The 109,294-nt window shown below is 57.9% G+C and overlaps 1 protein-coding gene across 3 annotated transcripts; it reads left to right on the forward strand.

The window, feature by feature from the left end:
* Positions 1-46,560: 46,560 nt before the first annotated feature.
* On the forward strand, positions 46,561-107,596 carry GREB1 (growth regulating estrogen receptor binding 1). 3 transcript variants are annotated; one of them, XM_028517029.2, is made up of 32 exons: positions 46,561-46,744; positions 51,875-51,994; positions 53,943-54,119; positions 61,992-62,174; positions 63,506-63,649; positions 65,186-65,314; positions 67,611-67,724; positions 68,150-68,293; positions 69,185-69,370; positions 72,055-72,408; positions 74,030-74,158; positions 74,835-74,963; positions 75,555-75,752; positions 76,387-76,567; positions 78,473-78,668; positions 79,858-79,994; positions 82,579-82,918; positions 83,817-83,932; positions 85,705-85,907; positions 87,179-87,268; positions 88,148-88,752; positions 90,352-90,454; positions 92,105-92,263; positions 93,149-93,291; positions 95,649-95,810; positions 98,104-98,308; positions 98,922-99,096; positions 101,316-101,534; positions 102,776-102,911; positions 104,792-104,992; positions 105,421-105,559; positions 106,949-107,596. In XM_028517029.2, exons 1-32 carry the CDS (start codon positions 46,588-46,590, stop codon positions 107,110-107,112), a joined length of 5,838 nt encoding a protein of 1,945 aa, XP_028372830.1. In that variant the 5' UTR covers positions 46,561-46,587; the 3' UTR covers positions 107,113-107,596. The 3 variants fall into 3 exon arrangements, with proteins under 3 accessions (XP_028372830.1, XP_035883560.1, XP_035883561.1); XM_036027667.1 differs by having other exon boundaries at positions 78,476-78,668; XM_036027668.1 differs by lacking the exons at positions 98,922-99,096; positions 101,316-101,534; positions 102,776-102,911; ... (1 more) ...; positions 105,421-105,559; positions 106,949-107,596 and having other exon boundaries at positions 95,698-95,810; positions 98,104-98,253.
* The last annotated feature ends 1,698 nt before the right edge of the window (positions 107,597-109,294 follow it).

The raw sequence follows: 109,294 nt of genomic DNA on the forward strand, positions 1-109,294 counted from the left end.
TTCTATAAGGATTTGTATACTAGAATAGCATTGAGTTTGCCTCTTGGCTGGCAAAGCCTAAAATATTTCCTCCTGGGCCTTAAAGTTTGCTGACCCATGTTCTGTAGAATTCTATAATTTTATAAAACGTAAGCTGTCAAAATGTAAGGGGCAAACAGTAAGGATTTCGTGCAGCGGTTACCGGTGTAGCAATGGTGACCGCCTAGACCACTGAGCGAAGGGGTTAATGTCATGTTGGTGGAACCTGGCTGCTGTCTGCACTTCCACCCGCGTGGCCGGGAGATGGGCTGCACCCCAGGAACACCGTGCAGTTCCGAGAGTGTTCCCCGCAGTCGTGTCCACAGTCGCCGAGAGCCGGGTCGACTCAAATGCCCATCGGGAGCACGTGTATACAAGTCATGCCAGATCCACACAACCGGAACACTACTGAACAGTTAAAACGAGCGAAGTGGAGGTGTGTGTGTGTGTGACTAGATGGGTCACACGAGCATCATGTGGAGCAAAACAGCATGAACTGTGCATAGGTAGACCCTTCATAGGTAGAACAGAGAGCATGATAACACATGGCGTGTTGCAAAGCTGATGAAGTGCTGTGTACAGTGTGTGAACGTGTGTGTCTGCAGCGATACTAGGAAAACAAGGACGGGATGTTTCCGAGGAGTGCCAGGACAGGCGGGGTGGGGAGGAAGGAACCGGGGGCAGGGAGAGCTGACCAGGGGCTGTGACCCGTGGTGATTTATTTTGATTTATTTCTTACACGAATATATATCTGAAGCCGCGTGGCGACAGCTCGGGACTGGCTGGTTCCTGGGCACTCGGGGCTCCTGGTGCGGCTCTCCCTGGTGAGGTGAGTTGGAGACACATCACAGGAAGAACAGGAAAAGGACGTGCTGCCCATCAGGGAGGGCAGGGCAGGGGAGGTCTGGGGAGACTCATTCCCCGTGTTCCCTCCCGGAGGACCTGAGAAGGGGGGGCGGGGCGCTCCCTGGGGGGCTACACCCTCATTCAACTTTGTCTCCCCTGTCTGCAAGGGCCCTGACTGTTAGGCCCAATGCCACGCTGGGGGTCGTGCAGGGAGTGGCAGCGAGCCTTCAGGGTGGGTGGCCTGCCTCCAGCTCCGCACTTCCTGCAGGCTCCTGGAATCATCGGCCTGCCTTGGGCTTAAAGAAACAAAGAAAGAAATCTCGAGTTTTGCGCCTCCAGCCCTGGGCTCCGGCTGGGGGCCACCTCTGCTCCAGTCGCCAGAGAGGTCTGGCAAAGACTTATGTGAGGTCAGTCCCTTCGCTTCTCCCGTTTCTTTTTCCTTCCTTCGTTCTTCTGATCAACACCAGATTCAGTGGTGTTTGGCCAGGTTCCCTCCGCACATCATTCCAGAATCTTCCTCTTCCTCTGCTGGCCTCAGGCAGACCCCCGTCTCCCGGACTCGGGTTCCCCCAGCCCGCGCGCCCTTGGGGCAGGTCCTCTGCCCGGCTGGTGTGGTCGCGCGCCGCGCGGGTCCAGCGGGGCGCCCCGCACAGCAGCTCTTGGCGGGGCTCCGCGGGGTCCCGGGGCCCTTGTGGGGTCGGTGGTGGGCCTGGGCTCCGCTCCGGCTGCCACACGGACCGGCCGTGTCCCTTCTTCTGGGAGCCCGGTGCCAAGTGGCAACATGACCTCTGTTCTCCGAAGGTTCTTTCAACTTCTGTCCAGACTTCCTCCCCGACTAAGTCCCCCGTGGCCGGAGGGGCTCCCCGTGGCGGCCCCGCGGGAATGGGTGGGGTGCGTGCCCCGGGGCAGAACGTGGCCGCTGGTGGGGGGAGGGATCCTTCGCTCAGAGACTCAAGGAAACGACCTACCCGGAGCGCCGCGGAGCACCTCGCCCGGTGCCTGGCACCTCGGGTGAGGAGTTGGGCATTTCACCGAGGCGGGCACCCGGACAGCGCCGGGACAGCGCCCGAGGGCTGGCTGCGGACCGAAGACCGGTCTTGTCTGGGGCGCGGGGAGCCGGGGACAGGGTGGGCTTACCGCGTCCCCCCAGGGGACGAGAGAGCGCCAGGGTCAAGCTGGGGCGCCACCGCTGGGGGAGGGCTCGGGGGCTCGGGCCCTCCGCGTCCCCCCCTTCCCCCTCGCCCGCCGCCGCCCGGTTCCAGCCCCGCGCCGCAGCCAACACCCTGACCAGGTCCCGGGGCGGCCGGGCCCACCGCGCGCCCCTCCCCCGCGGCCGACCCGAAGACCCGGAGAGGTGGATTCGGGGGCGGCCCGTGTCAGGGGTCGGGTCCTCCGCGCGGACCTCTGCGCTCCGCTTCTCCGGGTTTGCCGAGCGCCCCTCGCGCGACCGAGCCCGGGAGCCGGGGCTGTGCGGGCGGCCGGAGGCTGGGCTGGCCCTCCGACGGCGCGGGGCGCACGGGAGCGGGCAGCGCCGGCGCGAGGACAAAGGGCAGCGGGGCGCGAGGTAGGAGCGGCCTGCAGACCCGCCGGCAGGGCGGGGGGCGCGGGGTTGCAACGGGCGGGCAGGCGGGCGGGCGGGCAGCCGGCTCCGGAGCGGGGCCGGTGGGACCTCGCCCCTGCCCAGTCCGCGGGAAAGAGGAGCCCGAGCGCGGGGCGCGGGGCGCGCGGGACGTGGGCACTTCCCGGGCCGGACCAGCACGGGAGGCGCGGAAGTTTCGGGGTTCAGCCCTGAGGACACCTGGGGACCGGGGTGCTGCTGCCTCTGGTGGGGGGGGGGGAGACGGGGAGAGGAAGGGAGGGACGGAGGCAGAGACGCACAGACACACTTGGCACGGGGCGGGGGGGTGCAGCGCTCCAAAGGTGAAAGCTAGGAAAAACGACCGTGACGGCGACGATCACTACTCTGAGGGCGCGCGTGTGTCTACGTCAGCGTGTCCGGGAAAGTTGGAGCCCGAGGTGGCAGCTACGTCTGGCACTCGGGCCCCGGGGGAAAACGGGGCTTCTCCCGAGAACGACCAGGGACCGTCTCTGAGGGGCTCCTTCGTTTGGACAGGCTGCCACGGGGGCGGTGGGGGCTCAGTCACTGGATCCCAGTTTGGGGTCTTGGGAACAAAGGCTGCTTTCCTGGAGTCCGAGAAGGAGGGGTGGGGGAGGGAGGGGGAGAAAGAGAGGGAGGGAGAGAGAGAGTGTGCGTGTGTGTGGCCGCCGGCGCCAGGGCGACCCGCCACCCCCGGCGAGGGTTGCTGGGCCACTTTGCTGTCACCCCTCCTTTGATCCCTGGTCGCTGAGGACCAGCAGAAAAGAGGAACTACTTAATTTGTGTGCGGACACCTTTCTTTAAGAAACTTTTATTATAAAGGCCAGTTACTTCGGAGCTTGAAAGGTGTTTTTTTTTTTTTTTTAAGCATCTGTCTGCAAAACAAGAAATGCGAAAACTTGAACAAAACCTTCTACCCCCCCGTGGGCGCGTTCTGATGGCCGCGTTTCACACGGGGTGCCAGTCATGGGGGGTGGAGGTCTGGGAGGGCCCCCAGCGTCCTCCTGTGGGCGTGCTGCGGCAACATTTGGTTTGCAGCGTCTTCAAGGCTTTGGAAGTTTCCAAGGCCACTGAGGATCCCGTCTCTATCTTTTTAAACTGTGTTGAAGAACATTTTCACTCTGGAACATAAAGCTGTTTTGAAGTACAGTTGGCTCTTAAGTATCTTCGTAGAATCGCTTCAATCTCAGGGCAGGTTCGAAGAGTTTGTCATCACCCATCCAGAGCCCTGGTTTTTGGGGGCTTTCCCAGAAAGGTTTGTTTTTAGGAAACAAAAACGCAATTTAAAATGGAAACAACTCAACGAAACGCCGGTGAGGAAAGGCATCTACAAGTCTGTCCGGGCTGCGTGCGGCCTGGCTCGTCTGGAGTTTGCGAGGGGAGACGCGGTGTGTTTTCCCTCCTGCGGGCGCCAGGGCAGACGCGGTCTTCCGCCGCTGCTCCTGGAACCCGTGCTCTTGTGGATTAAGGAGCGAGCTCAGGTTGGCGCCGAGATCCCACGCCGGTCTTGCTTGTTGCTGCAGGTGGCGTAGATGATTTACTCGGGGCTGAAAATGGGTTCAGTCAGTGAGAATAGCCAGTCGGACCAGTCCCTGTGGTTTTTTACCAGCTACACTTTAAATACCTGAATTTTTGTCTTTTTTTTTTTGTGGGAGAGTTTGTAATCTCCTAGGGCCTGTCTAGGGAATTCTGTGCCTCATATGAAGTTGACCACGCTTTCCTTGAGGAAGTGGCTGGCGGAACTGTGGCACGGGAGGGCTTCCCTCCAGTACGGCCATCTTCCAGGGCGTCGGAAACCCCCTTTTAAAGAAAACGGTGTCCACGTGGTGGACTCAGCATTTGAAATGCTTAGCGACTGCTGGGTGTTTAGAGGCAGCCTCAAAGTGAGCTCATAAGAGGTTAAAAACTCAGAATGAGCCCTGGCTGGCGTAGCTCAGTGGATTGAGTGCAGGCTGTGAACCAAAGCGTTGCAGGTTCGATTCCCAGCCAGGGCACATGCCTGGGCTGCAGGCCACGGCCCCCAGCAACTGCACATTGAAGTTTCTCTCTCTATCTCCCTCCCTTCCCTCTCTAAAAAACAAACAAACAAACAAATCTCAGAATGAAAAGAAGATAGACTGCATCTGTCTAGAAGAGAGAGAGCAGACCCCAGTCCCCTGCCCCATGCCCAGGTGTGGTCACCAGGACAGGGCGGGGGAGGGGGGGAGGAACAGGACATTTAAACAGAAGCTGTGGTGGGGGCCCTTGATGCACGGAGTGGGTAAAGGAGCTCGCTTTTTAAATAACCACACCTGTTTCTCTGTCTCACCTGCTTCAGCGGTTCTGCTCCAGGCCTGGGGGGAAAGCTCCTGTGGCATTTTCGGGGGCAGCTGACCACCAGGGCTGGCCGAGAGCAGCTCGTGGGGCCCCGGCCTGGCCCTTGCAGGGTCCCTGGGGCCCTGATCCCTTCAAAGGATTGCAGGCAGTTAATCCTCTCAGCTTACACACTGCTTAGTGGGCGCTTCTGACTTTTCAGTTCAGCTTCTGGGTATGCAGACACGTTGTAGTACTCTAAAGCTAGTTGCCATATAAAACAAAAAAGAGATGGGAAAGGCTATTGTAGAAGCAATGCCACGTATGTATATGTAGCATAAAGCTTAAGAACATGCAGAAGAGTTAAAAAAGGGAAAAAGAATACCAGAAATCTATACTCCAGATATAGTTACTGTGAACACTTTGGTGTCCTTTTTCCTGGTATTAAAACTAAAGTCTACGTGCTTCTAAACATTGGTCAAAATTACATGTTATGTGAGGTATCTTGTGTCATCTTGTATCCTCTTCGTATAAAAGTTAGATTATGAATGTTATCTATCACGGTTGGATATTGTCTTTTTAAATAACAACTTTATGTTCTAGTGTGTGGGTCAATTGTAACTTAACTATTTTTCTAGCAGATTCTTAGGCTTTTGCTATTATTCATACTTTCGATGTTCTATCCATTTGGGTGAAACATCACTGGTCAATGGTAATACCCATTTCTAAAACTTGACTGCCCTTAGAAAGTGGCAAAACATTTAACCTCAGGGATGGAGCGTGGAAAAGGCTTCGGCCTTGTCCTGGTCTCTGAGCTCACCCTTCGTTGTCTCTCATGCCGTCTACTAGTCTCTGAAACACAATCATTTGCACCTTATTTACCCCACCGGATTATGGGCTTCTCGGGGACAGAAACGGGTGCCTTAATTTTGTCTGAGATCCTTTAGTGCCCAGCCAAGGCGTGGTCTGTCGCCGACGTTCCATATACTGTGTGTGTGTGTGTGTGTGTGTGTGTGTGTTGGGGGGGCGGGTGAGTGTATTTCCAGGACTTTGGGGGAAAGCCACACCTCCCGCCTCTCGGAAATGTGTGGCAGTGGCACACCCAGACCCAGCAGGGTCCCCTCATGTGTGTCACGGACATCTTCAAACATCTACCAAGCAGAACAGTTTGTAACGAACTCTCTGTGATCATCATCGTGCGGGTCCCACCCTGGTCAGCCTTCTGTCTGTCCCGTTGCTCCTCCTCTCTCTCTCCACCCCGCAGCCTGCCTGGGTTTCTCTGGAGTGAAGCCGAGGCATTGTGGCGTCTCATGCTCCTGTGTTTCAGACCGTGGCTTCACCTAGAATCCCAGGAGAAGGCCACGGCTTGGGGGGCTCAGCAGCAGGTGGGTTTGCCCGGGCACTGTGTGATGGAGTGCCTAACTGGCTCTGTTTGGGCCTTGAGAGGCTGGGTTCTCCTCCTGGGCTCGGGTCGGCACTGTCACCTGACAGGTTGGCCTAGGTAGGCTGTGGGTTCCCTTCTAACTTTACCTTGGTTCCAGCATTTACCTGCCACCCGGCCTGTAAGTCTTTTTTTTTTAAGATTATTTATTTATGTATTTATTTTTAGAGAGGGAAGGGAGGGGGAGAGAGAGAGAGAGAGAGAGAGAAACATCAATGTGCGGTTGCTGGGGGTCATGGCCTGCAACCCAGGCATGTGCCCTGACTGGGAATTGAACCTATGATGCTTTGGTTCGCAGCTGGTGCTCAATCCACTGAGCTACGCCAGCCAGGGCCGGGCTGTAAGTCTTCATCAGTGTCAAACGTCCTCCCCTCGTACAGAGGGACATTGACTGTGGGGGCCTGTGGGGTTTTCTGATCAGGAACTCGGACAAACAGACCGTGGCCTTGACCCAGACAGACCTCACCCTTTGTCCCAGCATGGACGGGCCCAGAGAGCATGGGGCTAAATGAAATAAGCCAGATGGAGAAAGACAAACGCCGTAGGATTCCACTGACGTGTGGAATCTGAAGAACAAAACAAACAAACAAATAAAACAAATAGAGCCATAGACACAGAGAATAGACTTATGGTTGCCAGAGGGGAGAGGGGCTCAGGGGCTAAAAACAAGATTTGGGAGAGAAATGACGAGATAAAATATTTCTGAATTGGGATCCATGTAGGGAATTTTCATTTAAAAAATCAGGTGTCAGCCCTGGCTGGCGTAGCTCAGTGGATTGAGTGCAGGCTGCGAACCAAAGCATCACAGGTTCGATTCCCAGTCAGGGCACATGCCTGGGTTGCAGGCCACGGCTCCCAGCAACTGCACATTGAAGTTTCTCTCTATCTCTCTTTCTCCCTCCCTTCCTTCTCTAAAAATAAATAAATAAAATCTTTGAAAAAAAATCAGGTCTCGAACCATTTCACCTGACACACACATTTGTAAAAACATGTTTGCTTGTTTGATGTCTTATCTGCACCCCCCACCTCCCGTGCATGACCATACTTAGCCTTAGTCACCCCCTTTTAGACTCTGTCTCCAAATACAACCACCTTGGGTGTTCGGGCTTCAACATAGGAATTGGGGGGGACACAGGTCCTCAGTCCATAACACCCTGCAGAGATCACCCCCTGAGGTGGGCACGCTCTGTTTTGAAGCTTGCAGGTGGCGGGCTGGTTGGCAAGCGTGCACAGGGGCTCCCAGCACTCGTGGGGAACGTCGGGGAGGGGGCGGGGCTCTTCTCCCATAGAGGGTAAGGCTGCCGTGCACAGGTGGCACGTGTGTTGTCGGTGATCTTTCTGTGCCTGGCACGGAGACCGGGGTGCACTCCCCCCACCCCCGTCCTGGCCCAGGACATGGCGAGGTACTTTGTACGGTGTTTGCTCGTTGGTAGTGGACAGTTCTGGACCAGTGACCACACATTGAAACCACCCTATGACGCGTCGGTACTATCATTCTCATTTTATATGTGGGAAAACTGAAGCCCAGGCAAGGTCAAGGTCGTCTTACTCCAGGGAAGGTCAAGGTCTTCTTGCTCGCCCTTCTTGCTGGCTGGTGTGGCTCCGTGGATTGAGTGCCAGTCTGCGAACTACAAGGTCTTCTCGCTCAAGGTCATCAACCTTTGAATGCACTTCTGTCTGATTACAAGGCTGTGCAACTGTGAAGCCAAATCTTAGTGTCAAAAACGTGTATGCCCATGGTTTTAACTTTCCCAAACTTTCATTTGTTTCAAGGTAATTTCTCATCTGGTGTGGACTTCTCATCTGTCCGCCATTCAGCCTCCCCTTCTTTTCACATGAACACCAGTATCTCAGGATAAGAGTTCTGCCTCTTCCTTTTCTGTCATCTTTCCCTGTTTCTTTCTGAGAGCCTGCATTTTCTCTGTGGGTCTAGTGAGGGCTTATTCTAAAAATCTTTGGGCCCTGCTTTTTACTAAGACGCACTTGTTGGGTTTGCCTGGAGAGCGAGGTGCTTGGAGTTCTGTAGTCCCGAGCCAGGTGTCTTTGCCGGCCCTTACTGAGGACGCCAGCTTGATTTTTACTTCCTCCTTCTTCTTTTTTTTAAATTAAATTAAATTAAATTTATTTATTTTTAGAGACTGGAAGGGAGGGAGAAAGAGAGAGAGAGAAACATCAGTGTGTGGTTGCCTCTCATGTGGCCCCCACTGGGGACCTGGCCCGCAATCCAGGCACATGCCCTGACTGGGAATCGAACCTGCGATGCTTTGGTTCGAAGCCCACGCTCAATCCACTGAGCTACGCCAGCCAGGGCTACCTCCTTCTTCTCATCTCAGTCTTCTCCCTGGTTACTCTGGGTGGCCTACGGCGTTCGTTAGAAGCGAGCAGAGGACAGAGGGCCTTGGCTGAGCAGAAAGCCAGAACTACCGTAAATTGTAAATTCACATCTTTGAAATGAAAATCATTCTTCTCAACAGGTTTGTCTGAGAGCACATGCGGTCAGCTTGTTTGACCAGAGTCTCCGTATGGAATGCTCGCTGCGCGCCAGGTGTCGCAGTGTGCGTGGTGAGAGACACGCGAGGGGTGCACCGCGGCGGGCCCTGCGCTCGAGGGCCCGTCTGGAGGCGCCCAGGACTGCTGCTACCCTTCCTCACGGCTCAGACACGACAGGCATTGAGAACCAGCAGAATTGGGCCAGTGTGTCTGGGGACTTAGGGGACATAGACCTGATTGAGAAAAGGTGAGGGAAGAAATCAGCGGTTACTGACTCTGTCTCAGGCTCGGGGACTTACATGTGCCACCTCACCTAGTCCTTACTTGGAGGCAGAGTGTCAAGTCCACTGTACAGATGAGGCAGTGGAGGTGCGCAAGCGCCGATCGACTTGCCCAGGGTTCGTGGACAGCAGATGGTGGGGAAGCCTTGTTTGTCTGATTCCAAAGTGGGAGCGGGGGCCGGACAGGGCCAGGCTCAGAGGATGGGCCCACAGGATTAGTCTGGTCGGAGGTGCCCCCAACATTCAAGCTGCGTTTCCTGACTTCTCATCACACAGATTCATGAGACTTGGGCCTTGTAAGACGCCTTCGGGGTCGGTCCTCTGGTGTGTGTGGTCCCGGACCAGCGGCCTCGGCCTCATCCGGGACGTTGTCAACATTGGAACCCGGGTGTCGGGGCCCTGCAAGCTGTGTTTTCAAAGCCTCTGAGTGAGTCCTGTGCGTGCTGAAGGCTTCGAGGCCCTGCTCTGGAGCCGTGCCAGCAAGGGGTCCACCCAAGGGTCTTTGATCTAGAAACTGGGTGTTCGTTCCTGGCCAGCGGCTGACGTGGGGTGCTCTGCTTCGGCCTGGCCTTTAGATGCTGACAGTCCTGCATCTGTGAAGGGGGTGGTCCGAGTGGCCGAGCTAATGGGGGTGTGGTTAGGAGCCGATCGCCTGGGGTCCTGCAGACACCGGGTCAGATCTGAGCTCGACTGCACTTGGGCAAGCGACCCAACCTCCAGCTGTGCTTCTTCATCTGCAAAGTGGGGTCAGTAGTAACAGGCAGGTCACGGCGTGGGGGCGAGAACTCGGGGCGCGACGGGTCAGGTGCTCAGACCGCCGCCTCGTGCGTAGAAAGAACCTACACCCGTCGTCCTGCTACTATCAGTGCGTTTTACCCCCACCCGCCGCTGGTGCTGGCCTTGGAGGGCTTCCGCCTCTAGGGGCGCTAGTTTTCACTCTTACCCGCCTCTTGCCGGGTTTCCATGGTGATTGTGCGGGGTCAGTCTATGACCCCTTGGGAAGAGGCCCCCCCCCCCCCCCCCCCCCCGCCCGTGCGACATCCAGTGGTCTGCCTGGGGAACCGGGCCTGTCACATGATCTGCTTCCCTCCACCCCTCGTTTTCCTTCGAGATGGCGCTCCTACGCCGTGTCCTTTGAGCATCGCGACTGGGAAGGAGACGGGGGTCTGGACAGCTGGCCGCTGCATCCCTGAGCTCCTGCTCTGTGCCAGCACCTCGCAGGGGCCCGAGGCCTCCCCACGGGCTCGGAATGGGGGAGCGGTGTGAGCCCGTGATCCACTTGGGGAGACTTTCGTATACGGTGTGAAGGGTTAGGTCGAGGTGCATTTCTTTGCCTCTGGGCATTCAGTTGTCCCAGCACTGGTTGTTGAAAAGGTCACTTGTCCTCCACCCAGTTGCCTTTGCGTCAATTTCTTACAAGATTTTAAGAATTGGTGCTTTTTATTATCAAGTCACACATGTTGGGCCACAAAAGTGCCCGACGTGTGCGCAGGAAATGTGAGTTGCGCATAACTCAGGAGACCCCTGGAGACCGTGTGAGGGACACTGCAGGCCAGCACTCGGTGGCCCTTCAGTGGAGGTGGGGGGCAGGGCATGGGGGGGGCGGGGCGAGGGGGGGAGCTGCGTTCCTGTGGAGTTTGCTGCTCTAAGCTGGGCAGCCTTCCATTCCCAGGCACGGGTGGCGACACCGGTGTCCAGGTCGATCTGGGGCTCACTGACCTCGGGTGCAGTTGACCTTGTGGCAGGCAGAGGCGTGACCTGGTTAGGCTCGCACTTTGTCTCGGGGTCAGCCCAGCCCCGCCTGACCTCTGACTGATTTCTGCGGTCAGCTCCTGGGAGGCCTCCCACCCCCACCCTCACCCTCACCCTCACCCCCACCCCGCCTCGTGGCTTCCATTAGCTGGCTGTTTGAACTCTGGGCTTAGAATACACAGAAATCAAGTGCAATTTGGGAAGTGTGGGCTTACATTTAAAACATTTTCATTATCCTAAAATGTTCCTTGGCACACCAACATGTTTCTCGGGGACAAAAGTAGATAGCAGAGCTAAACAAATTGACCGGTATCTGGAGTCCCCGTACCCGGAGATAATCCCCGTGAACGCTTTGTTCTCACTTCAGCTGGGCCACGGAGACCCAGCGCTGGTTTGGGAAAAGAAAGCCGCAGTGTCGTGTCATTGGCTGGAGGGGGAGGGAAGTTCTGGCGCCGCTGAGCGGGCTGCAGAGGCTGCCTGCGCGCGGGTGCCGGGGTCGCCGGGGTGCTGGGGTCGCCTCGGCGTCGCAGCAGGGCCAAAAGGTGGGCACTGAAGGCCGGGTGCAGCCAGAATGAGCTTTTGTTTCCACTGCGCCTGCCCTTGCCTGCTGGGGTGATGGCTGAGCACATCAAAGAAGAGTCTGCACACTGTTGTTATCTGGCCCCGGGTGCATGGCCCCGGCTGCTGCGGAAGGATCTCCCCCCAGGGAACTCCGAGGAGCAGAGCCCCCTCACGCTATTAATTCTGGGCGGGAGCGATTGATACCGTGCACATTAGCCGTTCGCATCAGTCCCCCTGTTTTGTTCTGGAGAACATTTATTTATTTACCTATCTGCTTAAAAGATTAAAATGCATTTTCGTTCCATTCAAAAACATTATACGTGCTAATTGCAGAAAACATAAAACACAGAAAAGTGGAAAACGAAAGACTGTAATTCCTCCACCTGGAAGTAACCATGGTGGCATTTGGAGAAGCTCTTCTTGTCTTTTGAGTGCACATGTGGACAGGGATACAGATTTCACAGAAACTGCCGTCACAGTGTCCCCGTGGGTGTGCCAGGAATCTTCTTCCACGCCTGCACGCGGAATATTCCACCACACAAACTTGGGTATCTGTAGAGTTGTCTACCTTATGTCCTTTTTACAGAATTTTTAAAATGAAATTTTTTAAAGATTTTATTTATTTTTAGAGAGGGAAGGGGGGGGAGAGAGAGAGAGAGAGAGAGAAACATCAATGTGCGGTTGCTGGGGGTCATGGCCTGCAACCCAGGAATGTACCCTGGCTGGGAATTGAACTTGCGACACTTTGGTTCGCAGCCCTCGCTCAATCCACTGAGCTATGCCAGCCAGGGCTTAAAAATGATCTTTAAAAAGATTTTTATTTATTTATTTTTAGACAGGGAAGGGAGGGAGAGAGAGAGAGAGAGAGAAACAGCAATGTGCGGTTGCTGGGGGCTGTGGCCTGTAACCCAGGCATGTGCCCTGACTGGGAATCGAACCTGCGATGCTTTGGTTTGCAGCCTGTGCTCAATCCACTGAGCTATGCTGGCCAGGGCCAGAATTTTTTTTACAATATAAAATTGTTGCTGTTTTCAAAAAGATTTCATTTTATTTTAGAGATAGGGGAAAGGAGGAAGAGAGGGAGAGAAATATTGATGTGCAAGAGAAACATCGATCAGTTGCCCCTCACACGTGCCCTAACCCAGGACCTGGCCTGAAACCCAGGCGTGGGCCCTGACCACGGATCGAACCAGTGACCTTTTGGTTTGCGGGATGAAACCCAACCCCACTGAGCCACACCAAGCAGAGATAGAATGATTGTTTTTTAAAATTAAAATGATATGGCTGCCTTTTCTGGTTAGTAAAGAATTCTTCTTGTAACAACTAAAAACATTGTAAATCAAATTATCTGCCACTGTGCCAACAGAACTTTTCAAAAGGATCAGTTAAGTAACAGACTGCTGCTTGGTGTTAAAACGGTTCCACTGAGGCCCAGTTTTAATTTTGCTACAGTCCCGTTTTTGCAGACTAATCACAAACATGGCTGAATCTCTGCACCCCGTAGCATGAGGTTGGGGAAGGGTACACACACACCACGATCCTGATCCATAACAGACAAAGCGCCCGAAGATGGGTTTTGTCCTTGAGGAAACCCAGTAACGACAAATCAATACGTGATCACGAACAAAGGCAGTGTTGGAACTCCTTGTAAACAGACGTCGGGAAGGAGAGTGACAGGGAGGCATGCTGTCATTGCTGTTACGTCAGGGACGATGGCGATGTGTCGTGTCGGCAAACCTTCGGCGGGGGAGGGGGTGCAGGGGTGCGGAGAGACCGAGCGATTTACTTCCAGCCCCACGGTGACAAGCCACCGCCCGCCTCAAAGCCGTGGCATTTGCTGATCGCTGTCTGTTTATCCGGGGAGCACCTGTGGTGTGGTGGGTCAGGCACCGCTCCCCGGGGAGAGAGCAGTAAGTGTTAACAGCGTGGACGCAGGCAGGCCCTCGAGGGCAGAGTGGGGGGGGATGCACCCCACTCCCCAGCCCTGCACACTGGTGACCCAGGGCACCCGGCAAGCTCCTGCCACAGTCCATGCCCAGTGGAGGGACATTAACGCCGCTTCTTCCGCCACTGTCCTGAATGCCAGCTTCTTTGAGGAGCTAGGGAGCCAGGTCAGAGGGCCAGACAGTCACAGACGCAGAAGCTCAGCTCAGGTGTCCTGATTCTCCATGCGGTTCGCCACCGGCGCCCGGCTGGCGAAGAGAGAGCACCCCTTTCCTCCCTGTCTCCTTCCTGCCCCTGTAGGCTGTGTGTGCGGGGATGGGGGGAGGTGGGGGGGGCATCGACTTGGTGCCTGAGAGAGTGCAGAGGTGAGTGGGGCGGGGTCCCCACATCCTTCAGGTCCCGAGTCCTGTTCGCAGGTGAGGGACAGGGGCTTGCTCTTTGGGCCCAGACGTCTTCTCAGGGCTGTCAGGTGGACGCATAATTGTAACATATGTGACGGTGTCCTCACCTTGGGGGTCCCCTGGGAGATCAAACTCATTTAATCCTGAAAAGTCAAGTAGGAGGAGAGGCCCGTGGGCTCACAGGCAGGGGCCCTGCTTTCCCTGCAAGCCTGGAGTGTGTTTGAAAATAAATAAAAGTTTCCCGTGTGGACATGAACGTGGGCAGTGTAGTTCCTTTCCACGTAAGGAACTGTTTTCAGGAAATACCACGTGAACGTGTGTGCCAGGGTTTTCTTAGAGATCCGGTTCCTTCAGGTGGCAGGATGGAGTCGGGGCTCCAAGGCCGGGGTTGCTCGCCCACTTCCTCCGGCTGCCCCAGAACCTCCTTGCATGGGATTGCCTCACCTCCATCCAGCATAGGGGGATGAGACTGGCCCCCCACTCAGAGATTCATTCTCGGGAGCCCAGCCGTCACGGTTGCAGCCGCCATGGATCGTCTGGAACATTCTTCCCTCAGCCCTTGCTTGGGTGGAGAGAGCGGCTTCGCTGCCCTTGCGGAGCACAGTTTGGGGAGGGAGCCTCGGGTGATTTTAAAGCAAGTCCCTGACACAATGTGTCGTGCACATACCTCTGCCTGCGGCTCCCCGGGCATTCCCTTGTCCAGAAACATAACAGCAATTTCAACGTCTCGTCTACGTAACCATCCCATTATACCCCAGGCATGAGTTAGGGGTCCGTTTCCGCCGACGGCCATTCACGTGTGGCTGTGGTTGGCTCGTCCGTGGGAGTCCGTGGGAGTCGGGATCCACACAAGGTGCTTGTGTTGCGTTTTCCTGCTAAGTCTCTCATGGCTCTTTGGATCTACAACAGTTTTTTTTTCTTGTTGTTTGTTCGAAACACCAGGTCATCGGTCTCTTGCAATTAATTCCCTGCCATCCAGAGTCCGCTGGTGGCACCCCGGGGCTGCTGTTTACCGCGTCCCTCTGTCCCTGTGTGTCGCCAGTAAGCTGGAAGTTTGGCGCAGCGGCCCAATCAGATTCGGCTTCAGCATCTGGCCAGAGCGGGCATCAGGAGGGGACACTGTGTCTAGCTGGCCCCCTTGGGGTCGGCCCCGGGTGGGGTCAGGGCTTGTCAGCGTCGTCCATTTATTTAAAAATCCCCCATGAGGCTTTCAGCACTGGGTGTCACCACAGGTCACCGTCACTGCCAAGATCCCTGATTCCTTAGGTGTCGGAAAATGATGATGTGCTAACATTGAATGTCCTTATCTCTTTGCTGGACTTCTTTTTTTTTTAGATTTTATTTACTTATTTTTTAGAGAGGGAAGGAAGGGAGAAAGAGAGAGAGAAAGAAACATCAACGTGCAGTTGCTGGGGGCTGTGGCCTGCAACCCAGGCATGTGCCCTGACTGGGAATCGAACCTGCGATGCTTTGGTTCACAGCCCGCGCTCAATCCACTGAGCTACGCCAGCCAGGGTGGACTTCTTTACAAAGCACTTCTCTCATCAACAACTGCTGGGTGACCCCGAGGGGCAGCTGGTGCAGGGAGAGCAGGCGGTGGGCGGGTCCTGTCCCTGAACCCGCCCATTTTCCCGAATCTCGAGTTGCTGCTCCTCTAGCATCCTCCAGAGCTGACCGATGAGTGTGGTTTTGCTTTTTTAGCACACTTACCCATTTTTAACATACTCAGCGTGCTCAGCTCAGTGAAGTAGTTTTCCTTCCGGTGCTCCACGGACCCACCTTTGGGCCTTCCAAGGGGCTCCCGCAGGCCAGGCGTGGCCAGGCCCTGGCGTAGGGGGGGCGGCTCCCCCCCTACCGCCAGCCTCTTTGGAAACAAAGCTTTTCCCCCCGTGAACGGCCTTGGGAGCCAGACTGGGACGGAAGGGCAGCCGGGGGTCATTCTCTCCTCTTTCCATCACACGTTTCCCCGGGGGTCACGGCTCCTCTGGTGTTCCGTCATCACCCCCGTGTGAGCGGAGGGTTGGAGAAGTTACGTTCCCCCCGAGACCACACGGCCCGTTGAGGCAGAACCGGGGAACCCGAGCCAGGCGCGGGGGCTCCACATCCCGAGAACCGAGGAGCGGAAACGGCTGGAGGGAGAAGCTTCCGCGGAGGGAGAAGCTTCCGCGGAGGGAGGCCCGGGGATGAGATGGGCGTGTGAACGCAAGGCCAGGCTGGCTGGCACCAGGGCAAACTGGGGGTGGAGTGGAGAAGGCAGGCGGCCCTAGGTCTCGGATGGCTTCCTGCCGAGGACGCACGTGAAACCCGGAGGCCACCAGATCGGGGTGAGGGACCCCCCCGCCCCCCCGGCGGTGTCTCCCAGGCGAGCAGCGCTGCCTTTGCTCCTCACGCCCTCCACTGCGGGGCTCCTCCTCCCCGCCCTTGACCTGTCTGTCCCCTTCCACCCGGAGACCAAGGTTCTGGGGAGCAGGGACCAGTCCTCATTCAACAGCGGGCCTGCGTCTGGCTCAAACCAGACACCACGCACAGACGCACCAGGTTTCTTAGGTGAGTCTTCTCGGCCGTAAGCCGCGGTAACAGGTCCCGTGCCGTAGGGGTGTCGTTTGTAATGCACCTGAGTGAGATTCCTGGCCCGGCCCAGGGCCCACAGTGCGGACCGCCGCCCCCGTGGCCAGTATCCCTGTCACGAGACCGTTTCCCTGCCCTTGGCGTTCCCAGGGGGAAAAAACCCTGGCTCAGCCTGCCTTGCTTTCTGTGACCAGCTGATTTTTCGCCAGCAGCTGGTGGGATTTCCACAGCACCAGGCAACGGGGTCACATTCGGACAACAGTGCTGGGAACGGGGCTTGTTGTTTGTTTGTTTTTCAATCGAGGTGAAACTTACATCATAAAAAAGAAACCATTTTAAAGGTGAAAAATGTAGTGGCCTTCAGTACGTTCACAGCGCTGTGCCGAAGCTGTCCTTGAATGCTTTGATTTTCATGTCGAAAGGTTTGGGAGGGGCAAAAGTCCTCACCTGCCACGGATGAGAATGAAAAAGTAGCAACTATCTATGTTGTATCCTTTCCCCTCCCTTCGTTGTTCTACCAAAGGTGGCTGACCACATGCTACTTTGCCACCTCTGTGCCGACGACCCTTCTGGCCAGGTTACAAGTATTTGGGCCCCTCCCCTCCCCGCCCCCCCCAGACCTGCTACCTCACCATGGGCTCCTGCGAAAGACCCACTTCTTGGAACCCACGTTTTGTTTTGTAAACCTTGAAAGAATGATCATTTGTGTGGGGCTGACGCAGACAATTTTTAAACTTTAAAAAGCAACTCTTTTCCTGTAGATAAAAATCAACCACTCACCATATGTACTGAGTGCTTACTGTGTGCTGTGCCCTGTGCACCTAGCAATGCCCTAAACAGGCGTGATTTCTGCCCAGTTTCTTTTGGCAACATTGAGGCAAAGGGAAGTTCGCATGTTTCCTACCGCTTTGGGGAAAATATTAATCTTGCGCTCCTCGGGCCGCCGAGAAGCACCCAGTTTGGTGGAAGGCTCCGTGGGCGAGGAGGCAGTCAGTACCTGGGCTGCCGTGTCTGTCCCGTCGGCTGTCCCAGGAGCCAGGCCCGAGCCTCTTCCTCCACGTGACGGCCGCGGCGAGGCCTCTGACCTCGCGAGGCTGTCGGAAGGCCCCCGAGAAGCCACGCCGTGCCCGGTGCGTGGCCGGTGCTCGACGCCGGCTCTGGAGGGTCCTGTCGCGGGGAAGGGTGAGCGGAACGCCTCTTCGGGATGACTCAGGGGGCGGTTTGCGCCGCTGGGCTCGTTCTAGGTTTCACTTCAGTGAGTATGACTTAATGACTTGTAGACGAAGCCAATCCGGTCACAGTGACCCTCCGCCTGGGGCTGGGGCGGGTTGGGGGAGGGGACCCAGGAAGGGCGGCGGGGAGAAGGTTCCGGAGTCTCTTACCACCTTCCGCCCCGGGTGGAGAATCTCACGAAGAAGTCGGAGCTTCTATCTTCTCGAGCTCAAATGAGACGCTTAAAAACAGTCGACTCCACGGGACCTGATTGCGTTCCTGTTTGTTGTTCATAAGTAGGGACTGCGTCAGTGGGCAAAGCTCTGCAGATTAATCAAATTCGTTCTCTTTATCTTCCCAAGGAGGGGCAGGTTTTCTCCTGTCTTGGGCTCTGGTAGGGACCTGTGGCTCATCTACCATGGGGGGTGGGGGGGAGAACAGCCATCTTTAACGTGGCCCCAGGGTGGGGAGGGTAAATCCTCTGTCTTATGGGGGGGGCTCAGTTTAAGCATGAAGGTCGGGCTCTCAGGGAAGGCGGTTTTAAGCAGCCTGGTCATTGTAATGGGTTTGTTCAAGATCCTTGCAATTAATTTGCTCAGGATCCTTCCCATGAACTGGACACTCTCTGAGTCTCTAGCCCAGGCCTGGGTTCCTCCGGAACCTCTTTGTCATCCTTCAAGGCCCACTTCCTTCAGGAAGCCTTCCGTGATCTCCTCACCTGGCGGAATCTGCTCCGTGTTCTGCACGTCTGTGACCCAGGGTTGGAGTTTTATTCTGACCCACCAGAAACTGAAACTGACAGGATCCTGCCATTCATGTCCTGATCGTTCCGGTTCCTCCAGGGTTCTCGGTCCTGCTTTGGAAACACAAGAACAGCGGCTTCCTTAGGAGCATTCACACCCGCTCAGTGCCTAGTGTTGATGAAGTGCTTTCTCTGGGCCTGGCCTTTCTTGATACTGACGGTGACATGTTGATCCAAAGCCCTGGCTTCGCGTGTCCAGCCGCACTCACGAGGGCTCCAGTGGGACGGGCGGCGGCCGCATCCTTTCTGGTTTCATTCAGCCGAGATTTCCTGAATGATAATTGGTGCCAGACGCTGAACCGGGCCCAGGGGCCCTGCGGCTGCCAGCTCGCGGCCGCTGCCGGAGCTTGGGCCAGAGCCGGGCGGAGGGATCCCCTGCTCACGCCCGCAGGACAGCAGCTGGATCCGAGTGGGAGGGCGGGGATGGGTGGAGGAAGGAATGTTTTTGACTGGGAGCCCGGTCCCGATGCTGGATGCTGGAGAGGCGACTTCTCACAACCGAAGGTGCTGGGAAACAAACAGTGTCCCCGAACCCCAGGGGGCGGGAGGTCAGGGGTCAGCGGTGGCCGGCGCGGGCCAGGTGTCCGCGCGCTGCAGACGGTGTGTGACTTGGTCCCCGGACATCCCCACGCAACCCTTTCACAGTCCTCTGGTGCGAATATGCCGCGTTACCGTTGTACAGACGGGGAAACCCAGGGATTAGGGAGAATCGGTGGTTTTCCCAAGGTAGCTGCTGTGTTGTTGAACTTGAACTTCGCCACACCCCTTTGCTGGCAGGCACCGCCACACCGCCCCGTATTTCTGTGATCGAAGGTCACAGAGTTGCGTCTTCAGACGCGCGCGCGCGGTTTCTCTGCTGTGTGGGGGAGGGGGTTGGCCCACCGCTCTGCCCGCCAAGGGAAAGGGGGAGGGGTGCCGACTGCAGAGGCCCCAGGGGAAGGAGCTGGAACGAACTCTGGAGGGTCCACTGGGCTAGCGGGGTGCCACCGAAGGTGGGAGATCTCGTGCGGGGCCCGGCGGCCCGGGGACACTTGAGAATCTTCGTGACTTCCTGGGTCCAACCTCTGGTGGTGCTGAGACCAGGGCGGCCGCCCCTTCGTCGTGGTGGTGCTTACCGTGTGCTGCGTTAGTCCCGCGGCATCTCACCCCGGGAGACTCGGGGGTCCTCCGAAGTTGAGAGCAGCTGCGCTCCAGGGTCCCCAGGGGTCCCCCAGGATCCCTGTGTCCCCAGGGCCTAGCGCTGTGCTCGGCTCGGAGTAGGTACTTAAGGGTCATTTGTCCAATTCATCCATCTACCCGCCCAACCATCTGCCCATCCATCCATCCATCCATCCACCCACCATCCACCCTTCCTTCCACTGATCTGTCCAACAGTCCCTTTGTCCACCACCCCTCAGTCCGTCCATCCGCCCACCCACACATCCATCCACCCATATATGCACCCACCCACCCGCCTACCCACGCACACATCCTCCCATTCACCCCCTCGCCACCGCCATCCTTCTCCCCACCCACTCACTCCGCCCTCCACTAGGTGTTCTGCAAACAGTACGGTGCACCTGGTATTGAGGCCAGTGCCGAGGTCACAGAGATTGCGTCAGGTATGGACCAAGCTCTCAAAGAGCTCAGTGTCTAGGAGCAGTGAGAGGAAAATGTGGTAAAAAAAAAGAAAAAAAAGAAAACGAGGATTATTGTCCCCAAGCCTATGACTCCCCAGGAAGATGTCAGTTGTTTCCTGCACCGTGAATGAAGTAGACTCGGTCCAGGCAGCCCCCGCTGGCGCCGCCTCCCTGGAGTCGCGGCCCCTCCCCTCCGGGGTGTCCCCGCCCCGCACCATCTGGCCCCTTCCTCTGCGGGAAGCCCTTTGAGCCAGGACGCTCTCTGTCGGAGCTGCGTGCGGAGGGCAGGGCAGGGGGCACTGACCTGGCGGCTTCGAGGTGGCCACATCGCCGTCCCCTCCGGGGTCTCCCCGGGAGGAGCGCTGCCTCAAAGGACAGAGCAGATGCTCTCTGGGCGGAGCGGTCGTTCACCAGCCCCTCCCCGGGGAGCAGGAGGTGACAGCACATTCATCTGAGAGCAGAGGCTAATTCCTCGGGCATTATTCTCGGCTCAGCCCGCCGGCGCTTTGGGACACGCTTCGGCGGACCCCTGCCTGAGGGGCGCGTTCATTCATTCACCTTCTCCAGTCTTTGCGGCCGGCGGCGGAGAGGCCCACGCGGACGGAGGTGTTGAGCGGGTGACTTAGCCGCGAGAGACAGCCGGGCGGGCAAGTCCGAATCCTGGGCCTTGAAAGCGGAAATGTGCAGGGGGCCCACCTTGCAGGACGTGGAGGATTTCATGTGGGTGGATATGAAAGTAACCTTGGGACAGCGAGGGGCCCTCTCGATGTAAGGAGCTGCATACAGCATGTCTTCTAGCCCGTGTTTCAAAGTCTGTTCTCTCTGCAAGGATGTATCCTATTAGTAAAAACTTACGCACCCATACTTTTTTCTGGCGTAACCGATGACTGCCTTTGTTCAGCGGGCGAGTGACTTTTCCAACACACCTTTATTATGTTTGCAAATGTTTTTTTTTTCCATTTGCCTCTTGTTTTGGAAATCCCAGAAGGTCACTGGTTACTGTTCTCCAAAACTCTTTTAGAATGTCTGTTGCAGCATTTCACTGGGAACGTGCAGGCATTTGGAAAACGTGCCTTTTAAATGAACGAATTCCCCTTTGGGACCTGTTTCCCCGCGGCAATCGTGCAGCAGGTGTGTGCCACCCCTGGGAGGCCGTCGCACCTTTGGTTCTCTGATCGCTTTCTGTGTGACCAGCCTGTGTCTCTACCTGCAAAAAAGGTGACCCCGATAGCCACCTTCCCCCCTCAGTTACCGAGGACGGAAATGCTTGGGTTGCCTATTTATTTTTTATTATTTTCCCTCAGTATAAGTTGTCTCCTTGCCCCTCCAGTCACTGTTCAAGGGGACCTTCCCACGGGCTCCTCTTGTTTTGCGTGTCAGTCTGGTTCTGGCACAGGTGCGTCTTTGGCTGTGGTGGGCTGATACCATTCAGGTTCTGTAATGTCTCGGAGAGCTTTCCTAAGTGTGCCTGGCTCCCCACCCCCTTGCCTGTGGGCATTATACTAGAGAGCGTGATTTAGTGTCATTTTTCCGGAGCAGGGGAGCCGGCGCTCTACCACAGTGGGACACGGGGGCCTCATCGCTCGGGAGCTCCCCTCTGTGCCCTGTTGGGGGGTGGGGTGCAGCTCGATGAGGAACCGGGGGCTGCTCTGCACATGAGTGTCCCAGGTCAAGGCCACAGTCAGGTGGGCAGTTATGACCTAGAAAGCACTGGACGTTGGAGAGGAACACAGTTAACACCTTTGGTGCAGGAGGAGGGCCATGCTCGTTTAAGGGTCCCCTTGGATGGTCCAGACGGTGCGACGAAGTTTTCCTTCCTTTTCGGTAGAAAAAGCCGCTGTGTTTTCTGGGGCTTCTCGCCCTGAGGTGAGTGTCTCAGGGCCTTGGGGTCAGGGCAGCATCAGGGGACCGGACAGGGGCTTCTCTCGGGGCTTCTGGGGTGCTCCGTGGCGTCAGGGAGAGAGGGGCGGGTGTCAGCTGATGGGATCATCGTATCCCGTGTCTGCCAAGGCTGCAACCTGCCAAGACAGCTTTTTTGGACTCTGGTGGCATTTTGGTGGCAATCTGAATAGGACTTGGGCAACTCAGCCATGTCTGTGAAGCTAATAGAATGAAATGAGGGGAAAAGTCTATGAAATGAAATATAAATGTGAGGTTTTTTTATCCTCACCCGAGAACATTTTTTTATTGCTTTTTGAGGGCCAGGAAGGGGGTGGCAGGAGAGAGGTGATGTAATAGAAACATCAATTGGCTGTCCTCTCATAGGCTCCTGGACGGGGGACCGAACCTGCATCCTAGGTATGTGTCCTGACCAGGAATCGAACCCACAACCTTTCGGTGTATGGGACAATGTTCCGACTAACTGAGCCACACCAACCAGGGCTAGAGGTGATTTTTTAAATGGAAAATTCCCTAACAAGTTACCTTTCTCATGGAAAGATCTCTTCCACGTCTCAAGTGAAGAGCATCTACTGTTTGTTTTCTGTTTTAACCAGACCAGTAGTTTCACAGGATCTGGAATAGGGCAGAGAGATGCCATTACCCCTGCTGTTGGTAACAATGGCCACTCAGAGGCTCCTGTTTGTTGGCTTATTACAGGAAGACGTTTTGAATGTGGGAAGGGACTATTTTTGAAGGTCGTCACCAGGCCTGGTTGAAGTTAGAAATCCCCGCCCCCTAACTCCCAGGGTCCCACCTCCCTGCCTTAGCCCTTCCACATTTTATTGTAATCACTTGTTCAATCGCTGAGCCCTGTCCCCCACAGGACTGAAATTTTGTGAGGACATGAGCTGTATGTATCTTGTTCACCATTTAAAAAAATTAAATGGTAACTTAATTACTTCTTTTAAATAAAAAGATTTGTTTATTTTTAGACAGAAGGGAAGAAAAGGAGAAAGAGAGGGAGAGAAACATCAACGTGTGGTTGCCTCTCTCTCGCCCCCAACTGGGGACCTGGTCCACAACCCAGGCATGTGCCCTGACTGGGAACCGAACCCAAGACCCTTTGGTGTGAAGGCCAGCACTCAACCCACAGAGCCACACAAGCCAGGGCTAACTTAATTACTTCTTCTATGCAAAGCCCTGTTTCAAGCTCTTTTTTAACCTTATTTCACCCTCTCAACGACCCTTTGAGACAGCATGGATTTCCCGTTGCTGTTGTAACAAGTCACCACGAACGTCGTCCTCAGACGCACGAGGCCTGCTCTCTCACGGCTCTGGGGGTCAGAGGTTCTGGGCTGGCCTCCGCGGGCTGACCTCCAGGCGTCAGCAGAGCAGTCCTCTTTGCTGGCAGCTCCGGGAGGAGTCCGTTTCCTTGCCCGGTGGGGCTGCCGGCCTAACTCCATGCAGGCTGCCCGCCGAGGGCCAGTCCCATTTCTAGAAGCTGCTCCATTGCCTGGCTCCACGTCCAAGGCAGCAGCTGTTGGTCAACTCCTTCTTACACCTCGAATTTCTGCTCCTCCTCCCCCTACCCCCTCCTCCACCCTCTGCCTCTCCTGTCTTATCTCGCTCTCTGACTAGAGGGACAGGTTCCCTTTAAGGACACAGGTGACCACACTGGACCCACAGGATAATCCAGGATTATCTCCCGATCTCAAAGTCTGTAACCTTAATCTCATCTGCAAACTCCCATGGTCCCTGGCAGGTAAGATTCCCAGGGTCCAGGGGTGAGGGTGGGGACATCCTTGTTGGGGGAGGGGGGGTTGTAATCCTGCCTGCCACAGGCAGGCACTGTTATGATCTTTATTTGATAGATGAGGAGACTGAAATGCAGAGAGATGAAGCAACTTTTCAAGGCCACACAGTTGTGGGTGGGGAGGGCCCGTCACCCCTCCTTCCTCTGTTTGGCAGCCACGCTGAGAGCCGGGTCCACGGGGGGGACCTGGCACCGACCCAGTGAGGGACGACGTCACGCTGGACCCTTCTGAGGAGGGGACTGACCAGCACCGAAGGTGAAGAAGGGTTTGGGATGTGGGGAGTCCCTGCAGCTGTGAAAGAGAAAGTCCTCTGTGTCCTGGGCAGAGCCCTGCCTTCCCGAGTTCACCTGGATATGAAACGCCCCCCCCCCCCCCCCCCCCCCCCCCCCCGCTGTACACTCAACCGTTCCACTTCCTCCGTTCACCCCCGGTCCCCTCGCACAGCCAGGCTTCTCCTTAAAACACGGAGGGCGGACAGCCTCCACTTGCGTCGTCTTCCCGGAGCTGTTCTTCCTCAAACCTGTAAACAAGTCTAACCGGCAGATTTGTTTGAAACTGTTGTTAAGACACAAACAACACAGACCACGTCTCGTCTGCCACTGGGTGCCGCCCCGTCTAAGTGTTCCGTGTCGAGGGGCTTTGAAGACCAGTTGCTGTGTTTGGCCCTGAGTGGCTGCAGCAGGCTCCCTGCATGTGGGAGTGCGTCGGTGGGAGCCTTCCCACCCGTGGGGGCTTCTGGAGTGCGTGCCTTTCCCTGCACACGGGAAGTGGGCATCTTGTCCGTGACTCGGAGATCTGCAGAGCTCTAGCCATCCTTGGGCCCCTGGGGACATTCCTTTGGATGGATGCTTGGCGGGGTTGTCCCGGGTGGGATTCCCCGGGTCCTGATTCCAACTCAAGCCAGAAGGACAAGAGGGCCCGGGAGCAGCCCCGGCGGTTTCAGTCTCCGGTCAGTGTCCTTCCCGCTTGTTATTCCAGGTGACGCTCGGGGAGTGGCGCCGCTCTGACCGGCCGGCCACAGGAGGCCCTGCCTGCGGGGTCTGCCCCTGGCGGGCTGTGCTGGGCGGCCTCTGCCCCTCACGGTTTGAGTCTCGGTCGCCCTTGTCTGGCCCAACTAGTTCAGTCCAAAGCGCCTGGTGCAGCAGATAGGAGGCTCGCTGAGTGCATACCTGGGCAGTCTCGTCTTGGGGTTCGCATAGATTCAGCCCAAGAACGCTCTGCTCAGAAAAGGATAACAATTTGGTGTGTTTGAAGAACCGCCCCCCCCCCCCCCCCCCCCCCCCGCGCCCACAGATAGCATTGCATTTAAATTTGCCGGTGGTAATCTGTATTCCTAACAAATAAATGCCCAGGTATAGAGCCCACCCCTTTCTCCTTCCTCTCGGGAGAAGGTGTTCATGGCAGACCTTTGGGGCTTTATCCGTAAGGCTTGGCGAGGACTCACAAAAGGGAAGAGCGTGTTGTGGGGTCGGTGTGGGTGGGCTGCCTGAGGCCAGCCTGGCCCAGCCAGGACCAGGGGCAGGTCTCACAGCTCGACGGCTCGAGCAGCGCCGACCAGAGGTCACAGCCAGGAGGCCGGTGGCGGGACAGGCAGAGGGGAAGGTCTGACTCCGGGGGACAAAGCCACAGCAGGAGCGAGGGACCCGTGGACCTCTCCGTGGGAGGTGGCTGTGACAGGGAGCTCTGGCCCGGCCCAGTAGCCAGTGGTCTGGGGTAAGGGGAGGCCATCCTGCCCATTTCCTCAGGCCAGTGTCTGGTGTCCAAGGAGACACTGTCCAGTAGACCGGACAAGAAGAAAGGTGGGGCGGTGCTAGGCTTGGGATCGTGCGAGCTTCGTGTTCAAGTCTCACGTCTGCTCCTCCCTAGTCACGTGTCCCTGGGCCCTGCATTTCCTCTCCTGTTGAGCCCGTGGAACTGCATGAGGACGGAGTGAAGAGACACGCAGGATGCCCGGCAGAGGCAGCCTCTGGGGGCGTCCGTGTGCCATCCACCCTTCCCCGGGGGACGAACAGTCCCCCGCAGGATTATAAAATAGCACTTGGAGACTTTTGCATCTGCCACGCAATGTACCACGTCCTGTCTGAACATCCTCTTCTCCCCAGAAGGTCAGCGTGACCTCGTTGTCTGGGACAGATCTGGCCTGGGTTTGTTTTGGTCTTATCATCGCTTTTCATGCTGTGCTTTCCAAAACACATCACTCATCCTGGCGCTGGCTGAGCCGGCGCCGGCCTCTGTGCAGCCTAGGGCTAGCGGCTCCGGCCGCCCCCTCCCCTCCCCCTGACCGGCGGAGCCCTGCTTTTGTTCGGCAGAGCCGGGTGCCAGTCTGAACTCTCAGCTTCCCGGGCCCCCTGGGAGTGTGGGTGGCCCTCAGACCGGGCTCTGGCCAGTGTCCCATAAGCACCGAAATCATTCGGGTGGGACTTCTGGGAGGACAACTGCCCGACGACACACGGCCCCCGGTGAAGGGCCATGCTCCTTTGCCCTCGGCCTTTCTCCTCTCACCTTCCGGTCTGGAATATGGACTACCCTCGCCCCCTTTTCCAAGGCAGAAGGAGCTGTGGTCTTAGATGTCAAGGTCAAGATGCCTCCCTGGCTCTGGACCCCTCCCTGCAGGCCTGTTGCATCAGGAGCTTGAGTCCCGATGGGGCGGAGCCACTGGCTGGGCTCCTGTGACGGGCGACCCGATACGACCATGGGTGTGTGTGAAGTGCTTTCCTGAGCTCACACCCACACGGCTCCGTCCGCTTAAATGTGTTAGCGTGGCCCTTTCAAGGGCGCCTTGGCCACATCCTCTTTCTTGTGCTGCTTTTCTTCCAGAAGGACATGCTCTATGGACTCCCTCGGGCTTCTTTCTTAAGGCATTTGGCCACGGCCCGGGAGAGTGTGTTCTTACAGAAATTGGACCTTAAGTGGTGAGGGGGAAGCGCTTTTGGGGGACACAGCCTCCCAGGGACAGACCGGCCCGGACAGATCCCTCCCGAGATGCAGGCGGGCACCCAGGCTCAGTGCGTAGACTCGGTTCTGACGTCCTCCCCGGATTTCCCCTGCCCCTGACTCCGTCTGGCTGTGTGCCTTCCCTCCCACCTCGATGCTCAGCATCCCCCCTCCTACCATTGCTGGGGTCCTCCTGAGCCCCTCAGGGCTGTGACCCTTTCTCACTGTGTGGGGCTCGGGCCCCTCCGTGTTTAGCTGGCACAGGGACCCAGTGACCGCCCCGGGGGGTGGGCAACGCTTCCCAAGGCTCTCCCCAGCTTTGCACAGAAGGATCAGATGCTGGGCAGGGTTTTATCAAAGGTTTACTTTTATAAATGGCACCTTAGTTTGTCCTGGCCAAAAAATAAAGTCCATTGAGAGCTTAAGTTCACACGGATTCATTTCCTCCCTAACCCTGGCGTCATGAATGGTCTCCAGTGTTGTCCTTTACTCTCCATTTTTGCCTCTTCTTTTTCGTTCTTCGTATCTTGCGGCATTTGATGGGATCGCATGGCTCCTGACTTTCTTTCTTTAGGTCACTCGTTCTCTTAATGTGGCAGAATAAGAGAGGGGGCATACTATAGAGGAAAGACCATGAACTTGGGGTTTCAGTAAACCCGCGTCAAAATCTTAGCTTTGCTTACTAGCATGGGGTCTTGGTACTTCATGTCTATGAGCCTTAGTTTTCTCATTAGTAAGCGATGAATTCCATGAAGATTAAATAAGATATTGTGTGTTGAACACTAATTACAGTCTTAGTTTCCGTAGCTACCACCCACCCCTTCCTCGCTTTTCTTGTTCTTGGGAGGGAACAATTTCCAATCTTTTCAACTGGTACTTTCGGTAATGATCTTGACATTTCTAAAGAACGCAGTTTGCTGTGCCTGGTCTTTGAATTTGAGGTAATATTTAGTAACTCCCTAGTGTGGAAGGTAAGATTCCTCTTTCTTCCCCATCTGCCCCATTCTCCCCACACGGATGCACACCTCCTGCCCGCCATCCTTTTGGCTATTTATAGTTTTTTTTTAAAGATTTTATTTATTTATTCTTAGAGAGGGAAGGGAGGGAGAAAGAGAGAGAGAGAGAAACATCAATGTGTGGTTGCTGGGGGCCGTGGCCTGCAGCCCAGGCATGTACCCTGACTGGGAATCGAACCTGAGACGCTTTGGTTCGCAGCCCGCGCTCAATCCACTGAGCTACGCCAGCCAGGGCCTATTTATAGTTTTTGATAGCTCCATTCAATGCACACACGGTTATGGCCATGTGAACACTCCACAGCTGAGCCAGGTATGTACTACTCTTGGTTTTCCTTTTTCCTGCATAGCTTTCCCCCCTGAGATTAGTAATAACTTCGTTTTTGTATGCATTTATCACTACTAATCTGGTGGTCAGAACAAAGCAAGGAAGTAGTAAGTGCTAAAGGTATCTTATCGGACAGGGAGAAGCATGACCGTTCTTCGGGAGAAGGAATTCCCCCCCCCCCCCGCCCCGCCGCCCCTCGTCACCTGCCCTGCACTAATTTCTGTCGTGTAAATGATATCATGGCACAGTGGATCCATGTTTTAGCAAATGCCGAAGCCAGTTCCACGTGGATGTTTCCCACGATGGTGTGGGGAAAAGCCCGGTTGTATTTAATATTCCAGCGTGACTCTGGGAAGGTGACTCCTCGAGGGACCAAGCTGGTGGGGCCGGAGACGTCTCGTGGTGAAACTGGATCCGAGAGTGCGCGTGGGCCCCTGATGGAGTTGATGGGCGGCCTGTCTCCTGCACGGCCTGTCCTGTGGCTCAGCCTCTCTGACGAGCAGGGCTCACCGTGCAGTCAGGAAGCGCTGACAGAGACAGACGGGCAGGGACCGGGCTCTGGAGAACCCGTAGCCAACAAAACAGATGTGCTCTTGGCTCGTGGCGCTCCTGGTCCCGTGGGAAGACAGATAGATGTTGCTGTGTGGCTTGTTGGTGCGGTCAGTGTTGTGAAGGCTCGGGAGGGCGGGCCTCCGGTCCTAGTTGTGCAGCGGTTTGACGAAGCCTGCCACTCCGACTGTCTTGCTGATACGAGTTCCCAAAATGTTTTAAGGTCGATGCATATCCCCAAGGCCCATCAACTGCCTTTCCTTGAGATTGTTTGGACCCTTCTGCATCCATTCTGCATTGATATGCAAACAGCTGTTGCATGAACACACGTGTTCTCAGAATCTGTGTTTTTCAGGCTGTGAAGTCAGATTCCGTCAACTGTGAGCTTGCTCAGGGAAACCGTCCCCGGCTGTCCCCCAGGGAAGGGGCTTGTGTCTGAGGAACAGGTCACAAAAACCCGGGGCCACTCTTCCGGTAGACCAGAAGGATGAAGACTTTCGTAGGGTGGAGGGTTTTCTGTCGTTTTACATCTACCCCAAGTTCACATTTATATCAAAGTCACTTAGCGGAAGGGATCTCTTTCAACTCTACCCGAAAAATGCAGGAATTTATCCAGTGCAAGCACCCCAGTTGAAAGTAGCAGGGTTATGTATGTACTTGGAGTGATGGTTCTATTTCTTGCCTTTAAATGACATAACAGCATCTTATTACAAGGCACAGGTTGGACCTGGGGTGGTTTGGAGTCCCCTTCTGGCTGTGAAACCCACGGTGACAGAATATTTTACAAAGCCTTTCCCCAGCTCTGCTCCGTCTGTGTGCATCGAGCAGTCCCAAGTGTGTGTCTCCTGGGAGACATTCTCAGTACCGATACTTTTACAGAATGCAGATGTTCGTCGAGTTTCATTTTTGTTTTCTTTGCTAGCGTACACATCCTTGCCCCAGAAGAATGACCAGGTAGCTTTTCTAGATCGGAAGTCATCCAGGACTTAGTTTGGATGAAGAATTAGCTCCTGGCCATCTTTTTGCACCTGGCTTGGGCAGTTGTCCACGTTATGACACGGACTTCGGTCACTTGTATTGTATTGTATTGCAGCAGAGTTCTTACCTTCACAAAATAGCCAGAAGACTGTGTTTCTTTTCACCTGGTTTACGTGTTTGTCTCCCGCCGTGACCTTGAGAATCCCCATTTGTCAGGGCTCAGAGGGTCTTCCTCCTTTGAAAACAATGGTAGGAAATTGTAAAAAGATTGAAAATAATGAAACGGCCAAATCGGTGTTAGGCGTGTGACGGTGGAGGAGTTCCCCTCACCCCCGTCTGAGAAAAAGACACCCTATGAAACAGTCAAAAGAGAACCTAGAATATGCTTTTGAGCAGGGACTAAAACTTTGAAGTAAAGGTGTGGTATTAACGTCCACAGAAATTTCTTTTTGGTTTGGGAAGGTGAACTGAAGGGATAGGTTAGGAATTTATAAAGGGGTGAGAGAGACAGAACTAACGAACATCTGAAAATATGCTCGCTCACTAGTAAAGAGGGAAATGCAAATTAAAAACACAAGATACCATTTCACACGCACTAGATCAGCAAAAATTTGAGTCTGGTGAGACCCTCAATTGGTATGACCTTTTTGCTGTAGGGGGCACTGTTCATGCAGCCTCCAAGGTGCATGGTGCCCCCCCAAGTTGTGTGGCATCCTTGAGACCCGTGTGTGCACCTGGAGACGTACGTGATAACGTCTACACCAGTTATTTTTAATAACACACAAGCTAACAAACACTAGAAGTAACTCAAGTAGCCATCAGCTATACAGTAGAAACGAAATGGTGGTATATTTACACAGTCACGTGCTGCAGAGAGTGGAAGTGACCCACAGACACGGGCCGGGTCATGGGGGGATCTCGGGAACATTGCACTGAGCCAAACAGTAAGTCACAGAAAGATCGTGCAAAAATGTAAAACTGGGCAATCCGTTGCTTAGGCTGAAACGAATTAAAATTGTTAGGCCTTGACTGGTCGCTGTGGCTCAGTTGGTTGGGCATCATCCCGTAATCCAGAGAGTTGCCGGTTCGATTCCTGGTCAGGGCACAGGCCTGGGTTGCGGGTTCGGTCCCCCATTGGGGTGTGGATGGAGGGCAGCTGGTCAGTATTCCTCTCTCACATCCACGTTTCTCTCCCTCTCTTTCTCCCTTCCTTCCCCTCTCTCTAAAACCAAAGAGAAAAAGAAAAAAATTAAGTTAGGGCAGCCTGTCAGAAATGCCAGATTTCCGGCGCTAAGCTGGACAGACAGAAAGAGCGTCTGCATTGCAACAAGACCCCTTCCCCTCGTGATTTGTATCCTCACCTCACTAAAGGTGATCTTCGCCAAGTAGGAAAAGAAACGTTTAAGTAAATCTTTGTTAAATCGTAGGTTAAAATTAAGTTGCATTTAAATTAAGAATGTTGTTCCAGCTGCAGAGAAGAGCAAGGAAATGATAAACATAACATTCAGGATACCAGCGACCTGGGTGTGGGGGTGGGGGCCCAGGAGGCTCCCTGGGGGGGGGGGGTCAGGGAGAGCAGGGTGCTCTTGTTCTTAAACCGGAAGTGGATACACGGCTTTCCGTCGGATCCCGAGTCTTTATAACATACAGATTTCACTCACGTGCTTTCATATCTGCTCAACTTTAATAAGCACAGTTGAAGAAGGAAAGTGGGTCCAAGTGAGCGTTGGACCAACAATTGCAGGCAAGTGGCCTGGAGGCCGGGGGCTCGGCGTTGGTGGAGGAGGGGTCGTCCCAGTCCAGGTCTCTCTTGGGTCCCAGAGGCTGTGTTCCAGGCTGGGCCCTAACTCCGCCGGGCCCTGCAGTCGGCCCGGGAGCAGGGGTGCTTAGGCGGTGGGCTGGCCTCCACGGGCAGGTGCCCTGGCCGCCTCTCAGCTTCCACACTGCGATGCAGGCCCTCAAGGGGAGCCTAGCTCTGGGGACACTCGCTCCCTGTGCTGTCCCCTGAAGGAGCTGTTGAGAGGGAGCTGTCGGCTGCCGAGGACACGATCCACCCTGAGCCACGTTCCGTGGCCCGCCTGCCAGGAGCGGCAGAGTCGGGGCTCTGGGGCGCTCGCTCAGCTGCTCTCGTCGGCGCCGCCGTGATCACAATCCCCCCTGACAGTTAACCACGCAAATGGCACGAGACCACTGGCAAAAAAAAATACAGAAAATTAGAAAGAAAACATAATTGTCTATAACTCCATTTCCCCACACATCCCCCTGTTAACATTGTGGTGTGTTTCCTTCCAGCCTTTTCCCAATGCACGTAAAAAAGCACAGTTACATTCAGTGCTAAGGACGTGAGTGACAGAACTTTCCGTCCGCAGCTGTACTTTCTCTGCCGACCGTGGTCACCACCGTGCTTTTTGCTCCTGGAATGTGTCATGTTAAATAGGTGGAAACTGGCCTTGCTAATGAGTCCACATGAGCAGGAGTGGAGTGGGACATGGACATTTACTCCCGGAGAGTTTAGCAAAGATCCATTCCTTGGGGCCATGAATTCTCATTTTTTTTTTCTTGTTTCTTGAAACTGAACCTGCTTCTGGGAGCGTCACTGCATCAATAAACAGTCTCACTGGGTCCCGGGGAAACAGAAGGGCAAGATGGTTTTCTAGGAGCTCGGCCTCAGGGGTGGGCAAAACATCACACTCGTGTCTCCTAAAGTAGCAGACGGAGCGATCGTGGCTTCCGCGATCCGTCCTTGCCTCTGAAGGGCAGACCCGATAAGGTCCCTGCTCGGAGCAGAAGCCGTGGCACCGAGTCCTTATCTTTTCCTACGCCCTTTGTTTTTGTTTTAAGGCTCACCACAAACTTGAGCAGTGAAAAAAAAAAAAAAAAGAAGTGCAGTAACTGGGTCATCGTGACCCAGAACCAACCAAAATACATCTAATTACTGCAGCCGGCAGCGATGAATCATGCTTCGGCGAGCTGGCCGTCTTCCCCACAGATGCGTCCGTGCCCCGGCTCACGGGGCCGGGGGAACGTTCGCCCCGGCACGCGTGGGGTCGCGGGAGGACAGGGGTCGGCGCGGGGCCTGCTGGGCTGGGCCCTCCTCAGGGGAGGGGACCTTCTTCTCCTTGGCAGGGCTGTGGCTTGGTCATTGTCACGCGGAGCCCCTGCCATGTGGCGGGCGGTGTGCAAGGGGCTTCAGGTCCTGGTGTCCCCAAAGGCTCCCAGGGGCCTTGTGCTCTCAGTTTATCGCCTGCCCTTGGCTGAGGACACTGAGGCTCTGGCAGCTGAGTCCCTCGAGTGCCCAGGGGGCCGTGGGTGCCAGCGAAGTTTGAGGGAGCAAACGAAGGGTGGCATCAGGCTAATGGAGGGGGAGGTGGCAGGAGAGAGCCTGGCTGGTAGGAGCCCGAAGGGTTGGTCCCAAAAGTGAGGAGGTTTTGTAGCTCCCAGTTACTCATTTTTTGCAATTGTCAAGCAGCAAATTCACGTAGCAATGGGGGAGGGGAGGGGATAGCAACGTAAGCTAATAACACAAGACAGACGAGGGAATAGATAGATACCTGGCCAGTGAGGAGATCGGCTTGACTAGTCCTCAAAAAAAAAAAAAAAAAAAAAGAGAAAGGAAAAATACTTACCAGGTGTTAGCTACTGTGTTAAATCCTTTACTACAATATTTTATTTAATTGTCACCAAACCCCTTTACATGAAGCCTGTGATCTCTGTTTATGGTGCAGGAGGCTGGAGCTCGAGGGGCCAGGGCCCCGCCCCCAGGTCCCACTGCCCCCAGGCTGACGCGGGCTGGCATGGTGACCCGGGCACCAGCGACGCAGCTTCCCTGAGACTTGTCTGCTTTCCAGTTAAAAAAAAAAAAAAAAAAAAGAAAAGCCAGGAATGAAGATTTCTTTATATACTTCAATTTTATTCTATATTTAATGGAGGAAAAAAAAGGATGATAGATTTCTTTCATGCTAACAAAATCCAACAGCTGACCCCTCCCCGTCCCAGAAAGAGAGTCCGGCTCGGCCAAGCGCAGCGAGAAGGCCAAGCAGGAGCTGAGAATGTGGGTGGGCGGTTGGGGTCACCAGAAATGACGCGCTCGGAGTGACCGGTGTGCGCCCTGGGCCCGCTGGCTTCTTCTGGGTGCTTCACTGGGGTTTGGCACAAGTGCTGTCTCTGGTCCAGTTTCCGGAAGTTAAACCCAAACAAAGACAGGTGTGTTTGGGGAGGTCAGGCACACTGTTCCACGGAGGCTGGAGCCAGGTTTGTTTTTTTTTTAATTTTAAAAGATTTTATTTATTTATTTTTAGAGAGGGAAGGGAGGGAGAAAGAGAGAGAGAAACATCAATGTGTGGTTGCCGGGGGCCATGGCCTGCAACCCGGGCATGTGCCCTGGCTGGGAATCAAACCTGCGACGACACTTTGGTTCACAGCCCGCGCTCAATCCACTGAGCTACGCCAGCCAGGGAGTGGAGTCAGGTTTTGAAGGACGAGCCGGAGCCCAGGCAGAGACACCCCCCCACGCACACAGAGAGACAGAGGTGAGATGGGGCACAGAGAGGGCAGAGGCCGTGAGCACGCGGCGGCCGGTGGCCAGCAGCCGGCACGGCACTGGTCCCTCGGGTTGGCGAGTAGAGCAGATCGAAAGTGACCTGGAGAACTCTTGGGGAACGTTTTGTAAGATCCAGCGCCTGTTTGTTTGGAAACGGTGGTCATCGCGGTCTACCTGTTGGACAGGTAGAGACGTGCCTGCTTTTTAAAGGTCGTCACTTCCGGCTCTTGGGGTCCCCAAAAGCCACCACCTCATCGTCTCAAACGCCCGACTTGCCTGTTGCAGTGGTGGCTGTGTCTGTGTGTGACGTGGCCGGGGCTGGGCCAGGGAGAGCAGCCCGGAGGCAGGGAGCAGACGAGAAGGGTTTGTTTGGATGAGAAGGTGCACTGGCCTGAGCGTAGGGCTGCAGGGCTGAGTTCAGACGGGAGCCCCGCAGCGCGGACGCCCTCGAGCTGACGTGGGGGGAGCTCTCCCCTGTTCCCTTCCCACCACCAGCCTCTTCGGACAGTGACGGGAGAACACAGTGCGACCAGAGCTGCGTACCAGAGACCTAACGCGGACGGACCCTTCTTTCCTGACGTTCCGCTCCTGGTGATGATTGTGTCAGTGCAAAAAGTTAGCACGTCACAGGAAGAGTTAAAGAAGCATGAATGAGCCCCGGCTGACGTAGCTCAGTGGATTGAGTGTGGGCTGCGAACCAAAGTGTCGCAGGTTCGATTCCCAGTCAGGGCACATGCTTGGGTTCCAGGCCACGGCCCCCAGCAACCGCACATTGATGTTTCTCTCTCTCTCTTTCTCCTTCCCTTCCCTCTCTAAAAATAAATAAATAAAATCTTTTTAAAAAATCTTAAACATGAATGAAATCTTGAATTCTTCACTTGGAGGCAACCAGTGTGGACATTTTTTTCAATCTCTTTTAGGCACTTTATGTATTTGCCTACAGGTTGAGAGCTTAGTAGTGACAATGTTACTGATATCGTGGCCCATGTAGTGAAGACTGTATCTGTGCCGCTCACTGGGCTAAGCCTCATCGTACGGATAGGGACTCACACAGTGCACCCAGCAGCCCTGACACACAGGCCCCGTTATGCCCTGGTTTTCAGACTGGGGAAACCGAGGCACAAGGTGAAGTAAGCTGCTCAAGGTCTGCCGTTTGAGTCGGGGCTCAAACCCAAGCCCGGGTCCAGAGTCCGTTCTCTTAAAGACCCTGCTGTTTCCTCTCCCTCCCTCTCTGCTTACACATCTGTATACAGTAAAACATGTGTCACGTTACCCATGCACATGCGAGTATCTGCGTGTTTTTAGCAGAGACGTTTCCGTAACAAGGTACAGTCTTTTTCTTGCCGAGTGCCATATCCCGAGGTCATCCTCGCCATGTAAAAGCTCTTTGCACGCGGACTCTGGCGGCTGCATCGGGCATTCCTGCCATCAGGCAGTGCGAGGAGAGGCGGGAGGCTGCAGGCATGCCCAGCAGGCTCACTTCCTCCCCGGCCCCTGGGTCCTCTCCCACCTGGTGTGTCTCCACAGGTGAACGGAGCCAGGGCAGGGTGCCCAGGGTGTGTCTGGACTCCCCTAGCCTTTCTCTGGCAGAACCACCAGGGGGCGCTCCCCTGCCCTTGCTGTGACTGTGCGGTGGCAGGGGGCGTCCCTGGTGGCTCTTCCTGGGGGGACAAGACTCAGCCCAGGAAGGAGTAAACAGGTCTGCGATGGGGGATACTTCCTTTGACTCTTCAGCGCCTGGTGCTTGGGGGCCTAGAAGCAGCTGAGATGGGGGCACCAACAAGAATAATCCAGGTCTTTAACTTTTGTCACAAAGGGTAGGTGACATGGACCCCCTGGGTCCCGTCCAAGTCGTCTGTGCAGGCAGATAAAAGACCCCGGGGGGACGATAAGAATCAAAGTTGAAGGCCTCCGGAACCAGTGGAGTGGGCTTGTATGATTTTCTTTCCTCTTCCAGCTGGGGTTGGAGCGGGATCCCTGGACTCGTAAGGGTTGACGGCAGCAGGAACAGGTAGGAGGCTCTGGACCGGAGCTGGCGTGGGCTTGATTTGCAGGGTGGCAGAAATGATTTCCAGCGACGGCAGGGTAGGAGTGCCGTGCACCTGTGACTCTCGGGAGTCTCCCCCCGGTGTTCCCGCGTGCTTCTCTTAAGGGGCACGCGCCCGCCCCCCTGGGCCGTCGCCGCACCTGCGGGGTCTGCAGGGCATGCTGCCTGTTCCCCGAGGCAGAGCCCTGCTCTCCCTCCCCTGCGCCTTTGTTCTCTGCACAGAAGTCCGTGGTTCCATTCCAAGAACAGAACTTTCATGTTGTTTAAAAAGACTCGCTTTAATTGCTGGTGGTTAGACGGACAGATCAGTGTGTACCTGCGGAGAGAGCACGGTGACCCAGCAAAACACGGCCGTGCTAAGAAGGCGGAAAACTGTGGCATTTGCCATCTGACCCAGCAGGAGCCCGAGGCGGATGGAGCTCAACTGGGAAGGTCTGCTGCTGGCTTGTTTGTTTGTTTGTTTGTTTGCTTGTTTCCTGGTTGTTGTGGCCTCGGGAGCAGATGCTGGCTCAGAAACCTTTTCCTTGGCTGGCGTGGCGGCCTCTGCCTGCCTGGGCAGGGGCCAGGGAGCCTGGGTGTCAGGCCAGCCCAGCGCTTGGCCTCTGCTCCGGGGCAGAAGGGCTCCCATGTGATGAGAGGTGGCCTCCACAAACATGCCCGCCTGGCCGCCCTCGGCCGGCCGGTCTGTGGGCCTCCCGAAAGGACCAGGTGCATCATGCACTTGACTCCGGGGCAGGACACACCGGCTGTGGGGGGTGGAGAGGTTTGTGGTGACTTTTTGCTTCATTGTAAGGATGGCATGGGCCTGTGTTGAGCAGAATGGTGGCAAAGCATCCACTTTTGGTACGGTGCAGGCGGGGGTGGGGGTAGGGGCAGTAAGCCAAGTGAATCGGCCTCGTGAATCAGGCGGATTCTTATTTCTCTTGTTTGCAGTGGTATGTAAAGGCAGTGGTACTGTAATTATAAAATGATTGGCTAAGGAGACAGACAAAACGCTCTGGATCCTGCCTGGTTGGTTCTGGAGAGACGTTTTTCAGTAGTTTTTTTTTTTCTTCCCTGCAAATCTTCCCTGGTTTTCTTCTGAAGGTGGGGGTGGTGGAAGTGGTGGGGGTGGTGGGGGAGGTGAGGGAGGTGGGGGCGACGATGACAGGGCTCTGTAGTTCTGCTCCGGGAGCTTGAGGACCCCCGGAGGAAGCGCTGTCTCACGCTCTGTGAACAGATGTCTGGGCGGCGGCGGCGGCCGGCCGCAGGCAGGGCCGGCTCGGTTGGAGGGACGGCAGACTAGACAGGAGTCCAGCCCTGGGCCTGGCGTCCCTGCCTGCAGAGACACCTGCGGGGTTTATGAGCCCCTGCAGGGAGACCCGGAGGCATCTACATGAGAAAGCCGCTTCCTGCCCGGAGGAGGTTGTCAAAGAGTTTACGGGAGACCGGCTGCAGCCTGAATGTCTTTATGGCCACATCATATATTCCTGGCGGGTGCTCCCGGGGTGGGGGGGCAGAGGCCCCCCCCCCCGTGCTGTCGACGTGACAGAGTGAGGCCGAAAACACAGCCCCGAGAGGGCTTTGCCTGTGCTTTCCCTGGAAGTCACCGGGCTTCCGTGCTGGCTGAAGGGACCCTCCGCTTTGCTGTAGGGATGATGCCGAGGGTGGGGGGTGGGGTGGGGGAAGAACACGGTTCAGTGGCAGCTCCGATCTGGGCTGGAAGTCGGGGTGTCCTGGTAAGGGCTGGGTCAGGTGCCTTCCCGTGAGGCCCTGAAAGGTGAGCAGGATCCCAGGGGACGCCTGTCTCCTAGAACGAGAGGGAGCCTCCGGTGGAGGGCCTGGGATGACAGGTGTGCCTCGGGTAGGATTTGCGGGGGAGGCGGGCGGTGGAGCAGAGCCGCACAGCCCATGGGCCGCCGCGGGGAGGGTCTCTCCCTGTCCTGCACTTGAACTCCAGCCTCTGCCCTCTCCTCCGCCGTGGTCACTTCTCCAGGCGAGGGTGAGAGAGACGGAGGGGAGAGACGAGTGGGTGCAGACCCAGCGAGGCGTCGCCCCGAGGGGGGCTCAGCCAGGACGGGGCGGCTGGAGGCTCCCGACCCCTCGGCGCATTGAGCTCCTCAGCCGCCCCCGTGGTGCCCTCATCCTGCACCGCCACGGCGACACCACTGACGTCCTCCTTTCTCCGGAGCCCCGTCTCCCTCTCCTGTGGGGGGTGGGGTGGGGAGGTCCCCCTCGGTCACACGTACGGCGGTGTTCTCCAACAAGCCTTCCTCTGGGAGCTAAGCGATGGGTCACGTACCACCTCCACCAGCTTCTGGTCCTCTCCTGGCTCCAGGGGGATGAGTCCGGGATGGCCCCTCGTCCCTGTGCCGCCCCGGCTCCCTCAGGCCCCCTGTGCTCCTGCGTCCGCAAGGACCTGTCTTCCCAATCACACACTGTGGTGTGCCACCCCAGGGGCACACCTGGGTGCACCGGCCCCTTCTGCCCGGAAGGCCCTTCCTTCCCTTCTGCTGGCGAACTCCTCCTGCTGGACTCGGCTCTTCCCAGGGCCCTCGGAGGTCAACTGGAGACGGGACTTCCTGCTCCTGTCTCTGTTTGAAGCCACCTTCGTGTCTGCGTGGCATCCGTTGACCTGCTTACCTGCTTACCTGCCTCCTTCCATGCCGGCGTCTATTTTACGTCCGCCGTCCGCTCCCAGCAGGCCTGGAGTGTTCCTGCTGCGTATCCGGATGAGATGATTTAACCTGTTTAAGGTAAAGCCATGAATCGGGATGAGGCAAACTCTTTCTGCTTTCCCCAGAGGAGGCCCAGAACAGGCCAGAGTTGTGGACTGGGTGCTGAGGACAGACCCAGCTGCCGACCTTGGCCCCGAGAGACCCTGAAGGCCCCCAGCTGCGACTTTGCTTCCTGCCAGGGGTGGCCCAGGTGGCAGGATCTGGGGCAGGGGGGCGGTAGTTAGCAGAGTGTCCCGCCATCCCTTGCCACGTCCCCTTTCTACAACGTATACACCGTCCTGGGCTCTGTGGGGAAGGAGACATGAGTGGGCTTGGTGGCTGCGTCCAGCAGTTCAAGCCCCCGAGGAGGCGGGAGACACAGACACCGTGACTGTGGCCTCTGGGGGAGTAACGCAGAGCCCAGTGGGGTGCCAGTGAGGTACCGCGTGAGGCGGGGTAGGGGGAAGGAGCAGGAGCAATGAGTTTTCCTGGGGACAAGCGGAAGGAGCCGCCGGCACCAGCAGGCTCATGGAGCAGCAGGGTGTCCCTGAGGCATGACACCGAAAGGAGGTGTCTTGTCCCGAGAGGCTCACAGGCCGGGCCCCTCTGGCCTGGCGTGGGGTGGAGGCAGTGGATGAGTCCAGGAGATGCCCGGGGCCGGGCCGGCGATAGCCAAGTGCTTTCTGGTCCACTCCTCACGGAAGCCAGGCGTTTGATCATCTCCACCGGAGTGCGACGACTCACATCAAGTCAGGTCCTCTGGCCAGCGTCTCAAACTGAGAATCACGAGCAAACGAATTGCAATTTTAGAGAGGAAACTAGAATTGAAGGAGGTCTACTATACGTCAGCCGCCCTCTGTATGTCCGTTCCTGCAGCCCTCACTACAGCCCTGGAAGGTGGTCCTTCTTAGCCTTGGTTTACAAGTGAGGCCGTGGAAGCACAGGGAGGTTAGGTAACTCGCTCAAGGCCACACAGCTTGAGAGAAACATAGCCGTGGATTAGGCCCCTACTGGTCTTATTCAAAGTACATGCTTTGTACCACCTGGCCCTCAGATTATGGAGGAAACAGGGTGTTGGGGACTGTCCACGGGTGAGCGGAGACCTCTGTGGGCGCTGGGGCAGGGGGTGCTGGGTCGGACGGTGAGCACAGGATGTGGCGGCTGCTTTATCTCAAGGAGCAGAGTGATGGGCATGTGGCACCGAGGGGTGCACGGAGCGAGCGGCGTTGTCTCAGGAAGTGTGTGCCGGCCCATTTCGGGAACTCGGTGGCCGCTGTCGACAGGTCGGGCTTGGGGTTTAGACAGACGGGCCTCTCGGCGTGACCGATGAGAGAGAAGTGACCGCAGGCTCAGGTTTTAGCCGGACCCATCGCTGGGCAGGCTTCCTGCCTCTGTGGGCCTTTTCAGATAAGTGGATTTTCTGCCTCTTGAAGGGCAAACCTTTTGATATTCTAGTCTTACCGAAAGAAAGGAAAGAAGCCGGGGGAGTCCCTTCAAGGAGAGGCGGGAGCTGGCGTATTTTTCTTTGAATGGGCTGGAGTCTGGCGTCTTCTGCTTTAATCTCTGGGGAAGGGCCCGCTGGGGCTGGGGCTGACGGCGAGGCAACCCCGACCAGCCCCGGCGGGGCCGCCCCTGCCTGTTTATTTTCCTGCTCGCGCTCCCCCCTGGCTGGCAGATTGGTCTTCGGGCAACATTCTTAGGATGCTCTGGGTTTCTTTGTCCGCCTGGAAATGTCTTTTTAAATGGGCTTTTCATGTACTGAGGCTTTGTTTTCTGGTCAGGGCAGCCCCCCCTCCCCTCCCACCCTGCTCACTTTCAGGGAAAGCGCCCTTAAGAAAAGACCCAGTTTCTAACCGAAAGTTTCAGCGTGGGCTGCACGGGAGAACGGCATTCAAACAACAACTGGGAAAAAGGCTCCCTTGGCAGACGTCAGCAGCGTCGCCGAAAGCAAAGGGTCTCGGTTGCAGCGACTGGATGCGGCATTCCAAAACTGCACCCCGGGGGGTGACCCCAGGCCGGTCCCTCCTCGCCTCCGTTTCCTCCCGTGTAAAAGGAGAGCCACGCCAGTGTGCCCCTGAGCTGTGACGAGGGCGAAATGCCATTGCAGATGTCATCCAAGAGCGGCACCCGCCCAAGTGGCCCTCATGACCGGTGGCTGTTCTTTTGATAAATTATCGTATAAAATGTTCTCAGGCTTTACGACGCTCAAGGAAGCAAGAAAGATGGGAACACAGCAGAGGTTTTTAAACTCAAGTCTGTTGACCTGCTAGAGGAAGGCAATCCTTTCGTCACCCGAGCGGTTGGTGCATAGGAGATAACTAAGCAGATGTTTTTCTTATTTTTGAATTCAGACTTAAGTCTTCTCTCTCTCTACATATGCTTCTTGATTAATAAATTGTATGCGGGGACCACTGTGTATGACACGTGTCTTTACGTCATAAAGCACCCCCAGAAGAATAACTGAAGTGACTGGATATCGTGGGCAGGACAGACGTGCCACATCTCGCTGTCTCGCCCACTTTGGACAGAGGCTGCCGTGTGTGTGTGTGTGTGTGTGTGTGTGTGTGTAAGTGCTGCAGTAGGTCCGCCGTGTGATGGGGCTCTGTGCACACAGGCAGGAACTCCCAGGATGACCGCAGGGTTGTACGGGCTCCCGGGGCCCCAGGAGAACCCTCGCCCCGGGAGGAGGTCGGCTGGCACCTCCGAGCGCCTGCTTAGTCAGTCTCAGACTCCAGCTGCCTGGCGCTGTCCCTTAGAGGTTTAGAGCCGTGGCTTCTGGCGAAATGGGCCCTGTCCTGTCCACGGGAAGGGGATGGCAGTGCAGACTGACGACCTACCCACGGAGGGCGTCTGCCAGTGTACGCTGCTCAACGCCACTTTGTGCGGAAGAGATTCTCTGGGGATGGGCTTTCACCTGCAGGCCAGGCGCCAGCTGTGCGTCATCAGACAGGCCTCCCTGGGCCTCAGTTTGTTCATCTGTGGAATGGGGATGAAAATAGGGACAGAAATAATACCAGACGGGACTGTCGCTAGGATTAAATTAGATTGTGCTCAGCAGGGTGGCCTTCCTTTGCTCTCGGTGTGTGGTTCACTGTGACCGTCAGCTGCCCTGCTCCTCAGATTCTGTTTGTCCCCCCGTTTGTTTTTATGCCTGCATTTCATTTATTTACGTATTATTTTTAAAAGATTTTATCTATTTATTTTTAGAGAAGGAAGGGAGGGAGAAAGAGAGAGAGAGAAACATCAATGTGCGGTTGCTGGGGGCCATGGCCTGCAACCCAGGCATGTGCCCTGACTGGGAATCGAACCTGCGACGCTTTGGTTCCCAGCCTGCGCTCAATCCACTGAGCTACGCCAGCCAGGGCCATTTCATTTACTTTTAAATGTAACCTTCAGCTTTTAATACATGTAAATATGCATGAGCTAAGGAGCCTATCCTATCCTATCCTGTCCTAAGCTTTAAGATGAAAAACACCAGTCTCCTAGCCTATTTCCACTCCACTTCTGCTTCCTACAGGCAACTGGCTTTTAACTCTGGTTGTTTTCTTTTCCAGAATTTACCTCATTATTTACAACTAATAACCAGGGCTGCAATTCCTTACTTATTTCTGGCTCATCTTTAAATTCTTCCCGTGGAATAGGCGAATGTAGCTTCTTTACTCCCCTTCCCACCCCAAAGCGCAGCCTCGCCCGCACACAGCGCCTTCCATTCCCCGCCCGTCCGGAATGGTCCCCACGAACCCCGGCTGCGCTGGCACTCCACGCGGACCCGCCCTGTGCTCTCATGAAACCTTCGATTCCCGTACAACCCTGTTATTTTCCCTGCAGCATGAGTTGTTGCTTTTGTTGTTTACTTGAGTTTTCATCCATCTACTGATAACTCACTCCCATGCTCTGCTCTGGCAGAACCGGTGCAGCGCCTTTCAACCGCGTGGACCACCTCCGGTGGCCACGCCTGTCCCTGGTCTTCCTCCTGAGGGGTCGGGCGTGGAAGACGCCTGCAGCTCCCAGGCCAAGTGCACGTGCAGGTGCAGGTGCAGCGGGGGTCTGGCACAGAGACGGCGTCCAGGGAGAGAGTGCCAGAGCCACCCAGGACGGAGGCCTTTTGCCCTGTGAGGCGTTGGGAGGGTTTAGGCTTCCGTGTTTGACCTTGAGCTAGACCTGTGGCTCTCCATCGGACGGGTGTGGGGTTCTGTGCCTCCATTGCAGCCTGCTCTGCCCTCTGGCCCCCAACCCCCCTCCTCACCTGGCCGGTGCCTTGTCTGTACTGTCCAGACTGCTGGCCCAGGGGCCGACCGAAAGGGCCATGCCGCTCCCCAGGATCCTGCTCACAGTGGTTACTCCACGTGATCTCAGGTCAGCAATCCACAGGGAGCGGGGTGCATTTTCTCTGTTGTTTGCTTATAGATACGGAAGCTTCGATGCTTGCTCAGGGTCATAAAATAAAACGTTCCCCTTTGTTTGAGAACGCTCCCCGTGCTGCTGTTCTCTCGTGTTTGTCCCCTCTCGCCCCCCATCCCCTTCCACCCCCACCCCCGGCTCCGGCTCTTATCTTTCCATAAGAGTTCCTTCAGGTTACTGATCACCTCCAGGCCTTGAACTTGTCGTCATCTTCATCATGGGCTTCATAATATCCTTGCCCGGCTGTTGTGCATGTGGAGTGAGGAGCCTGCTCACTGCTTTGGACACAGAAGCTGGCCAATGAATGTCGTTTGTATTTTTTTTTCCCCTCTGTGTGGCCCCATCCACCTTAGGCATTGATCTGCTTTAATGGGCGGAGGCCCCTGGGCTCCGGGTGCCAGTCAGCTGTCGGGTGAGCTGAGCAGGACCTTGGGAACGTAGGGTCTGGATGTCCCGATCACTCCTTGAGTGCAATTCTGCAGGGGCTCCGTGTCACATAGGCTGGACGTCCAGTTTCCTGTGTGTGTTCAACTCCTTAGACAGAAAACGGGACATTCTGAGTTTATCAATTGGTGGTGCCTTGAAATAGTCCAGCCTGAATCAGAAACAGTGCACGTGCCCCCCCCCCCCCGATGGGGCCGGTACGCCCTTGTTCGTGCACCGGAGTAGGCAGCAGGTCAGGAAGCCAGGCAGACGAGGGGGCCCCGGGGTGGGTGCTGCCAGGGGGGTGGGGTGTGCAGTTAGGCAGCTCCTGCAGCTGCCCCCTCTCTCTTTCAGGAGCGCTGCCTTTTTGTCGGGGCAAATCCCTGAAGCAGAGCGCCCCACGGCTCAGTCCCCCGGGCTGCAGCCGAGGCTGACGGAGGGGCCGTGCTCAGGAGTTACCACTGCCGCTGGCAGGAAGTGTCTGGTGGTTTCCGTTTACTTTAAGTTGGCAGAGGAACGGCTTCCTTACAACAGGAGGCAGAAAGTCAGTGAGGGGACACCAGCCCTCTGGACCTTCCAGAGGGAGCCGGAGCTCCCAGAGGGCACCGGAGGTCCCGTCTTGAAGTGGTTCTGCTGCCGACAGCGAGGGCCGGGGCACTGCTCACGGGCACCCTGCGTCCCAGCGCGAGGCCGGGTCTGGCTGGGGAAGCTGGGCTCCCCGCCGGTGTGGCCAGCGCACCACTGCGAGGGAGCCAGGACGCTGCTGTCCTGTGAGCGCGTCGGAGCTGGCTTCTTGCGCTGTGTTTTAAGTCAAATGCTACTCTGAGAATCAGCAGTGTAGCCCTGGCCTGCTGGCTCAGTTGGTTAGAGCGTCGTTCCCTACATCAGAAGGTTTGGGGTTTGATCCCCGGTCGGGGTGTAAAGGGGAGGCGGCTGATCGATGTTTCTCTCTCACATTGATGTTTCTTTCTCTCTCATATCAATAATAAAAAAACCTTCGGGTGAGGATTAAAAAAGGTAAAAGAAACTCAAGAGTATAGTAGGCAAGAAATACACAAATATTGTCTATTTCACATAGGAGATTTGAATAATTTAGCTCCTTTCCTCCCTTGGAGAGGGTTTGTACATCTGTTTTCTCATATTGATAGAATATTTTAAAAATCCATTAGGTGTCCCCCCTACCAATGAAACCCTTGACAAATTGAAAAAGTTTCTAACACTACAGTCGTGGTTATAATCCAATACAAATTAGAAAGAAATAATATAAGGCTGACCTCTTCCTCCCCACGCCTTGGCTATTTAGAAATTAAATGTATTCTCTGGGTAATTCTCAGATTGAAGAGGAAATCAGAATGGAGGTCATAAAGTATCTGAAAAGAAATGAAAAGGAGAATACTTGACAGTCAACCCACGTGCTATCGCACAAGAGGGGCCCAGAAGAACAGGATAGTCATGTCTTCATTATTAAAGAAGTGGAAGAAGCTCAGTGGATTGAGCTCGGGCTGCAAACCAAAGCATTGCAGGTTCGATTCCCAGTCAGGGCACATGCCTGGGTTGCAGGCCACGCCTCCCGGCAACCGCACATTGATGTTTCTCTCTCTCTCTCTTTCTCCCTCCCTTCCCTCTCTAAAAATAAATAAATAAAATCTTAAAAAAAGTGAGAAGGAGAATAAAAGTGATGTTAAAGTAATGATTTTTAATAAGTTTGCAAAAAGTACAAGCCATTACACCAAAAGAAAATGGAAAGAGGGTAACATAAAAACTAAGTTTACTGAGACAGAGAATACGCGGGAAGCGCTGGGAAGGACTGTAGACTTCAGTGGCAGATCTTGGGAAGAAGGAAACTTGAGAGGTTTAACCGTGTGTGTCGTCCGGGAGGCAAGTCTGAGTGAATATCGGCTCCTTCACGCCATGGAATATGACGCAGCCTTTAAAACGCTTTGTTTTCAAAGCGGCTGTGAGAGCACGGGGTGAAATGCTTACATCAAGTTCACAACGTAGGCTAACCAGTTGCGTTACAGAACGGTGATACCCTTGTGGCCACAGTTGCTCATCTCCCTCCCACCCCCGAGTTCTGGAGGGAATTAAGTCTGGGAGAACGTGCTACAGTGTCACAGCTGGAGTGGAATCCTGGCCTGTGCTACCAGGCGGGGGGACCCCATGGACATCATGCTGAGAGCGGCCCCTCCCAGAGGACCACGCTCTGTATGACCCCATGAACATGAACTTTCCAGAGCAGGCAGATCCACAGAGACAGAAAGTAAATGGGCAGATGCCTCGGGCTGGAGGCTTGGGGGCAGGGGAGCTGGGAGTAGCAGGCACGGGCTGTGAGGTTTCCTGTCAGGGCTGTGAGAGGTTCTAAAATCGATCCGTGAGGTTCGCACAGCACTGAGAATATATCTCTTTGAAATGGGCACTGGCAGTGGGGGAATGGTACGGTGTGTGAATTGTATCTGAACCAAGTCACTAACCTCCCCCCGCCAAAAAAATAGTCACAGTGCTTATCTTGGGGAATGGACACATCTGTGATTTTCCTCCCTTTCCACCCTCTTCTGTAATTTCCCGATAGGATTCTGTGTCACTTGACTAACAAGAGCGTAATAAACCAAAAACCATTTTAAAGGGAGAATGTTAATAATCGGCCCTTTAGCAGCAAAGACAACGACGGGAAACCTGCAGCCCGCTTCCTGGGAAGCACGGGGAGACCGAGGGGTCCTAAAACCTGGGGGGGCCGGTTGTCATGGATCACCGGGCTGTCAGCTGCTGTCACGTACACAAAGTGGCCAGGGGCTGTTCTTCCCCCGAGGGCCGGGAGGAGAAAGCCTCATTGGTCTGGGGGCTCTCGGGGCAGGGTCACAACTTGGGGGGAAAAGCTGGGGAGGACCCGGAGAGAGGACTGATTCCTAGGGACAGGCTCTAAGAGGTGTCAGAGGCTGCCCTCCGCGGGCGAAGTTAGAGAAAGCTGTGACTCATATAACTTCCTGCCATCGCCGGGCGCTGGCGGGTGGTGGCTGAGACCCACCCGCGCCTGCTCTCTGTGGACGGACGGAGCAGGGGTTCGCTCTCTGCCTCGGGGGCTTCCCACGCGCGGGTCCGTCTTTTTAACCGGAGCCGAAATGCCGTTTTGAACAGAAGACCCCGCCGGTGTGCCTTGGGAAGATGGGGAACTCCTACGCCGGGCAGCTGAAGGCCACGCGGTTCGAGGAGGTGCTGCACAACTCCATCGAGGCCTCGCTGCGCTCCAACAGCCTGGTGCCGCGGCCCGTCTTCTCCCAGCTCTACCTGGAGGCCGAGCAGCAGCTCGCCGCCCTCGAAGGTACGCCCGTGTCCGTGTCCCTCCCGTGGGGCGCCCTCCGTGTCGGTGGGGGGGACTTGAAACTCTTTCCTCTTCTGCTCTGGGGAGAAAATGCCGAGTCGGGCGGGACAGCACTGTGAGGGAAAGAAAGTGGCACCTAAATTCGTACTTGGCTAAAGTTAAAGTGGGTTTCAGCTATCAGGTGGCAAAGAATCAAAATCACTCGTGGGACTGACAGGAGGAAGGATGGGGGCCGTGTCAGGCTGTTCTGAATTGGTTGTGGCTCCTTAAAAAGCTTTGATGTTTCCCCTCGGACAAGTGAGAAAGTGTAACGGGCTCTTAACCCTCAGCTGCTCTCTTTCCCTGGTGCCATCACTCGTGGCCCCGTCTCAGCAGAGCGGTCTGGGTGGCTTCTCTTGCCACGGCAGGGACTAGGAGCCCCTGGAAAGTTTTAAAAATCAAGAGCAGACCTTTATGAATTTCACGAGTGCCAGGATTAAATAAATTACCTTCAGCCCTGGGGACACCTTGAGGGTTGACCTAATTGTCCAGAGGAATGAAATGGTTGTGTTTTTTCAGTCTTCCCTGGTTTGCAGTTTTATAGCCGGGCGTTGTCATGGTGAAAGTGACCCCACGGCAGCCCACGGCAGCCCACGGCAGCCCACGGCACAGGGCGTGCTCCTGCGGTGATGAGATTTCTCTGTGTCGGGTTCTGTCTTGCCCTCGAAGTTCCCTGCAGGCGTCACTTAGCAGTTGCCTGCAGGCGTTGCTTAGCTGTTGAAGTGATGCAGGGCCGTGGTTTAAAACGAACGTACATTCACAAACTCAACAGCGTGCAGTCTGCCAGGCCCTGTGTGGTCACGACGTGTGCGTGTATGTCAGTGTGTGTGTGCACCTGTGTGTGTGTGTGTCAGTGTGCGTGTGAACCTGTGTGCGTGTGTCGGGGTGGGGGGGCTGCCTATCAGGGAAAACGAGGCAGGGACCTGCTTGTGGGACCTCACCCAGCAGGGATGCCTTCCCATGTCACGCCCTGACACGTCCTCACTGAATTCACCTGGCAGCCAGCAGCGGCTGGGGACTAAGAAGCATGGATTAGGAAAACCAAGAGTTCCCTCGTCTTCTCGTGGAAAGCACTAACGGTTCCTGGCACAGGAAACAGTACTGGGACTTCGTGGGGAGACGAGACACAAGGGGAAAATATTTTATAGCAGAAGACTTGGGAAGTACATATTAAGTTGTCACCCTTAACTTCTTCCAGCACTGGGAGTCTTGGTTGCTCATGATAAATTCATGATAACGGTAATGGTAAATAATCCAGTGCATTTGCACGGCAACCTAAAAGCTACAAAGTGCTTCACCTGCACCAGCCAAAGTGACTGAGCCCGTGGTTTGGGAAGAGGGAAGGCTGATTTGCGTGCAGGTTGAAGGGTGCTCATCTGCGGAGATTGGGGAGCAGCTGTGAGAGGGTCGCTTTGCTTGTCTGAGATCTCCACAGACACCCCTCGTGGCCTCTGCCTGAGAGGCTGCATCTCAGGGTGCCCCCATCTGCTGGTGGGCGAGGGACACTCTCCAGGGACAGTTTTGAGGCATTCGCCCCGTGTGCGCCCTGGCAGGGGGGGCTGTTGGCCCCCTGGTCTGCCCCTCCTGTCGGCATGAACACCAGCGTGGCCCCCTGTGTGCTTTTCCCGTTTGCCCAGCAGACGGCATGGGGGCTGCCCCTTGAGGTTTTGTTTTTCTGGCAAGAGAACTTGGTGGGCAGGGGCAGCCTCATTGTGGTTTGCTAAATGCCGCCGTAAACCCAGCACTCTGCTCCAGCCCCTGGCCGGCGCCTGCGGCCCACACCCTGCTGCCGACGGCGTGCACAGGTCGGAGGTCTTGTTGTGTCTGCCTGTCTCCGCGCCAGGGTCTCCTGTCTCCACACCAGGGTCTCCTGTCTCATCACTGTCCTTGCTCAGACAGTAACCTTCCGGATGGCCGGTCTGACCAGGGCACCGCTGCACTCAACAGCCCTCCCTCCGTAACAGACTCTGTATTTGGAGGGTGGGGTGGGGGGGGAACTCAGCAAGGCCCTGGATGCTTTGTTCTTGAATCGGGGGTCTCACCACCTCCTTCTAGGGGAAAGCCTTTATGTGTTATTTGTTGTTTAAAAAGGAAGGCCAACCAGACTAAAAACATACCAGCCGGCATTTTGAGGTAAGTGTCTGTTAAAGTAGATGCAGGTAAACATCTATAATCCCCCGCCCCGAATGTCAGTGAGTTTCCTTAGCGTGCACCTCAGGATAGGCAGCCCCAAACCCCGGAGCAAAGTGCTGCCGCAGAGCCTCTGGGCCCCCGCTGTCGCTGGTGGCCCTCGGTCCCCGTCCCACTGGCTGTGCCCAGGGCCACTCCAGGTCGAGGGCCCCCCTGCTCCCCGGAGACCTCAGTCGTCGGTCCGGTTTCCTCCCTCCCTCCGGGCAGGGGAGCCTCCTCAGGCTGCCCCTGGCTGACTCGCTCATCCCTTCCCAGGCCCTGGAATGTCTCCCCTAGACCTTTGACCTTTAACTCCGCTTTCTTAGAGACTGGATTTTGAGCTTCCTTTGACTTTCTGAGGCTTAAGACCCTCCTCTTTCATGCCTTCTGAGCGTCTGCATTCCTGTCCTTCTCGGCTCAGCAGAGTAACGGGCGGGCATTCCTGCGCGGGCCCTCGGTGCACCCGGGACTTTCCCTCCCCCGTCCCCTCTGCTGCGTGTGTCTCTGCTGTCCCCTCTGGGCCCAGAGCGCCGGCTGCACGTCTGGGTTTTGCAGAGGAGCCGTCTATGCCGCCCCTGCCACAGTGCCCGTGGTGAGCCGTGCCCTGTGGCTGGCACCCGGGGCCTGGGTGTGACTGTACCTTCTCCCTACAGGGAGGGGCAGGAGGGGAGCACCTCCAGGAGGCTCCACAGTTCCCTCCCACCCCCTGGGTGTCCCCTGGGTAATCCTTTACACCCTTCCCGCCCCCTCCGTGTCCCCTAAGCCCAGGACCGAGACACCAGGATTCTTGCATCCCTCCTGCTGTGGCCTTCCCAAGGTCATGGGTCCGAGCTGGCTCAAAATGTCCAGTTTCTTCTGCCTCTTGTCTCTCACGCACCTTTAAGGTGGTGGCCACTGTGAGGTTCCGATGCTGGCACCTGTGCAGATGAAATCGCGCCTGGGGTTTTCTCTGGGCCCGAGTTCCCCATGTAGGTGTCCCAGTGCCAGCGGCCTTCTTTTACAGACACAGGCTCCACTCACAGAGAGGCTCAGAAGTGTCCCCACGGCCACACAGATGGTGGTGGAACCCCAGTCCTATAAATGGAGTCCCCTGACCCCCAGTCCCATCTCTGTCCACTGCACACAATTTCATCATCCACCTAGAACCATGTAGCCCCTGGGTGGGCAGAGGGTGCCAGGGCCAAGGCAGAGGGGAACGGAGAGGTGGCCGCCAGGAGGCCAGCCCTCCAAGAGGGCACGGAGCAACCAAGAAGAGACCCCTGTCTCCTGGCCTTGAGTATTCAAGGTGTTCAGGGTGACCCTGTTTCATGAAGAAATCTGTGTGTTCTTTATGAAGTGATATTTGAGACAGGTTGAAAGAGGGTTTGTTTTTAAACCAGTATGTCTGTTAAGAGAAGTTAGAAAGACTCTATACTTCAACAGACCTGAAAATTCATTGACTTGAGCGCCCCCTGTCTCTAGCGACGCTGGGTAAATGAGGTATCACCGTGCTGCTGGGGTCCTCCGGGCAGGTGTGGGCTGAGCGCTGCTTCCGGAGCGGATTTAGTCGGGCGTCTGGACAACGGAGAAGGAGTGGGGGCGGGTCCCCTCCCCGGAGCCGCGAGTCTGCCCGGAGAGGCGGGGTTCCCCTGGCTAATTCCTGGCTCTCCTGGCCCAGCTCCACGTTGGACACTACTCCTAAAACACTGTGTCACTTAGAGAGAGTTTCCTGAGCTCACAACACGCCTCGTCCTGTGCTAAAAGGCTTTGTGTGTGTGTGTGCGTGTGTGTGGGTGTGACAGAGTGGGCGGGCTTGTATTTCTAGGGCCGATGCCAGCCTTCTTCCCTGGGGGTGAGTCACAACGCACAGCCGCACCACTGTCTTCTGAGTGTGGAGACTGGGCGTGCAGCTGGTGGTCGGAACCGCAGCTCGGGCATCCGACACACCTGGGAGCACGCCCCCCTGTGCCCCTTAGCTCCTCATTGGGCAGCCGCGGGCCAATCAGGGGCCTCCGAACCTCCGCGTCCTCGTCTGTAAACTGGGCCGTTTTACCACCGGCACCTGCCACTCAGACGTTCCTGGAGGGCCTGGCGTGTGCGGTTTCACGCGCCATCCTTTCCAACCAGTTACTGGGTTGCCCAAAGAGTCCTTTTAGTTTTTTTTCTGTACAATGAAAGACACGTTATTCATTGTCACTAATAACTTTATTGATTTGGATATTTTGAGTACGTCAGCTGTCTCTCGCTATTGGCTTCTGTTGGGGAGAGGCCAGGGGTGCTGCTAAACATCTAACAATGCGTACGACAGCCCCACGGCAAAGAATTATTTGGCCAAAATGTCACAGCACCAAGAAACTCTGCAAACCACTTCTGACACATTCGATCAGTCACAGCACCTTTTCCACACGCTGCACAAATATTTTTTGCATTGCAGTTGTGTTTTTATCTGTCTTGAAATAATAAAGCATAATACACTGAAAATGTGTGCTTTCTTCCATCTTCAGTATTAAAACGGCTGCACAAAAATTCACCGATTTTGAGAACTTTTAAAAAAATGCACACACACCGATATGACGGCTGTCACAGCACAATCTAACAGAATCGTTTCAAATGAAGCTAAAGATGACTAAGCACTACTAGAGCCATCGTACAGAAAAAACAAATGGACTTTTTGGCCAACCCAACACACCGAGACTGGCCCCAGTGTGTGTGCAGACCTGTGCAACTCTGGTGGATGGGAAGGATCGAGACCCTGAATTTGGAGCCTGCGTCTGTGACCTTGGAGGAGCCATGCACCTGGGCGAGCCTGGGCTTCCCCTCTGGTGCAGAAGGTGGGGGTGCCCGGCCTTCGGTGTGGGGTGAGGACTGGCTGCTTACTCAGTAGTGGCTGGGGTTCGCCGAGTCCTTACTTCTGCCTTCCTCCCCCTCCTTTCCCCTGTCTAGGCAGTAGCCGTGTCGACAATGAGGAAGAGGAAGACGAGGCGGAAGGGGGGCTGGAGCCCAGCTGTCCCCCAAACCCCTACCAGATGCACCCTCCGCCGGAAGGATGCTGCACCATGGACGGTGAGCCCGCTGCCCCGCCAGGCGGTGCCCGCTGCCCCGCATCTGGGGCTGTGAGCTGTGGGCGTCCCCTCTGCCCTTGGCCCCCACCAGCTGTGTCCGGGGCGACCTCCCGGACCTGCAGCTTTGGCTGCACAGACACCGTGCCCCCTCCTCAGGCTCACAGCCCCTCAGCCGCTCGCTAGACAGGCTCAGCTTTATGAGTGGATGTGGATCCCAAGTTCCTCTTTCTACCCTAGTTATCTGAAAACTACAGTATATTTTCGCACCTCAGGTGTGGTTGCCCCGTGTGAGTGTTTAAGTCAGAACCGATTGGTAGGAATAACCTTTCACATCTGTTGGTGTTTCACTGTCAGAAAAGCAGATACATGTTGTCCCAGGAACCCTGTAAAAGCAGCAACGTGAACCCCACATTGCTGTCGAGGAGCTGAGGCTCGGAGATGCCGGGCGGGGTGACCGCTTGGTCCAGCCATGCGGCCTCGTGCTTGGCACTCAGGGACACTGGACAGACTCCTGGCCCTGCCGCTCACTGGCCAGGCCACCTCTGAGCTCATTTGCCCTGTCACCAGACCAGCCAAGAGGAGTCCCTCATTAGTGACTTAGGGCAGTCAGTTAACTAATGAAATAACTGAGCCCCAGCTCTGGAAACGCGGAGATAACAGGCACAAGAGCTCCCACGTTGACGGAGCTCCGTGGGCCAGCAGACGCTTCACTCAGGCTGTGGAAAGTGCTGGTAGGGTGGGCGGGGCAAGCAGGGGCGTGCATGGTAAAGGTTCCTAACCCAACTAGGGGAGGGCTTCCTGGAGGAGGTGGTCCTTTAGCTGGATTTTGAAGCATTAGCAGGAGTTAGCCAGGGGACTGTAGGAGGGTTGGGGGGAGGTGGGGTCTTTTCAAATAATTTTGGACACTTATTTTTTATTTTTAAAAAGTGATTGTTCATATGGTTTTTCAACTTTATTTTTTTAAAGATTTATTTTATTTTTTAAAAAGATTTTATTTTATTTATGTTTAGAGAGGGAACGGAGGGAGGGAGAGAGAGAGAGAGACATCAATGTGAGGTTGCTGGGGGTCATGGCCTGCAACCCAGGCATGTACCCTGGCTGGGAATCGAACCTGCGACATTTTGGTTCGCAGCCCGTGCTCAATCCACTGAGCTATGCCAGCCAGGGCTTAAATATTTATTTATTTATTTTTAGAGAGGGAAGGGAGGGAGAAAGAGAGAGAGAGAGAGAGAGAGAGAGAGAGACATCAATGTGTGGTTGCTGGGGGCCGTGGCCTGCAACCCTGGAATGTATCCTGCCTGGGAATCGAACCTACGATGCTTTGGTTCGTAGCCCACGCTCAAATCCACTGAGCTATGCCAGCCAGGGCTGGACACTTATGTTTTAAATAGGAAGTGTAAGTAGGTTTACAGTTGGGAGCATGCGAAACAGTTTCTTCTCATATTATTTATTTGTATGACGACCCTAAACCTACTTTGCCCACCCCTGTGTTTAACATCTCTTAAGTACAGAAGGTTCAAAGGGACGAGAGTGATGGTCTCTCTGTGCTGTGAGTCTCCTCTGTGTCCCGGGCGTCCAGGCCCCTCCCCAGAGGCAGCCAGGGTCACCAGGTCCTCCCCCCTCATTCCTGCCGCTCACCTGTCCTCACACATGTACTAAAAATACATGATCACTCACAGTTTCTTGCAGATTTATCTTGTATAGATTTTCATTGGCACCGTGTGCCCCGATTCTCCTGTTCAGCTTCCTTTGTACTGTCCTTACTTGGGGACACCGATAGCCACGCCCACAGGGGGCGGGACAACGTTAGCGCCCACGCAGCTGATGTTATCTCTCAGAATGAGCTTTACACTCGGCCCCGGGCAGCGGTGGGGTCGGGCTGACGGGGTCCCGACTGCCCTCACCCCTTCGTCTCGGCAGCGCGCGTGAGCCCCGTCCCTTCCTCCCAGGCTTCTGCCAGGCGGGGAAGGACCTGCGCCTCGTCTCCATCTCCACCGAGCCCATCGACGTCCCCGCGGGCTTCCTGCTGGTGGGGGCCAAGGCCCCCGGCCTGCCGGACCACCTGCTGGTGTGCGCCGTGGACCAGCGCTTCTTGCCGGACGACAGCGGGCACAACGCCCTTCTCGGTAAGCACCCCTTCCCCTGGGTCTCGGCTCCCTCCGCGTGGTGGGCGGGGCCCAGGGAGGCCGCTTTGGGGGGCCTCTTCCTGTTTGTGTCTTTGGGGGGACTGTTTCCTTGACGAATGGCGTAGAAATGAGGTTTATTTTACAACGTGACTACCTGCCTGTAGGAAGCCCATCAGTGAGTGTTCAGTTTTTGGTTCCTGTACGCACCAGGCCCTCCCTCAGGGCTTACCTGGGTCAGAAATGGGATCCCAGCCCCGGCCTAGACCCTGCCGGGAGCAATCCGTCCTGGGGCAGAGGGGGTGAGGCTGAGCGTGCCTTCCTGCCTCTAGGACGGCCATGTCCCCAGCACCCCTCGTGCGCGCTCTCCGTGGCTTCCCCCCCCCCTCCAGGGGCACCATTCTCATCCTGGTTTTACAGGCAGGCTTGGACCTGTTAATGAGCTTGCCCAAGGGGACGTGAGGACAGGAACAGGGTCAGGATTCAAACTCAGCCCTTCCTGGCTCCACATTCCGTGCCTTCATTAACGACTGTACCTCGTGGTCCCGTGTCCTGGTCAAGGTCAGCGTGGGGGAAACCTCGGCTGTGACCTTTCAAACGACCGCTGGCTCGAGGAGACCCCCGTGTCTGTGCAGAGCTGACCCCAAGCTACCAAGCCCGGCTCCCTCTGTCCCGACATTTGCTGAGCCCTTCCTGTGTGCCAGGCCCCCCACTCGGCACACTCCCCCGAAATGGAGCAAAAACCGGGGAGCTGTGCGGTTTGGACCAGGAGCCCCAGGGCTGGCTTGCAGTCCTGCATGTGACCACAGGTCACCTGTGGCAGCCAGGCCTCTGCGTCCTCCTCTGTGAGGCGGGAGAGCACCCCCACAGCGCCCCTGACCCTCCCGCAGTCGGGCCCCGAGTTCCCTGGGAGCAGCAGGGTCGGTGACGATCTGCCTACTTCAGCAGTGCCCTTGGGGCGACCTTCGCTGTAGAAGCCAGTTTGGTTGTGAGGGTTCATGGGAAAAACGTCTGGGCTGACTCCCCGCCCCGTTTCTTCTGGACTCTCCCCGGGTGCACCACCGAGACTCCTAGCTTTACGCTGGGCAGGTACACGCGCGTGTCAGTGGGGATTCCCTGAGCACCTTTGCGTCCCAGGCACTGTGCGCAGGACCCAAGGGTGGGGAGGGGAGAGAGGGAGGTTTGACCCAGAGGGAAAAAGAACTATTCCCTCTATAGGGGGGCGGGGCACAGCTGCAGGCAAACTCTGAGACAAGGCAGATGCACGCCGCCTGGGGGGGCAGACACGGCTCAGGCACAACGACCAGGGAGAGAAGAAGTTGACGCCAGCTCTCTTTTGGGGGCAGATTCATAGGCTTATTGTAACTAGTTCTTAAAAACAAGAAGAATCCCAGAGTCTTGGAGGGCATCTCAGATGTGATTTGCTGATAAGGCCGAGCTGTGTTGGGAGGAGGGCCTGGTGGCCGGGCGGGCGTTTGATGTGGCGGATGGAGGAGGCTGGGGTGTGCCTGCATCCCCCGGCTTGGTGGCTGTAAAGGGATCGCGAGGGCAGTAAATTGAGGCCGTTCTGTGTCTTGGAATGTGGCGACAGGACTCTCTCAGTCCATTCACCAGCGGTGCCGGAACCGCTCTGGCTCCCCAGGCGGAGCGCAGAGGAAGTGGTGTCTTTGTTAATTGCTCGCCAAAAAGCCCTCGGAGGTGGGGAATGAGGGCTGGTTGGCAATAACCCACGCTTTCTTCTCTTAAAATAACTTTATGCCCTCAGCTTGCACACTTAACGCTGTTCAGGCTTCCTGCAATTACCTCTGATGTCCGCACAGGACGGGGCGGCCCCGCAGCCCTTGGGGGGGACTGGGCTCGGTGCTTTTTGGTGGCCCGTATACACTGAAAGCTGCAGATAATCTCGGGGGAAGCCATGGCTAGCTCCCCCACCCCCGCCCGTAACTGATAGCAAAGAGTCTTGTTGTAGCGCCTTGGCATCAACTGAGGGATTTTGTCTGAGAACACGGAGAGATTCAAGTCCAGGTGCGTGTTTCAGTCTGTTTGTTTCTTTAGGGTAATGTATCTCAACTGGCTGATGACTGAGATGGAGGAGGAGAAAACACAGGAACAGAACGTTGTAGGCGGGAGTAAGCAAGTTTTCTGTGCCTTCAGGAGGCACATACGTAAGCATTTTTGGAGTGTGTAGCCCCACACTGGAGGTCGGCCCCAAGGTCGTCCGGGGCCCCAGAGCCAGGGCAGACCTGGCCCTTCCCGGGGAGCTCGGCGTCCGGCGGGAGAGCACAGGCACAGGGAGCCTCGGATCAGCACCGGGCGACCCCAGAAACACAGCTCGAGCAGATCCCCTGCAGCGTGCCGTAGCCCAGCGACTGCAGCACCTCGGGGATCGTGGAGGGTGCACAGCGCCCAGTGATGAGAAAGCCATCTCAGCCCAGGTGGGCTTCCTGCTGGGTCCTGACAAAGGAGGGGAACGTCGCCCGTTGGGGAAGAACACAATCGGCAGCTACTTGATGGGGACTTACCACGTGCCCCAAACCATGCCCCGATGAAAGAGCCCGCTGAGGTGCTCTTTTATCCAGCGATAATTATCCAGTGATAATTATTAATTATCCAGCCTTTGTAGATGGGGAAACAAAGGCCCAGAGAGGTTAACCGTCTTGCTCAGGGACACCCAGCTAGTCAACGGCAGGCCCTGGGTTTGAACCCAGAGGACGTGGCCCTGGTGCTCGTGTCCCAGAGGACAAAGGGCAGGCCAGACAGAGGGACCTGGTGCTTGTAGGAGCCCAGCCCGAGGGGGGTGGGGCGTCGTGGTGAGAACTTCTGTGGCCGCTGCAGAGGCTGCAGAATGGGGCCAGTGGGGTCCCACCCAGAAAAGGCCACAGCCTCCTGGGGGCTGTTTGCACACTGCAGGGCCGGACGGAAGAGCTAGCAGCCTGATGTGTCTGTCCACCATCTTTAACAGCCCCCAGCGCGGGGCCGCCCTGTTTCCCTGTAACTCCTCCTCTCCACCTTCCAGACTGCTTTGAGGCAAGTCCCGGACGTCAGGTCATTTCATCTGTAAATGGTTCAGTACGTATCTCAGAGATACGGGCTTCTCGTTGGAATCCCAATGACATCCCCATACCTAAAGAATGCAGCATTAAGTCCTTCATAGTCTCAAATCTCCAGCGTGTTCAAGTGTTATGTTACAAATTTCTTTTTTTTTTTTAAGATTTTATTTATTTATTTTCAGAGAGGGAAGGGAGGGAGAAAGAGAGAGAGAGAAACATCAATGTGTGGTTACTGGGGGTCATGGCCTGCAACCCAGGCATGTACCCTGACTGGGAATTGAACCTGAGATGCTTTGGTTTGCAGCCCATGCTCAATCCACTGAGCTACGCCAGCAGGGCACAAATTTCTTTTTTACAGTTGGTTCTTTAAGATCAAAATGAGATTCTCCCAAAGCATTCGGTCGCTAGGCCTCTGAAGTGTCTCTTATTAATAAGTCTCTCTTCATTTACACGTCCTTCCTTCCTACTTTTCTCTTTACCATTCATGTTTTAAAGAGACATGGGAAGTGTCCAAGTAAAGCCATCACCATGTTTGAGTCTGCATTTCAGAGAGCTCTCTTGGAGGTCACATGAATAATTGCTTTTTTATTAAAGGAGAAACTGAGGCCCGGCCACCAGTGATGAGCGTGTTGCAGGGTTCCAGGTAATGCCTGACAGTCGGAACCTCCAAGTGCCGTGCCCCGAGCCCCCTGTGTCGTTCCCGGGTGGGCCTCCTGCGGCCCGCCCTTAGCTGCGTGCTCAGAGGCCACTGCCCGCCCACCGCGTCTAAAGGAAGCCGCTGTGGACGCTTCAGAGAGGAGTCAGCTACCTTTGGTTCCGGAAGGAAACTCAGGGTTCATTGAGACCTCACCTTCCCTGTGATGGTTGGGAAACCTGAACCTGGGGAGACGGAATGGAGCCACTCCCCACGCCCCCCACCCCCCACCCCTGGTCTCAGCACCACGAGGACCAGACTTCAGTCTCCTGGCCGCCCCGCCCCAGCTCCGCTCTGTGATACAGCTGTGCCCTTCCGAGGGACAGGAGGAGGCAATGACATTGGATGAGACCTGCTGTGTGCTGAGCACATGGTGGGCACTTTGCCTTCCTCCTGCTCCTTCAAGATGGATTTTTGTGAGGACGTGCTGCAGCAGAATGGTTCAGTCCCAACCCCATCCCCCCGTGGGTGAGCTGCTTTCTCTCTGTGCCCGATGCCCTCATCTGTAAACTGGGGAGCCTGCGAATTGTTTTATAGGGCTCCTGGAGGTTTAAATGAGAACATTTATCATGTAAAGTGCTGGGCTCAGGGCCTGGCAGCTGGTCAGTGTGCAATAAATGTTCACCATTATGTTTACAGATGAGAAATGCAAAAAAGGCCCTGAGATGTCACTTAACCCGCCCAAAGTCACACAAGGTGGGAGTTGGGATTTGAACCCCGGTCCCTCCGATTTGCAAGTGTGTGCATGCTCTGCTACAGTGAAGTGGGTAGGAGGACAGGAACTTTCTTCCCAACAGAAGGGAGAGCCCGGCTCGGTGGCCAGTGTACACTGGCACGAGTTCAAGGTGTGCTGGTTAAACACAACCGGACCCGTGGGAAAATCTTGCAGTGCCTGTGTTCAGGAGCGAGGTGGTTTTTTTTTTTTAAGATTTTATTTATTAATTTTTTTAGAGAGGGAAGGGAGGGAGAAAGAGAGAGAGAGAAACATCAATGTGAGGTTGCTGGGGGCCATGGCCTGCGACCTAGGAATGTGCCCTGACTGGGAATCGAACCTGTGATGCCTGTTTCACAGCCCGCGCTCAATCCACTGAGCTACGCCAGCCAGGGCCAGGAGTGAGGTGTTTTTATGGGGCATTTCCCGTGGGGCAGTTCGTGGATGGAATGATTTCTCTCGAGTCTGGGTATTTGCGCCTGGCAGGGGCTGGAGGGTTCGGGCCCGGTGGCACGCTTCCTGGGCGTGTCTCCCGAGGGGACTATTAGAGATGTCCGAGTACTCAGGGAGAGTTGCAAAGAGAAGGACTTACTGTGTTCTTCCTCCTGAAAACGTGTATTGGCTTTCAGACAATTTCTCGAAAGATTAGAATTATCTCATATGCTCAGCTGGGGTGGTTGCAGCCACTCTGCAGTCCCCTGGGCCGGCTGGTAAGCCGCACTGTGGTCATCTCGGCCGGCCCTCCCTGGCCCTCCCTGGCCCGGGGTCATCTCTCTGAAGAGCAGCGAATGCTTCCCACCGGAAAGTGAGCGCGGACACGGAAGGGCGGTTTGCTTGCCGGCTCCCTAAATACCGACCACGCCAGGAAGACCCAGGTGCCCGCTTGCTTTTCGCAACCACAAAGAGGAGCTCTTACGGTCCGTGGTTCCCACCCCCGCATCTGCGATGGCCCCACAGTCCACCTTTCTCATGGCACAAAGACCTGTCCACTGTTTCTGGACAGGGGATGGTCAAGCTGGCCTTGGCCGGTCGCTCTCAGCGTCCTTGGTCTTGCAGCTGTTTCTTGTTCATCTGTCTTTTCAACGCTCGGGCTCAGAACCCCTTCCGGGGAGCTTGGGAGTTTTCTCGGGGCCTCAGATGGCTGTTTATCTCAAGGCTCCCACGTTGGAGGCAAAGGGACCAGTAAGAATGTTAGACGACCACTTCAACGTGTGCCAGAAATGTGCCCGTGCGCACTCTTGTACTTAACCTTGTGTTCTGTCTCCTTCCTTCCCTGCCGATGTGTACGGACGCCCTGCCCCGCGCCAAGCACTAGTCTGTGTGAGGGCGCTTACGTACCCAGAGCAGTGCGCCTCCACTCGGGCACACCACGGCCCCAGCGCTTGGGACGCATGGGAAAGTCGTGGGGGAAAGACATGGACCGCAGTAACTGGAACTCTAAGGAAGAAGCACAGAGAGGCTGCAGGGGCCCCAGGAACAGTGAGTCCAGCCCTTTGGGGCAAGGAGGTCTCCGGAGGTGTGGGCTTTGAGCTGAGCGGTGGGTGGGGTGCATGCAGATGTGGCTCATGTGAGGTAGAGTGTGCGCGTGCCTAGTGGCGGGAGTGGGCAGTGGAAGTCAGCAGAGGGAGCCCTTTGGAATTCAGCATATTTAACAGGGGCATCAAACTCATTTTCACCGGGGGCCGCATCAGCCTCACGGTTGCCTTCAAGGAGCCAAATGCAATGTTAGGACTGTGTACATGCAACTACTCCTTAACTAGGGGCAAGGAGCTGGGTGCTGCTGCCGGGTAGAAACCAGGTGCCGGGCCGGATAAAACAAGGCGGAGGGCCGGATTCAGCCCGCAGGCCTTGTGTTTGCCGCCTGCGTGGCAGAATGAGGACCAGAAATAAAGCTGGAGACGAGGGTTGGGGGGCTGGGGGGGGTGGCCTTGGATGCCACGCTGTGGGTCTAGACCTCAGCCTCATGCCAGGCTCAGATGCCACACTCTCTGAATCTACTGCAGACTCTTGCTTAGCCTCTCTGGTTCCAGGTGTCCCCAAAGAAGGTCTTGCTGCCCTGATTGACTGAGTGGCTTGTCCGGATGACAGTGGATGGGCAGGGACGTCATGGCTTCTCTGTGCACATCGGTCCCCTCCCTGTCCCTTTAGAACCCCAGCAGACAGAGCGCCACGTGGGACGTGTCTCTGGGGCCTTTCCCGTGCTCTCTGCTGCAGAGGGAGCCGGGCTCTGGGAGAGCGAACCAGCCTGCACTCGTCTTGCATGTAGAACAAGAGACTGACCCTTATTTCTAAGGCCTTTCCGGGAGTATGACGTTTGCCTAGAATACAGCAGATTGGCGAGCCCGCAGGTTTTGTGCAGTGTAGACGTGTCATCTCCCCGTGGAGGTGTCCTGAACTGTCACCCACAGATGCCGCTTTGAACACGGGCCGGGGGCTCCGTTTACCAGGCGTGCAAGCAGGCCCGGTGCAGAGCCGCGCAGCCCTCAGGGCCGAGGTCCAGAGGACCTTGGTAGACTCGTCGGCCCGAGAGTGTGGTTAAATAAACAAGTCGGCCTCAGGGCGCCCTCCCAGAGGGCCTCGGACGGTTGACAGCAGCCGTGCCTGGGCCGGGCGAGGGCGGAAGGACAGCCTCCTTCAAGCGGGGTCCCGCGACCATCTGGTAGCGGAGCCGGTCCTCACAGTGGCCCGCACTCGCCCGTGGCTCTGGTGAGTGCCGTGTGGATGGACGTGACAGCCCCGGAGGTCTTCTCAAGGCTCTCTCTGGGTGTTTTTTTTTTAAGATTTTATTTATTTATTTTTAGAGAGGGAAGGGAGGGAGAAAGAGAGAGAGAGAGAAACATCAATGTGTGGTTGCTGGGGGCCGTGGCCTGCAACCCAGGCATGTGCCCTGACTGGGAATCGAACCTGTGACACTTGGGTTTGCAGCCCGCGCTCAATCCACTGAGCTACGCCAGCCAGGGCGAATCGAATTTCTCGACTCCAGGGTGGGAGTCTGCACTCTCGAGAGCTCTCCTGGCGTGTCTAGCGCCAGTGAGCAAACGCTGAGAGGCTGGGACTGGCCAGCGCAGAGGACGGGGGGGGGGGGGGTGCTGGGGGGGGCGGGCTGGGTTCCTGCAGGCACGCGGGCTGTGTGGGCAGCCGCAGAGACAGTGCTCGTCCTGGGAAGTCGGCTCCCACGGGTGTTCAGATATGCACCCGAGCCAGTCCACTTTCCCGAGCTTGCCTGGGCCCGTGTCCGTGGCCAGGTCTTCCCAGTGATCCTCCTCCTGTTTGAGTCACGGCCATCTTGCCCCCTGCGGGTTCTCCGGCCGGTGGCGGAGGACATGAGTGGTCAGTTCTGATGAACCGTGTGTCATCTGTCGGAAGAGGACTTTGGAGGTGAGCTGGGGACGGTCACGCACAGTCCGTTCCTTCTCCAGGGTTCTCTGGGAACTGTGTTGGCTGCGGGAAGAAGGGCTTCTGCTACTTCACGGAGTTCTCCAATCACATCAACCTCAAGCTGACCACTCAGCCCAAGAAGCAGAAGCACCTGAAGTATTACCTGGTCCGCAACGCCCAGGGGGCTCTTACCAAAGGGCCTCTCATTTGCTGGAAAGGCTCAGGTGAGCGGTTCGGCTCTGCGGGGCGGGTGGGTGACGGGGTGTCCCCCGGGCGGGCGAGGTGCCTGTCGGCAGGACTTTGCGGAGAGACGGCTCGGTGGCAGGCACGAAGGCAGGCGTGGGTCCAGTGTGTGCAATTAAAATGCCACTTTGCATGACAGGTGTTCAGTTTACAGCGTCGGCCTACTTGTGCGGGCTGATTGAGGGCTGGCAGAGGGCTGCCCCATGCTGAGCCGTCCTGTGGCCAGTGCTTGGAAGGTTCTCCAGTGGGTGACTTTGTCCCCCAGGGGACATTTGCCATTGTGTGGGGACACTTTTGATGATCACTTCTGACGGGTGCTACTGGCCTCTGAGGAGGGAGGCCAGAGCTGCTGCCCACCATCCCACAGCTCACAGGACATTCTGCCCTGCCCCCCCCAAAGAATTACCCACTCCAAAATGTCCATGGTGCAAGGTTGCAAAACCCCAATGTAGAGAAACTTGGCTTGAATAACGTCCCCCAGTCCCCGAACAGAAAGAACAGCTCCCCAGCGTCCCGGCCCTGGAGGAAGTCCCTGGGCCCCATGCCTCCCTCTCCGTGTCCCCTGTGTGGGGCCGGGGCGCTTGGCTGCAGCGAGCTGGGGAGAAGCAGGGGGTGGATTTCAGAGGCCCAGCCTCGGCTGCTCCCTGAGATGCCCCCACGGAGCCGGTGCGGCGGGGCATGTTCTAGAAGGATTCTCAGTGAGGCGACCAGCAGGACCAGCCTTTGGTCCCTCACTTGTCCATGTTGGCTCACCGCTGGCCCCTTGGCATCTCCCAGCCAGCTCCCACGAGCAGAACAGGGGCTTCAGGAGCGGCTGGTTCTGGGCGAGCCTCCTCCCCCACCATTCCTATCGTCACTTCCTCTTCCTCCCCTTGGCTTGCATCAGTCAGTAAACACTGGCATTCCTTGAGCTGCTCGTGCGCGCCAGTCCTTTTCTGGGTCCCGGGGAGGCGGCGGGTCTTCCCCCGGGGGACGGGTGCGGGGTTGTGACCGCCTGCTGTGGCCAAGCATCTTGCAGGTGAGTTCGGTCCCTGGGGCTGAGAGCAGCCTGCGGGCTGGAGGAAGGTGTGGGCGGCACCTTTACCTTTGATGGGCAGTGGCTGGAGGATGCATTTGTATCCTCTGCTTTCCTCTTTTCCCCAAATGCTCACTGTTGTCCTCTCCTGTCAGTCAGCGAGTCCCTCAGATGGGCCCCTGCCCTTAGAGCACCGGTGTCCACGTACCTGGCTGTCCTGCAGGACACACCCCAGGCTCATCTCTAACCGGTGGGGGCGGCAGTGACCTGGTTTTCACGACCCTGTCTTGTCCGCAGAGTTCAGAGGCCGGCAGACCACCGCCGGCCCGGGCTCCAGTTCCCTCTTCCCGCTGCTGGACAGCTCCGGGCCCCTGGCCGCCTTCTCCGGGGAGCCCGCTCCCGGAACGAACCTCAGCGTCCCCCCGGGGGCACAGCCTGCAGGTGAGGCGATGGAGCGGCCCCGGAGGAGCAGAGCCCGCGGCGGCCTGGCGTGCCACCGGCGTGGCTGCGGGGGGACGGACACTCCCGGAGAGACGGGGCATGCCCCGTGTTCTCTTTCTCTGCAGCGCCTGCGTTTCGTCTTGAACTTGGGGGCAACAGAGAGTGCTCTGCTTCTGACTCGGGAAGGCGCTCTGCACGCCTCTTTGCTCTGGCACATGGCCCCCCCGGCGGTGGGCCGGTGGGGTCGCTCGGCAGGCCCAGTCTGCAGCGCAGGGCTTGCCGTGCGACGGGCACTAAGTCGGCGTTGGAACTGGGCTCCCGGGAGGGGCGGTGAGACGGAACATGCGCTTTGTCCCGTGCACCCTGCGCCCCAGCTCTGGGCATGTCCCGTCCAACCCTAACGAGCCCCTGTGACCAGGCTTCTGTGACCCCGTCGTACTCGCTGGGAAACCAGGGCCACCAGCTGGGACCTCACTCACGGGCAGGCGGAGCCCAGATTTGACAGCACGTAATTCTGGCTGAAGCCTTAAACATGGGAGAGGCACCCACAGGAGGCAGCAGCCTTCTTGGGACTCAGGGGGCTGGTGGTTTCCGTTCCTCTTGCCCAGAGGGTCCAGGGCGGACCCTGAGAGGAGCCACAGTCCCTGCCCCACCTGGCTCGCCCCGCCCGTGAGGAAGAGCTTGCCCTGCGCTGAAACGTGCTCCCGCCCCCCCCCCCGGGTGCCACACCCCCCTCCCCACCCCCAGGTGTCTGCTGCTGCCCTCCCTGTGCCCGGGCCGCCTGGGGCCTCTGCCACCAGGCACCCGGAGAGGCCGCTGCTTTGGCATCAGAACACCGGGGTGTGAGCGCCCGCGCTGCCGCCTCCTGGCTGGGCAGTCCAGGGCAGGCCATTGCAACTCCCCGAGCAGTCTCTGCCCCTCCCCCATGAGGCCAGAGAGAACCCCCCGCCTCGTAGGCCGGGCGGCTGTGAGACTCGGGTGAGAGCAGAGGCTTACTCGGTGGGTGCTTGCCGCCTGCCTGGCACTTTCCCACGGACCTGACTTCTGCTGACTCGTGTCGCCCTCGCGGCGGCCCTGCTGTGACCCCCACTTTATGGGTGAGGAAGTGGGAGGAGCAGGACGTTGAGGAGGGTCCCACAGCCAGTGTGGAGAGCCTCCGGGGACCAGGACCTGCCGCTGTCCCCAGAATCAACCTCAGACCCAGGGAGTCCTAGCCTACCTGAGCGGCCCAGGCCTCAGTGACAGCAAACCTGACCGCTGTCCCCAGTGTGTCGGATACACACCTGGCCCTGGGGGGTGAAGGAGCAGGTGGAAGGAAGCAGGAACAGTTTCCGGGGCAGCCCTGAATTCACGGAGCCCCACGGGCCACTCCTGTCCCTTGGGGCCCTTCCCCCACCGGGGAGTGCTCACTGCAGGAGCGTATGTGCATGTGTCTGCACACGTGTGTGCATGCATGTATGTCTCCGTGTGTTTTCTCAGCCGGGCAGAGTCGCCGTGCTGTGAGCTGACCTGCTCTGTCTCATTCTCTGCGAGCAGGACCGGCCTCTGGTCACCCCCCTGTCACCGCAGCCCCGGGCCCAGCTGTCTTCAACGGCCAGGACTCCCCGAAGCACCAGCAGCTGGCGAAGAGCAAGCTGCCGGCGGGGACGCGGCCCTCGGCGCTAGGTAGCGTTGCCCGTCCTGCGGGCCCTGCCCTTCTCAGGGTCAAGGCTTTGGGGGGCGGGCATGGGAGCCTCCTGGAGCTGGTGTGGCTTGGACGGAGTCCAGCCAGGGCAGCAGGTGCCTCCCGAGTCTGCAGGGCTGTGCCCAGGCCCTGGTGCTGGGTGACGGGTCCCACCAGGAAGCCATGAGAGCCTTTTGTGAGGCGGGGGACCTGTCCCATTGTGAGCCACCCATGGGAAGGGCCGTAGGGTTCAGGAGAAGCAGAGGGTGACGTGGTATCGTGTGAACAACATCAGATAGCCGCGGATCCAAAACCCAACTCTGCCTCTTGGTAGGGTAGCTGGGGGGCTTGCATAAACAAGACTTCCGGCTAAACATCCCCTCGCCTGGAGGTACGAGTTCCGCTCTGAGGGCGGCTGAGAGGATCGGAGGAGGTGATGTGTGTGGAGTCTGGGCCATCGGGCAGCTCCCTCAGGGCACCTTACCGACACCCACAGCCACGGCAGCAGCATTGAGCTTGCTCTGTTCAGGGAGGGCTTCCTGCAGGAGGTGACAAGTGAGCGGCATCTCACAGCTGGGGAAGCACTAATGAGAGATGCTTTGGGAGGAAGTGAGGAAAGAGGCTGAGGAGGTGGGGATCGGGGTGACTCAGGGGTGAGAAGGGGGTGAGCGAGGGCGTTAAACGGGCCCCCTGCTGGAGCAGAGGCTGTGGGTGGAGGGAGAGTGGCTGGCGGAGCAGGGACCCAGCCCTGTGCTCGCTGCCACTGCCGGGAGCCTTTTCCTAAGCCAGGCTTCTCTCCTCTCCCCACCCCCACATGCACTGCTGAACGGATGGCCCGCTCTGCCGGTGGCTGGGATCAGTTTTGTTTTTTTTTAACATTTTATTTATTTATTTTTAGAGAGAGGGGAAGGAAGGAAGAAAGAGGAGAGAAACATCAGTGTGTGGTTGCCTCTCATGTGCCCCCTACTGGGGACGTGGCCTGCAACCCAGGCATGTGCCCTGACTGGGAATCAGACTGGTGACCCTTTGGTTCGAAGGCTGGTGCTCAAACCACTGAGCCACGCCAGCCAGGGCTGGGATCAGTTTTAAGAAACTGCTTTGAGGTGGCAAGAGGTGTTTGGCGAGGGCTGAAGGCCGCCTTGGGGGCAAAGTGTTGTCCCTGCCGGGCGGGTGGCTGTGCTGGGACCAGTTTGGGTTGTCCCCGGGCGCGTGGGGTCCTGGAGCTCCAGGTCTGCAAGGACTTAGGGCGTCAATGGTGTCTCCCCTCCAGCGATCTTCCCAGAGACTGGACTCTGCAGGCGGGGGCGGGGCCCAGGAGCGGAGGGTGTGAACAGGCCGCTGCTGGTTCTGTCCGGCTCCTCCTCAGGCCTCAGGCCGGAATGGGAGAAACGTTGCTCCAGGTGGTGGTTCCCAACCCCGGTGACATCTTAGGCTCGTCAGGGAGCCTGGGGGGTATCAGCCCGCCCGAGCCCCTCCCCCACTACAAACGCCGGGGTCCTGGTTTACGTGGGGCGGGGCTGCCTTAGGCATGGAGGGCCCTAAAAGCGTCTCTGGGGAGTGTAACGTGCAGTCAGGGTTGGCCATGTAGCTCTTAGGTGGAGGGGAGATGTTGCATCCAAAAGTTGGTCCCAGAAGCACAGTGACCAGTCCGTGGAATTTTGAATAACCATGGGCCCAGTGAGAGTCACGGGCACGCTGTCACCCTGCTGTCATCTGTGAGGGCAGGATGCCTCGTCACAGCCGTGGGTGCCAGCTTCGGTCCCCCGGATTTCTTCAGCCTGGAATTAGCTTTCCAGGCTGGGGTGGGGAGAGGAGCAGCGCTGGGTACGTGCTGCCCCCTAGTGGTGCGGCTGCAGCGGTGGGCTGAGCTTGCTGAGGCTTGTCTGCAGGAATGCGGTTAGTGATGTATGGGAGTGTGAGGTGGTGGTGGTGGTGGTGGTGATGATGATGGTGTCTTGGTGGCCACCACTCGCTGGGCCCAGGCTTGTGCTTTACATATATTCCCTTTGGTCCTGACCGAGGCACCTTTCAGAGGTGCGCCCGACGATCCCAGGTTGAAGGTGGAGGGGCTAAGGCTTTTCAAGACTGAATTGCATCCACCTGGGCAACTTTGGAAGGAAACGTTTACAAAGGTGGACAGGATGTTGCCTTATGCCTAGATGCTTCAGTAGATGCTAAAGCCCGTCGTGAACTGTGATTTTAAAAAATACAATAAATAAGTGTTCTCCAAGTCAGGGGAATGTTTTATCGACGCTCATCGCCACGGGCAGCTTAATGCACACTCTGAATGTCGCCTAGGTGTCTTGTCCAACTCCGGGCCCCCCAAAAAGCGCCACAAAGGGTGGTCTCCAGAGTCTCCATCAGCTACAGACGGTGGCTACCCCCAGGGTGGTGGGAACAGAGCTAAGTATGGTAAGTGACCAGAACTTTCCAAATATCCAAGGCTTGGGTGTGCTGCTGCTGGTGGGGTGGGGTGTGCGTGCGTGTGTGTGTGTGTGTGTGTGTGCATGAGCTTCTGTGTGTGCTGGTGAGGAACTGGAGGGAGACTGACTTTGGTACAGCCAAAGGCTCTCTCTTGCATATATTAGAGTTGCTTAACAAAGCCCAGCATCCCAGCACGGTAGTGAGTTCCCTGACCTGAAAGGAATTTAAGAAGGAGCTTGCCTGTCACTTGTCAAGGATAATGGAGAGGAGCCTGGGTCCTTTGGTGGGGATGGTTGGACCCGGTGACCTTAAAGATGCTTTTGACCTCAGAAACTTGCGATCCCAAGACTTGGTGGGGGGCGGGGCAGGGTCGAGGTGAGTCTTCCTAACTAACGCTCTCGGTGTGTTCGCAGAGGGTGCGGGCATGTCCTGCCTGCCCCAGGCTGGCTGGGCGGGGCCAGCTGCAGTCACCTTTCCCGTGGTGGCCTCCGGAGAGCCAGTGTCGGTCCCCGACAACTTGCTGAAGATATGCAAAGCCAAGCCAGTGATATTTAAAGGCAAGTGGCGCCGTGCAGCGTGGGGGAGCTGGCCGAGGAGGGAAGGGGGCTGGAGGAATGCACGAGACACGGCCAGCAGGCTGACATTCTTCCAGTCGGACTCCGCGGTGTCCCTTGAGTGCTCACTGACACTCTTTCCAGGACAATGAAAGACCCGGGCAGACCCGCCTCGTCACGGGGGTGCCCCCAGTCCACTGCCAACAGTCAGAGAGCTTCTTTTTTTTTTTAAGATTTTATTTATCCATTTTTAGAGAGTGAAGGGAGGGAGAGAGAGAGAAATATCAATGTGCGGTTGCTGGGGGCTGTGGCCTGCAACCCTGGCATGTACCCTGACTGGGAATCGAACCTGCGATACTTTGGTTCGCAGCCTGCGCTCTCAATCCACTGAGCTACGCCAGCCAGGAGAGCTTCTTGATTTTGCACAGCAGGCCCAAGTGAAATGATTGCACTCCATTTGCTTTGTTCATTTGTCCTTTCCTTCCTCACTCACTCAGCCTCACTGAGCTCCCGCCACGGCCACAGGCTCGGGGCTGAGCACCAAGGGCTAGAGACGGAGCCTCGGCCCCTCGCCAACTGGCGGGACCGGGACTGCCCAGTGTGGGGATGGCCTCGCCGTCACCCTCTGCCACTGGTCTTTTGGACGATGGATCCCATCTGGTTGGGCTAGGATAGCCATGGTCACCAGTGGGGAGCAGGACGCAGAACCAGACTTGATCTCTGTATTGGGTCAGTGGCTAGTGTGTGCACTACGTGGGGGCTGATTTGGGGCTCAGTGAAAGCAATCCCGTCTTCTCATGAAGCAGGAGGCCGGGACTTGGGAGGACTGGGCAGGGCCTGTTGGGTGGGGCCCCAGCTGGTTGACCAGCAGAGGCCGCTGCTGCTCCTCCCCAGGCCACGGGAACTTCCCTTACCTGTGCGGGAACCTGAACGACGTGGTGGTGAGCCCGCTCCTGCACACCTGCTACCAGAGCTCCCAGTCCCTGGCCCGGGCGCACGAGCAGTACGGGGCCACCGCCCTGCAGCCCATCTCGGAGGAGACGCAGCTGCTGCTCACCGTCTACTACCTGGTGCAGCTGGGTGAGTGCCCGCGCGCTGCCTGCCTGCGGGCCTCCCAGGGGGTACCTGCTGCAGGCGGGACGTGCCCGGCCACCCTTGCCGACCGGCACTGTGGAGACCGGCTCCGGCTGGTGGAAATGAGAGGCAGGCAACGGCGACAGGGGTTGCCTACTCTGGGGGGCGGGGCCGCAGGGGTCACCGCTCTGAAGGACCAGGGAGGGCTCACAGTCGGTCAAAATGTACGGAGGTCATTCAAAAACGATTGACCCACTGAGAGTAGAGTGAGGGCTGATGGTCAACCGTCAGGCGTGGGTCCAAGGAAGTGGCTGGCAGCCTCGGTGGGTGCTGGATGAGGAGCGTGGGGACAGGAGCCACGTGGTGGGGGGGTTGGAGGAAACTAGCGTGGCGACTGTGGACAGCTCTCCCAGGGAGCTTTACCTGGGAGGGGAGGGGTGGTTCTGGAAGGGGGTGTGGGCTCAGGGGAAAGGCTTTAAACCTGGCAGATACACAGCCGCCATATTTTTCGGATTATAAGATGTACTCCCTGCCCCCCCCCCCCGCCCTCAATTTGGGAGGCATAATGGTTGTTAATGCTGCTGTTGAGTTGTTTACATTGGTGAAATACTTTGTTATTTATGTCATTAACTATTTCACCACATTTTTTTGCTTCAAAAGTTTTTTTCCTGTTTCCCTCCACTAAAACCTAGGTGTGTCTTGTGGTCAGAAAATACAGGTAATTCAACCGAATTTTGACGCAGCCCAGGGAGTGGGTGGGGTGATCCCCGTTTTTTCAGATCAGGAAACTTGATCACAGCGGGGCTCTCGGCTCCTAGCAGGTGCTGGGTAGGGACGCATCTGCTAAACAGAAGTTCTGCCCTCCACCTGCCCCCAGTTATAAAATTTGGACACATAAACCAGAAAATACTTGTAGGAAAAAATGTTGAAAGTATGCAATCTCAGTAGTCATCGGAGAGATGCCAGTTGACAAGTCAAACAAGGAACATTTTTCTCAAATTATTGACAGCCACCCAAGTGATGGTACCCAGGGGCGCAGGGCGCAGGAACACCAGTGTGTGTCATGTGCCGGTAACGCGTGGAGGCTGACACATGGGGGCCTTCTAGAAAAAGTCTGATGATACGTGGGAGCTGGCTCTGTAGGCTCCCTTTGGAGAGTTTAGGCTGAGGGCGCTGTGTTCTGTACAGACGGCTGTGCACTGCAGAATCACTCGCACAGGTGAGGGCTGTGCGCTGCAGAATCACTCCCACAGGTGAGGGCTGTGCGCTGCAGAATCACTCCCACAGGTGAGGGCGCTGTGTTCCGTACAGAGGGCTGCACGCTGCAGAATCACTCACAGGTGATTCCTTGGAAGCAATAGAAGGACGGACAATCGAGACATGCTGGGTAAACGAGGCGCCTGGAACATCTCGTGCCCATTAGTGGTGCTATTTTTGAAGACCCTAAACAGCGAGGAAATGTGGTTGAGGTGTGATGGGAAGGACAGGGGACCAGCTCTGAAGTTGTATGCCTGCAATCCTTACAGCAACTTCCAGGAATTTAAACCTGCCTGTGGGGGCTGGGGCGTAGAAATACACAAAAATAGTTGTGTTTGCATTAGGATGGCGCCATTAGGGCTGCTTTTGTGTCCTCCCTGTACCTCCCAGCAGTCTGTAATACGATGTAACAAAGTAATTTAGATCGTTTTTAAACTAGAATGGGTGCATTTTCCCAGAATCGCTCATTGTATTTGTAAGACGCCTCCGCGTGCAGCTCGTGGGTCGAGTGGGGGTGCGGGGGCACCTAAGGCACGAGGGGCTCGTGGCGCGGGAGGGGGTGTGCAGGTGTGGGGTCGAGTAAGCCACGAGGGGCACCTGGAGCGGGAGGGGGTGTGCAGGTGTGGGTCACATGGAGTGGGAAAGGGTATGCAGGTGTGGGTTGAGTAAGGCACGAGGGGCTCGTGGAGCAGGAGGGGGTGTGCAGGTGTGGGTCACGTGGAGTGGGAGAGGGTGCGCAGGTGTGGGTCGAGTAAGGCACGAGGGGCTCGTGGAGTGGGAGGGGGTGCGCAGGTGTGGGTCGAGTAAGGCACGAGGGGCTCGTGGAGTGGGAGGGGGTGCGCAGGTGTGGGTCGAGTAAGGCACGAGGGGCTAGTGGAGTGGGAGGGGGTGTGCAGGTGTGGGGCGTGTAAGGCATGAGGGGCTCGTGGAGCGGGAGGGGGTGTGCAGGTGTGGGTCGAGTAAGGCACAAGGGGCTCGTGGAGTGGGAGGGGGTGTGCCGGCGTGGGGCGTGTAAGGCACGAGGGGCTCGTGGAGTGGGAGGGGGTGTGCAGGTGTGGGGCGTGTAAGGCACGAGGGGCTCGTGGAGCAGGAGGGGGTGTGCAGGTGTGGGTCACGTGGAGTGGGAGGGGGTGTGCAGGTGTGGGGCGTGTAAGGCATGAGGGGCTCGTGGAGCGGGAGGGGGTGCGCAGGTGTGGGTCGAGTAAGGCACGAGGGGCTCGTGGAGCGGGAGGGGGTGTGCAGGTGTGGGGCGTGTAAGGCATGAGGGGCTCGTGGAGCGGGAGGGGGTGCACAGGTGTGGGTCGAGTAAGGCACGAGGGGCACGTGGAGTGGGAGGGGGAGTGTGCCGGCGTGGGGGGCATGGGGCGCGTGGGGGCGTGGGGCAGGCACTGAGGCGCCGCCTGCCCGCCTGCCCGCCTGCCCTGTGTTGCCAGCGGCCGACCAGGTGCCCCTGATGGAGGACCTGGAGCAGATCTTCCTGCGCTCCTGGCGCGAGTCGCACCTGACGGAGATCCGGCAGTACCAGCAGGCGGTGCCGCCGCAGCCCTTCCCGCCCGCGCCCAGCGCCGTGGCGCCCGTCACCTCCGCGCAGCTGCCCTGGCTGGCGGGCCTGGCCGCCAGCTCCTGCAACGACAGCGTGCACGTGATTGAGTGCGCCTACTCCCTGGCCGAGGGGCTCTCCGAGATGTTCCGGCTGCTGGTCGAGGGCAAGCTGGCCAAGACCAACTACGTGGTGATCATCTGCGCCTGCCGGAACGCCGCCATCGACTCCTGCATCGCCGTCACCGGTGAGGCCCTGCCCGCCACCCGGGGGCCAAGTTGCAGTCACGAGGGGGCGTCTCCCAGTGGCTCTCGCGGGCAGTTCCGCCCTCCGTGCCTCTCACGCCCGCCCGGGTCGGCAGCAGCAGGGGGTGGGAGCTGGGGATTGAGGGCCCCATAGTCCTCCTCCTGGTGCCGGCGCTCAGCGCCCTGGGTCATGAGCTCGGTGAAAATTCTAACCCCCCACTCCCACCAGGGTGACTTGGGGGTCTGGACAGGCCCCAAAACCTCGCTTCCATGTGCACCTGGAGATGTGATTGGCTTCTTAGAGACAGTTTCTTCCACTCCCTAATGGAGACTTAAGAAATGGCCGTACTGTGTTGTGTGGGTGGACGAGTCCATTAACTAACCGTGAAAACACTTGCAGGAGCTCTCCTCCATGCGACCACAGCCAGGGGCTGGGGACACGGGAGCGCCACCCTGGTTCCCGGAGCGCGTGCCCTGGAGTCGGGGGAGTCAGAGCCCAAATCCAGCACAGAACCTGGCAGGGGGAGGGCAAGGGGGTGGAGGGTTTTAGTTAGGGTTTCTGGCTTCTACGGGGTGGCCCGGAGAGCCTCTTTAACGGGGTGTCTCTGAAGCAGGGGTGTGAGGGATGGGGAAGCAGTGCTGATAAGGGCAGGTGCAGGCCCCCCCGAGACCACGGGGCAGCAGGCTGTGCATGGTGAGGTGAAGGGACCTCGGGCTGGCCAGGACCTGGGGCTGTGCAGGGGGCCCTGAATGCGGGGATTTTCCCCTGTGTGAGCTGTGTGGACCAGAGGAGGGATGTGATCTGACTTTCTGTTCAGGAGGACTTGCCCGGGGTGTGTGTGTGTGTATGTGTGAGAACAGGCAGGGGGTGGGGGCGTGCCTAGGGAGGAGGCTGTGTGGGGTGCTGGGCTGCTGGGAGTGGGGAGAGGCAGCCGGGACCCGGGTGCATTTTGGAGTTGGTGCCTTTGGGGTTTGCGGTGCGTCCTGTGCTGAGAGTGGGAGGAAGCGGGGACGTGGGGACCACCCCGAGGAGTGGGGCCTGGGCCGCTGGCCTCCTGCAGGGGCTGTGTATTGAGACCAGAAGAGGTGTTCTAAACTTAAACCTGAAATCTTCGTATTTTAAAAAATTCTAAAGAACCCTGACGTTGTTCTGGGCAATGACCCTGTTGTCTCTCACCATTCTCTGATTCTGACCTCATTCCCTATTTTGTGCATGACATTGACACTTGCTGTGTCAGGCATTGGGCTAATGTCTCACAAACAGGGTCCTGTGTCACCTGCACCACCGTCCCACGGAGTGGGTACTCCCGTCAGCCCCGTGTTCCGAGAGGGACACTGGGTGTGGCACTCAGCAATGCACCCCGGGTCAGGGGGGGAGTCAGGCCTCACGGCTGATACTCTGGGCATTCCCTCTCGTGACCCCGCCTGGGACCCGGGGCCAGCGTGGAATAGGCCATGTGTCCATCTAACCAACACAAACACCTGTGCTCAGCCAGGCCAGGTGCCGGGCATGGGGGAGGCGCAGAGAGAGGTGCAGGCACCGACCTGCCGTCAGTGAACCAATTCTAAGCAGGGGCCCGGTGAGAGGCTGCTCTGTGGGAACAGGTTTTCCCTGTTTTCCAGGGAAATACCAAGCCCGCATTCTCTCCGAGAGCCTCCTCAGCCCCGCGGAGTACCAGAAGGAAGTCAGCTACGAGCTGGTCACGGGCAAAGTGGACTCCTTGGGAGCCTTCTTCAGCACCCTCTGTCCAGGTAGGCCTGCGGTGAGTCAGGCTCAAACTCATGCACGGACCCCACAGAAATAGACACAGGGAGGGAGGTCACGGTGGAGCCCGACCCTCCTGACCTGCTGAGGCTGCCCTTGATTCGCACGTGTGGCGTGGCCTCTCTGGTCTGCCGTCAGCGTGCGTGGCCCCCTGTTGGCGTGGCCCCCGGATGCCACCTTCCTGCACTGGCTGTGGCTTCTCCTGGGCTTTGTGGTTTCTATCTTCTTGGGGCATGTGAGGGCCTTGAGCCCCCCGTTCCTTTCTGCCTCTCTCTCCACACGGCTCCTGCCTCCCCCGCTGAACAGCTTGGAGCTTCTCGCGTTCTCTGGGCCCCGTCCTGTGGGTGCTGTGTTGCGTGAGCCCTTCTCTGTTCTTTGCCTGGCGACTCATCCCCCGGACTCGTGTGTGGTCCCAGAAACTTTCTTTCTCCCAGACGGGCTCAGACCCTCTCCTCCGCCCTTCTGCCGCTGCTCCTTCTGTCCTAGCACCTGCGCGGCACGGTGTGGCTCCCGCACCAGGTCTGGGCCCCTGGATGGGGCGGGCCATGTCGTCTTTGTCTCTTAAACCCCAGGCCCAGCGTGGCTCCGGATGGATGCGTGGTGGGTGCTCCCCGGGGTCTGCTCACTTTCACGACCCCGTTTCTGTTCCTCTGTTTTGGGCAGAGGGCGACATTGACATGTTGCTGGACAGATTCCATCAGGAAAGTCAAGGCCACATTTCTTCCTCACTCGCTGCCGCCTCTGGCACCAAATCAGCGTCCCCGGATGTCGGCGGGGTGCCGGCGTGCACGAGTGAGTGGTGAGGAGCTGGTGGCCGGGGTCTGGGCTGGCGAGGCTGCGTCCGGGGACCCCCGAGGGGCTACGGGGAAGCGACGTGTGAGGGGCACGGCCAGAGGGCAGGGCTCCCCTGGAGCATCACACGAGACCTAATGTTCAGCTTGAACTCCAGTTCGTGACGACAGGTCGTTGACCCAGAAACAAGCATCTGTAGGGGGTTCCTGAGGGGGTGCAGTTCTCTGTTGGGGTTCACCTCATCAACATGCTGTTGAGATGCTTATTCACACGAAGGCCCAGACATTGTCTCCTCGACAACTTGTGCCCTCTTCCGGATTCCAGACTCAGCCACCCTCCCTAGGACGCCACCCTCGTCCTGTCCCCCGTGGGTGGAGCGGGTCACGGCCGCTGAGCTCCCCGGGGGCAGGTGATCCCCCTTGGATGATGAAGTGGGGGCAGGTGTGCGAGAGGACTCCTGGGACCCAGCCCGGAGCAGTCCCCGGGGCAGGAGGGGGACTGTTGGCCCTGTGCACGAGACAGGGGGGGCGGGGTGCGCTGTGTCTGGGCCCTCGGCTCCGGGCGCCTCATGCCCATGGGTTCCGGCCGCAGGTTACAGCCCGGAGCCGCCCCGCGTCCGGCCCTTCCAGCTGGCCGTGGCCCAGAAGCTGCTGTCCCACGTGTGCTCCATCGCGGACTCCAGCACCCAGAACCTGGACCTGGGGTCCTTCGAGAAGGTGGACTTCCTGATCTGCATCCCGCCCTCGGAAGTGACCTACCAGCAGACGCTGCTGCACGTCTGGCATTCGGGTGCGGGGCCCCCCGGGCGGGTGGGGGGCCAGCGGGGGCAGTTGGATGAAGGTCATACCGGGGTCGGGACAGCAGTCTTTGCCACTGACGGGGGCAGGGCAGGAAGTCTCGCCCCGGTTTGTGGGCCGTGACACTGGTGCTGAGAGACGACGGCTCACCCAGGACTTGGCTCTCCATTCAGGGGAGATCCGGCTTGAGTTCTCGTGTGGGTCCAGGACCCACGTGAACATCCTTCCCCGGTCTTTCAAGGGGACTGAATGTGAAGTGCATGGAGAGAGTCAGTCCTCAAGGGGGGGGGGGTCACTCCGGTCCGCCCTGCATCCTGGTGGCATCGAGGCTGGGAGGTGACCTTGCAGGGCCTGGGGGTCCTTCCCGACCTGCTGCCTCTGTGCCTGGGATCGGCCGCTCCACGGAGCCAGCTCAGCTATGTGCCCCGGGCGGGCTGTCTCTGGGCCCAGCCTCCTGCACAGCCGGTGTAACCCTGTTGCTTGTGTGGGGCCAGTCCCCAGACTTGCCCGTGCAGTCGGGGGCCAAGCACAGTGCCAGCCACGCTCGCCAGGGGTCCACGGAGTGGAGGGAGGCTGCGACGGCATGTGCCACACACTCACTCACACGTGTGTGCACTCGGTTGCAGGGGTTTTGCTGGAGCTCGGCTTGGAAAAGGAGCGCGTGAGCAAGCAGCGGGTGGAGCAGCACGTGCTGAAGCTCGATGCCGAGGCGCAGACCAGGTTCAAGTCCTTCCTGCAGAGCGCCTTCCAGAACCCGCACACGCTCTTCGTCCTGGTCCACGACCACGCCCACTGGGACCTCGTGAGGTTCGCGTGACCCGGGCGGGTGGCAGGGCGGGCACGCTGCTCCTCTGAGACGATGACGGTGTTTATGGGTGACACTGGGGACTGGGTCTCGGCCCTTGAAAAGGGGGGGCGGGGGGGTTTGGCGTTGGGGCCAGGCGCCGCGGCTGTGGTTCAGCGCCTTCGAGCTGGGCATCGTCTCAGGCATCCAGCGCAGCCTCTGAGTGGTGCGGTGTGGGAACCGAGGCCACAGAAGGGACGCGTCATGCTCGATGTCGTCACAGTGCTGGGTGTGGGGTGTGGGGAGGTGGGTGCCCGCCTGGAACCAAGGCCCTGAACTGCACAAGGGGATGCGTTGCCGGTGCCCCACTCGGCAGCCAAGCCCCAGACTCGTGCGGGCGGGATCCTGGGCAGGGGTGGAGCTCAGCCCAGGCCCCTTCCTGACAAGGCCCCCCCATTGGCTGTGGGTCCCAGCAAGCGCCATCCTCCTTCAGGAGGGACGTGACACATCCGTCCGTCCGTCTGAACTGAGTAGAGGGGTCGGAGCATCGAGCTTGGAGTCGGGCGGGGAACTGGGTGTCTGGCAGGACCGGCCACCTCCAGGAGACGGGCCTGCGTGGCGGTGTGCACTTGACCCTGCCCCTGACGTGGCTGAGGACGGGGAGGCAGGTCTCGGGTCGGGTTAGGGTGCAAGGCTTTGGTTTAGCACAGAGCCAGAAGCTTAGGGCTGCCCAGAGCCTTAAAAAGGATGATTTAAATTTAAGGTAAATGGCTCCCAGTCTGGAGCCAGTGTGGGGGCCTGGGGAAATCAGAACATGCTGAATTATATACAACAGGGTACGTTTTTGAGTATCTATTTTGAGGGGAGGTGTCTCACCCATAAGGTGAGTCTCTGGTTCTTACTGTTCCCCTAGACGTGCGGGTGAGGAGGCCGAGGCCGTCTGCCCGTGGAGCCAGGCTCCGCTGCCCTTGACCCCTAGGCCCCCCGTCCGGAAGGCTGCCACGCCATTCCTGCGCCTCTGGAAGATCTCACTCGAGGCCATGCTTTTATTGACGTTAAAGGCGGGGTTGGGGGAGAGGGAGAGAAACAGCGACCGCCTGCCTCTCATCTACGGTCCCGACCAGGGATCAAACCTATGACCGACTGTTTGGTTTACAGGACGATGCCCCAACACCTGAACCATACTGGCCAGGGCTCCATTTTCAATGCTTTTTTTTTTTTTAAGATATTTATTTATTGGGTTGGGTGGGTGGGCTGGAATGGGAGTAGGGGGGAGAAAACTGTACTTGAACAATGATTAAAATTAAAAAAAAATTTATTTTTAGAGAGGGAAGGGAGGGAGATAGAAACATCAATGTGCCCAGGCATGTGCCCTGACATGTGCCCTGACTGGGAATTGAACCTGCGACACTTTGGTTCGCAGCCAGCACTCAATCCACTGAGCTATGCCAGCCGGGGCTCCATTTTCAATGCTTTTCAACTGAGCATAGAAACCGACCGTTTCTGTCTTCTTTGGGTCGTCTCAGAGCCCGAGGGCCTTCAGGGGAAAGGGTTTAGGGAGACGGGTGGCAGGTTGGGCCGAGGGGGAACGGGTGACTCGGTGGACACTCCTGGGTGCCAGTCGCCGCTCCAGGGGCGGGGGTGTGCTGCGTCCCCTGCAGGCAGTCCTCTGTAGGCAGTGTCCCGGCCAGGTTGTCAGAAGGCAACCGGCACCGGGGGTGTCCCTGACGGTGCCTACAGCAGAGCCATTTAAGAAATGTCTGTTTTCCCCGTCACGGGCAGAGCCGTGCACCTCGACTGTTGGTGGTGTGTCGGGGGTGGGGGGGGGCCTAGTTATGAACGTGTTAACCCCGTGACCCTGTGCAAGTGTAGGTCGGGGCTGCTCATCCCCCTGACGGCCCCATCTCCCCTCTTCCTTCCTCCCCCAGCAGCGCTGTGCACAACCTCTACCCCCAGAGCGACCCGTCGGCCGGATGGGTGGACAGGCTGCTCAACTGCAGGGAGGTCAAGGAGGCCCCCAACATCGTGACCCTACACGTGACCTCCTTCCCCTACGCGCTGCAGACCCAGCACACCCTCATCAGCCCCTACAACGAGATCCACTGGCCGGCCTCCCACAGCGACGTGAGTCGGGAGAAGTTCTCTTCGGTGGAGATGCCGGTTAAGGAGAACGCCTGGGGAGTCCGGGGGGTGCCGGCTCCTCGGGTCTTTCATTTGACCCAGGTCCAGGTTGCAGCCCCCCCTTGGTGTTGAGGAACATTCCCGAAATACATCCATTGGCTTCCGCCTCTTAGACCAGGGAAGGTTTTGTCCAGCAGTCTTAGAACGGTTCCCGTGTGTCCTGTGTATCCCTGAGCCACAAGGCTCAGCCTCTCCTCCTCAGACTGAACGCACACCCACGGGACCTGGCGAACTTGCCCTTATCAGATCAGAAGGTCACCGCGGCTCCAGGGACCTGAGGGGCCTGGGCGGTTGGGTGCCAGCTGATGGCAGGAGGAGCCAGCAAGCGGCAGTTTCCTGGGCTTGTCTGGGGTGTCCCGGGGTCACCTGAGGAGCTTCTAAAGGTCCCGAGCTTGGCCGCCGCCCAGTGGACTCGGCCTCCGTGGCGGCGAGGTGGCACTTGTCCTGAGCCGGGTGGGCACGGTCCTGAGGGCTGTGCCACGTGAACTCATTTCGGACGCAGGAGCCGGGAGGATTTGATTTACAGATCGGGGTGGGATGGGGTGGGGCTGAGCCACTTGCCTCAAGCCACACGGCTGGGAAGGGGCCGCAGGGTGTGACCCAGTCGGCTGGCTCCGTGGCCCGCACTCAACCACGTGCTGTTGGAGGGCCGAGTCCACGTCTCTGTGATTGTAGCAGCCTCCCCGACTTCGCTCTGGCGTTTGAGAAGCCCCGCTGTTAGTGTGGGAGGGGCTGGACGTCAGCGTGAGCCAAACTGGTTAGATGGACGTGTTTTTCCTTCACCTTTCATAACGGCGGAATGTGAGATAGTTGACTGTTCATAAAGCCAGGGGGTGTTGTTGGAAGGCAGCAGTTTTAACAACAAAAGCTGCATGTTTTCTTCTTGGCAAACACACTGGGGTCAGTGAACAGAAAAGCCCTGACTGATGGGGACAACTCAGCCCCTTAAGTGCGGAGCGCTCTGTGCTCTGGGCCTGCAGAGGAGCGAGCGAAACGCCCCCCCGCCCCAGGGGATGGCGGAGCCGGCACCGTCCAGCCAGGGGGCCCGCCAGGGCGCCTGGCCCCCAGCACGTGACCCCCTCAGTCTCCGCAGACGTGACGCTCGGGTGACCAGCGCTCTTCTCCGCCTCAGGGCGCGGACTTGTATCCCGAGAGCAAGAAGTACTTCGGGCTGTCGGAGTTCATCGAATCGACCCTTTCGGGGCACAGCCTCCCCTTGCTGAGATACGACAGCTCCTTCGAGGCCATGGTCACTGCGCTGGGGAAAAGGTATGTACCCCTCTTCTCAGTTCCTAGCGTGGCCCTGCGGTCAAGTGCACGGTGAAGTGGGTGCGTCCAGGCAGCTCCGGGACGCGACCCACCCTGGGTGACTGGGTCCCTCCAGCAAAGGGACCTGGTTTATTCCGTGCCCTGCGTTTCGGGCCAGTGATGCCTGTCGTGCTGTTGCTGCAGAAAACCCCAGAGATGAGAACGAGAACAGACAGGAGGATGCTGGAATGTGGGACTGCGAGTGGGAGACCCGAGGGAGGGAACAGAGTGGGCGGGGAGACACCAGAAGGGTCTAAAGGCGGCGACGGTGGTCATCCCGGCTGCTCCATCCAGGTTTTATTTCCTTCGAGCCACTCGCTGTCCCTAGAGCCTCACTCTCATGATCTTACTCGGTCCTCACCGCCTCTCTGAGTCCGTGGATGTGCTTGTCCCCATTTTGCAAATACACGGAGGCTCAGCGAGACAGTGTTGGCCTCGGACCACATGTCTCACGAGGGGCGGGGCTAGGAGAGAAGGCAGAGCCTGTCGGACTTGACAGCTTGCCCTTTGACCCCTGTCACAGAGGAGCTCGGCGGCAGGTGCTCCTGCTGCCCTTTTACAGACGAGGAAACAGAGGCCTGGGGAGGTCAAGTGACTGGGACACCACACAGTTCCTCCATTGCAAAGCCTGGCCGGGTTTTTCGGACTGTGTAATGCACCACCCCAGGAACGGGTGTGCCCTCCCGCTGGGGGTGGGTGGAGCTGGGCCTCCCCCACTGGTCCTCCCGGCACCTCATTTTTCTCACTTGCCCACAGAGGGATCCAATTAGATGCATGCTTCTCAAACTGTGTCCCGAGATAGGCTGCTTTGGCTGGGTACTAATAGCCCTTGGCCAAAAGGGGTTCCATGGTCACACATGTTTGAGAAACCTCCCACTTAACCAAAGGATTTCTCTGTCATGAGTGTTCTCACAGCCGTCCACGGGCCAGGGAGGCCGTAGTCTTGAGGAGACGGCTGGAGTGTGCAGCACCCCCAGTGTCTCCTGGGATGAGCGTCCCTCCCAACGCCCTTTGAGGAACCTGGTCCCTTTGCTACCTCGGAGCGCTTTGATGCTGATGGATTTAGTCAGGCCACTTCTGCAGCTCCGGGTGGTGGGCGGCTGAGCGCTCACGGACTTGCTGAGGGAGGAAGCTGCGGAGTCGTCCCCGAGGCTGCGAGAGCCGGCCTTGACCCTGCCCTGCGCTCGCTCCCGCCGGGTTTTGCAGCGAGCCTGCGTGGGGTGCCGAGGAACTGCTGTCCCCCGAGCAGAGCTGAGTGCGGGCACTTCCCACTGTGTCGGGGGTGGGGAGAAGGAGGTGCTGCTTCCGCCTCCGAGACATCCTGCCCTTCTGACCTTGCTCGAGGTGACACCAGAGCCAGGGCAGTAAGTGGGGCAGGGGAGACAGTGTATTCTCCACTCTGCCTCCTTCTTTCCTTCCTTCCTTCCTCGGAACTGCGGGGCCAGGGCAAAGCAGCCCTTGGGCTACCGAGTCCCTTTGCACCGGAGTCTGTGGCCTGGTGTGGCCTTCCCGGGGCAGCTGTGGTAGTGGCAGCGTGCCCAGCCAGCCCCCGTCTGTAGGACCCGTGGGTGGGGGTGGAAGTGCTGAGGAGAAAGGATGAAGGAGAAGACGGAGGGGCAGGAGGAGATGACCTCAGATGCTGTTGGAAGGCAGGCTGGTTGACCCCCCCACTCTGCACACCCATGGGGGGGGGTGGCCACGGGAAGGTTCCTGACTTTGCAGGTCAGGAAATTACTTTGTCTTTGCTCCAAAAGGCGCTCAGTGAGAGGGCTCATTCCAGCGAAATGCACTTGGAGGAGCGCTGTGCCCAAACTGGGTGTCATCTCTGTGCTCCTGCTGTGAGACACACAGTGACCTCGTGTTCTGGAGTCTGTTTCAGACTCGAGGGCCAGAGCCGCTCCAGCTGTGCACCTGCGGGGGCGGGGGGGGGGGGTCGCCGCCGCCGCCGCCGCCACGTGAGACGCATGTAGTGGCCGTGACCTCTACGCAGAGTACTGGGCCTCCTGGTTGGACTGGCTGTGTTCTGATTTGTCACTCTCAAAGTCCATCGCATTTAGTTACAGTTCCGTTAACAATGAATGCGCCGTCCTTGGGGTGAATGGCTGATGTGCTTTCAGGACGAACCCCTCAAATCTGGGGTCTGTGGGAGCTGCACTTGCACAACAACAGGTGGTGGTTCCCCCCCCTCCTGGTGGGGGCCGGGGCCAAGGGCCTGACTTGGGGAATGATGCGTGAAGCTGGTTATGGACTGGGCGGGTACTGACCTTCTTCCTCCATCTGTGCGTTCATTGAACACGTGCTTCCTGGGACACCAGCAACAACAGACCCGTCCCTGTGTTTCCTGGCTGGACACGCCCACACAGGAAGGCTTCTATCTCGGGTTCCAAATGGCCAGTGTCAATAGGATGCACAACTGGGTTGTGACCCGGGCGTTGCAGAGGCCGGGCGACCTGTTTGCTGTGCTCAGGCCTCCTCCCCACCTGGAGCCGCATGACAGCCTGGGTCCCGGGCCGCGGGGCGGGCTCACGCCGGTCTCTCTGCCCAGGTTCCCGCGCCTGCACAGCGCCGTCATCCGGACCTTCGTCCTGGTGCAGCACTACGCGGCCGCCATGATGGCGGTGAGCGGCCTCTCGCACATGAAGAGCTACACCTCGGTGGAGACGCTGGAGATCACCCAGAACCTCCTCAACGCGCCCAAGCAGTGCCCCTGCGGCCACGGGCTCATGGTCCTGCTGCGGGTGCCCTGCCCGCCGCTGGCGGCCCTGGCCTACGAGCGCCTGGCCCACGTGCGGGCGCGGCTGGCGCTGGAGCGGCACTTTGAGATCATCCTGGGCAGCCCCGGCTCCGGCCTCACCGTCGGGAAGCACTTCGTGAAGCAGCTCAAGGTGGGCGCCCTCGTCAGGGGCAGGCGAGGTGACAGAGGCCTGCAGGGGGGGGCGGGCGGGCGGCCTGGTGACACACTCCTCAATGTTGTATCCCTCATGGCCTTGTGCACCTTGCCACCCCTCCTGCCATCTCTCTGGCCAGGTCTCCACCTGCATCTTTCAGTCGGGAGGTACCAGATTACCGCTGCAACCCCCGACTGCCCTCCCCGCTGCCCCCCAGCTCACTGTCTTGCTGTTTCAGACTCCTGAGTTGCAGCGTGCTGCTTTCTTACTTGGGGTGGGGGGGGTGTCTCTCCTTCACTTAGCTGATGCCTGCCAGCCTGTGTGGGACCCAACTGGGTGTCCTTTCCTCTTTCAGCAAGCTGCCCGCCCCCCCAACACCTGGGGGCCTCCCTCACACCTGGGGCTGCTTCGGTGCTCTCTGCCCTCGGGCTCCCCCCCGGGTGATGGATGGAGGGCGGAGACCATCCCCAAAGATCTCAGTCTCCCACACTTAGCGGCGCAGTGCCTGGCTCAGAGCAGCTTCTCGGTGAATCTCCGGGGGCTGGGGAACGCACGAGCGTTATGTCAGAAGGAATGTTGACACGATGACCGAGGGGGAACTGGGAGTGGGAGGCGCAGTGCCACGGTGGAGAGATGGGAAAAAACCAGGACACGCACCGAGGCCGTGTGCCGTCGCCCAGGGAGTCAGGGAGCAGCTGTGTCCTGAGCCGCTGGTCTGCGCTGGGAGCACGGTGGAGAAGGGGACCTACTTATTTGCAGTACAAAGAAGGTCCTTTCTGCCAAGGGATACCACGCAAGGGTTTTTTTCAATCAGTAGGAGGCCATGCAGGCTTCCCTGGAGCTGGGCTAGCTGGAGAGTCAGGAGTCTTAGGTGTTATTTCTTAATTATCTGCAGATGTGGCAGAAAATCGAAGATGCGGAGTGGAGACCTCAGACTTACCTGGAGCTGGAGGGCCTGCCTTGCATCCTAATCTTCAGTGGGATGGACCCGCACGGGGAATCCCTACCCAGGTGAGAGGAGGGGGCTCTGCCCCTGGGGTCTCTGAGGAGCCTGGGCCCACACCCGGGGCTTTTCTAGGCTGGGCTTCTACCGCCTGACTCTAGGGGGCGTATTCCCATTCATGGTCACCGTAGGTTTGTGTCTTTGTTATGGTGGTTTTCTTGCTCATGGCAGTGGACTGTGGGACCTGGGACACTTTCCTGAGTTCTCTGCTTGTGGGGGCGGAGTGGGGGCTATTGCCAGGCTCTGGGTGGAGGCCTTGTAGTTTGTCCCCAGGGCAGGGGGAGGGCTGTTACCCTGAGAGGGACGGCCATCCCACTTAGGGAAGTGTTGGATCGTTGCGGCTGCATTTCCCGCTGGTCTGGGGGAGAGATGGTTCCTCCAGATCTAGGGCATATGCTGGACGGGGCAGGTGGCCAATGCTGCTTGGGAAGAGTCCATTCTTCTGGCTCTGGGGCCTGCTGTCTCAGGGGCCGTGTTCCTGGCCGTCACAGCCAAGCAGGCAGCTGCGAGCCCTGTCTCCTGGGGGTCCGTCTCCCCACGGGCTGGTAGACACTCAGGACAGAGGTCCCTGGGCCTTCAGCCTGGAAGTTGCTGGCACTGATGGTCACAGGTGGGCTTTTACAGACTGACTTCACACCCACAGAGCAAAGCAGGCAGCCATACGAGGCACATTTTTGCTTACATAACAAAAACAAAATAGGAACTGACGTTTCTCAGGCCCCTGCTACAGGCTGGCCACCCTCCTAGATCCTGTTCACGTGCTTTATTTCACTTGACTCTTGTGACCCTGGGGGGAGGCGTTGTTCCAGGAGCCCCGCGTGGCTGGTGAGGCACCGGGGCAGACAGAGGTTAAGCGGTGTGGCTGACTGCAGACGCCGGGGTGTGTGCAAGGGCCAGTGCACGCTGCGTGTGCACGGGGCCCGGGAAAGGGGCTCCAGACCTTTGACCTCGGTTATTGCTACTTCACAAGGGTTAACTCTTCCATTCCGAAACTCCGTAAGGGCTCAACGTCTCGCTCCGTCTTAAACTTGTGCGAGGGCTTACTGAGCGATCTCTTTGCATCGGGCGGGCGTGGTGCTCCACTTCCAGTGTCGTGTCTGCGCCCTGCGGCAATAGCACTGCCGTCCTGTTTCGTAGATGCGCTCAGGAGAGGCCGTTTGCCCGAGGTCACCCACCCAGCAGCCAGTCACAGGGCCTCTCGCCAAGCCCTGTGCTGTCCCCCCTCCACACCCCCCAGCCCTGCGCCGGCCTGTCCTCCATGCTCACTTCCTCTGAGGACCCCACCCTGTTCCTGGTCAGTGTCTGTCCCCCAGGTGGACTCTCATTTCCAATAGGATGGTGACTCGATGGTCGTCATGTTCCCAACACCTAGCACAGCCCCTGGCACATTTTAATTGTGCATGAGCAATTACATGTCCAATTATTGCACACACTCCTCACAGTGGTGCACTTGGGTGGTTCTTCACACTCATGGCCCACGTTTCAGAGGAAAGCGTCCTGAGTCTCCCAGAGCTTACACATGTGGGAGGGTCTGTCCCTAGGAAGGGGCAGGGTTGAACTTCAAGCCTCATTTTCGTCCCCACTCAGTGCTCTGCCCGTTACGCACAGCTCAGCCCACGCTGGCGGAGAGCTCCCAGCAGCCTGCTGGCTTTTCCTTGGGGGCAGCCCCAGGCCCCAGCGGGAAGGGCAGGGGGCGGGGCCGCTCCCCAGTTCCCTCCGCGTGGGCGTGGCACTTCCTTGCGGAAGGCTCTGGATGGACACCTCCTCCGTTCCCTCCCAGGTCTCTGCGGTACTGCGACCTGCGTCTGATCAACTCGTCCTGCTTGGTGAGGACGGCGCTGGAGCAGGAGCTGGGCCTGGCCGCGTACTTTGTGAGCAGTGAGGGGCCCCCGGAGAAGGGGCCCCGGAGCGAGGGCGTGGAGAGTGACGCGGAGAAGCTGAGCAGCACGGACAACGAGGAGGAGGAGCAGCTGGTGACGGAAGGTCCGCCGCCCGCGCATGCGTAGTTGCGTGGACAGCGGTGCTGCGTGCGTGTGGCTCTGGGGCCCCTCTGCTGGCCGGCAGCTGGGGGGAGAGCTGTGTAGACACGTTTTTGGAGGGAACGGCAGCTCTCTCCTTGCACTCGGGGCTTGCTGCTTTCCCTTCTCCCGAGGTGTAAGAGAGTGGAAACCCTGACAGGCTCTTCTAGCTCTAGAATCCTTAATGACTGGGAAGAAAAATGGAGATTTTTTAGGGTCCAAGTTCATGCTCTGAGTTGTCGGTGCCGTTAATGCCTGGTGTGAGATGCATACGGTCATTTCCCCTCCGTGAACCAACCCGGCAGCTCGTGCCCCTTGCTGAGACGTGTGGGAACAGGCCAGTCGCGTGGGCAGACTGGAGACCCGACGCCCTGCTGTGGGAGGGCACGCAGGGCAGAGCGGGCGGAGGCATTGGCTGTGCTCGGCGGTACAGCGGGGGGAGAAAGGCTCTGAACACAAAAGCGCACAGCCCTTGGGCGTGGCGGAGTGGAGGGAGGGGTGTCGGGCCCGAACACCGCGCTCCTCTTTCTCTGCCACCTGCTGCCCGTGTGGCGGGTGCCCTGTCCCAGCCTCCGAGTGCCCTCTGTGAAGTGGGGATTGCAGCCCCTGCCCGGCAGGCTTCCCCGGGGCTGGGGCAGTCCCACACGAACATGCACCTACCCTGCTGTTCCAGTGCCCGTGCCCCCCTGCTGCCCCTGGGGTGAATCCACGCCCCTGGCCTTCCACAGTCCACCTCCTGCGATTCACTTTTCTCGCTGCTCAGAACTTTGCAGCCCCCAAACGCCACAGCCAGCTTCAGGGGTTCCCCAGCTGTGCTCTGCCCTTGTCCTCTCGTGGCCACTCCTCTGTACTTGACCTGGACGCCCCTGCTGGCCCTTCCAGACTTTGGTCGGGGGGTCCTCTCTCCCTTCCTCACCTTCCCTGCTCCTGCCTCTGCGCTGCCTGGGGGCCTGGCCCCTCTCTCTGTCATCCTGATGTCATCCTGTAGCTGTGACCCTTGGGTGGGGGTCCCCTCGCTGAGACAGGGACACCTCGCTGGCCTGCCCTGCCCCACCCTGCCCCTTCCTCCTTCGGTCCTCTGGGTGCTGTCAGATGTGGGCACCTGGATGCTGAGGGGCGGGAGGGTGGCTGCAAGGATGGGGAGCAGCGGTGTGTGGGAAGGTACTTGTCCGTGCGGGGTGGGCCTACGGGCGATGCCTTCCGGGCGTTCGCACAGGTGTGTGTGTGTCCACACAGGCTGCCCCTCGGAGAAGAGGAGCCCCGTGAAGAGGGGGCGGTCCCGCTCCCACGACTCAGCGTCCTCCGGCCTCTCCTCGAAGGCGTCTGGTGAGTCTCCCGGTGGGAATGAGCTCAGATACATCGAGAGATCCTTTGCTTTCGCCCAGAACTGGACAGAGGTGGGACCTCAGAAGAAGGGGACTTGCCAGAGAGTGAGCGTCTTTCTGGACTGGGGCCTGAGAGCGTGTGGCGTTTCGGCAGGACCCCAAGGGGCCGCGGCCCCGGTTCTGGGGGAGGACTGTGGACTCTGTCCTGTTCAGTGGCCTGTGTGGGACGGCCACAGGGGACCACCCCCTTGGGGCTCCCCAGGTTTGGATAATCAGGAAGAGAGAGGAGCAAGGTGGAATGTTCTTGTAGATTCTGAGGGTGCAGAGGTAGACCCGAGACTTCAGGTGTTACAGATGGAGAAAGAGGTGTTGCAGGTGCAGGGAGAAGGTATGCCAGGGAGGGGAAGCTTCACAGGGTGAGGTTGGGGAAAGCATGGAGGTGCCTGGGTGCAGGGAGTGGCCCTGAGAAGTGCGCAGGGTGGGGTGGGGTCCTGCTGTGGTCAGGGTGTGGCTGCAAGGTTGTGAGGCGTGGGGGGTGTTCGTGCAGAGCACAGCAGGGGACTTGGCCTGGGGGGGGCCTTCGGTTTCCATCTTCGTCCCCCTCCTGCAGGGCAGGGCAGGAAGGGAGTGGCAAGGAGAGGCCTTTGGGGGGGTGTTGGGGGTGTGGTTCACACCCTATGGGGGTCACCAGCTGTCTCCGACGAGAGGATCCTGGGCGAGTCATAGGACAGAAGAGGCTGTGTGTCGTCAGCTGCAGGATTTCATTGACAAAAAGCCCCGCGATGGCCCAGTGAGGGCAGTTCGTGCTGCAGAAACAGGTGGCCGGCAGGCATCAAGATGGGCCGTTCCTCGGGCGTGACCCATGGGTTTCTCTCCCCAGGCTCAGCACGCGGTGGCGAGACCTCGGCTCAGCCGGGGGGGCCCTGGAAGGGGGAGCAGACCCGGTCCCCACAGCCCTGTGGCCCTTCAGAGGAGGGCAGGGGCCCCGGTGACAAGCAGAGGCTCCGAGGCGGTCAGGGGTCCCTGTCGGGTGTGAGCAGGCACAGCCCAGGGCCGGCTCCCCAGCAGCCTGACTCCGGCCTCAAGACCAGCCAGAGGGGCGTCCAGGTGCAGGTCGCCTCGTCGTCCCAGCTCTCCTCCTCGTCCGCCACGCCTGCCACTGGCACCCAGGCCCCCCGGTGCTCCCTGGCCAAGGCCTGCCGGCAGCCGCCCGTCGTCTTCCTGCCCAAGCTGGTGTACGACATGGTCACGGCCACGGACAGCGGCGGCCTGCCCAAGGCCGCCTCGCTGCTGCCCTCCCCCTCGGTCATGTGGGCCAGCTCCTTCCGCCCGCTGCTCAGCAAGACCATGACCTCCACGGAGCAGTCCCTGTACTACCGGCAGTGGACGGTGCCGCGGCCCAGCCACATGGACTACGGCGGCCGTGCCGAGGGCCGCGTGGACGGCTTCCACCCTCGCCGGCTGCTGCTCAGCGGGCCCCCTCAGGTGGGTGCGCATGGCCATGGCCCGGCCCCTGTGGGTCCTTGTGTGCAGGCCCGGGGGTGTGGGGCTGCCATGCCCAGGGCAGCATCTTCTGTGATGGTTCCTCTGTGGGCAGGCGGACGGAGGCCGGGGCCTGGGTGACCTCTGACCTCTCACCTCAGTTTCTTCCCTGGTGAATTGGAGGGTGGGTGAGTTCCCTGGGTGCTTCTGGCTCTTTCGGACGGCGATTCTGCATCTCCCACCTTGTCCCATTCGGTCCCCAAGCCAGTCCGTGAGACCCACTGGCTAATGCGGGAAGGCGTGGGTGTGCAGTGTAGCAAGTTGGCTGTCAGCATCCCCGCCCCTTGGGTTTCCCTGGCAACAGCAGGCCACTTGATACGTGGTGCGATGTCAATTAGGAAAGACAGATGGGCGTGTGTACCATGTGTCTCCGTGTGAACGTGCCTGAAACAGCCCCCGACAGAACGGCCATTAAATCCTTGGGGGGAGGGGGCGGCGCGGGTAGGGCCATGCGATTTGCGAATATTCTACTCTCTTATTGATCTGTATTTCTTGAACTTTTACATGAGCATCTATTTTTAAAACAGGAAAAAGTTTTTTTTTAAAAAATAGGGGTACCGGTTTCTCCATACCCTCTCATTGCTGCATGTAATCAGTCACGAAGATGTTTACCTGTTTGATAGGGGGAAAACAGTATTTTGTTTTATTAGTGAGGTCGAATATATTTTTATTTATCTGTCCTGGGTACTTCTTGAACGCTGGTATTTTCTGGTTTCTTTCTCTGTGAGGCCACTTCACTTTTTCCTGCGGTGGAAGCTCTTTAGAGAATGTCAGACCCTTTGTCTAGTGTGTGTTTTGCAGGTACTGTCTCTGACGCTTGCCCTGGCCGTGTTTCATATTTTCGTTTTCAAAGTTAGTTGCTTGCATTCACCAGCATTTGCTGCGCACTGACGGTGAACCGGGCGTCGAACCGGGAAGTGGGAGGGCACGGCCCTGGAGCGACAGGGTGGGGGCGGGGAGCGTTCTGGGGAATCCAGCAGGTGCTCAGCTAACCAACCGGGGCCAAAATAAACCTACGGCCGACAGTAGACTCGCGTGGTGCTCGGCTCAGGGCTCAGGGGACGTGATGAGAAAAGAGGAGGAGGGAAGAGCAAGACCATTTTCTTTCTTTTCCTGGACCTCGGAGGAGGTGCTGGCATCTCACATTCTTTTCTCACTGGAGACATACCGATTAGGGCAAGGAGAGCCATTTGCAACATGCAGGACTCTTAAGAAATTGTTTCGTATTGGCGGTTTCTTTTTTCTGAAGCAAACTTTCTTCACCTGGCGATTGAAGTCCCATTTCTAACAGCGTGAAAAATGTGGCTGCTTAAAGCTGGAGACGCACTTGCAGCGATGCATGAGCGGCAGGTGGGGGGCGGGGTCCCCGTGCTCTCCTAGGTATTCATCCGCCGTCCCGCCGCGCTTCGTGAGACCGTGTTTCCCCTCTCGTGTCCCAGCCTCCGCCGGGCGCTCGTGCTCAGCGGGCGAAGCCTTGAACAGGGGGCGGCCACCGGGGGCGGGCTGACGGCTGACGCTGGCTCCGCCCCCCTGTGCCCGCAGATCGGGAAGACGGGCGCCTACCTGCAGTTCCTCGGCATCCTGTCCAGGATGCTCGTCCGGCTCACGGAGGTGGACGTGTACGACGAGGAAGAGATCAACATCCGTGAGTCTGACCCCTTGGTGGCGCTGGGGCTCGGAGTCCTCTTTAGTCGGTTTCTCAGGGGAACTTTCTTGGTGTCTTTCCGGATGAAATTCTCGGGTTCGTGATCAGACGCCCCCCCCCCCCCCCCCCGGGGGCCTGGTGGTGGGTAGTCACTGCTCAAGATCAGACTGGTGCGTGGGAGGCCCTTGTGGGGGCTAAAGCCACGGTGCTGAAAGTAGCCTCCCTGGGCTGAGGGGGTCCCCTGTGCCAGGCACGGTGCTGGGTGCCCTGTGTCCGTGACCACATTTAAAGTTCTTCCGAACACCGTGGTGGCTCCCGGTAAGTTACCAGCTGTATCCGTTTCCCCGTGAGTCGTGTGCTCAGGAGCCCAGCCGGGAGGTGGTGGAGCTGGAAGGAACCTGGATCTGAGTGCTGCTGCGTCCAGAAAGTGGGGCTGTCCATCAGGGGTCCCCCCCCCACCCACACCCCTGCCGGCTGGGCAGCTGAGTGCATGGGGCAGTATCACGGGGCAACATGGAAATTCTGTGCGGTGCATGGGGATGGCCTTTTCTCCTCATGCACGAGACAGAGTTTACCCTCATGGAGGCAAGGCCCTTCGACCGGCTGGTTTATGCTGTCTCGGGACATGGCCTTCGTTCCCCCACCCCCCCCCCCTCGGTTGTCTCCCAGCGGCCAGGAACTTGGGCTGGTAAACACGCAGATGAGACCAGGCCTGTTGAGTTTCCATCTCCTCCTCTCTTGGAGAAATCCCAGTCATAAAGACAGGGTTTGAACCCGGTCTGTTAAACCCAGAAGCGCAATTTGTTAAACATCCTTGTCTCCTGGGTTTCCTCTTCGGTACGACCTGTATAACTCCTGTTCCGCAGGGTGCTGTGGACAGTAAGTGATGTTATTTGCAGCACCGAGCTCCCCCAAATACACAGTGAACACTCCTCTCCTCCTCTTCCTCCCACGGGCCGTGTACTCTGCCTGTGTGTACAGTGTACAAGGGGAGAGAGGGGCATAGAGCATACACGGGACCCCAATACATTACATGATTCGAGCTGGGCCAGCTAGACTTTGGCCTTTGACCAACAAGTGTTCAGCGAGCACCTGTAGCCCAGGCCGATTACCATGTAAGGTGATGTGTGGAGCCTGGAAAAGAGCCATGTGTGGGCCAGGGCGGTGCTGGCGTTCACGGGGGGGAGGAAGCGGGGGACCTGAGCTCTTAGAAGAGGCCTTCCAGAGACTCGGGGCTGGGCCGCACTGGCCAGGTAGCATGTAGATGCAAGAACAAGAAGTACACGCGGTTCAGAGGGCACTGGGGACCAGCGTGGGGTGTGGGGGAGGCGGTGCTGGGGAGCGGCACGGGGCACCGGGAGGGCGGGTGTGCTGGGAGGACTGCAGTAGCTGAGGGTCAGAAGACCAGGGCCGCCTCGTGGCAAACACGGCTGCTCCTCTGGGTGGGGATCATGCCTAATGGGCCTTCCCACCTCAGGGGAACAGTCCCCAGATGGACTTGTGCCCTCAGGGTGCCTCGGCGTGCCCCCGGGAGCCACAGACTCAGCCACCGCTCCGCTCCACCCCACACCCCGCCCCGTGCATGTCTGAAGTGAGCCCATCCCATTTCTCCCTGTGTCACGACTCTGGCCATCCCCCCCCATCCCGCAGACCCCCAAGAGGAGCCCGAGTGGCACTACCTGCAGCTCAGCGACCCCTGGCCGGACCTGGAGCTCTTCAAGAAGCTGCCTTTCGACTACATTGTTCACGACCCCAAGTACGAGGACGCCAGCCTCATCTGTTCCCACCACCCGAGCGTGAAGAGCGAAGGTCAGACTTCAACACCTCCCGGGGCACGTGGGGGCGGCCCCCGACGGGAACCGGCCAGATTTTGTCAGAGGTGGACGCGAGGATCCAGCGGGGTGAGCTGGGCAGCAGCGCCCAGCACTGAGGTCGGCGGCTCCCTGGATGGAGAAGGGGGCTCCCCAGGAACCCCGGGAAGGAGGACTGGCCGCTCAGGGAGTCTGATGGCAGTAGGGACACACTGGCTGGTTGTCACCGCCAGGGTGTTTAGGCGGATGCCCTGGTTCGCAGAGGGCACCGACACGTGCCCTTGTTTGTGAACTTGGGTCGTGGCGACAAAATGCTCCTGTTTCCCTCTCAAGCCTCTCGCTTGCTTCTTCCCGCCTCCTGCAGGGGCCTCTGTCACTGCATCGTGACCCAGCCGTGTTTCAGGGTCCCCGTCAGCCAGCGGGATGTTGTTAGTGGCCAGTGTGGTGGCAAACACTGATAGGATGGCTCGGTGCACGCGGTGTGTGAGGCGGATACTCACCTGTGTCCGTTTCAAACCATTGCTTTTGGTCCCCGTGGCCCTCAATCCCATCATTGCCGGGACCCCCTCCCCGTAGGCTCGTCTCTGGTGCCAGTTCAGCAGGAGACGTCACTTGGAAAAAATGGGGACAAGTCCCTGCGTATCACACTGGCAGTGGGTCTCTATAGTCGCGTACATTGATAAAACGTTCCCGGGCTCACGAGTCAGGTGACGCGGAAATAGCTTCAGTTTATCCCGCGGAGACTTCTTGTTCCTGCCCAGCTGGGCCCGCCCCCGGCGACCCCCTCAAACCCGGAGCTAGCGCTTCCGGTGGTTGCCTGGGAGCCGCGGGAGGGCGTGACCCGTCGGCCTCTGCCGCTGGGTGACGCCGGGGTTTCCTGCAGACAGGGGGGCCCCCCGGAGGCCGGAGGACCTCTACGTGCGGCGCCACACGGCGCGCATGCGGCTGTCCAAGTACGCGGCCTACAACACCTACCACCACTGCGAGCAGTGCCACCAGTACATGGGCTTCCACCCGCGCCACCAGGTAGGCCCGGGGCGCCGCGCCTGCGTTCCGCCTCCGCGGCGCCGTGGCTTCCCTGTCTGTGCGTTCATTCCGGGGTTGGGGGGCGTGGAAAGTTCGGGAAGCCCTTGGTTCCCGGTCTGCCTGCGTCCTCACTTCCCACCAATAATCGGTGGGCTCACCGCCCGCCGACGCTACAGAGCAGCGGTTCTCCAGGGCCCCCTCGTGCATGAGCAGCATGAGCAGCAAGGGGAGCTGCCTTCAGACACTCGGTTGTCTTTGCGTCCTAGCAGTTCGGAAAGGGCGGGCGCGGGGCGGACACTCCCTGTGTGCTTGGTGCGGGGTGGGCCAAGAAGTCCGTTCACTGTTTCCAGTAAAACAAAAGGCACGTTTTTCGTTTTCACCACTAACTTTATTGACTTGGGTATTTTGAGTTATGTCGGTTATCTCCCGCTATTGGCTTCTAGTGGGGAGAGGCCAGGGGCGCTGCTAAGCATCTTCCAGTGCACAGGACAGCCCCACGGCAGGGAATTGTTTGGCCAAATGTCAGTCGTGGCAGGAAACTTTGCAAACCACTTCTGAACACGTTTGATCAGTCACAGCACCTTCTCCACACACCGGCACAAGCTTTTTTTTTTTTGCATTTCAGTTGCGTTTTTAACTTTCTTGAAATAATAAAGCATAACACGCCAAACATGTTGCATAATTTCTTCCATATTTAATGTTAAAATGGCTGCACAAAAATTTACCAATTTTGGTAAGTTTTTTTTTAAATGCATGCTGATATCACAGCTGTCACGATACAGTGTAACAAAATTGTTTTGAATAAAGTTAAAGACGACACAGCACAGCTAGAGCCATCATTTGGAAAAAACGCAGCAGACTTCTTGGCCAGCCCAGCACGTACCAGATGCACACGCGGAGGTGAATCAGCTTCGTTTCCACTCTCACTGCTCACAGTGTAGGGACGGAGGTGTGCGTGAGCCACACTTCAGGGCACTGTGAGCCTGCCGGAAGGGCGGTGCGGCTGAGCACAGAACTGGTGTAGATAAAGAGAGGAGTGTGCACTTATTGAGCACCGACTGTGTGCTGGGCCGTCTGCCAGCCACTCTTCTATCTCAGCATTTCCCAACCTGTGTACCTGCTAGAGAGTGTCATTTGGCCTGGACACTGGCCCAGGGCCCCAGCTGGTCCCCCGAGTCTGTCTGCGTGGAAGCCACACCTGTAATCCATTCAGGGTGCACGGGTTTAGAAACTGTCCTGTCTGGTTTCTTATGTAATTCTTAGTAGAATCTCACGAGGCAGTAGGGGTTTTTGTCACTTCAGAAATTGTCCCCAGGGATTCATGGAGGGAGGAGGTGAGCTGAGACCCGGGGGCCACAGCTGAGGGGAGGGGACCCACACCGAGCCCCCGGGACCGCCATGGGGTGCACACCAGTTCCCTCTGCTCCCTCCCTCGTCCCCCCAGGCTCCTGGGGCCTTTTTGTGAAATTCCCTCAGCTGCGTCCCTCTGTGCTCCCTCCCCAAGTCCAAGTCTATCTTTCCCTCCTCCCTGCTCCCAGTGGGCTTTGTGGTTCTGGAAGAGGACTCTAGAGTTCGCCCTCTCGGGGCCTGTCATTCCCGGGAGTGCGCAGCGCACACTGGTGGGCAGGGCGAGGGAGGGGAAGGCCCTGCTGTGGTGCCCTGCGAGGCCTGCAGGAGGCGCTGCATGGCTTGGGCGGAGCCAGGCGGGGAAGTCACACCACAGAGCTGTGGGCACAGAAACTGAGTGAGGGGTGGGCTCTTCCGACAAAATGACTAGAGGCGAGGCCAGACCTGGGGACAGGGGTGAGCCCCAGACCTCTGGATGTGAGTCTCCGCCTCCGTAACGTGGGGCCGATGACAGGGCCTGCTTCGTAGGACTGTCAGTGACAATGCAGAGGGAACAGGGGGCGCTGGGCACAGTGAGGGAGGGGGTACGCAGGTGTGTCCAAATCTTGTAGTAATTTGCTACTGCATGTGTGATTACTCAGGATGAAAAAATGCATTCGTTAGACCTGAAAGTGTGATCTAGCTGAGCACTCTGGGTCCAGTCCGGAGTCCAGGGCGCCGGAAGTGGCGTCCCTGGGGGGTCCCTGGGGGGGAAGTGGCGTGGCGTCCCTGGGGAAAGCGCCATCGGGATTAGAGATGATAGGTCCCGGCTTCAGCCCAGCGGGCGTGGCCTCCAGCAGCCAGGCCCGGTGTCCACACCCTGTCCGGGCGTCGCCCCGCGGGCTGCTCGTGCTGTGGGGCAGAGGTGGCCGTGCCCTGCGTGTGGTCACGGCCAGGACGGGCCTGGGGTCTTCGGGGCCGTCACGCCAGACGCTGATGATAAGCTCTGTCCTTTCCCCCTCGCACCCCAGCTCTATGAGTCCACCCTGCACGCCTTTGCCTTCTCTTACTCCATGCTAGGAGAGGAGGTCCAGCTGCACTTCATCATCCCCAAGTCCAAGGAGCACCACTTCGTCTTCAGCCAGCCCGGAGGCCAGCTGGAGAGCATGCGGCTGCCCCTCGTCTCGGACCAGGTACTGGCGCCGCATCCGGGGGTGGGGGGGGGCGGGGGGGGGCGGAGCAGAGGGACCGCTGAGCTGGACACGTAGAGACTGTAGTTGCCCGATGAGTCAGGGGCCGGATGGGGAGACCGGTGTGGCGGCTGGCCATGGCGGAGGCGGCCGGGGAGCATAAGGGCTTTGGGGTCACTCAGCCGAGGTGGAGCCCTGCTCTGCCGTCTGCTGGCCGTGTTGCTTGAATGTCACACCTAACGTCTCTGAGCCTCGGCTGCCTCACCTGTAAGGCCGGGCAGGAAGCCTGCGGTGAAGTTTGTCGGCATAACCGACATCCGGCGCCAGCGCAGTGCCAGGGAGATACCTGCTGAGCGGACCTTCCTCCGTCCACTCCCTTCTCCGTAGCGCCCTCTGCTGGGCGGCGTGCAGATGGCCTGGTGGCGGAGCAGCGTGACCCCTGCAGGGCCTGGCTGGGCTCCAGTGATTACTGACTCAGGCCCGTCCTGTGGCGGCGGCGTCTGTCCTGCTCTCTTGCCTCCCTGTGTTGTTGGGAAGCCAGTCCCAGGCGTCATTATCGCGTCCCCTACACACTGCAGTTCACGTCTCTACAGAAGAAGCCTTCTCTTTTGACGAGATCATTCTTTTTTTCACTTTTACTTATTTTGAAGGCTTTTTTACTGTATTTTTCCGCGTTAGCATTGAGCCCCTGCACGCCCCACTCCCCACAGCAGTCACCACATGGTTGTCCATGTCTGAGTCCTTCCTCCTTTTGCTGCATCCCTCCCCCTGCTGACCTCCCCCTGCCCCCGTGGCTGTCATCCTGCCCTCCGTCTGTGAGATGGGTCTTAGTAATCCGTCACCTCTGGGACCACTGCTGTTTTTGGAGACGTGCCTCCCGGGGACTCGGGGTTGGATGGTTCCAGCCTGACGGTCTCAGCCAACTCTCTGCCCGTTACCCGGCCCCGTCGCTGCTGCCCTCAGGGGCGCTGCTGCTCCCAGGGCCAGATGTCATTGCAGGGTTGAGCCTGCCTTTCAGGCCTTGTGACTGAGCACTGACAACATTTGTAAAGTGCCAAGGAGACCTTTATGGCGTGGCGCCCCCTGCCCCATGGGCTGGGTGTTGCGGAGGTCAGGGATTCTCTCCCATCCCCACCCCCACCCAGTTCCACCGGAACAGGCTGTGGGTGCCAGTGGCACCACGGCTTTGCAGCGGTACTCCGAGGGTGCCAGGGGGAGCGGCTCCCAGCTCAGCCTGAAGAATTCGTGTTGGGGGAATGGTGGAGACCACACAGTGTTCTCTGTTCTGTAGAACGAGCAGACCATTTTATTTTTTAAAGATTTTCTTTTTAGAGGGAAGGGAAGGAGAGAGAGAGAGAGAGAGAGAGAGAGAGAGAGAAACATCGATGGGTTGCCTCTTGTACACATCCTGACCAGGGACCAAACCCACAACATGGGCATGTGCCCTGGCTGGGAATTGAGCCGGTGACCTTTTGCTTTGCAGGATGACGCCCAACCAACTGAGCCACGCTGGTCAGGGCCACATGGTTCCTCACGTAAAAGAAGCATATCCTCCTGGCTGGCGTAGCTCAGTGGATTGAGCGCAGGCTGCGAACCAAAGTATCGCAGGTTCGATTCCTAGTCAGGGCACATGCCTGGGTTGCAGGCCACGGCCCCCAGCAACTGCACATTGATGTTTCTCTCTCTCTTTCTCCCTCCCTTCCCTCTCTAAAAATAAATAAAATCTTAAAAAAAAAAAAAAAATGCATTCTGAGTGTATAAATAGGCAGGGTGTGTGAATTGGTGGCGGGGGATTGAAGTCCCGCAGAAATGCCTGTGCCCCCGGCACGAGGCTGGGTGCTCATGTGGAAGGGCAGTGACTTGGGGTGACCAGTACACGCCCGTTAGTCCGGGCTAACAAAACCTTCTCAAGTCAGCATTCACCTGGCCTCGGATCCTGGGGGCTGAGAGGCTGGGCACGGTCACCCTGGGCTGGGCTGAGCTGAGCTCCCTCGTGCCTGCAGCTTGCTCCCAGGCCGGCCGGGGCTGGCTGGGCTCGGGTGGTCTGGGTGGGCCACCCATCTCTGCTCCCCGTGGCCTCCCTTCTCCAGCAGGATCGCCCAGGCTGGCTCCCAGGGAGGGTGCGGCGAGCGGGCCGCAGGCCCCGTCCTTTTACCGCGTCTCCCTGGTAAAGAGCTAAGGAGCTAAGGCTCCGCTGGCTTCAGGGAGTCCGGAGACAGATAGACCCTTCAGAGGGAGGGGAGGGATTGTGACCGCATTCAGAAACACGTGCCCTCCTCGCGCCCCCACTTTCCAGAGCCACGAACACATAAAGAGCCCCACGTTCACCCCGACGACTGGCCGCCACGAGCACGGGCTCTTCAACCTGTACCACGCGATGGACGGCGCCAGCCACCTGCACGTGCTGGTCGTCAAGGAGTACGAGATGCCCGTGTACAAGAAGTACTGGCCCAACCACATCATGCTGGTGCTCCCCAGCGCCTTCAACAGCGCCGGCGTGGGTAGGCGCCTCTCACCGCCCTGCCCGTTGGGTTTCCGAGAGAGGAGACCCGACCGAGAGGGTGTTCCAGGACTGGCAGAGTTGAACAGCCTTTTTTTTTTAATTTATTTTTTTTTTGGAGAGGGCGGGGAGAGTGGGGGAGAGAGAAACAACAATGTGTGGTTGCTGGGGGCCGTGGCCTGCAACCCAGCTATGTGCCCCGACTGGGAATAGAACCTGTGACACTTTGGTTCGCAGCCCGCTCTCAATCCACTGAGCTACGCCAGCCAGGGCGAGTTGAACATCTTTTGTCAAGCCTTTTGACTTGTACAGCATTTTGATTGGACTCTTCTTTCTCCTTTGATGTTTGGTGGTTGATTACATTTGTGCTCTCGATTCACGTTCAGAAAAGCTAGGATAAGCAGACAGGAATGCACGTGCCCCTCAGAGGCGTGTTTTGTCCCCTAGAATTCTCCGCTCCCCCAAATCCACAGCTAATACTAGCCAGTGGGCGAGGGGTGCGGGTGGGCGAGGACTGACCTTCGGGGCTGCAGGTCCTGGGGTGGGGGCCCCTTTCCTCAGTGACGCCCAGGGGCCCAGAGCTGAGCCGGCGGCCGTGGCTTTGCCCGGTGCAGGCGCCGCCCACTTCCTGATCAAGGAGCTGTCCTACCACAACCTGGAGCTGGAGCGGACCCGGCAGGAGGAGCTCGGCATCAGGCCGCAGGACATCTGGCCCTTCATCGTGATTTCCGACGACTCCTGCGTGATGTGGAACGTGGTGGACGTTGATGGCGGTGGGGAGAGGAGCAGGTGAGGCGCCTCCCCGAGCCCGGGGGTAAGACCGGGGCCCTCGCTCTCTTTTTCAGTGGGGATCGCCCCGCCACCCCACAAGGACCGCCAAGGACGGCCCTCCCGTTAGAAAGCTCCGCGTGTAGGGCCCTGGCTGGCGTGGCTCAGTGGATTGAGCGCGGGCTACGAACCAAAGTGTCACAGGTTCAATTCCCAGTCAGGGCACATGCCTGGGTTGCAGGCCACGACCCCCAGCAACCGCACATTGATGCTTCTCTCTCTCTCTTTTTCCCTCCCTAAAAAATAAAATAAAAATCTTAAAAAAAAAAAAAAAAAGCTCCGCGTGTAGGGACAGAGGCCTGGATGCGGTAGACTTACATTCCAAGCTATACTTGGGGTTTAAAAAATTGTTTTAAAACTTATTTATCTATTGTTTATTTTAGGGAGAGAGGGAAGGAGGGGGAAAGAGAGGGGAGAAACATTGATTGGTTGCCCCTCACACACCCTGACAAGGGACCAAACCCGCAACCCAGGCGTGTGCCCTGACTAAAATCGATCGGCGACCTTTTGGTTCTGGGAAAACGCCCAACCCACTGAGCCACACCAGCAAGGACTGGAGTTTTAAATTTAAAATTTTATTGAAAAATAAAATAAATAATCCTTATGGGAAACCACAGTGTATCTATTCAAATTAGAATATGTGCAAAAGAAAAACGTCCTGTGCAGGAATTGTCACAAACTGAACACGCCTGCTTAACCAACTCCCCTGTGAAGAAAGGGACCCTCACCACCCCCAGGGCTCCCTCCAGTTGTCCCCCAGCCCCCCTCGCGCCCCCGGCCCCTGTTCCTCCCATACCCGCTTATGTTTTACTTGCTGTGTGCCAGGACACTCTCTGGCTCCTGGTTTCCAAGGGATGCTAACACACCTGTGCTGGTTTGTCATGAGGGTCAGCGAATCTGTGGGGGGCATGCCCGCGGTGAGTGGCGCCACGTGGGAGGGGCTCAGCAGAGGCCGTGGTATCTGAACATCACCCATAACGCAGTTCCTGTGATTTTGCTGTGTCCGCGTAGGGCTGCCCGAGGACTTCCGTGCGTGGCTGGTTTCTGAGAGGGTCAGCTCTCCTCCTTGGTGTCAGGGGTGGCCTGGTGCACCACAACCCTCGGTCACTGTTTTCCTAGAAAAAGTGTGTTCCCTGCGACAGAGTGGCACGTGACTTAGGAGGATAGTGACCTGCCTGGCTTTCGCCGTTCTTGCGGTCACCCTGCAAGGGCAGGAGCTCGGCTGAGGGCCAAGGGGGAAGGGGCGGAGCTTTCCTTGTGCCTTTCTGATTTGCATTCTTTTTTTTTTAAGATTTAATTTATTTTTAGAGGGGAGTGGGAGACAGAGACAGACAGACACACACACACACACACACACACACATCAATATGCGGTTGCTGGGGGCCGTGGCCTGCAACCCAGGTATGTGCCCTGACTGGGAATCGAACCTGCGATGCTTTGGTTTGCAGCCTGCGTTCAATCCACTGAGTTATGCCAGCCAGGGTCTGATTTGCATTCTGAAACAGCATTAAAAGTCCTGGATGTCACCTGGAGCAGGAGACTCAGTGTTTAGCTGAAGTCCTCCAGGCAGGGAAAGAGAAGCCGAGGCCCAGAAAAGCAGGGCCACTTGCCTGGGCCCTCATAGGCCCGATTCTTGTCCCCAACTTGCAGCCCTGGAGCCCCCCTCCCTGGTCATCCCTGTCCCTCACTGTCCTGCCAGACCTCCGACGTCATCCTGTGGGGTCCCAGGCATTGGCGGGCTGCCGCCTCCTCCCCACGCTCTCACTTGGAATTCGCAGGAGAAAGTCCCGCTCTCTGCCACCACTGCACCCTCAGAGCGCACACCGGGGAGGCCTGGTGGTTTGGCCCCACGGAGAGTGAGGGCTTCAGGGGCAGCCGTTCATGCCCAGGCTCTGGGGGGTGGCACCGTGCAAGTCACTTGCAGCCTGTCTTCCCTCCTTGGTGACACAGGCGGGGCGGCTGCCCGTGTCACCTGGTTGCTGGGAGGACAGGCGCTGATAAGCACGAGGTGCTCAGCCTGGCGCCTGGCCCTCGGCCAAGGTTGTGCTGGGCTCTACCTGCACCCGCCCTGCCCGGTCTCTGAGGGTCGGCCAGAGGGCAGCGTCCTGGCCGGCCAGGCCCCGGGGCCCCGCCTTGTTTGCACGTTGACCCGGAGGTGTCCGTCTCCGTCCCTCGAGTAGAGAGTTCTCCTGGTCGGAGAGGAACGTCTCCTTGAAGTACATCATGCAGCACATCGAGGCGGCCCCCGACATCACGCACTACGCCCTGATCGGCATGCGGAAGTGGTCCAGCAAGGCCGGCAGCCGGGAGGTGCGCGAGCCCTTCTCCCGCTGCCACGTGCACGACTTCGTCGTTCTGAACGTGGACCTGACCCAGAACGTCCAGTACAACCAGAACCGGTGAGCCTCCCGCCCCACGGCGGCCGCCAGCACGGCCCACAGCCCCACAGCCCTCGGTGGGGGGCGGCTTAGGCCAGCGGAGGGTGGCTTCTTCCCTGCCCTGCAGGGCCTCGGGAGCCAGAGGTGCCCACCTGTGGCCTTGGCCTCGGTCCTGATTTCAGCTTCAAGTTCCTCCCTCTCTCCCTCCCTCCCCTCCCCCCCCCCTCCCTCCCTCCCTCCCTCCCTCCCTCCCTCCCTCCCTCCCTCCTTCCCTTCCTCCCTCCCTCCTTCCCTTCCTCCTTCCCTTCCTTCCTCCCTCCCCTTCTCCTTCCTTCCTCCCTCCTTCTACCCCTCCCTCCCTTCCTCCCTTTATTCCTTCCTCCCTTTATTCCTTCCTCCCTTTATTCCTTCCTTCTTCCCTTCCTTCCTCCCTTCCTTCCTTCCTCCCTTCTTTCTGTCCTTCCTTCCTCCCTCCCTCCCTTCTTCCCTCCCTTCCTTTATTCCTTCTTCCCTCCCTTCCTTCCCTTCTGTATTTTTGTCATGTAAGGTTGTGGAGGGGAGATTCACATGAGACTCTTCAGCTTCCCTCGTGGAGTCACACCTTACATACCTCCGTGACTTGCATTGTCCTGTGTATTTACGTGTGTTGCTTTTTTGGCTTCCTCTGAGCACGTTGCCTTTTAGGAGCATTAGCACCAAAGAAAACGGTAAAGGGATATTTCTGTGTGTCGCTTTCTACACACTGAGCCACAGAAGTGCTCACATGTCAAGCCTAACCTCATCGCCGACGCCCATCGAGTGCCCCTGTGCCTGGCCGGGGCACGCCCCCGGGGTGGCCCGCGTAGGGGTGTCTGGTTTGGAGCCAGACCGACTTGCTAGGAACCTGGGTGCCCTGACGCCCCGGCTCTGTAGGGAGCCTTGTTTGCTGCACTGTAAAAAGTGGCTAAGTTTTTTGTCTTTAACCCTGGGAGGTTCCTTTTCTTCCTTAATCAATCGGTGAAAGGGTGTTTGTAAGGTCCTCCCACCGAGCCGGTAGGTCAGCAAGCTGCAGTCCCAAGGTCGACGCCATAGGGATCCCCTGCCTGGCCCGGGGCCCGCACATCACGACCTGTGCGTGTTCCTCGTTGGTGCAGCCTCTGCGCCTCTCCAGGCAGAGGCCTGCAGGGCAGGAGCGAGCCCCCCCTCCCCCCCCTCTGGGTCTGGGGCACGGCAGCACGTGGGCGGCCTGCGGTCCGACTGTCCCCTCATCTGGCTCTGCGCAGGTTCCTGTGTGACGACGTGGACTTCAACCTGCGGGCGCACAGCGCCGGCCTGCTGCTCTGCCGCTTCAACCGCTTCAGCGTGATGAAGAAGCAGATCGCGGTGGGCGGGCACCGGGCCTTCCACATCACCGCCAAGGTGGGTCGGCCGCGGGCCCTGCTGCTGGGTCTGCCACCAGGCTGGCCCTCATGGCGCGGAGACTGAGGGTGGAAGCCGGCGGGAGGCCACATGCTCGCCTTCCAGTCAGTCTGGGGGGCGTGGGCTCGACTCCTGGGCTGTGTCAGCGAGGACCCTCAGCTGCGTCTGCCCTGTGCCCTCTGCATGCCTGGACACTCCCAGGAACTTCCCACACACACACACATGCCTCACCGTGCCCAGGCTCGCTCCTGTCTCCAGCAGTGTCTCCGCTGGACAGGGCTCTGGGCTGCCGGTGTGTGCATGGCCTGCTCTGGGCCCCTGGGGCAGCGCCTGGCCAGACACTGAATGGTCCTGTCAGGCTGGCTTGATGGCTGAACTGCCGTCGGTGGGCCGGCCCTGGGTTGGGGGGGAGACAGGGTCCGGGCTGGGGAGCTGCCCTGTGGAGTCATGCACGTCCCTGCCCCGAGGTGTCTCCCGTCCACCCACCAGAGCCCCGTTCTCTGCTTTTCACCCCCATCGGCCTCGAATCATGCCCCGATGACATCGGCCAGCTCGCACTCCAGCCGCCTCTTCCAGCCTCTGTCCTTCCCTGTCCCCACATCTCCTCCGTGGTAGCCGCCCTCCCTGACCTGGGCCAGGGCTGAGTTCAGACACCAGTCCCGTCCCCTCCCCTCCCCGGACCGACCAGCGGGGTGGAAGTTCCCCTCACTTCTCTCACCGACTAGTTAGTAAGACCCTTGGATAAAAGGTCTGTACTTCCAGGAGAACTTGGGCTCATTTAAAATCCTCCCTGCCCTGACCGTGGAGGTTTCTCACTGCCCTTGTGGTAGATTTACAGTTTAATTCGGGGAGATTACAGATCTTTACTGTGGGAAGTCTTTCTACCAAACAGCCTGATGATGTGCTTTGAAAACTATTTTCCTTTTATAGTTCTCTCAGTATCATTTTTTAATTCTTAGGTGTTTTATCTTTATTCCCACTTGGAGCATAATCTTATTTTTCCCTTTAGATGTAGTCATGAAGTTGAGTGTTTAGAGGGCAGCTAGCGATGTTTTTACTCAGGAGTGCGTGGCCTGGCAGCTGGGCCGGGTGTTAGGTAAACTCTCGTGCCGCCGTGATGAGCACCCCAGGGGGGCGTGTGGGTCACAGGGAGACCTAGCCTCGCCAGCAGTTGTGGGGGGGGGGACATCTGTGGGGCTGTCCCTGAGAAAGTTGACATTAAGGCGGAGGTCTGGAGGGATGAGGAAGAGCACTGTGTCCAGGCACGGGGGGGCACCCTGGGAGACGATGCAGAGGTCAGCACAGAGGAAGTGTCAGGGCCACCGGGGAGAGTGGCGGGGGATGGGGATGAGCTGGGGAAGCAGCAGGACCCTGTCGGCCGTGGGAACGTGCGAGGCTTCTCTCTGGGAGTCAAGGAGGCAAACCGTGGGAGGGGGTCCCACAGAGGGTTTGGTTGGTTCCCCTCACGTCCGCAGCCTCTCGGGCAGGGACATGTGTGGCGATGACTGTGGAAGAGGCCGTGGACTCCCTGGGGGGCAGTGGGGGGGTGGGTGGGACCTGGGGGGCAGGAGGCCGGCCATGCCCTGAGGTTTCGCCCCAGGCTTTGGGGAAGCCAGCTTTCTACGTGGGGAGGTCAGTGTCTGCAACTTTTGCGGATCGCTCTGATCGGTTCCCACGTGTCCACCTTTGGTCCAGCTCAGTTCTCAGCAGAGAACCTCACTGCGGAGGCAGGTGTTCCGGGCTCGCAGCACCGCCCTGAGACGCAGTCGCCCCGTGGCAGCCCCCCAGCCTGGGCTCCCAGCAGCCCCGGCGCCTCGGAGGAGGGGCCTCTCGGCTCTGGGCGGCCGGAGCGGCTGACGCCCGTCCTTCCCCCACCGCAGGCGCCGGACAGCTCCGCGGCCGTGATGCCCGCGCAGTACGTGTGCGCCCCGGACAGCAAGCACGCGCTCCTGGCGGCGCCCGCGCAGCTGCTGCTGGAGAAGTTCCTGCAGCACCACAGCCGCCGCTTCTTCCCGCTGTCCCTCCAGAACCACGGCCACCCCGTGCTCTCGGTGGACTGCTACTTGAACCTGGGGCCGCAGGTAACTTCCGGGCGCGGGCCCGTGGAGCCCTCGCCCCGAGAAGTGCCTCAAACAAAGGCACGATACTCGGACTCAGAAGCGCCCCTAGTGGCTTCCTCTCAGGTACCGACCCCGCGTTACCGCTGATAAAGGAGGGGCTGAGAGCGAGCAAGCGGTTTGCCCCAACGTAAGAAGTTAGGAGTCAAACCCAGTTCCGTGCCAAAGTGTTTCTGATTCTCGAAGGAGTTAACGAATACGTAGATCTGGGTCAGTCTCTTGGAATTGATTTTTAGGATATAGATTTGGAAGTAACAGAAAAAAAATATCGTTTCTGGCCGCCCCCAAACCCTTGAGCTGGACCAAGCAGCTAGTGTTTTAGATGCTGAGCCCTAGCATGGTTATTGCTGAGTATTTCACAGGAAGCGATGTTTTTTTCCCTCTCCCTCCAGATTTCCGTGTGCTACGTGAGCTCCCGGCCCCACTCCTTGAACGTCAGCTGCTCCGACTTCAGGTTCAGCGGGCTCCTGCTCTACCTCTGTGACTCCTTCGTGGGCGCCAGCTTCTTGAAGAAGTTTCACTTCCTGAAAGGTGAGCTCCCCTGCTCTTCCCTGGGCCCTTGCCTCGAGTGCTTGTCGTCATCCCCTGGTGTCTCCGAGGAGGTGACGTCTGGTCGTAGTCCTCCTTTGCCAGTGGGTAAACTGAGGCTCAGAGAACGGACGTAACTGCCAGGGAAGTATGGGAAGGTGGGGGTGGGACTCCAGGGCGGCTCCCTGTCCCCCCAAACCCGTCAGGTAGAGAGGAGACACCCCTTCCTGTGAGGTGGGCTTGTTTTCCTTTCTAGGCCCCAGGTCCCCACGGGTGCTGCTTCCTCCCGTGGGGGGGTGAGCTCTCCCCCCCGGTCTTGGGGTTCTCTGCACTTCTGGGCTTTAATTCTCCTCCTTCTGTAACTGCTTTCTTGCTGAAGTGGTTTAGGATGACACACATTCCCTCTCCATGACTCTTAAAAAGGATATTTCCAGTGCAGCTGGGGTCCCTGGCCGGCGTGCACGTGTCCTTGGGCAGCCGGCCTTCCCTCAGACCTCCCAGCCTGGAAGGTGTTTCCTGGGCACCACGCGGCCCTGGCCCTTGGGCGGTGGTGAGAGGCGTCTATTGTGGCCTCTGTCCCGGGGAAACGTTTTGTCTAGCGGGAGGGGGACACATAGGGAGGAAGGTAGGAAGGTAGGAAGGCGGTAGAGAAGACGGACCGGCAGAATGAATGAGTGAGTGAGTGAATGAATGGATAGGAATGACGTCTTGTTTACGCTAGCATTCCAAGAGTAGGGAGCATTCCCCTGGTTGGGGGGTCGGGGAGGGGTCGGAGCTGCGTCAGCCTGGAAGGGCAGTGGCCTTGGGTGGGAGAAGGTGGGTGGGGCCTTGAGGTGGCTGGTGCTCACCCAGGGCTGCGGCTGAGGAAGCTTGGTTTGGGATCTGACCTGTGTCTGTTTCCAGTTCCCCTTCTCTGTCCCTCCTTTGTCAGCACTTCTTCTGCCCCCTGTTATCTCAGCTGCCAGGCCTGCCTGTCACCTCTCTGTGTTTGTCTTGCTCAGACGATGAGGCGTTCCAAAGGACGTAAGAGGTCCCTGGGCCCTCTGGTCCTTCCCTTCCCAGCTGCATCGCAGTTCTTGGCAAGCAGAACCCAGGCAGTAGGCTTCAGTAGGATCAACTCACCTGTTTTCTGCCCTGGCTGGGGTAGCTCAGTGGATTGAGCTCAGGCTGCGAACCAAAGCATCGCAGGTTTGATTCCCAGTCAGGGCACATGCCTGGGTTGCAGGCCACAGCCCCCAGCAACCGCACATTGATGTTTCTCTCTCTCTCTCTTTCTCCGTCTCTTCCCTCTCTGAAAATAAATAAAATCTTTCAAAAAATCTTAAAAAATCTATTTAAAAAAAAACACAACTCACCTGTTTTCTTCACTCGCCTCTGCCGTTGTCCGTGCAGGTGCGACCTTGTGCGTGATCTGTCAGGACAGGAACTCGCTCCGCCAGACCGTGGTCCGCCTGGAGCTGGAGGACCAGTGGCAGTTCCGCCTGCGTGACGAGTTCCAGACCGCCAACGCCAAGGAGGACCGGCCGCTCTTCTTTCTGACGGGGCGGCACATCTGAGGGGCAGGGACACGGACACCCCGGCAGGTTATGGGGAAGAGTGGAGCCCTCGGAACCTCGTGCTGTTGGGGCTCAAGGAAGAATTGGAAGCGTGGGGTGTTGGAACTGAAGCGGGCCCCAGAGCTGGTCCCGTGCAGGCCGGCAGACCGAGGCCCAGGGGTGATGAAGACTCGCGGCAAGTGAGGAGGGTCTGTGGGTGGCTCGCACGACGTCAGACCCAGTGTCCCGGGTTCTGGGCCGGCCGCGCTGCCCGGGGCTGGGTCAGGGTCCATTTCACCAAGAACAGAGTTTTGCCTACTGTCATGCCATCCATGTGCTTCCACAGATGAACTTGACTTTTCTTAGCTCCCAATCTCGTGGATTATTTTATGGAGGCCAGTGTTTCCAGCCGATGGGGTACAGTGTGAGCTCTGTAGGGTTTCCTCTGGTGTACTACAAAGCAATATTCCAGAAGACCTTTTCAACTATAAAGGCTGGAGACAAGGGAAAAAAGTTTAAGTGGGTCACTGCATAAGAATTATGTGATTGCTTAGAAGTTTGCTTTTTAAAAAGCTAGCCCAAAGGTGTCAACTTTAATGAAGGTAAAACAAATTTTTACTTGAGAGCAAATGCGATTCTATTAAAATAGTATAGGGTAAATACCCTAACTCTTAGAAAGGGCAAACGTGAAAAGAAACTATAAAATTCAGAGGTTTCAGGAAAGGTGTTTCGTTACAGAAGTTGACCTTAAGAAACAGAATTCGCCTTACAAAGGAGAGAGGACCAAATGGCTTACTCGAAACAATGAAAACAAAAAGCAATCAAACAACTGGGTGAGAACTAGACTTCTGACCATGACTTGTGGAAGCTCAGTCCTCAGTTCCTCAAGGAGCTTGCCTTTTCTTACGACTGCTTGGTCCCTGACCCGAGAGGAAGGGGGACAGAGCAGAGGTGGCAGCAGGGATGTTCCCCGGCTACAAACACTTACGCTTGCCCCCCAGAAAGTTTTGTAAACCAGCCCGTGTACAGCGCCGCCTACAGGCAGGCATTGGGCGCGTGCGTGCACAGCCTGGATCCTGAAGAACCCTTCCCGCAGCCCGCAGCTGGTGTGGGCGGAGTCACTCTCCCATTGGACAGATGCGGTGTGGGCGGAGTCACTCTCCCATTGGACAGATGCGGTGTGGGCGGAGCCACTCTCCCATTGGACAGACTCCGCGAGTGCGCCTCACCCAGGCGACAGCTGGAAAGGGGCCCAGGCGAGTCTGACCGCTGGACCGTGGGCCCCGGGTCCACTGTCCCTCGCAGCACTGCTTGCGAAGTGGCCTGTGTGAACGGAAGGAAAAGTTGAACGGTCCTCAAAAATGGACCTCGGAATGCGTTTTTATGTCTGCATCTTAGTCATTTCTAAGCACTCTCATGGACAATAGTTCAGGAAGAAACTATTTTAAAAGACGATGCCAAAGAATTAGTGTCAATCTCTTCTCCCCTAAGAAAGAAGATTTAGGTCGATGTTTGTAATAAAGTCATCACTTTGTACCTGTCGTCATTCCTCTTTTGGAATAAAAACTCACTCTCTTTAGTTATATTTGTCTTTTGTACATAGGAAGCTTCATACTCTTCTCTCCATTTTACTAGTTAACTTAAAGCAAACTAATGTTCTTGTTTGTTCCAGCATTATAAATAAAACTTATAATGCATTTACTGTTTCTTCAGTGGGTGTTAAGTTACATCATTTTGAGGGACGCTGTGTGGCCAGTGGTTTCCAGGGCTACCTGCTTACAAATCTGGTGACATGACAGAAAACAGTTTTGGAAAGGAAAGAACAACAAATCCATACAAGTGAGGGCCTATTGACATGCGGAAGAACCGCTGAAAGAAGGAACTGGAGATGGAGGAAACCGCGGCTGGACACGCGTGGGGGAGCCTGCCACATCGGAAGGCGGTTTTCGGGGTGCTCTGAGCTTCACCGTGGCCGGGACAGCCGAAAGGGAGGGGGGACCTGGGCTTTCGGTAGGCTGATTCACAGGAGGGAGTTGGCGCAGCGAAGTTCCTCCCAGCTCTTCCTGCCGCGCCCCTTGTAGTCCACGGACCTGGGCAGAGAGGAGCGGAGGTAAAGGCGGGGGGCAGGGGGGCTGCGTCTAGACTAGAGAATGTAAGAGTCCATAAGAGAGCTGTCTTCCATTGAAAGCCTTGTATTTGTTTC

The sequence above is a fragment of the Phyllostomus discolor genome, chromosome 6, assembly GCF_004126475.2.
Source record: "Phyllostomus discolor isolate MPI-MPIP mPhyDis1 chromosome 6, mPhyDis1.pri.v3, whole genome shotgun sequence".
NCBI lineage: Eukaryota > Metazoa > Chordata > Mammalia > Chiroptera > Phyllostomidae > Phyllostomus > Phyllostomus discolor.

Bases quoted from the DNA above. Each gene is read 5' to 3' on its own strand.
- GREB1 (XM_028517029.2), top strand. From the start codon at position 46,588: ATGGGGAACTCCTACGCCGGGCAGCTGAAGGCCACGCGGTTCGAGGAG. The intron at 83,933-85,704 runs GTGAGAGGAGGG...GTTCCCTCCCAG, and splicing joins CACGGGGAATCCCTACCCAG to GTCTCTGCGGTACTGCGACC. The intron at 87,269-88,147 runs GTGAGTCTCCCG...TTCTCTCCCCAG, and splicing joins CCTCTCCTCGAAGGCGTCTG to GCTCAGCACGCGGTGGCGAG.